Below are 144,179 nucleotides of genomic sequence, written 5' to 3'. Positions count from 1 at the left end.
CTCCTTCCTGAGTTCTAGGTTATTCTACCTGGAGATGCTGTAATAGACTGTGTTGGTAGGCCTCCAGCCAGAAGGTGGCACTGGCAAAAGAGCACCAGCTGCATTGGTAGCAGTGGGATTTGTACTTGCCTTATATTATAATAGAAAGGGGAGGCACCCTGGTGTCTCAGGCAATGGGAGGCAACATAGAGCTCCCCAAAGTTTCTGACTTTTGTGTTAAGCTACCAGGATGAGTGGAGGGGCAAAGTTGAGTGGGGACTGGGTTAGGCAAGTTTGCTCTCTGACTCTCCGCATACGGGGCAAGTAGTGCTGCCAGTGGGGAATCAGAGGGCAGTTCTCTGGCCACTCGGGTAATGCTCCAGGGAGAAGCACAACTGTCTCTGCTACACAGAAGAGTTTGCACAAGGATTGGGGAATGGTAGGCAACAACAAGCCCCTCCCAGCTCCCATGCACTTGGCAAGGCAGGTCTCATACCCAGTGTTCCACTGTCAGCAGCTAGCTCACTTCCAGACAGTCTGTGCTTAGAACTCAAAATTGTCCCGGGACATAAACCTTTCCCATAAGGACAGCAACTTTAGCTTTCAGGCTACAACCCTCCCCATCCTCCTGCAAAGCAGAGGCTCCATGCTCCTGCAGCACACTTCCCGCTTACCTCTCAGTTCTGGTAAGGGAGCTCATCCTCACTCAAGATTATATCGCAAAGTTCACAATGTGAAGCTCTATACACTGCTTTGTCTTTCCAAGTGAGAGAGACATGCTAACAGTGCCTCTAATTCACCATCTTGGAACCTATATCACATATTCATTTTTAAAACAATAACTTGGAAAAATAATAATCCAAAGAAATAATGTCAACAGATGAGCTTTAAAATTTAATTGTTACTTCTAGTTTTGAGAGATATTTCAAGGGCACTCATTGTATCCCTGAAATCACATCATATAGTAAATGTGTGCTTCTTTATTTCCTAAAGATGAGTATTGCTTCTGCGAAAATCAGATATGTGGGCCAATTTTCATTTATTGCAGCATCTGTTTTGTCTTTCTTACTCATCGTGATATAATTATAGCTACCAACTTATCTGCGTCTTTCAGTGCACTTAATAGAAGAGCACACTAACCTAGAAACAAAATAACAAAATCCTTGAACAGAAGAGCAGGGAAGTAGTTAATGAGTACAGACAGACTCCAAACACTCAAATGATGTCTCAGAAAAAAGGTAAAATGATTCCTTGTCAGTGACTATATGAGACTGACAAGCTCTACGCCCATTAATTTCCTGTTCTTTTATGTGATTTTAGAAAATTGTATGCTTTTTCTTTCTTTCTTCCATTTCCTTTCTCAGTAGAACATTTCTTTTCTGTTTTCTTAAAAATAAATAAGAAGTCATAACATCTCTTGTGAAACATTACAAGAGACGATTATCTGCTCTTTTATGTGATTTTCAACAAAATATACATTAATAATCAATTGATTCAGTGTATGAAAAGCCACTGTTGCCAAACCCTTAACCCTATTAACCTACCACTGAGTCTTATTGGTTATTTCCTATTAGCTATTTTTATTTCTTTTGTAATTTTGCAATTCTTTACTTTTACTACTTTAACTCTGGTTCAGATCCTCACTACCATACTTTTACTCAATTGCAGTAAATTCCTAAGTGCTCTTTTTTTTCCCCAGGATTCCATATTTTTACTTCATTCAACAGTCAACCCCTAAATTCACCTCTTCCCAAAGACACTCATATTCGAAATTCTTTTATACTTTCATATTAAATAACGTCCAACTTTTCCATGGTATATGACATTGATCAAAGCTTTATTTCTAACCTGTCTTTGTTGGTATACTCAGAAGACCTTAAAACAAAGATTCGAAGACAATATTTGGGAAGTGATCAATGAAACAACCATAGGGAATGAGAAGTGAGACAGAAAATGGAAGGTTGTCAATAAAGTGTACTTTATCAAGAAAGTTACTGTGTGTAACTGGAGTATATTAATTCAAGTGAAGGATTCTGGGAATCAGTTTGGGTCTGTGTTTTCCCACACAAAAGGCAAAAGATGGGATCCTTACCCATCCAATGGATAAAAACAGTAGTAATGATAAGAATGATAACTTTAGTAAGTGTTTAACCTTTGCAGGCTCTACACTAGGTATATTCATATGAGCTATCTCACCTAAGTTCACAAAATACATATAAGGTTTGTATTATTATTTCTGTTTCACAAAGTGTGCAAAATTCAGCTGCCTTGTTCAAAGTTAAGGCTCAAGTTCAAAATTTAAACATGTATCTGCTTGGCAAATACGTGTCAGTATTTTACTACTGTACGCTGTGCACGGCTTTTGGCAAATCAGTTTCAGATAGTTGCTGAAATCATAAGAAACAACTGTCAGTTTTGTGAATTCTTAAATTATTCAGTGTCTGCGTGTGACCTATCCTTCTATTATATGACTTGTTCTGTCTTTGCATTTTCTGGAATTATTTCATCAGTCTTAGCCTTGTCTACTTAAATTGTAAGTTTCCTTAGGGCAATAAAAATTTTATCTATTTCATTGGTATGATACAACAGTTTTAGTTATGATGTCAATATACCGTGATATTCTATGATATAGTCTTTGATAATTTTGCCTTTTGCATATTACTGTAAAATGGCATCTCATAAGTGTCCCTTTATATACAAAATTTTGTAATATTCATTATTATGTGTACTATGATTCTTTTAATTTCATATCTGTTATATGTATTCTATGGTAGCTTTCAACTCAGTGACCCAAAGTCACTGAGTTAGTTGCTAAGTGACTAACTTATATGTGTATATAAAAAATATACATATAAGGTAATTTGTATATTATATTAAATATGTTAAAATTAGAGTACATTCTTAAGAATGCATAGTTTTCTTGAATCTTTGAAAGTATTATTAAAATTACTAATAAAAACATCTTAAGGACACTCACATTTTATTTTTGGCACCAAGAATTTGCTATGTATCTTGGTAGTAGTCATTTTCTACAAATGTAAAGAAGCAATGCAGTAAGTGCGTGAAAAAACACGTCATCAAATGATTAATAGATGTGTGAAAATTTTTTTAAGGACTTGGCTCCTTTCCCCTGTTTAACAATGCATATGTTATTTATAAGATAATGCAAATATCCCTACATTAATTAACCACACTACACTTTAAAAATATGAGGAATTGTTAAATGGGGTGAAAAATGCAAGACATTTTAAAATTAAGCTATTATGCTGAATATATGCAAATATGAATGTTGCTAGCTAAAATAAATTTTTAATGTTGCTTTTGAAATGTTCATTTTATTAGTATGCATGTTCCTCTAAAATCCTGCATTTAATATTGTTATTTTTGTGATAATATAGTGATATATACATAGTAGATGACTAGCGTTGCGCTTTAGCGTATCAGACAGAAGGAAACATTTCTCAGACTTGGAGCCATTTAAAAATAGCAATAAAATAACCATAGTATAATTGTTTTCTTCTATATTTGTGTGACTTGGATGGTCAATAAATACTGATTTAAGTCTTGAAAATAGTTGATAGTATGGGCTCCCTGGACCAAATCTATTTCCAAGAAAAAGTATTTTCAAAGAAAAATTAGCCACAAAACAAAATTTCTTTTGCAATGACATTGGTGTAATATTTGCTTATTCCCATCCCCAGCATCTATTCAGACACAGAATGCTATAATCATAGTGCTGGAAAGTGAGCTAAAATGTTATCACTATGAGAGTTGGAGTTTTACCTATGTGTTCTTTATTGCAGCCCTAATACTTAATATGCTCCCTGAAATACAGTATGTGTCTAATATATATAGTTGAGTGACTATCAAAAAAGATACATTCAAATATATGCTTGATTAATACTGGATGCACTCCCTTTAAAGTGGTCCTGTCAGTAAACCTTTTTCAACTAACTATTTTTCATTCTGCTCCATTTATGCATTTTTAAGCACATATTGTTTGAATATTTACTCTACATAAGGCACTATTACAACCCCTGGAGGTCCAGCACTGAGCTAAATTAACAAACATCCTGAACCTCATAGTTTACAATCCATTGCAGGGATACTGACCAAAAAAACTAAAAAAAAGAAGAAGTGGTCATATATGTAAGGAACAAATAAAGCAGAAAGGGAGTGTCAGGGACAGGAGGTATGAATTTTAAGGTGGAGATCGTAAAGCCATTAAGGAGGAAACCATTGAGTAAATACCTAAATGAATTATGCTGTCTACAGCTAGAAGTCCTGGAAGTTGAGAGGATGGGGGTTGATGAGAGTCTAGGTTCTGAAAGGAAGATATGGGTGACACTCTTCCACATCTCCTATTTGGCCTCCAAAGTTAATGCCCTTGTTTTTTTCTTACATTTTATTTGTACTAAAAAAGAAACGGGGAGCACAAAGCTCAGAGAATTAGCTAACACTCCGGATATTATAAAAGCACATGATCTTCATAGTTAATGCTGAAATGAGAAGAATGATAAGAAATATGAGTCCAAAGTATGAAACTTAGACTGAAAAACTACATTACAAAAATAAAATAGCCTAATGGCAAAACACACAAATATCCTGTTTGCTGGATATTAGATTTGAAACTAGAAAAATTACTCTAGAACCTTCACTTTGAACTACCAAACCATACTGCCTCTCAGTTTGAACAAGCCCGCATGTAACCTTAGCTCAATGAAGTTTTGATCAAATTACCTCTGGACCAATTTAAGAGTGTTCCCAAATTTCTGTTTGTATTCTACCATATTCATATTTCTTATTTGCATGAAGTGATATAGGCGCTTTAAGGGTATTTGGGTTATATTAATTTCACTTTTTATTATGGTCATTATTATGCTAGTATAGTATATTATCTGGTTCACAGGATATTACATTATTTTTATTTTATTGGTTTGGAGGTGAGTACATGTGTTTTCCTTTTATCATTGTTCTGTAAGCATACATATACATTATTGTATTAGGTCATTCTTGCATTGCTATAAAGAAATATCTGAGACTGGGTAATGTATCTATATTAATTATTAATACTATTTAATATGAATACTATATTTAATAATGAAAGAAAGAAAAAAATAAAAATCCAATAAGTAAAACAAGAAAGTATAATTTCCTGTAACCCTAGCTTTCAAAGATAACTATCACTGAGTTTTGGAATAAATTTGTATGTGTGTATCAAAAAATATTATACAGTATATAGACTTTGTAATTTGCTTTTCCTCCACTTTCCATGCCGTGAACGTGTTCTTATGTCAATAAACTTTTGTTAACAGTATTAGCTCTAGTAACTGAACAGTATTCTACTCTGCGGATTTATCATCATATATTCAATAATAGATGTACTAATTCTTTCACTACTGCTGGACATGTAAACTTGTTTTAATTTTTGTTCCTACTATAATGCTTTAATAAGCAATCTGAAAGATTTTTATTCATCCTTATTGTTTCCTTAGGATACATTCTTAGGTAAGTAATTGTTGAGTTGAAGTGGATCAATATTTTCAGGGCTTCTTTTTAACATTGCTAGTTGCTGGTATTATTGCTAAAGCTTGAACATTCCAGAATTTCTATCAGCATTTAAACTCTCTTATATAATTGAAGTCAACTTAAACTCAGGGTAAAATAGCAATACCTAATACTGAATAGCTAACATTCATTGAATTCTATAGTGGCTCCAGTGTGGAGCCTCCAAGATCTTCCCTCTAGGACTTCGGGGCTTGTTCTTCCAGTTGCTGGGACTGTTACCAGTATTACCTCTTGGTTATCAACATGTTTTTGGAAATGGTTGATGGTAGAAGACCATCAGCTGATGTTGGGTTCTAAAATAGCAGCTTTTACTAGTGAGGTAGGCTTAAGCCTTTTTTCTGATACTACCTTTCTTTCACTTTTTCTATAAATGTTCATCCTAAAGCACATACTACATGCTAATCTCTGTCTCAGAGCTGATTTCTTGTGAACCCAGCTTGCAACAAGGACCTATCATATACAGAGTACATGTTGTGTTTTAGAACCATTACATCATTTACTCTTATAAATACCTTTATGAGATAAGTGGTATTGTTGTTATTTTCACTTTAAAGGTAAAGTAATCTCAACTGTTGAAACAGTTTGTTCTAGGGCAAGTCATATAACTAGGGGAGACAGGATTCAAAACAAGAAATCTTATTCCAAAGCCCGGGTTCTCCATGACACATTACGTTTCCTCCAGACTCAGCCTGAGAAATGCAAACTGATAACCTTAGTCATTATGAACAGTTGTTCGTGATTCATTGTCATCCAGGCTGATTTGAAGGTTTTTCTGGTCTTTATGTCTTTGCGCATTGATTTTTATTTGACTTTTTCTACATACATCAAACAGTCTCACTAGACCATAAGCGCCATCAGGCAGTTAGTAGCATCACCCTTGATACTTAAGGGTACTATGGGAGTAAACGGCACTTGAATGTGTGAATGAATATACTTGCTCATGTTTATTTAGGCTTAGTCATGCAGAGTCAGGCTTCTATTCTGGTCTAGACAGACTTTGATTTGGCCGTCATGGAAAACGTTGTTAAATAATCATTCTCTCCTTCACGTCCACTCAGATAAACAGCGTGCTATTTTGTTACTAAAGAAATGGCATCGATAACAAGTTTTATTATGTGGCTGAGTTTTGAATACATCAGTATTTCCCTCTTTCTTAAACTTTCTACTCTATAGTTTCAATATAGAGTCCTTTATTTAAAAAGTATACAAATACTGTTACTATTTTTCATTCATGTATTTTAATCATGTCCATTTTCAGCTGTTATCTTTTAGCTCAACCATACAACAAAAAGATTCCAGCTGTCTGGAAATGTTCAGACACTATAGTAACTAATAGGTATTCCAACTTTTTTAAAAAAGTGTAGACTTACTATAAAATATTTTACTAAGTTTCCCTTTTAAAAATTATTTTTACTTTTTATACAAACGACTACATCAGATTTAAAAAACTGATTAACTATACACTGTTTTAGTTTGTCACAAAAGTTTGTCTTGGAGATACTTCAAATGCTATTGCCCTCTTTCCCAACAGTACTTTCAACAATATTTATTACCTTATAGGACAATATAGTAATAAAATTCATCTCAATAGTTTGGAAGTACATTAAGTAGGTAAGACTTTTGAAAATAATTCCATACAAATGTCTTTGGATCTTGTCTGAATGATTGACTACTAATCTCAATTTGTAAGAGTCAGCCAATTCAAAATATTTATACACGAGGGAAAACAATTATTATGGGATTGTAAAGCAAAGTTTGGCTGTAAAATAAAACTATATTTTTAAGAGAATTTGAATTTGATCATGAGTTAAGAATTTCAAACAGAAAAAAAAAAACTAAGAGGAAACAAAAGGAAGCAGTCCAAGTCAATGACCCAGCACTAAAGTAGACCACTATTGTTGGCTTTGCTCATGAACGCTCTGCCAGTTGCAACCCTGGAACTCAGTGCTGTACCCTCCACCAGCGTCAGGATGTTCAACTTTTCCCTTGATGCCTTGCCTTACATCAGATATTCCACTTTTCATTATATCCATGTATATTTTTTTCCAATAATTTCTCATTAATTTTATTCATTTTTGTAGTGTGTTTCTTGTCATCAAAACAATGCAACAGAAAAATAGGTGGCATAGCAAGTGTATGATAAAATGTTATCAGTTTAGAACATGATATTTTATGGCAAAGGTAAATTTTACATGAAAATAAAACTGGTGATGATTGCATGAACATTTTCTATAAAAGGAAAAATCTAGTTCGGGGTAATGTAGTTAGATTGCATCTAGAATCACTAATTTAACATCTAAAGAGTTATCAAGAATTGCTACTGATGAAGGGCACTGTATTTGTTTCCTTAGGCTGCTGTAAGAAATTATCACAAACTGGGTGCCTTAAAATAGTAAAATGGTATTTTTTCACGTTTCTGAAGGCCAGAAGTCTGGAATCAAGGTATACCAGAAGGACCAGTTCCTGCCAGAGACACTAAGAGGGAATCTTTTAACTTCTACTTTCTGGAGCTGCAGGTGTATCCTGACTTGTGGCCACAGTCTCTCCCATCTCTGCCTCTGCCATCACATTGACCTTTTTTTCTCTCCAAAACTCCCCGTTTACTTCTTATAAAGATGCATGTGATTCAGCCAGGTGCGGTGGCTCAGGCCTATAATCCTACCACTTTAGGAAGCCAAGGCGGGAGGATCACATGAGGTCAGAAGTGAAAGACCAGACAGGCCAACAGGGCAAACCCAGTTTCTACTAAAATTACGAGACTTGGCAGGGCATAGTGGTGCACATCTGTAAGCCAGCTACTCAAGAAGCTGAGGCAGGAGAATCACTTGAACCCCGGAGGCTGAGGTTGCAGTGAGCCAAGATAGTGCCACAGCACTCCTGCCTGTATGACAGAGACTGTCTCAAAAAAATAAAAATAAAAATAAAATACAAGTTATTTTATTTAAGTTCCACCTAGATTATCCAGAATGAATAGCTCTTCTCAAAATCTTTATCACATATTTTCCCATATAACATAAAGTACATTTTTTGCCATATAAGGTAATATTCACAAATCCAGGGGTTAGGATATGGATATATCTATTTAGAGACCACTTTTTAGCAATAATTCAAAAATCTTTTTCATGTAAACATTGGGATTATTTTAATCAATGCAATTTGTGAACCCTGTCCTTTAGCAACATAAAATAAAGAAAAATGTCAATTTGAAATATGATGAAAGGTTTGGTGAGTCATTACTCAGATCTTCCATTCTCATCTTGTCATGCTGCACTTAGACCAAAATCCCTTAAATTGAGTGACCATAAACCACTTTAGGCTTGGGATATTAATTTAAGGTTTATATTCCCTTTGATTTTAAGGAGTCCATGGATTCTTTTCTTTTTAAAGGTAAGACAAACAACATTTAGAAATATATGTTTTAGTAATAGTAATTTCACTTTTAAAAATACAAAGTTGATCAGGTAATAGTTAATTGCTTTTATATCAGCAAAATTTAAGGTAATATTGTCAAATTTACTTTTTCAAAGTAGGAATTTAAATGCTTACCATTATATTTTTGATTTTCTTAATAAGTTCTTGGACACAATAATAGCTAACATCAGTTGAGTGAGAAGAAAGAACTTAAAAATCTGGTTAATTAATTAAATCCTCAAAGCCACTAAGGTAGATCCTATGGTTTTTTTACATATGAAGAAATCATTTGTAATTATTGATTCTAGATAATTGAGCTATGCTTATTTAATTTATATCATGTTTTAAAATAGGTTTAACATTCCAGTATTGTACAAACTTTGATATCGTGTCAAAAGTCATTCTGCCACCAGTTTTTTTAATTTAAATATTCAGGTACTAAAATAGTCATATAATGCCATTTTACATATGAAGAAATCAAGGCATAGAGAAATAAAGTAATTTACCAAAATTTATTTTATTAGTCAGGGATCATCAGATACATAGTGAAAATTATGTGTCTGTCTGTGTGTATATATATAATATAATAAATCTTCATACATATACAAATAGAATATATATTCCATTTGAATCAGAATATATTTATATTCTCTTTGAATGAGAAAGAAAGAAATTGGCTCACTTGGGCATGGTAGATCACCTCTGTAATCCCAGTTCTCTGGGAGGCCAAGGCAGGAGGATTGTTTGAGGCCAGGAGTTAGAAACCAGCATAAACAACACGGTGAGACCCTCACCTATAGAAAAAATAAAATAAATTGAGCTGGGTGTGGTAGTGTGTGCCTGTAATCACAGCTATTTGGGAGGCTGAGGCAAGAGGATCCTTTGAGCTCAGGTGTTCAAGTCTGCAGTGAGCTTTGATAATGCCACTGCGAGCAACAAAGTGAGTCCCTGTCTCTAAAAAGTAAATGTTACCCACGTCCATATAAGAAACCACCTAAGCTGGCTTAGTGTGAGCAACTACGTTGTTTATTCACTTGGGTGCAAGTGGGCTGAGTCCGAGAAAGGAGTCAGCGAAGTGGGGTGGGATTATCATTGGTTCTTATAGGTTTGGGATAGGCGGTGGAGTCAGGAGCAATTTTTGCGGTAAGGGTATGGATGTTACAAAGCACATCATAAGGAAGGGGAGGATGTATTGTCACAAGGGTGGGCGGTGGAGGGGGAGGAATGTTACAAAGTACATTCATGCCCGGCGCGGTGGCTCACGCCTGTAATCCTAGCACTTTGGGAGGACGAGACGGGCAGATCACGAGGTCAGGAGATCGAGACCATCCTGGCTAACACGGTGAAGCCCCGTCTCTACTAAAAATACAAAAAATTAGCGGGGTGCAGCGGCAGGCGCCTGTAGTCCCAGCTACTTGGCAGGCTGAGGCAGGAGAATGGCGTGAAGCCGGGAGGCGCAGCTTGCAGTGAGCGGAGATTGCGCCACTGCACTCCAGCCTGAGAGAGAGCGAGCGAGACTCCATCTCAAAAAAAAAAAAAAAAAAATTACATTCACAAGGACTGGGAATATATATCACAAAGTACATTATCATGGTGGGGGGCGGTGTGGCTTGATGCATGGTGCAGCCAGCTCAGAGGACCTTACAGTAAACAACAACAACAGAAATGCAATAAAATATTTTGTTTCATATGATTTTGGAGGCCAGCAAGTCCCAAATATGCAGGGTGAGTTGGCAAGCTAGAAATCAGGAGACCAGGAGATACAATGTTTTAGATTGGGTCTGAAGGCAGGATAAAAGTTGATGTCTCCATTCTAAGGCAGTCAGGCAGGAAGAATTCTTTTCTACTGGGAGGGAGAAGGGTAGTCAGCCTTTATGTTCTATTCAAGACCCACCTACCTTAGAGAGGGCACTCTTCTTCACTTAATCCACCATTTAAAATGTTAATTGCATCTTTAAACACCTTCATGGAAACACTCAATGTTTGACCAAATATCTGGGTATACTGTGGCCCAGTAGAGTTGACACACAAAATTAACCATAACAATGAACACTAATAGTAAAGTGATTCGACTGGTATTTGAACCCAAGCATTCTATTTCCTGTGATATGTTTTTACGTTACATTATAATTTGATCTGTTTTCAGATAGCTATACTTGCCAGTTATTTTCATACTCCAGAATTGGTGAAGTAAAAGTTCACGTGAAAGAGACTATTTAATCATAAAGTTCACAAAGTGATTCATCCAAGAGTGTGAAAAAGTTACACTAATTTATACAAAAACATATATTTGAAACTATTAGCTGGTGTGTGTGTGTGTGCGTGCGCATGTGTAAAAGAGATGCCAGAACTGTGCTAAACACTTACTTTTTCACTACAAATTCTTTCAGGGCTATTTTGCCATAACCAGAATAAATGTGAAATCCTTAACTAAACTGCTACAAATGTATGAGTCATCTTTGAATGTTGCAATGGGCCAAACTGTATATTAACAAGAGGTTTAATTTATTTCTCTGTTATGGCATGTAAGAAACGTTCCTGTACAATTTTTATCGCAGATTATAACCCAATAAATCTATAAATTTTAAGAAAGTATGTTGATTCATTATTAGTTCATGCCAAAATACACAGATGCTTTCATTTCAAGAATATCCGTAATGTTTAAAAAATCAAATTGCCAGACAGGAAGCAATTATAAAATGTACAGAATAGAAAATAATGTTAACAACCTTTGAAGATTTCTTTTTTACACACCAAACTATTCACATTGTTTTTGTATCTATGTATTGATTATATTCACCATTCAACATTTACTTAGATGAAAAATGTACTATGCTTATAAATCCAAACAGGAAAAGAAAAAGATACAAGAAAGTAAATAAAATTGTATTACAAATCATTTATTTAAGGAGATAGGACTTCACTTATTCTCACTGCTGAAAATTAAATTTATTGATATCAATTATAAAAGCCCTTTCTGTATGTTAAACCAAAAAATCAATGTATTAACCCAGTCAAAGTTTAGTAACAAGCATTATGTATTTAGAAAGATAGTTTATCTAAAATTTATTTTTCTAAGCTAAACAAACAAAAATTTAAATTTTGTTTGTAAACATTTGCTTCAGAAATTTAATGAATTTTTCAGTTTCTTGGGCAAAATATGGAAAATTAATTGTGACTAGTACACCTCAAGGTTGATGAAAAATAATTTTTCAGGAAGATAAATTTTGTAATCTTTTAAACAAAAATATATAATATTTCTAAAGTTCATATGAAAAATATTTGTCCAAAGGACTTCTGTTTAACGTTACTACAAGGAATAGAGCCAACTGATCCCTGAATCCACTGCAAATAAAAAAGGGAAGTTCCAATTGACCCAGGAGAGGTTGTATAAAGAAAGAAATTGCTTTCATTTAAAGTATCCTTTGATATAAGTGCAGACTAACCTGTTATTTATATCTCCCAAAGAGGAGTTGGGTTATTCAGGACTGCTAGGCCATTCGTAAACATGAAGAAAGCTCACAATCAAAGGGCTAAAATTAATATAGCATTATCTGATTATTTTAGTACCTGAATATTTAAATTTGAAAAACTGGTGGCAGAATGACTTTTGACACTACCTCAAAGTTTGTACAATACTGGAATGTTAAACCTATTTTTAAAAATGATATCAATTAAATAAGCATAGCTCAATTATCTAGAATCAATAAATGCATAATATTTTTAGAAGTATGATATTTAATACAATCCAATTATTTAGCAGTTACTATATTCCAGGAATATGTGTTCTCCTTCTTTCCAACAATCAACTTTTGAGAGGATCCTTACTACTTCTCCAATGTTATAGATAAATTGGACGTCATTAAAATCAAAAAACTTTTGTGCATTGAAGGACAGTGTCAAGAAAGTAGGAAGACAACTTACAGAAAGGAAGAAAACATTTTCAAATCATGTATCTGATAAAGGTTTAATATCTAGAATATATGAAGAACTTCTACAACTCGGCAACCAAAAACAATAGCCCAATTTAATAATGAACAAAGGCCTTGAACAAATATTTCTTCAGAGAAGATATATCAATTGCCAATATTCACATGAGAAATGCTCAACATTGTTAGTTATTAGGTAAATGTAAGTTGATAACACACCAATATATGACTTCACACCTACTACGATGCTTTAATTTAAAAAATGGAAAATAACAAGTCTTGGTGAGGCTGTGGAGTAATTGGAACCCTCATATATTGCCTTAAATAGTTAAATGTTATTGCTCCTGTGTTTGGCAGGTCCTCAATGTATTAGCCAGAGCATTACCATGACGCAGCAATTCCATTTCTAGGTATAGACCGAAAAGAATAGAAAACAGTGACTCGAGCAGATAGCTGTATGCCAGTGTTCCTTGCACCATTTTTCACAATACCCCAAAGTGGAAGCAACTCAAGCAGCCACTGACAAATGATGACATAAACAAAATCTGTTATATAAATACAATGGAATATTATTTAGCAATAACATGTAATGAAGCTCTGATACATTCTGAAACGTAGATATACTTTGCAATTTTATGCCTAGAGAAATAATCTAGACACAAAAGACTAATATTTCATGATTACACTTATATAAAATATCTCAAGTAGGCAAATTAATAGGACCAGAAAGTAGATTAGAAGTTTCTAGAGACTTCTAAGGAATTATTGCTTAACAAATACAGAGTTTCCTTTTGGAGTTATGAAAAATTTTGGAAATAGATAGTGGTGATCATAGAATAACATTGAGAATGTAATTAAGGCCACTGAATTCTGTCCATTTAAAATTAGTTAAAATTGCAAATATTAAATTATATATGTTTAACATAATAAAAAAGATGTGAATTGATTTCAAAAATCATGCATGTGTTTCTGTAATTTCAGATACTAAGACCATATCAGTAGCATTTATTATAATAAAATCTTCCATTCTAATTTTGATTCTTCAGACATTTTGAACCTTTAGCAATCTTAAAGGTTCAAAATTCAATCGTAAGTATTATATTCTATAACTGTCATGTCATCAGTACATTTACCCTTTAACAATGACTTTATTTTTCTTTAGTCTGTTTTCTCATTTTTAAGTGACTAGTGTCATGAGAATGTCATATTTTAAGTATATTGTAACAAACCATGTCTCAAATTTTGTATGTACCCCTTGAACCTCAAACTATAGATGTAAGTTGTTGAATGTATTTTAATATGTAGCACCTACATACTGATGTTTTATTTAGAGAGCAACCAGGAAGTGAAGATGCCTGACTTATTTTGCAAACTCTGGGTGTTAGAATTATGGCTTCTTCCCTTTTTTAACAAGTTGTCTTTTACCATTCACTGAGTCCTGTTGAAAACCTTAATTATCTTTTAACTTTGCCCATTTTCTCCACAGCCATCACATCCGTCAGCATTCCTGGGATGTATTACTACAGATGCCTCTTCCAGACCTCCTGCCTCCAATCTTGCTCCCTTACACTATATTCTCCACTCAGCAATTAGGCAATCCCTTCCTAAATAAATTTTAGAGTACTATTGGTTTTCTGAAAACTCTTCAGCATCTTCCAATTGCCTTTCCTATTATCTTGAAAAGACATAAATGGCAACAAAAATCATTCAGACTCTCACCTACAACTCTAGTCTCATCCATCTTCATTGCTTCCTTTAAGTGAGATATTCAACTATCTTTAGTATTTGAATGGTGTCAAACTCATCTTCTTCAACAGCCATACTGTTAAGCCCTCTTTCTCCCAATTCTGGCTTTTAACACACTTTTATGTCTCAAGTTAAACTCATAATCTCCCTCAAAGAAGATGTCTCATAGATGCAGCATGTCCCTGCTTTGTATCACCGTTCATATTACATTTTATTGTAATTCCAATTTGTTTTTATTACCACTAGATGGCAGTTCTATTAGGCCAGGTATGTCTCCTTCTGCGTCTCTTGCTGACATTTTCTACTTCCAGCATGTATCTCAAAATTCAATCTTAAGTATTATATTCTACAACTGTCATGTCATCAGTACATTTACCCTTTAACAATGACTTCATTTTTCTTTAGTCTGTTTTCTCATTTTTAAGTGACTAGTTTCATGAGAATGTCATATTTTAAGTATACTGTAACAAACCATATCTCAAATTTTGTATGTACCCCTAGAACCTCAAGCTACAGATATAAGTTGTTGAATGTATTTTATGGGGAAAATGTTGAATGTATTTTATGTGTGAAATGTTAAGCATTCAATAAATATTTGTTGAATGTGTGAATAGCAACTGGTAGGCTGGTTTCACACATGCCAACTTGTACCCCTTGACTGAAAGACATTTACAAATACTTAAAATTTACAAAAACTTAAATTGGTTTTCCATTTGCAGATAATCTGTTTTCTTGATCAGGTACCTGCCTAATCCTCTTTCTTCACTAAAATATCATCATTAATCTATCTCCAGACATACTGCAATTATTTCAGTTATATTAAAGGGCCACATTTAGTCTTGACTCTAGACTTTTCCAAATGCTATTTTTGTATCTAGTATACCCTTGTTTCCTTGTTTCTCTTATCTTTTAATCCTAAATAACCCCTATTTGTTAACTTTTTTGCTTAATACTGAACATACTAATTCAACATCTATCTTCCCATTTATATTGCAGTGCTTACAAGAGCAGAGTCTAAGTCTGTATTGTTTACCAATATATTCTCAATGCTTCCTGGCATAGTGGATGGTGCAGAATAAAACCTCAATAATTATGTGTTAGGTTGATAAACAAAGAATCTTTGAGATGAAATATGTCCAAAATAGGGAGATTGATATGCACCTTAGGAGTTTTATTTTATTTGATGAAAAAGAAAGACTATACTATGATCTGTCTTTGGTCCTCCTTATTAAAGAAATGATAAGTATAGTTAAGAACTGATCTCTATAATTATTGGCTCCAGAGCTTCTTTATATAACATTTCTATATTCCTTTGTGTGACACAGATTGATCTAGTAGGAAATAATTTACTCTGAATTTGTGGTTCTTGTTACCAATTATGGATAATTCTAGATCTATCCATTGAGCTCTTAGAATAGCTATATAAATACTTCACTTCTTTCTAAATAGAGTAGGCTTTATTTGTATTCTTTCAAGAGACAATCAATTTCCTTCTTTGAATATTCTAGAGATTTTTTGTGTGATTTTTGAGTTTTCTTGGGGAGAAGCTTTCTTTTTCATACTGGGGAACCCCTAAAAGAATAGAATTACCATATATCTACAATCATAACAATTCTTGTTGAATACCATTAAACTCCGTATTTATTAATAATTTCAAGTCAACACAGTAATAAGTATCATTTGTTGAGCTTTTTATGGGCAAGCAAAATGCTAACTTCTTTACAGCATTATCTCATTTGTCAACAATTCTATTTTCTAGATACTATTAATAGTGCTATTTTATAGATATGGAAACTCCTGGCTGACAGATATACTGAAAATAAGATTAAAACCCAAATATGCTTCTTTTCCTTTTTTTTAAATAATAGCTTTACTGAGTTATAATTTATATTACATACCATTAAAGTATACAATTCAACAATATTCAGAGTTGTACAACCATCACCACAATCAATTTTAGAACCTTTTCATCAACTCAAAAAGAAATTTAGTCACAACTAGCAATCACTCCCTATTACACCCCACCCAACCAAACTCCCAGCCTTACACACCTACCAATTTACTTTCTAACTCTATAGATTTGCCTGTTCTGGACATTTCATATAAATGGAATCATACGATACTTATTCCTTTGCGAAAGCTTCTTTCACTTAGCATAATGTTCTCAAGGTTCACCCATGTTACAGCATGGATCAATGTATTTCATTCCTTTCTGTGGCTGAATAATTTTTGTTTAGCCATTCATTAAGTGAAGGACATTTTAATTGTTTCCACTTTTTGGCCATTATGAGTAGTGCTTCTTTCAGAACAGTCATGTACAAGTTTGTGTGTGAACATACATTTTCGATTCTCTTGGCTACTTACCTAGAAGTACAATTACCAGCCAGACGATAACTCAGTTGAGGAACTGCCAAACTGTTTTCAAAGAAGCCACTCCCTGGGTATTGATACTTCTCTTTTTCATACATTTCATACATACATTTCATACATTTTCATACAAAGTACATATATTGTACTTTTCTCTATGTTGGTATTTCTTTTCTTTTTAAAAATATTTTCTTAGTTTATTTCTGAAATAATTTTTTATTATACTTCAAGTTCTGGGATACATATGCAGAACATGCAGGTTTGTTACATAGGTATACACGGGCCTTGGTGGTTTGCTGCACACATCAACCTGTCATCTACATTAGCTATTTCTCCTAATATCCTTCCCCTTGACCCCCACCCCTCGACAAGCCCCGGTGTGTGATGTTCCCCTCCCTGTTTCCATGTGTTCTCATTGTTCGACTCCCACTTATGAATGAGAACATGTGGCGTTTGATTTTCTGTTCTTGTGTTAGTTGGCTGAGAATGATGGTTCCCAGCTTCATCTATCTCCCTGCAAAAGACATGAACTCATCCTTTTTATGGCTGCATAGTATTCCATGGTGTATATGTGCCACATTTTCTTTATCCAGTCTATCGATGATGGGCATTAAGGTTGGTTCCAACTCTTTGTTATTGTGAATAGTGCCGCAATAAACATACATGTGCATGTGTCATTATAGCAGAATGATTTATAATCCTTTGGGTATATATCCAGTAATGGGATTGCTGGGTCAAATGGTATTTCTGGTTCTAGATCCATGAGGAATCGCCATACTGTCTTCCACAATGGTTGAACTCATTTACACTCCTGTCAACAGTGTAAAAGTGTTCCTATTTCTTCACATCCTCTCCAGCATCTTTTGGTTCCTGACTTTTTAATGATTGCCATTCTAAATGGCATGAAATGGTATCATTGTGGTTTTGATTTGCATTTCTCTAATGACCAGTGACGATGAGCTTTTTTTATATGTTTGTTGGCCGTATAAATGTCTTCTTTTGAAAAGTGTCTGTTAATATCCATCCCCCACTTTTTGATGGAGTTGTTTGCTTTTTTCTTGTAAATTTGTTTAAGTTCTTTGTAGATTCTGGATATTAGCCCTTTATCAGATGGATGGATTACAAAAGTTGTGTCCCATTCTTTAGGTTGCCTGTTTACTCTGATGATAGCTTTTTGCTCTGCAGAAGCTCTTTAATTAATTAGATCCCATTTGTCAATTTTAGCTTTCGTTGAAATTGTTTTTGGTATTTTAGTCATGAAGTGTTTACCCATGCTATGTCCTGAATGCTATTGCCTAGATTTTCTTCCAGGGTTTTTTATGGTTTTAGGTGTTACGTTTAAGTCTTTAATCCATCTTGAGTTAATTTTTGTATAAAGTGTAAGGAAAGGGTCCAGTTTCAGTTTTCTGTATATGGCTAGTCAGTTTTCCCAATACCATTTATTAAATAGGGAATCATTTCCCCATTGCTTGTTTTTGCCAGGTTTTTCAAAGGTCAGATGGTTGTAGATGTGTGGTGTTATTTCTGAGACCTCTGTTCTGTTCCATTGGTCTATACATCTGTTTTGATACCAGTACCACGCTGTTTTGGTTACTGTAGCCTTGTGGTATAAGTATAGTTTGAAGTCAGGTAGCATGAAACTCTCAATAAACTAGGTATTGATGGAACATATCTCAAAATAATAAGAGCTATTTATGACAAACCCACAGCCAGCATCATACTGAATGAGCAAAAGCTGGAAGCATTCCTTCTGAAAACCAGCACAAGACAAGGATGCCCTCTCTCATCACTCCTATTCAACACAGTATTGGAAAATCTGTGCAGAGTAATCAGGCAAGATAAAGAAATAAAGGGTATTCAAATAAGAAGAGAGGAGCCGGGCGCAGTGGCTCATGCCAGTAATACCAGCATTTTAGGAGGCTGAGGCGGGAGGATCACTTAACGTCGGGAGTTCAAGACCAGCCTGACCAACATGGAGAAACCCCGTCTCTACTAAAAATACAAAAATTAGCCGGGCATGGTGGCACATGCCTGTGATGCCAGATACTTGGGAGACTGAGGCAGGAGAATGGCTTGAACCTGGGAGGCGGAGGTTTCAGTGAGCTGAGTTCATGCCATTGCACTCCAGCCTGGGCAACAAGAGTGATACTCTGTCTCAAAAAATAAATAAATAAATAAAATAAAATAAAAAGAAGTCAGATTGTCTCTGTTTGCAGACACCCCATTGTCTCAGCCCCAAACCTCCTTAAGCTGATAAGCAACTTCAGCAAAGTCTCAGCATACAAAATCAATATTTAAAAATCACAAGCATTACCAAGCATTTCTCTACACCAATAACAGAGAACCAAATCATGAGTGAACTCCCATTCACAATTACTACAAAAAGAATAAAATACCTAGGAATCAAACTTAAAGGGATGTAAAGGACCTCTTCAAGGAGAACTAGAAACCACTGCTCAAAGAAATAAGAGAGAACACAAACAAATGGAAAAACATTCCATGCTCATGGATAGGAAGAATCAATATTGCGAAAATGGCCCTACTGCCCAGAGTAATTTATAGATTCAATGCTATCCCCATCAAGTTACCATTGACTTCCTTTACCGAATTAGAAAAAAACTTCATTAAGTTGCATATGGAACCAAAAAACAGCCCATATAGCCAAGACAATCCTAAGAAAAATGAACAAAGCGGAGGCATCATGCTACCTGGCTTATTTTTCTAATCATTGTGTCATCTTGTCTCAAAATTTAAGAGTAATAAAGTAATGTTAATTCCGGAGAATAAAATGCATTTACAAATTAAATCATTCATTTTTATTTTAGTAATTTTTGTTTTTTCTTTTGTTAAATTACAAAATATTTTGTTATTTATTTATTTTTATTATAGTTTCAGAGGGTATATTTACAGGTTTGTTACATAACTACATAGTGTAATGGCGAGGTTTGGGCTTTTAGTTTACCTATTACCTGAATAGTAAACATTGTGCCCAACAGGTAATTGTTCAATCCTCACCACTCCTTCACTCTCCCCCTTTTGGGAGTTCCCAGAGTATATTATTTCCTTCGGTATGGCCGTATTTACTCACTGTTTAGCTCCCGCTTATAAGTGAGAACATACAGGTTTGATTTTCTGAGTTATTTCACTTAGAATAATGGTTTCTGGATCCATTCACATTGCTACAAAATACATAATTTCATTCTATTCTGTGACTGTGTGGTGTTCCATGGTGTATATAAACCATGTTTCCTTTATTTAATTATCCATTGGTGGACACTTGGGTTGACCTATGACTTTGCTATTGTTAATAGTGTTGTGATAAACATATGAGTGTGCTTGCCTTTTTCATATAACACACAAATGCAGTCATTTCTAAATGCAGAGCGTATGCTCTGGACAAGAAAACTTGTTTCTGGTGATAGAATAAGAAGGCCTCTGTCACACGGAAGCTCTACATATGTACTGAAAGGAATTTATTATCATACAATTTCTCTATTCCTTGTGTATGAACAACTTTGTGGCAATCTTAAAAATACACTTTCCTAATTACAAATACAATTTACTTTATACTTCAGGTTTTGCAGGATTTGAAGCTACGTATTTGGTTTATATTTTCCAAAGTACTTTTTTTTCTTACAGAATTATTCACAAAGAAAGAATTAAATATATTTTTTTATTTATTTGTTTATTCATTTATTTATTTATTTTTAGATGGAGCCTCACTCTGTCACCCAGGCTGCAGTGGAGTGGTGCGTTCTCGGCTCACTGCTAACTCCACCTCCAGGGTTCAAGCGATTCTCTTATCTCAGCCTACTAAGTAGCTGAGACTACAGGCACCCGCCACCATGCCTGGTTAATTTTTGTATTGGGTAATTTTTTATTTTATTTATTTTGTACCGGTTAATTATGTATTTTCAGTAGAGATGCGGTTTCACCATGTTGGCTAGGCTGGTCACGAACTCCTGACCGCTTCGGCCTCTCAAAATGCTGGAAGTACAGGCATGAGCCACCCCATCTGGCATAATATATTAAGTTCTAATTAAGATATTAGCATATATGGCCATACCTTAGCTTTTTTATATAATGAGTTTCAAAGATTCTTTAAGTATTCTTCTCGAATCAAATATATTAGTAATACCTATTGTGTTAAATATTCCATTTATTTGTGCTGATAAATTTAACATTTCCAATTTCCATCTGCCTCTAAGGTTCTTAATGATGATGCCTTTGATGAGGTAAGGTAGAGATAAGTAGTCAAGATAAAAGACCCAAACTTAAAAACTGAAGCATGTATCAATGCAACATGGATTTATTTGTTAATGTACTGGACAGGTTGAGAGTAAGTAACTCAAAATTGCAAATAGGCTTTGACTTGGAGTACAGATTCTGAATTGACATGAGTGAAATGACTGCTGGGTTTAAAAATAGAACTTATTAGCTAATGCACTCCAGCCCACCTAGAATCCTGCCCCCTTTTCCAGAGAATGGCTCTAGAAAAAAAATTTGGGTGTGTCTTTGATGTTTACAAAAAAATGTTTCTTGCTCTTGTCATAAAAGTCAATATCTTCACTGAAAATATTTCTAACAAAGTCAATCAATAAATAGAAAGTGAAACACTAAATGAATGAATTTAAGACTAGAACTTTCCTTTAAAATAACATTTGGTGCTAAGGATAAACTTTTCCACCCGACTAGCTTAAAATAAGTACGTTAGGAGAAAAAAATATACTGTACTTAATATATAGCATAACTGATTTAGAAAAACTCAGCTGGGATATTTGATGCTAGCAATATGAAAAGCTGAGAGTTCTTTATTTTATTGTTTAATTTTATTACTTTTCTTTCTTATTCACTAGCTTTTGATGTACTTTATTATTTTTTTTTTTTCTGTTCTGACTAGCTTAAGTGCCCTTGTCAACAGTTCAGTTGTTGAATGAGGCAAAGTGTTAGTTATAGTGTGAAAATCTGGTGTGCTGTCAGAACAGGGCAAGACATTAACTTGCGAATTTTTGACTTCCAGTGTTCCATAGCTCAATGATGGCTGAAAAGCCGTTCTTATGAATTACTGTTAAGGGTAACATGGCAGAAGCATTTATGAAGCTTTGTAATTATGCACGATGGAAGCCTTCATCAAACAGAACTATGCTTCTGGAGTGTTTGTGATGGTGTTCTTTCTTTAAAAATAATTAAAGGCCCTCCTAGTTATAAAGTGGAGGTTACTTTCAGAGATATAATTTATGACAAGAATCCATCCTTCAAGAAATGACCTACAAAATCTTATGTCCAAAAGCATCTAGATCAAATAATCTGGATAAGTTTTGAAGTCGGGAACAAGCAGAGTAATATTGTTACTGATACAACACGTGGAAGTCATAACCTCCGTAAAAACAAAATACTGGAGTGTATGGAGATTCAGGACCTCGCTTCAGAGTACAGCTCCAGAAAACTGCATGATCAGTAGTCATGCAAAACGGCAAATAGAATGGAAGGACAGGATGATTATGTGTTACTATTCTGCCTCTCCAACCATGGTATTGTCATTAGACTCCATAGTTGTATGAAGATTATTCCAAGCACTCTTAAAATCTTTGAAACATCTGTGGTGTATGTAATTTCTGTGGTTTTAAGACATTTAGGCATCAAATATTATGTAGTTTTCAGTATTATTTTGAGCTCCAATTTACATAATGTGAGAATGAATTAAAATAGAATTTTTCCATATAGTTTCCAGTAGCAAATCATAATGGTATGCAAGTTTTGATTAAATGTTAGTGGTCTCATGCAGGGTTTCTCAACTTTAAGACCAGTTGACATTTGGGGCTGGAAAATTCTTTAATTGTGGAGACTGTTCTGTACGTTGTAGGCCGTTTAGTAGCACACCAGGAATCTATTCAATAGTTATCAGTAGCACCATCTTCTTTTATTTGTGATGACAAAAAAATGTCTCCAGACACTGTCAAGTGTCCCATAGGCATCAAAATCATGCCAGTTGAGAACCACTGAATGAAGGCAAAGTGGGATACACACACACACACACACACATATGTGTATGTGTGTGTGTATGTATATATATATATATATACATACATATTTTTTTTTTTTGAGACGGAGTTTTGCTATTGTTGACCAGGCTGGAGTGCAATGGCACCATCTCAGTTCACTGCAACCTCCACTTCCTGGGTTCAAGCAACTCTCCTGCCTAAGCCTCCCGAGTAGCTGGGATTACAGGTGCCCGCTACCACGCCTGGCTAATTCTTTCTTGTATTTTTAGTAGAGACGGGGTTTCTCCATGTTGGTCAGGCTGATTTCGAATTCCCAACCTCAGGTAATCCGCTGCCTCGGCCTCCCAAAGTGCTGGGATTACAGGCATAAACCACCTTGCCCGGCCCATTTTTTTCTTTTTTAAAGCTGAAATACATGTAAGATAATCTCAATTCTTGTTTAGTTTCTGACAAAGTATTTTTAAACATGATGTCTCTATTTCTCTATCTCTATCTGTCTTTGTCTCTCTGTCTCCTAGAGGTGAAGAACGCTGAACTACAGCTAAGATTTTCAAATTGTGTTCAGGTGTGCATGGTCTCTCTAAAGCTAATGAGAACTTTATTTTTAACATGTTTTAAGTAATATTAAAAGTGTAAAAGTGAAAAGCTTGGAAAAGTCTCTGCTTAATTCTAATAAATACTAATATTTTGTAAATCTCCACTTATATCACCGGATATTTTTGTGCTGACATCAGAAACTAGGCTTTTCCCCCTGCTGTCTCTGTGCGTAGAATACAATTTCTTATAAATATGTAATTAAGAATGACTGAAATTCTGTATTTAATTTTTTTTAACAAAAGGGTGCAAGTCCAATCATCTAAACTTACCTAGGAAAATTATTAGGAAGCACATAAGTGCCTGCTAAAGTATATACTAGTTAATTCTCAGACATGTGTGATCTTCACTACTCAATTATTTGTTGAAAATAATAAGATTTTTCTGTACTCGTTTTCTATTGATAATATTGGAATATGATTCCGTGCTTCTTTGTCAGTTTGGAGTATTTTCTGTTACGGTATTTACCAGAAATGAGAAAAGTGGGTATTGAAGTTTAATGTAAAAATCACTTACTTCCATTTCAAATACCTTCATTTGTTTAAATGAAACGTGTGTTGAGGTTTCCAAAAGTCCTATTGAAAATTACTTCCATTAGCTGTGAGTTCTTTGTGTGGATTTCTATTTTCAAAACTGTGTGAGTGGAAAGAAAAGAGGAAATAAATTGGATACTGAAACATATAAAACTGCAGTTGTCACCCAGAACAACTGCTGCTAACTTGTGTATTTATCGAAACAGGGTCTTTTTTTCCCCCATGGACTGACTTTTATTGTATAAATATTTTAAATTTGAACTTATAAAATAACTTATTTTATTAAAGCACCCAGTTAATACATTTTTATATTAGGATACTTCTTCAGTTTAATGTGAAAAACAGTCCCATTGTGAAAAATATTTGAAACTAACATCTTTAGGCTGCCATAATTCTAAGTTTCTATTATGCCTATGCCAGGAGTTTATAAACTGTGAAAGATATTTAAGGGGAGGGGGGAATTTGCTACAAACTTAGTTTGACACAATTATCTTATTATAACTATCGTGTTATTTTCCCCCAAGTTTTTGTTGTTACTAAAAAATATGGTAGAAAATACAGAGATTTCATTTTTATCCAATTCTGTGTAGTAGATCCTTGTGTATGATTGATAAGAGACTTCAGCTGTCATCTGCCCCACTTTTACCCTCTTTTCCTACAACCTGTAAATACTTACTGTGTCCTCAGAATTTAACTCCCAATTGTGAATAGAGGCCAAAATAGACCATTGTCAGATGTTATATTTGTAAAAGCCACAGGCTATAGGCAAGGATAGTGAGAATTATTTCTCTGTAGGTGTCTCACAAATAAGATGGGAAAATCTGCTCCTTGCTTTTCACCGCTTTCTTTCAAGTGAAACCCACAGTAGTGAAGTTTTCACCTTAAAATGTTTCCTTGCAATTTGGATAAATTGAAACTGCCTGAGGGAACAGATTATTGAATGTTTTTTCACAAAATATTAAAAATGAAAAGAGAGAGCTCTTTCCAGACACTGCAGTAAACAGCCTTGGTCTTTTAATGGAACACCTATTTGCAGGTGCTATTCCTTCCTTTTCTGTAAAAGACACAGAAAAATAAAGAATGAAAGCTGTACACAAATAGACATCTGTGTTTGATACCAGGCTATCACTGTGAACTTCCTGAGGAAAAAAAAAAAAAAATGTAGCTGTCATTGTGAACAGTGACTCAATGTGTAGGGTTTAGAGTGAGGCAGATATGATTTGGAACTCCAGATTTGCTTCTGCTAAGAATGGCGGTGTTTACTTTTGCTGAGTCCTTAATATGTTTTTGCTAAGGTCTTTGCATTTTCTCATTTATCCCTTATACTAACCTGCAACATTGGTGTAATTACTGCTATTTTACAGATAACAGATCTGAGTGAGCCTCAGAGAGATTGCCCAAAGTGGCCAAGCTTGTTAATGTCAAAGCCAGATTACAGTCAAGCTCTGTTACCTTCCCCTTTCCAAGACTTAACCAAGGGTAGGTACAAACAACTGGAAGAAAACAAGCACTGAAAATATTATCATGCAAGCTCTGTAATCCCTGGCATAATCCAAAATGATGATTTCACCCAATTTTTCCAAACATCGAATTATTTCCCTTTTCTGTCTTTTTCAATTCTTTGAGCAAGTGCTTAGTTTATTTACAACGTCATCCAAGACTCTGTAAACACTATAATTCTTCCCAATACTAACTGCTATGACCTTCGGCAAGAAAACTATTACTCAAAACTTCATTTTTCTTTATTTAGAAGAGTTTAAAACAAACTAACATTAAGATTAAAATTATAAGTATAGTGATTTTCATACTGCCAGAAAATTAGTAAGCACCTACCAAAGGAAAATATTACCAAGTACTTACTGGGGAAGGTTACTAGAAACATGGCAGTAAACAGGAACCCAAAAGTAAATTCAGTTGTAGAAACTTGATGAGAAAAATATCCAAATTACTTATTTTCATAAAACAAATAATCTCTAATAAATGGTTTTGATTCTTTCCTTTAGCAATTATTAACATCTATTGTATGCTAAGCAGTAGGGTTTTTTTTTTATTAGTAAGTTCCTATATTTAAAAAGTCACAGAGAACACAGTTTGGTATTAATGTTAGACTACAGAATCCTGCTCAAGTAGTTTTGTCATGTCCTGGTATGAACTGAATGTTTCTGTTCCCCTGAAATGTATATGTTGAAGACATAATCCCTGATATGACAGTATTGAAAAGTGAGGCATTTGAGAGGTAATTATATCATGAGGGTGGAGCCTTCATAAATGGGGTTATTGCCCTTGTAACAATAAATACAAAAGAGATAATCTCCCTCTTAGCATGTAAGGGTCCAGCGAGATGACAGCTGTCAACAAGCTGGGAAGTGGGACCTCACCAGATGTTGAATCTGCTGGACCTTGATCTGGAGACTTGCCAGCCTCCAAAACTGTGAGAAATAAACTTTTGTTGTTTCAGCCTCTCAGTCTATGATATTTTTGTTACATTAACCCAAGCCAAGACATGCCTACAACAGTTTAACACTGAATTAGCCTTAGTATTGTAGAACAGGGTGTCACCTGTTAAATGTCAAACACCTGCATTTAACTAGGGACAAAAAGTTGAAAATGAGTAGCAGAAAATACCTCCATATTATATTTAGCTTCTTGAACAAGTCACTGTGTTCCTGCCTCAGGACCTTTGCATTTGTTTTTTCTATCAGTCTGAGACCCTCTCCCCTACTTCCACTCCAATACCTCTATAGCTTAACCCTTCATCTTCATCATGTCTCTGTTCAAATAATCTCTTCCCAGAAAGGGTCCCACTAACTTTCTTGGTTTAAAAAATACCATCATCACCATCGAGGCCTCTAAAATCCACTTCCTACAAAATCCTTTTACTTATTTGCTGTAGTTTTTTCCACAGGACTTTTTATTCCTAAGAGTAAAATGTTGTATGCTTTTTTTAATGAGCAATTGTTTCCACATTATTAGTGCTCAATAAACATTTGCAGAATCAGTCTTGAGTTCTAAGAATAGTGTGCTCTTGAGGCCTACTATCCCAGTAGATCAGAATCATATAAATCATTTAGTAAAATCAACACGGTTAATCGCAGTGGCCTCTTTTCATTCAAAAAGAGAATGAAAAGAATGATGTGGAAGCTGTTAAGGGAATACAGTGTTCCTGGAGAGAGAGAGAGAAGAAGAAGAAGACAGACAGAGAGAGAGAGAGATCTGGGGGCCATTTTGAGAGAATCCCTTGTAAAGATTAGTCGAGCTTGGAGGAAGACTGATATTTGGCTGTTAGGTTCTGTATCTGTTCAGTCAATAGACCTACTGATATGTTAGTGAGTGACTGGACTCTGAAGTGGTGATCTGGAATTGAGCCATTTAGCCCATGCCGTCCATTAAAAATATCAGTCAGGGAGACTCAGCATCAAAAGACCATAGGAAACGTAAAAAGTAAAGTAGAGGTTCCTCTTCAAAGACTTTCCTCCCGGTCTGATTAGGAATAAATAGTAACTTTTCTGAGAAGCAAAATTTATTCAAAGACCTGTGCTAACATTCTTAAGTATCTACTAGCCGTAATAAAGAAATCAATATACTTTATATTCTTGGCTCCCACAACTTAGCCTAAATATTTGCCCTGGTTTGCTTATACTGGTCCAAACAAGCATTAGGTCATAGCCTGTCCCTCTTCATTATCTGAAGGTGTTTTTACCTTTCTCAGCATTCCACAAGTTACTCCCTCCTTCCTTTGTTCTCCTCTGCCTATGCCTCTTTTAAAAGGTTCTAAGTTGCTAGCCAATCTGGACAAATGCAGAATGAGAGGTCCCATTGCAGCCAATGGAAACCAGACACAGCAGTAGGGTGGATGCACCAGATTATAAATGAGCCTGTCTCCTTTGTTCGGTGTACTTTCATGGCAAAATTGCTGAAGAGTGTACTCTTTCTGCAGAATATATAAAAATGGACTTGCTGAGAAAATTACATTTATGCTCAAGTACTATTTCTTTATGGCACTGGGGAACAAGCATTTCAAACAGGAAGATGACTGGTCACTAGCACTGGCTGGGAAAATGTAGGCAGATGTAGAAGTTAGGTGTAGCAAGATTAAATCTCAAAAATCAGGGAATATTGAAGTGAGAAAGTACTTGCTGAGCTTCTCTGAACTACCCACACAAGCACCACAAGAGAGTTAGCGTTCAAATGCTTACCTCAGAGAAGATACTGAGTGCCATGTAGTGTTGGCCAGAGACATAGGATTATCAACTGGAAAGGAAGCATGCTTCTAACCTTGTTTAGTAAAGAAATACTTGCTATTTCCATCCTCTTCCCTACCCCTCATCACATCGAATGGAGGAGCCAGTGATTAGAAGAGGATGTGGTGTTCGTTTTATAGTCCAAGGCTTCCTTCTTTCATCCATTTCAAAAAGCCATGACCTCTACTTCAGTATGTAATCAGTGAGAGGAAAAATCAAGCTTTAAATACAGATTGACATTAAATTAAAAACGAAGCAAAATAAAATGAGGAGAATGTATCTTAATTATCATAATGAGATATGAGTGACGCAAAAGCTATGCATCCAACCCGGATGTCACTAAAGAGCCACCAAATGTTATTTTACCCAAGAGAGTTGTAATGATAGCTACTGGAAGAAAGAAACCCTCGATGTTTGTAAATCAATAAATTGGGATGGCTCAACGTTATAGCTACAGTGAGATTTAGGTTTTGTTTAGACAGCATCTCTCTCAGTAATAAAACATCTAATTGCATCTTTTACAGAGATTTTATTTTTTTGTCTTTCAACCTGAATTTCAAAATTAAAACCAAAAACTGACACATTGGTTAAGGGTCTGGCCTAAACTATCCCTTTAAAAAAGAGTAGACATTTTAATTGTGATGGATAAAAACAATGGTTTCATTGTGTTATGCCGCAGAAGACCTAAAAGATTCAAAAAATTAAGAAGAAAATCAAGTGCAATTTGAGGTTGCAGTGTTACATTTTAAGATGTGCCACAACCAACTGATGATTTGTAGGTAGACCAAAAAGGAAAGTTTCACGGGATATCTCAATAAATACTTGGTGAATAAAAGCCCTCTTTCCTTGAGAATTATGAATATACCAACAACTAATTTATAGAAAAAAATGAAGGGAAAAAACATAGCAGTTACTTTGGGCTTTGTGGTCTCCTATGATTAGTGTTATTCCCTACAGTGTCTCTCCCTGCCGCTGTGTTCACTTAAGCCATCAGAATCAGCCGGGAACACCTGGACAGCATGAGGAATGGCCATCCCATTTTCAAAATTGTTTAAAACATAGCAATCAGTTAAATGGACACTTTACCCAGAGAATAATGCAATGCATTAAAAAAAATAGAATAGGCAGTGAGGAAGAAGTATTGGGTAGTGGTAAGTAGAATGCACATTTTTCCTTCTTGCATTTATTCCTACATAAATTTACTGTAACTATCTGACATTTCAGTTTTGAAGTTTCAAAATCCATGCCTTCTTTCTAATTAAATACTTCTACTGTTCAAAGCAGCAGTAAACATTTCTAAGTTTTAAAGTTATTTTTTAATGATGGGCAACTTGTGACCAATGTGTAGTTAATAATAGTATTTTTTATCTAGCATTATTTATCAGAACTGATTGAAGTGGTTTAAAGGCTTTCATTTTTAACATTATGGGGCAATGGTTGGCATTACAATTTTTTTTAACCTTTACAAAATACTGAAGTAGAAAGAAATTAAAATCTTTTTAGCTTCTCAGAAGAAAGGCAGCATGTAAATACAAATTATTCGTGAGTGATTTGTTTTTAATTCACAAAATGAATCAGTAGGGAACAGTTGTGAATAGTAATAAAATATGTGATTCTCAACTCTTTAACAGAATGAACTATTGAGAGTTATTTCTTTGTTGGCAGTGGTAGTGATGGTGGAGAAGTTCTTCCCATTTCGTGAAGACAGCACTGATAACATATTTCCTTCTCTTCCTTCTTTTCAATAAAACATAAATTCTAGAAGAGAACTCATATGAATTTAAAAAGCTGAAATCAGGATAAATATTAGAGGCTTATTTTGTTTACTCATAGTCCTCATTTGATAATAGTAAATTTATTACCTAATTTAATAAGCACATTCTCAAGTTCTACATTTAATTAATATTAAGTGTACTTAGAATGGGTATTTTTGAAATATATACTTATTAAACCCTTTTTTATGCCAACTTTCTCCCATGTTGTTAAAAAACATTTTTGAATCTCTCATTAAACTTTTTATTTTGTTTTCCAGAGTTTCTTATTACATTGGAATTATATCAAGAATAAATTTATTAATAAAAACTGGAGTCAACTCCCTAGTCAAATTATTGTCATTTAAGGAGCGCAAAGTTGCGTCTAGTAAGGGAATGATGGGGTCATCAGTGAAACTGGAACTGATAGAAGGGTTCTGAAGGGGAAAATAAAACAAATGCCTATGACAAATTTGCCTCAGGTCAATTATAAGCTCTGAAGGGCAACGGAAAATAAGATCTTTTTTTACTCACCACTCTATTCGTAGCAACTAGTACAACGTCTGGCACTGAATAAATATTATTGAATAAATGAACTAATATTTACACTATGATTTCAGGCCAGTCTCTGTATAAAAGTATTCCCTGAAGTTTGTTAGTAAATCCAAAGAGAAATTAAAATTAGTATTGTGACTACGGTAAAAAAAAAAAAAAAAAAAAAAAAAAAAATCAAATATATCTAGATCTTGGTAACTTTATGTTTAAATTTTAACCCTAATTATTTGATTAAAAAAGACTACACTGGTCATAGCTATATACTAATGCTACTGTATATGTTTACAAAGCACTTGTAACTCAAACACATACAAGTTAGAAGCATTGTGTAAATGCCTAGTGGATGTATTTTTTGGTGCACCCATTTAGAACTCTTAGGAAGTAGGAGAACAAAGAATGCTATTCTCATTTTCAAAGTTAGGATAAATTGAAAAAAATGTTAATTTGAGAAACTTTGTTTTTATTTCTCATTTTTACTTTGCATCTGAGGCTTTGGCCTTTTTAATACTACATTAGACACATTTCCATTTGGAATATAAGATTTAGAATTAATGCAAGGAACACAAAAATTAAATTTACTAACTCTGAAAAACATTACAGAGCATGGATACACCAACTAGAAAATAGTCTAAGTAATTGAGGCAGATAGCATTTATTTCACTAATAGAGTGTTTAAGAAGACTTCATAACAGAAATATTGGGTATGGGATGGTTCCATTGTACTCCTATGAATATGAATGAATGTCAAGTTCCAAAATCAGTTGTATAAATTCCTGCTAATTGCTAATGATAATTTAATTATTTATTAAAGATTCAAGGTCAAATTCATGCTTAGCAATTATAGCACTGAAGAAAAAGGTAGGAACAAGCTTTCTTCTTATATTTAGTGATGCTAGACTGGTGTAACCTCTGAAATAAAAGGAGTAATAACCGAATTGACAGTAAATTCCTACCATATGCCTAGCTGAGCTGGTTATTTGTCAAATTACATCATTAATTGTCATAACCATGGTGCTGTGGTTTTCTATTTAATAAATCAGGAAAGGAGAAAGTAAGTCAAATTCCCAATCTCTAGAAGGTTATTAGTAACAGAATTTACATTCTAAGACAGGTTTTAAACTTCTTACTTTGTGGCTACGTAATAATTCCTATTCCGGCTGCACTTCTTGAATCCCTTCCTTCCCACTCAATTTGCTGCTTCTAATCACCTATGGAACAGGGGAATCAGAAGAACTAATTTTCTTACAGTTGGATACGAAAATAGAGTAGAGCAATAATGAGGACATGAAGGTCAATCTAAGAATGAAATTCATGAGATTCAGTGAATGAGTATTTTGTATCCATATTCATGACACAAGGACTATGCCAATTGCTGGAGCTATGTGCACTGTTGTTAGTATACTTGTACAGCAGAGACAAACCCATTGAAAAAACTAAAGGGTTGTCAAACTTGAGATAGAGTATATTAATAAAATTGCGTATGTTTCATGATCAAAGTCAAGGGTTATATAGTTCCTTAATGCTGCTGGAACAGTGTACCATACACTAGGTGACTTAAAACAACAGAAATTTGCCGTCTTACCATTTTGGAAGCTAGAAGACCAAAAATCAAGATGTTGGCTGAATTGTGCTTTCCAGAAACCTGTAGGAGAATCTTTCCTTGCCTAGTATAACTCCAGTCTCTGCCTTCATATGGTCAACTTCCATCCTCACATGACATCGCTGCTCTGTGTATATTTGTGCACAAAATTTTCTCTTCTTATAAGGACACCTGCCATATTGAATTGATGACTTAATGACCTCACCTTAACTTGATTAGAAGAGATTATATATACAAGGAGATTACATAACTTCTTTTTAGGGGACACAATTAAACCCATAACTAGTTCACGAACAAGTTGAAGGACAAACTGAGAAGAAATGTTCAGAAGGTGAATTAGAACACAGAAGGCCAATACTTGAGCAGGGTTGGAAGGATATTTCCAAAATAAACCCTTTAAATGGTGTTCGGATACCATGTTGCTCCTCCTGACTCCTGGGTCTCTGATATTATAGATTTGGAAATGAAAACCGTGGCAGATCTTTCTTTAGAAATGTTTGATGCTGTCCCAGTTTTTGATTGTTGGTTAAATAATGTCTCAATAAGTGGGTATTACATGTATTTAACTATGACAATCAGAAAGAAGGATAAATAAGCATAAAACTAAACTATAAAAGAGACTCTCAAATTTCCCCTAAGGACTTTAAGCTGGGTTTTGTTTACGCAAAAAGGTAAGAACAGACAGAGATGAGTAGAAGGAAGACAGTATGTATCTTAGGCAAAAAACAATCACTAAGCAGAAAGACAGGACCAGAAGCAGACATGATAAGGGAGCCTTAAACCAACTCTAAGTAAAATCCTACTCTAATTCCAACAATGAAGGCATAGATTTTTTTGCAGAGCGCACACTGCATCTCAGATATCAGGTATTTTAACTACAGGGTTGTGAAAATATCACTCTAAATTATTGGATCATTAACTCAGCATGAAACATAATCCCAGAAAAACGTCAAGGATTTATGTACATTTCTCATCTTGAGTCAATAATAATTTTCTAGTGAGTTTTATTTTTACCAATAAATGATACGTGAAAAAAAATCACTGGAGTAAACAAATTCAGAAAAATAAGAAGTGACTATTTAAGATTTTATGCATAAACCTTATCTGTGTTTAGACTCTAAAGGAAGTGATACACAATAAAATTACTTTGCGAACTTATTTATACTTAAGTCAAATAAGTATTTTTCTCTGTAGGGAAATCTCCCATAAAATAATCAATTATAATCATTCAGCTAATTATATTCTTGTGAATTCTGTCTCTTTTTATTTCTTTTTTTAAATGTTTATCTTTGGAAAACTCTAAATATACTTCATCCATAAAATTTGTTTCTATTAAACATAGGAGCTAAGGAGCTATTGGTTGCCATTTGCTATTAGTGATGTACTTACAAGTCATCACTCTCAAGTTGTACTACTTTTATCTGAAATGTGATAATTACTAAATTAATTATATACATGTCTATTCATAACATTAAATAAGTCCTGTATTTTACATATAGCCTAATTGTTTAAAGATTAGGATCTGAAATCAGAATAAAGAGTTCCAAGTTGGCCTCTAAATCTGTTCTTCTACTATGAAATAGGGATAAATAATGTTGCTGAGCTCACATTTGCAAGGATTTAATGAGATAATATTTATGAGTAATGTGTACCACCATCTGTCATATAATTAGCATAACATAATGTAACCTTTTAATATGATGGCTAAATGCATTTTTAGAATCAACCATAATTTCAGTTTCAGAATTTCAAAGTAAAACTCACTCTAGTTTTAGGACAACAAAATTGAGAAAAAGTGTGCAGGAACCAACCCAGGGAAGAAAGACAACACAGAAGAAAATGAGGAAAGGTTTGTGCAATAAACCATCACTATTTCCATTTTAAGCAACAGCTCCTATTTTCTTTGAACACTTCATGTGATACCTATGTTCAAAGACACATAGTGCCAGAAACATTCATTTTAATACAACTTTTCTGTGCTTATTTTGCATTTTTGAACACTATAAATGTAAAGCATAGTAATATTTCTCAAAATTAATGATTTTTTCTCTATCATCTGTTTCCTGCCTGTGCAAGAGGTACACATACATTTAATTTTCTAAAATGATCTTACAACATTCTTCATCATCTAATGGAATAACTCTATTCCTGTTTTTATCATGATAAAAATTTATCTGGAAATAAATTCTTTAGAGGTAGGACAGTAGAGAAAACTCAACGGACAGAGCCAGAGCCTTTTTGTACCAAAGAGAAAATAGACTCTGCTATGACTCTTTTTATTCACACTGCATCCAAGGCAACATTTTAGAGCAAAGAGGTAAAATGTTGAGGTTGTTGTGTTAACCAAAGCCAAATCAGATAACAGAGAACAACTGAATGTTTAAACAGAGTTATGCAGATAATTGGTTACTCAACTGAAAGAAAAGCCTAAGATCTAAATTTAGGGAACAGAATAGCCCAAACATTAGCAATATCAGTGGCCGCTATAACCCCTAGACTGGAGGCATAAAAGGAGGAGGTAGTTTTATCAGGATCCAGGACCCAGGATGGACAAAAGTTGGTAGAAAACATGGTGGGTTTATCCAGGAGAGTTTGCATCCACAAAGTAGACAGTACCACTCACACATAATGCATAATCCAATCCCATATTCTAACACTGACTGGCAATCTCCCATGGATAACTTCTACAAGTCATACTCAACGGGAAGTCAGAGAACTATAATTGCAAAGGAACACAGCCCCAGTAATCCCATATTACATAGCAAAGTAGTAAAAATTAGCCGAGGTAGATGTAAGGATTCAAGGGCAAACAAGTGCTGAAAAAGTACAGTAAATGTGGATCAATCAAAAACCACAGTTAAGTAATATTTTTTGGAAAATTCAGATGGAAAGATGGATAGATGGATGAATTAATAGATGAGAGAAAGAGAGAGAGATTATGAGTGAACAAACCAGAAAAATCTAGCTAAGGTTATTGAAATCAAGTATGTAAGTGTCAGGAGGGGGCGTGGTGGGAAATAAAAAGTATATAGGTTTCAAATAGGAGTTTTTTTCTTATTTTCTTTGATTCAGGTTTAGTTACATTAGCTATTATATTGATTTTTAAATATCTCTTCGTTTCACAATATTTGTGTTTGTTATCAGCTCCTTTGCAAAATTTTCTGGAAAATAACAACTGTGACAGAACATTACCATTTTTTTCTCCCCTTTATGAAAGACTTTATAATTATAGTTATTCTTTCATGTTTTGTAATGTCTAAATTGCCACAAATTATTATGTCCTTTAAAACAAACAGTAATATTGTCAGCAGCTCTCTGGACTCTTTATTACCTCTTTATTACTTAAAGATCCAATTTATAATGTACATTTCTCCATTTCAGTGAATAATGCTCAGTCTTTGTTTACCTGTTGATGAACGTAGGCTTCCTTCTCAGTTTATTCAGTGAAAACCCAGTCCCATTTTCCTTCATGAATAAATATTTTTCACAGCTTTGAATATCTGGATTATCACAAACCAGGCATTATAGGTATCCTGTTAAAAAGTTAAGAATCCTGCTTCAGAATCTTTGCTCTATCTGGAAATATGGTTGAACAGATCCTGGTCATCAGGAATCTATCCCAATATTTTGCCATCTCAAACTGACTCTCCAGGGATTTTCAAGGTGACAACACCGATGCTTTTCAGAGAAGATCCTTAGCCCAGCTTAGTCACATAAGTGGATAATCCAAACCAATGTAGAAAATTATTTTAACTTTGTAAGCTTCGGTTCTCTTACTTACAATATAATTATTGTGAAGATTAACTATAATACCATACATAGGAGCTCAATAATAATTTACATCTTTAAAAATAATATGGATGATAAGAGTATATCTGAGAGTCTGATGCAGAAAACATTTCAGAAGTCTCTGTGTTTTGTGATTTCGTCTGGACTCTATTCTCATAACTGTCAACCCTTTTTCTTCTTTGGTCTCTCTCTACTCTCGAGTTACTTTAATTCTATAATGGATTGGGAAATAACCAAGTCAGAAAAGTAGCTAAGTAAGAATGAGTTAGTTCTGCCCGAGGACTGAGAAATTCTAAAAAAAAAAAAAAAAGTGTATTAGCTTTAATACATAGACTTCATGACATTAATTTTGTCTGGTTAGACAACATGTTTTTTCACTTTTCTTATACTTGGCTAAAAACTGCATAGTCTAGGTTGTCAAATGAATGATCTCAGTAAGTGATATAATATTATGTTTTCTTTCTGGTGTCTAAGGAATCATAAAAATTATACTGTTCCAATATTTTGAAAAATCATTCAATTATTAAATATTTTCTTCCTGTTTAAACACATTTAATTATAATGATGCTTTGAATAATTCATTTATTTCCTAATAGTGATGGCCAATAGTTCCATAACTAGAAACAATGCAAATGGAGAGAATGAGGTAAGCATTCAATTACTCTCTGTATTGGTTAGACTATAAATTGGCGAAGCTATAAACAATTCTAAATATGATATTGATTATTCACATGGGAAAGATGGAGCAAATTAGAAATTGTTAAAAACCAATTTCCTGTCCTTCCACAGCTTAATCATACAAATTGCATGCTCCTGCTTCATAATATGAACTTTATTGGTTTTAAATAATGTCTATACCCATGAATAAATGCATAATTTAATTGTTATACTCAAGTGGTCAGTGTTATATATGTGATTTTTTTCTGACTACGTAATTATAATGTGTCAATATCTGATAGCAAGAAATTAAAATACACACATAATACTGAAACTGAGTTTGAGGATGACAACTGATATTTAACATGGATTTCTCTATTTTTTTTGGTACTAAGTATTGATGGGAGACAAGTTAAAATGACTTTTAAAGTAAAGAGTTGCCTAAAAGAATAGACTTATTGTGAAAAGGGTACAGTCTTTATTGGATGATCCATTGCTATTGAAATACTCTATTTGTTCAAATTAATGAAAATAGTCTTACAATATTAAGCACCTGTTATGCACAAGGTGTTGGGATATTTTAAAATATATTCTCAATAAGACTGTTCATTATGCATATGTTCACAGTAACACCACAGTATGGAAAAAAAAAAACACTTATAATAGCAAATTATAATACATGGTAGACGTTTTTAAGTATCTACTACCTCCAAAAAGTGTGATGAAGACACAGTGAGATAGTCCACTTTTTTTGACATCAGAAAAATCTTCATAGAGGGAAGGGTAATTGTTTTAAGTTTTTCAAATGAAAGATTTTGAGAGTTGAAAACTGGGAGACCAGCTCTTCTCAGACTGAAAGGTAAGCCTTGCAAAGACATGGGGTAGGAAAAAGACTCTACTAAAAAGTAACTGAAATGTTGGAGAAAAATGCCAGAGGAAATGATTAATGAGGCTGGAAAGGCAGTTTGGGGCAAAGTCAGAGAGATTCATGTGCCACTGAACGGTATCTGGTCTGTGTGCTTTCCTTCGTGCTTCCCAGCATATAGCTCTGTGCTCAGGGAAGACTGTAAGTTAAGGCTTTGTGAAGTCAAACTAGGTTGCTGAATATGTGATGTGATTTGCAAATGCTCAGATACAGCACCCCTGAAAATATGTTCCCGATACCTAAGAATAAACTTTTTTTACTTTTGCATCTTCTTTTGAGTTTCTACGAAAATTGATAAACTTCTTGGAAGAGTCAAAATTTAATTTGTTGTTAACAAATGTCTCAAATAAATGAAAAATAGCTTCAGTGTCTCTCAGACATCTCATGTTAAGGTGGCAAATATGAAACTGGTTCTCTTCCCACTCAAATCTGCTTACCTCCTTGCTACAGCAAGCTAGATCATGCCAAATGGTCAACTTCATCTTTGTGTTTTCTAAATAAAAACTTTAGCATTATCCTTGACTCTTTTAGTACTTTCACAACCCATATCGAAATTCCATTGGCTCTGTCTTCAAAATCTATTAAGATTCTTGTCACCCCTTGCCAGTTCCACAGCAGGCATTCCTGCACTGTTCCTTGACATTTTTACTAATACCCTCCTAAAACACCTCCCTGCTTCAACACTTGCTCCCTTTCGGTTGATTTATAACACATCACTAGAGCACTTTATTTTTTTTAACAAAGACAAATTGTGCTAACTTTTGGCTCAAATTCCTAAAAATCTGTGATGTTTAAATTTATGTTTTAACTTGATGGGGCACGAAGTGCCCAGTCATTTGATCAAATGTTATTGTGACATGATTGTGAAGGTGTTTCTGGGCGAAATTAACATTTGAATTTATAGACTGAGAAAATTAGACTGTCTTCCCTCATGTGGGGTGGGCCTCATCCAATGAACTGGCAATCAGAATAGAAGAAATGAGTCAACTAAGGGAGAACTTTTCCTGCCTGACTGCTTGAGCTGAAATGTGGGTCTTCTCCTAACTTCGGACCAGAACTGAAACAATGGCTTTACTTGGGACTTGAGCCTGCCAGCCTTTGGACTGCAACTTACACCATCAGCTCTCCTGGGTCTCCAGGAAGTGAACCACAGATCTTGAAACTTGTCAGCCTGGACTGCAACTTACACCACCAGCTCTCCTGGGCCAACAGCAAGCCAAACACAGATCTTGAAACTTGTTAGCCTGGACTGCAACTTACACTATCAGCTCTCCTGGGCCTCCAGCATGCCAACCATGGATCTTGAAACTTGTCAGCCTCCATAACTGTGTGAGTCCTTTATACACACATACACACAAACACACACATATGCACACACTCATGTACACATACATATACATACATCCTATTGGTTCTGTTTCTCAGGGAATCCCTGACTGATATCAAGTCCTAATTTTATTCAGAGTAAAAGTCACAACTTTCACAACTGTCATCAAGGCCCTAGAATCTGATACTTTCCTTTACTGACCTTGTTTGTGCTACTTTCATGTCTCTTCTTTTGCTCTAGCCAAGCTTTCTTGCTATTTTGAAACACTGCAAATAGGAAAGGCTTTGGACCCATTGTTTCTCCTGATTAGAATTCAATGCTTCTTCATATCTTCATAGCTACTCCAATATATCCTTCCATTCTCTGATCAAAGACCTCCTTCTCAACAAGGTATTATCTGACCAGAATATCTTATGCTATAATACAAAATCATTCTTCTACCAGTCACACCAAAGCCCTCTTAAATCTTTTATGCTTTTTATGAAAACAACACCCTGTAACATATTTAATATTTTAAAATATATTATATTTATTTATTACTGTCTTTCTCATGTTTCATCCTCACCAAACTTTGTGCTGCACTAATATCTGTTCTTTAATCATATATTTCAATATTCTAGAATATCTAGAGCATAACAGGTAGTCAACAAACGTTTGTTACAGATTAAAGTTTTTGTGGTCCTCTGTATACCTGAGATTATTTCCCAAAATTAACTCCAAAATGTCCTTATGAAGTAGGTTATATTCTCTCTATTTTACAGGTAGAATTCTGAAATGTTAAATAACTTGCCCAAATGCACAGTTAGCAAATGCTAGAGCTAAGACTGGTAATTTACCAGACATTAGGTAGTAAAACATTTTAAATGAAAAGAATTGTGTACTGTAAAGAGTTCCAAGAGAAAAGAGGTTATTTATAACTTCTCTGTGTTTTAAGAACATGAACTCAGATTAAAGATCCATAGAAGAAAGAGACTTTGAACAAAATTCATAGCAGACACACTGTGAGGTAACCAAAGACAAACAGGAAATCAAACTTTCCTGAATTTCAAAATGAGAAGGGGAAAGGGAAATGCATGAGTCGATTTGAATCCAATGCATGAACAAAGTCATAAGCTATTCAATCACAATTGCCTTTTCCTCTTCTTTCAATAACATTTACCTTTCTGCATTAGTCCATTGGGTGGCACCACACAGGACATGCCCCTGGCTCCCTCTGGCTCCAGCTGCACTGCCATGCATGGCAAACAAAATTCCTGCAACTCTTGGGGCTGTTTAGACGGGGTCCTTGCCAGCTTCTGCAATTGCCTTGGTGCTTTCCCCCAATTCAGAGGATATAAATGTGACTGAAATCTAAACACTATCTCTTTATCCAATGTAGGTGAGTCTGCTTTGCCTCATTACCATGTGAGGGGACGAAGAAAAGATGCCATCTATGAACCAGGAAATGGGTCCTTACCAGGCATTGAACCTTCTGATGCCTAGATCTTGGACTTCCCAGCCTCCGGAACTGTGAGAAACAATTTCTGTTGTCAGTCACCAGTGGACTAAGACGTTGCCGTAACTATATATTAAATTACATTGCCAAGGTTATGAGAAATCAGGTGACTTCCCAAAAGCACACACACACAAACACATAACCTTCTTGCACACACAATTTAAACCATAGTGGGAAGTGGAAGCTGAAGGACAAATGTTTGTTTCAAAGACCAGGAGATTTGGGGAACAAAAAACTTAAAGATACTGGCCTCACCTCAAAGCCAAGGGTGAGAAAGGGTGGATGAGAATGAAATCAAAACCCATTACAAAACGGAGAAGAGTCATACACTCTCAAAGGATGAACTGAAACACAAAATTCATTATCTGAGTTATAGTAAGATGATAAAATTACCTGTGATATCTTCCTGAAATTGGGTAGAAAAAGAAAGATAAAAACTTATCATTTCTGTTGGCATTTATAATCTATATATTTTTCCCTCAGTTGGGTGTGGTGTTTGGATGTATGTTAACTGTATGTTCAGGAAGATCAGACACATATATTTATCCTCTCTGGATGTACCTACTTTCCATTCAAACTCCTCAGGTTTACCACAGATTAAGCTCAACTAAATGTAATTTAGAAAAAAATTAAAAATTCAGAAACATTGCATTTAAAATGGGATTAATGAAATATATATCCACACAGCAGGCAGTAAGTTTTAAACAATCATCTACAAAATAAAGCAAAAAACTTAAAATTACACCTAGACTTTGCAACAGCAAGAATAAGAGCTAAAAGCCAGTGAAAAAATATGTACAAAGTGTTAGGAAAATGGAATAATCATTTTTAAATTATGTACCTAGTAAACTTTTTTGAAGAATCATATCGTTCTTTTTTTCTATTTTAAAAATGTTAAACTGAAAACAATTGTACATACTTATTGTTTACAACATGTTGTTTTGTACCCAGCAAACTGATTTTAAAGAACAAGGCAAGATAAACAAAGACTGAAAAAATCTACCATCAACAAATCTCCCCAAAAAGAATATCTATACATGTATGTATGTATGCACATATATATACACAAATACACACACATGCACATACACACACATAGACAGTCGGGATGCATTTGAAAACAGGAAAGCATATCTAAAAACTGAGAAGCAATAAAAAAATGGCAGGCAAATATAAACTTACATAGCTATATAACCGAAACAAATATATTCTGTCAAAAAATAGGAGTAATATCAAATTGTTGGATCATGATAACATACAAGCCTGTAATGAGGATGAGTATCAAGGCATTCCAATATATTTTTACTGTCAGATATAAAATTTGATTGTTTTCTGAAGTTAAAGAAATTATGGTAAAATTTCAAAGACAATGCCAAAAAAATTGGAACAGATCATATACGTTCACAAATTATTATAGAAAATAAAAGAAGAATAAATTAATCAGTTAGAAAGAATATTAAAAGAGAGAAGAAATCATATATTAAAGTATATTTTTAACAGGACATTTTTACCAAAAAAAGAGAAATTTTACCAAATTTTCAAGGAATAAATGCACAAACCTTACAAAGCAGAGTAAAATGGAGAACACTTACCATCTAGTTTTAGCAGGCATTTTACTAACACTAGACCAGAAAAAGATGTAATAAGAATACTATATGACAGGTGGAGCAACCCACAATGGCACACGTGTGCCTATGTAACTAACCTGTACGTCCTGCACATGTATCTGGTAACTTAAAATAAAATAAAATAAAATAAAATAAAATAAAATGTTAAAAATAAAATTAAATTTAAAAAGGAAAGCATAAAACACCTAGAAATAAAATGAAACTATATGATGACTCACACTCATGAACATGGATACAATGTATTTAAGCAATGAATTGGAAGACTGAACCATGCTATGTTTTAAAATCTAAAAGATCATAGCTAAATTAATTTTATCCCTTGTATGAAAGTTTGGATTAATATTTTAAAAACTATTAATGTTATCCTTTCATAAAGTGATTAAAAAGATAAAATATGATCAAGTGAATAAGGAAAAATAAAATTAATATACCTCATAGAAATTTTTATATACCAAATGTCATGAACAAAATGTATAGCAAGATTATTCGTAATATCAAGAAACTTAAAACATCCTAAATGCCCCAAAATGGAAGTATGCATAGAGAAATTATATATCTATACATTAGAATTAATTGCAGGAGTGTAAATGATGAGCCACAATCATATAATTCAAAATGGACCAATCTCAGAAATATACGTAGCTTACCAACAACACTGCAAAAAAGAAAAAATGTATCCAGTACGGTATCAATTGTATGAAGATCAAGATTATATAAAATTAAGAAAATATATATTTATTTAACAAGACTACCATTTATCCTCATTATTTTTAAAAGTCTGTATTTGCAAGTTTGACTACTTGTTAAAATTTGTTTTCAGTCATTTGCAGACATGATCAGAACAAAAAAAATGTGAGAGAAACTGAGACACATGTTCCTAACTGAGGTTTGGGAAGGGCAGGATCTTCCTGTCTCAGCTCTCATACAAAGATGACCAGAGGATGGAAACAGTAGTGCAATGCAAGTGTAGAGTAAAAAGCTCCAGCTCTGGGGCCTGTCAGAAAGGTTTGAATCCCAACTTTGGTGCCCGTTAGTGGGGCAGCTTCGGGCAAGTCCCTTAATACTTCTGGACATTGCTAGCTTTTTTGTAAAATAGGGAAAATGATGAGTAGTTTTTACTGTTTAAGATCATAATGCATGTGAGATTGTGCGTGTGTGTGTGTGTGCGCGCATGTGTACCCACATATGTATTTCCCGCAGAAGCATTGGTCAGTATTCTGTAATCAGTGTTCAACCTGACTTCATGGAACATAAATACCAGGAATAATGAGAAGCAACTACTACTGATAAAATACTGAATATGAATAGTAATTCTTTCTGGAATAAGTAAGAGTGGGAAAAAAGAGTCATGCAATTGGAAAGTGGCAAGAGGAATTTAACAGTATTGCAATGATCTACTGGATAATGCAGATATTGGATCCTCCATTACTCATTTTTGTCATTGTTTTACTATATATGGCATATAACATTTATATAACAAAAATTATGTGTATAAGGTATTCCATAACAATACATTTTTTAAAAAGATGCCTGCCTTTTTAATGCTAGAATCAGTCAACTATGGCCCATGGGTGTCTGCACAACTAAACATGCTCATGTTTCATTTAGTGTAGGGACAGTCAAACTATGACACATCAGCCTATTTTGGTGAAGTCGTATTGCAACACAGCCAACCCATGCATTTTTGTATTTTCTATGGTTGCTTTTCTGTTACAACAGTAGAATTGTTTAGTTCCAACAGAGGCTTTATAGTCTGCAAGGCCTAAAATATTATCTGGCCCGTTATTGAAAAAGTTTGCTGACTGCTGGTTTATTGTAAAATCTTGAAGTCATGACCATCTGGGCTATGGAGAAATATCAAAGTAAAAGACTTTCTCTTCATAACAGAATGGCAGAAGATTCTGAGACATGCATGAAACAGTTGGTGTTGGGGGCTGGATCAATGTGCCAGCAAACAGAACAAAAAATAATACAGTGACACACTGCATTTTTATTAACTCATACAGTCTTCATGATCTTTTTATAAGTCAATCTCCCATGTTCACAGATGTTGGTTCTAGCAGAGTCAGGGTTACATAGAGTCTGACTTCCTGTGTAGAATAAACAACAGGTGCTGGAGAGGATGTGGAGAAATAGGAACACTTTTACACTGTTGGTGGGACTGTAAACTAGTTCAACCATTGTGGAAAACAGTGTGGCGATTCCTCAAGGATCTAGAACTAGAAATACCATTTGACCCAGCCATCGCATTACTGGGGATATACCCAAAGGATTATAAGTCACGCTGCTATAAAGACACATGCACACGTATGTTTATTGCAGCACTATTCACAATAGCAAAGACTTGGAATCAACCCAAATGTCCATCAGTGACAGACTGGATTAAGAAAATATGGCACATATATACCATGGAATACTATGCAGCCACAAAAAAGGATGAGTTCATGTCCTTTGTAGGGACATGGATGCAGTTGGAAACCATCATTCTCAGCAAACTATCGCAAGAGCAGAAAACCAAATACCGCATGTTCTCACTCATAGGTGGAAATTGAACAGGGAGATCACTTGGACACAGGAAGGAGATCGTCACACACTCGGTCCTATTGTGGGGAAGGGTGGGCAGGGATAGCATTAGGAGATATACATAATGTAAATAACGAGTTAATGGGTGCAGCACACCAACATGGCACATGTATACATATGTAACAAACCTGCATGTTGTGCACATGTGCCCTAGAACTTAAAGTATAATAATAATTTAAAAAAAGGAATAAGCCATATTCATCGGTAGCATAATCTATTGCAGGATGACTCTCATGATGAGTTGTATGCTGCGAGAATGCCAGAGCTTCTGTAAATTGTATTCTTTTCGGGAGTGAAGGAGACAAGACACATTTATCTTGTGCGGAAAAATGCAGATTCAATGGAATCAAACATTGGGAATAAAAGACGAATGTAAGCTTCCTGGCCATCCATGGAGGTTTTGGTTTCCCACTGTATGTAGCATAGGAATTTGATATTTAGTACTTAAATATTAAAAAGCACGGTGATATGGCATAGTAGGGCTTGAAGTCGCAAAATTGGCTAATATTCAATTTACTTTTTATGAATATAATGAGTGCTGTTTAGTTTAGCAATTAGTCCATTTACAAAAAATCAAAATGTCGTGGTGGCACTGTATCTTATATTTGCTTGCTTTTCTTTAAAACGGGCAGCAAAATGATCTTTACATAGGAGATGGCCACAAAAAAGAAAGATCAACACAGTCCATGCCTCATAACAAGGGAAAAGAATGGTTGTTGAATCCAAGCACTATCAATGAGATAAGTAATATGAACATTTGCCAATTTGTATTGTTTAAAATAATTATACATTTATTAGAAAATGATTTTGCTGAAAATCATTAAAGACAAATAGAATGTGAAAAGCTATTTTCAAAACAATTTGAGACAAACAAGTTAATAAATGTAATTTTGCATTGAATGCTAATGCATGAACTTTTTAAAAATTATTTCTTTGTTTAATTGTGTATTAAATAGTCAAGTGAAAATTAGGGGGGAAATTGCACATATTAAAAAAAAATTCCTCTTATTGTTTCTTTAGAGTCTGTAGATCAAAAAATGTATAGTCCATTGAGAGACTTGAGAATTAGGTTAAAGACCTTCTGTATTTCCACATATGACTGATGTGGTATAGCAATTTTTAACCATCACCTAAAATTCTTATGTATAATGGCTGAATTTATTTTCATCATAATGCTTTCATGCAGAGCAACACATTTATCATACAGACTTGAAGAATTCTGATTTGGATTGAATACAGCACATATATTACATTGACTGTTTTTTAAATTATCTGAAATTGAAAAACAAAAGCAATTGTTACAGTCTTAGACTCTGAAAATGTTACTTTGGCAATATGACATCGTTTAATGTTTTTCATTTATAGTCAATTAAGCTTTGATCTATGGTTTCTAAAAGATATAAAGTCAAAGCAATTTACATAATTTGGATATTTTAATGTAATATATCTTGTTACTTACCACAGAGGTTGTCACATTTGGCATCCCATTAATCCCTATATCCTTACATAACCCCGTCAGGATTTCTTGTGGGCAAAAAATTTTTCCTTTGTCTTCACATTTTGCTGTGTCCTTTTTGGAGCCCATTCGCTACCTTTGTTTGTTGCACCTCATCATCTTTTTGTTAGGGTACTGCACCAGAAAACCAGTGCTAATTTCTGATTGGCAGAGCTCAGTCACTTACTGGATGTTAATTCTTGCTGCATTGGGGAGCATTTCCCTATTGATAAACTGTAAGTGTGCTATTGGTGGGACTGGACAAAGAGAGAAATTATATTTTACAAACTAATGATGGAAGAAATGCAGAAGAATATTAGCAGGCCTTATTTTTTATATACTTCAAGAGCAAAACAGTTGAGCCCCCTACTCAATGCTTCCAATGAGATAGAAGAGATTGCAGTAGGAGATCATTACTTTAAAAGATCTTAGCAAAAGAAGGAGAAACATAATTTCACCCCAGGCGATATGAGGGCCAGATGTTCCCACAGAAACTGATTACAAATTAATCCATTCTGATCTGCACTTTCTGAGACAGAGTGTGGGATGGGAGTTTGGGGAACAGAACTCTTCAATCTTCAGACTTTTGAAGAAACTCTTAAAGAAACTTTACAACACAGTGGATGTAATACCTAAATTTGACTTCATATTTTTCAGTAAAATATGAAAGGGACTATTTTGGGAAACTTTTCTTTTAAATGTTCATATTTTGCAGTTCTAATTCTTCATCTTCTAAAACAAACCAATTAACTAACAAAGATTCACAAAATTAGTAAAGAAATCTTCAAAGCTTCATCAAGAATTCCACTAAATCATAACAATCTAGTTTACTTTTATTCCCAGAATGGTTTCCGGCAGGAAAAAACAAAAAGGTGAATTTTTCAAAATACTCTAAGTTAAGCTTTGAGATTCTTAGTAAAGTTGTTCAGATTGCTAAAGCTCTTCATTTTTTCTCATGCTTTCCTCCCACTGCCAAACAAACTCTTTCTCTCCTCCATTAATATTCAAACAATTGTGTATTAGTCCATTGTTACATTGATATAAAGAACTACCTGAGACTGGGTAATTTAATTAGTTCAACTATTGTGGAGCACAGTGTGGAAATTCCTCAAAGACTTAGAGACAGAAATACCATTTGACCTAGCAATCCCATTACTGGATATATATGCAAAGGAATATACCTCATTCTGTTATAAACATACATGCATGTGTACGTTCATTGCAGCACTATACACAATAGCACAGACATGGAATCAACCCAAGTGCCCATCAGTAATAGATTGAATAACGAAAATGTGGTACCTAGACACTATGGAATACTATGCAGCCATAAAAAGGAATGAAATCATGTCCTTTGCAAGAACATGGATGGAGCTGGAAGCCATTATCCTCAGAAAACTAATGCAGGAACAGAAAAGCAAACACTGCCTGTCCTTATTTATAAGTAGGAGCTGAACAATGAGAACCTATGGACATATGGATGAGGACAATAGGGCCTGTCAGGGTGGGGGAGAGGGCGAGCATTATGAGGAACAGTAAAATGATGCTGGGCTTAATACCTGGCTGATGGGTTGATCTGTGCAGCAAACCACCATGGCACATATTTACCCATGTAACAAACCTGCACATCCTGCACATGTACCCTGGAACTTAAAATAAATTTAAAAAAAAAGAAAGAAAAGAAGTTTAATTGATAGTTCCACAGGCTGTATAGGAAGCGTGACTGGGGAGGCCTCAGGAAACTTACAATCATGTCAGAAAGCAAAGAGGAAGGAGTCACGTCTTACATGGTTGGAGAAGGAGAAAGAGAGAGGCGCGGGAGGTGCTACACTCTTTTCAACAACCAGATGTCATGAGAACTCATCACTATCATGAGAACAGCAAAGGGGAAGTCTGCCCTCATGATCCCTATCACTTCCCACCAGGCCCCCTCCTCCAACATTCGGGATTACAATTCGACATGAGATCTGGGCTGGGACACAGACCCAAATCATATCATATTGTAACAGTTAAACAGTAGTTGTAAGAAAGAATGTTCTCATTGACTTTTCTTCTTCATTTAGCATTCAGGCTCAAACCAGTACAATCTGTATTTATCCTATACTGCTCAATATTATCAGTAGTTTAATTGTTGAATCTAGTCGATCCTCCTCAGAACATAGCTTACCAGTGCAGTATTTGAGGTTTAGGGCAATTTTCTTTATATTTTGCATTATTAAAAAAGTCTTCTTTATTTTCATGGCATAACTCTCTCTGGGGATTTTTTAAATCTTTCTAGTTTCTCCTCCATTCCTAAATGAGCTATTTCTCTGTCTTGGCTTTTACATTTTGGTATTCTACAGAGGCTGTTCTGTATGTGGAAAAATTCTTCATTTTGTTCTATGGTTCCTCATTTGCTCTAATAGCTTTATCTGTATATTCAGAAGAGACTTTCACTTGAGTTCCATTCTTACTAGTAAACACAACTTGCCTTCTAGGCATCTCCATATAGAAATTCTTTAGAACACTTGTTAGTTTTTGAAATGTGTTGAAAACTAAGCTTATTATACTCCCCAGAAAACATATATCTGTTTGCTTCATCTCAGAAAAATGTGTTTGTAACTATGCCTCTTCGGTCTAAAATGAACCCCTTAGGTATACTTGATCCCATTGGTGTCAGTAAGGGCCAAGAAAAGCAGTCAAAGCAAAAATCTTCCAAACTTGCTAACATCTACCAAACTTGCTAAAAATCCCAATTCACAAGGCTTCAACACCAAGAAAATACGTTTTAATATCTTCTAGTCTGGTACCACTTAGCAGTAATTATATCTAACAAGTGAGATACCATTTAAGCATGATCATTCTGTTTGCTTAAAATAACTATGATCCTGTGCATGTAAACACAAAATAAGACTGTACCACCCATGAAAGTCCTGGCCTCATGAGCTTTGTGTAACAAATGCCTATGGGCCCCACATCAAGTATCACCTTTGATTTCATCAGCAGCTATGTGGATAGCTCTGTGCAATATGTGTTCAATCAATCCTCTACATTGCATTCAACCTGCTGAAATAATGTGTGAATCTGTTTCCTGCCTGACTTTAACTGACACAACCAGCAAAGAAACAAAATTATACACACAAGGTCAGGAATAATACTAGAATGTGTGTATCTGACTTCTCAGGGTACGTCTTATATTTTATAGAGGCACACCTGAAGCTCCAAGACCCTAGCAGGCTAATGGTTTATGGAATTCACCAAGTAAAAAAGAATAAAGGCATTGCTCAGGCTTTACCATGTATTAGACTGGGTCGGGAAGTGGGATGGGTGTATATGTATCAGTACACAAAGGACCACGTATTACAATATAGGAATTTGCTAACTTCCCCCAGCTATATAATCAAGTTCAATTTCTTGCAGTATTAATGAGCCTTTCTCTAAAAGCCTGTGTAAGCTTGGCCATGGCCTATGTCAGCCTGTATGGTGTAGCATATTTCTTCACACTTATCTACTACTAACCTCTCTCAATAGTCTAGCAATAATGCTTTTTATGACTATTCTCCAAATTTATTAAAATTTGTACTGCATTAGAGATTTTGCACAAGCTATTTTCTTTGCAAACACTGACTACTCTTCCACCTTCATAACTTTCATAGTGATCGTCCTTGTTTTCTAACTAACTCACACCTGTTTTTCGGGAAACAATATGTCTTCAAGAAAGCATTTCCTGCTCGCCACTCTCTCCCAGTAGTCTAGGCAAATTTCTCTGGTTATGGACTCTAATACAACATATATTATCATACCATATATACCAAATAGTTTTTGTTTATATAAATATAAATAAATTCTTACAAATTTGAAAAGAGACATTTTATCTGTACCATCAACTTTGTTAAAAAAAAATACATTTTGTGAACTCTACTTCTCTCAACTCATATAAATACTCTTTAGTTCTCTGAAAGTTCCGTTCCACTTGTTTTTGTAAAGGCTAAACTCATATGATTCCATCCTAATTCAGAGTTGCTATTTTAAAACCAAATTTCATCTTGTAGAAAATATTTATCTCAGATCTGTTTCTTCTATCTTGGAAACAGTGATGGTTTCATCTATTTCTCTTTTCTTAGATAAAGAAGTACCAACTTGACTAAAGATGACATACTTTTAATTTCAAGCCCTGCAGGCACAAAACACCACCCTAGACTCTTCATACCATCTTCCTCACACTAGAGCTCTCAAACACAACCTTCCCTCAAAATAAGTCCTATATTCATCAAATAGCAAAGATATTTTTGACTAAATTCAACACTCTAAATTAGATTGACAATTTAATTTAGAATGAACTAGTGGTCTAGGTTTATCTTTTTTCTGAAGACAAATTTTTACCTCTAAAAACACAACTTATACATTTTCAGAAGTGTAGAAAAGAAGGAAAAGAAAAAGTTAGTAAACACCATCTTCCAGTTGTACTGATATCGTCTCTGCCTCTCAGAGTGCATTATGATTATAACTCATTCTCTGCATACACAAACACATCAACTCAGATTAGCATCAAGATATTTTCTTGAGGCTGGCAGGTAATAAATACAACTTAGCAGTAACTAGACAACAGTTCTGAATCATCACACCAACAAGGGCCTTCCCTTCCACAGGGATGTTTTCTTGTATCACCACCCATGAAATCTTTACCAATGGGCACCATCTGGGGCCAGGTTCCATTTTGCCCCACTTAGCACTCAGGATTATGCTCAATTCAACTACCAAATGTGAGTTAACTAACCTCATATTACCATCTGTTTTCTCGCACCATCCCAGTGATGCAGATCTCTCACATGTAGGAAAAGAAGAGTAAGAAAGGAGGATTAGACAAGAAGGGTAATAGATAGTTCCAATAAAGGTGAGACCAGGCCAATGGGCAGTACTTGAACAAAACTTGCCCAATGAAGTCCCGTCTGTCATCTTACTGCCCTGACTTTATAACCTTTAGTATCAGTAAGTTGCTGGGAGCACCCTTTGGCAAACATGGTCTCAATATAAACCCTTTAGTGGATCCAGAGGGGCAGCCCCTCATGTTAACAATCTTTGCAGTGCACACTACTCTAATTCCAATGTGGTCCAATCATTCCATAAAAGCAACTTTTTGACTAGGTCACTTATAACCTCCATCTTGCTATATCCAATGGTATTTTACTATTTGGCCATGCACCAAGCATTGGACAATACTCCTGTCAGTTAGTTCATTGATAAACTCTCTTTCCTTTACTTTACTGACACCAGCATTTTATAAATGATCACTTTCCTTTCTGGCTGCTTCATATGTCTCTCATTTGCATGCTCATCCTCTTCTAGTCAGCTACTAATATTTCACTTTCTCAAACAGGTGTAAGTTCTTTATTCATCACACTGTGTAGATTTTTTATAGGTTGACAATATCTATATCCAAGCCTTCAGTTTCTACTTATACACATGTGACTTTCGAGTTTATATATATAGCTCAGATATCTCCTCTGAACTTTAGGTTCGTATATCCAACCACTCCTTGACATTTTATCATTGTTGAAACACACTTCAATGCCAACAAATCAATACTAAATTCATGGACTTCTGCATTAGTCTGTTATTGCACTGCTATGAAGAACTACCTGAGACTGGTTAATTTATAAAGAAAACAGGTTTAATGCACTCACAGTTCCACAGGCTGTACAGGAAAGATGACTGGGAAGGTTTCAGGAAACTTACAATCATGGCAGAAGGCAAAGGCAGGCAGGCACTTCTTACACAGCCAGAGGAGGAAGAAAGAGCAGGGAGAGGTGCTACACACTTTTAAACAACCAGATCCCATGAGAACTTACTCACTATCACAAGAACAGCAAGGGAGAAATCCATCCCCATGTTCCACACACTGGCCCTCTTCTTCAACACCGTGGACTACAGTTCGACATAAGATTGGAGTGGGTACACAAATGCAAATTATATCAACTTCCAACTCTCCAAGGTCAAAAGGATATTCCTTCCAGGATATCCTGTTCCAACAAATGGCTTCATCACCCTTCCAATAGCATAAGCAATAAAACCCAAGACATTCAGATCAAGTCCCTCTCTCACACTCTCTATCCTCAACTCTCTATCCTCAAGTTCATTTATCACTCAATTTTGTGGAATTTGACACACAAATATTCTTAGAAACTATGGCTAGGGCAATCAGGCAAGAGAAATAAATCAAGGGTATTCAGTTAGGAAAAGAAGAAGTCAAATTGTCCCTCTTTGCAGATGACATGATTGTATATTTAGAAAACCCCATTGTCTCAGCCCAAAATCTCCTTAAGCTGATAAGCAACTTCAGCAAAGTCTCAGGATACAAAATTAATGTGCAAAAATCACAAGCATTCTTATACACCAGTAACAGACAAACACAGAGCCAAATCATGAATGAACTTCCATTCACAATTGCTTCAAAGAGAATAAAATACCTAGGAATCCAACTTACAAGGGATGTAAAGGACCTCTTCAAGGAGAACTACAAACCACTGCTCAGTGAAATAAAAGAGGACACAAACAAATGGAAGAACATACCATGCTCATGGATAGGAAGAATCAATATCGTGAAAATGGCCATACTGCCCAAGGTTATTTATAGATTCAATGCCATCCCCATCAAGCTGCCAATGAGTTTCTTCACAGAATTGGAAAAAACTGCTTTAAAGTTCATATGGAACCAAAAAAGAGCCCGCATTGCCAAGACAATCCTAAGTCGAAAGAACAAAGCTGGAGGCATCACGCTACCTGACTTCAAACTATACTACAAGGCTACAGTAACCAAAACAGCATGGTACTGGTACCAAAACAGAGATATAGACCAATGGAACAGAACAGAGTCCTCAGAAATAATACCACACATCTACAGCCATCTGATCTTTGACAAACCTGAGAGAAACAAGAAATGGGAAAAAGATTCCCTATTTAATAAATGGTGCTGGGAAAATTGGCTAGCCATAAGTAGAAAGCTGAAACTGGATCCTTTCCTTACTCCTTATACGAAAATTAATTCAAGATGGATTAGAGACTTAAATGTTAGACCTAATACCATAAAAATCCTAGAGGAAAACCTAGGTAGTACCATTCAGGACATAGGCATGGGCAAAGACTTCATGTCTAAAACACCAAAAGCAACGGCAGCAAAAGCCAAAATTGACAAATGGAATCTAATTAAACTAAAGAGCTTCTGCACTGCAAAAGAAACTACCATCAGAGTGAACAGGCAACCTACAGAATGGGAGAAAATTTTTGCAATCTACTCATCTGACAAAGGGCTAATATCCAGAACCTTCAAAGAACTCAAACAAATTTACAAGAAAAAAACAAACAACCCCATCAAAAAGTGGGCAAAGGATATGAACAGACACTTCTCAAAAGAAGACATTCATACAGCCAACAGACATATGAAAAAATGCTCATCATCACTGGCCATCAGAGAAATGCAAATCAAAACCACAATGAGATACCATCTCACACCAGTTAGAATGGCGATCATTAAAAAGTCAGGAAACAACAGGTGCTAGAGAGGATGTGGAGAAATAGGAACACTTTTACACTGTTGGTGGGATTGTAAACTAGTTCAACCATTATGGAAAACAGTGTGGCGATTCCTCAAGGATGTACCATATGACCCAGCCATCCCATTACTGGGTATATACCCAAAGGATTATAAATCATGCTGCTATAAAGACACATGCACACGTATGTTTATTGCGGCACTATTCACAATAGCAAAGACTTGGAATCAACCCAAATGTCCATCAGTGACAGACTGGATTAAGAAAATGTGGCACATATACACCATGGAATACTATGCAGCCATAAAAAAGGATGAGTTTGTGTCCTTTGTAGGGACATGGATGCAGCTGGAAACCATCATTCTTAGCAAACTATCACAAGAACAGAAAACCAAACACCGCATGTTCTCACTCATAGATGGGAACTGAACAATGAGATCACTTGGACTAGGGAAGGAGAACATCACACACCAGGGCCTATCATGGGGAGGGGGGAGGGGGGAGGGATGGCACTGGGAGTTATACCTGATGTAAATGACGAGTTGATGGGTGCTGACGAGTTGATGGGTGCAGCACACCAACATGGCACAAGTATACATATGTAACAAACTTGCACATTATGCACATGTACCCTAGAACTTAAAGTATAATAATAATAAATAAATTAAAAAAAAAAAAAGAAACTATCCACATTCCTCTCCTCATCACCTACATAATGCCATTCAATTTGTAATGCCTTGGCACAAACATGACTTCCTCATGGAAGCTATCCCTGATATCCCAAACCAGATGAAAACTCTAATGAGTCTTCAAAATGCTCTTTATATATACAGTTTTGTTTGTTTTTTTTTTTTGAGATGGAGTCTCACTCTGTCACCCAGGCTGGAGTGCAGTGGCCGGATCTCAGCTCACTGCAAGCTCCGCCTCCTGGGTTTACGCCATTCTCCTGCCTCAGCCTCCCAAGTAGCTGGGACTACAGGCGCCCGCCACCTCGCCCAGATAATTTTTTGTATTTTTTAGTAGAGACGGGGTTTCACCGTGTTAGCCAGGATGGTCTCGATCTCCTGACCTCGTGATCCGCCCATCTCGGCCTCCCAAAGTGCTGGGATTACAGGCTTGAGCCACCGCGCCCGGCCTTTTATATATACAGTTTTAAAGTGGCCCTTAGCATTAGCTGATTAATAACTAACTCTACCACCATACCAAAAAAAATTCCATATGCTCAGAAAAGTTGTCAGTATTCGCCTTATGTGCCTAACATTTATTTTTCAACATACGACCAACTGCTTAGATTTATGATACTAAATGTAATCCTAAACCATCAAATATATTCATAAATTTCAATACTGAAAATCACTGAAACTGAACTGTATGAACAAATGTATAAAAGCGTCCCTAAGAAGCAAAAATAATCTACCCATAATGTGCATGATAACAACTTCAACGTTTTAAAAGTTTTAATTATTTAGGGTGTTTTTTTGCCTGTAAATGCTAGAGAGTTATAAATAAACCTGATAACTAAACGCATAAATAAAGAAAATGGGAAATTTAACTAAATATGATATACAACTACCAACAATATAAGTAAGCTAATCATTTTGTGTTCATGTTTGTGTATGTGCATATATGGGAGGGTATAGTCTATTTGACACGGTAACCAGATTCAATTGGTTTATTAGATTTTAGTAACAGAATCGATATTTTCGTCTTGAATTTAATTGGGAATTGTATGTGAAGGAGATTTGGGGCATTAGCTAGTTTCTCAAAGCTGATTACAAGTTAACTTATTCACAGCTACACTTAACTAAATAGCAAATAGTTCCGTTGTTGGCTTTTAAGTTATAGTTTTTCTTAGGAGAAGTACTTTAACTTACAGACCTTCTACCATCTGGTTGTAAACTCTAATATCATATGTCCTCTGTCTAGCATCCTGAGGTCACACCACTGTATGTTTCCTATTTGTTGCCTATTGGGTGAGATAGTTTGATTTTGTGTTTGAGGGTAGAAATTCCTGAATTGTGAGAATATGTAAAAGGATCAATGTTTCCTGAGAAAAGATCAATCTAATTTCACAGCTATAGAAGCGATATTCTAAAATAATGAAATAAGGGATGTTTTTCCAAAATAGGTTAACCACTTTCTTTCCAGTGAGAGCAACTTATCACTTTATAATAGAGATGGAAAATTTGTGAGTAATAGCAAATAAAAATTTCCCATACTCCACCTGGAAATGCAGAAGATTCGTTCTCATGGGGTGTGAAAGGGTTGACAATATGTATTTATTGTCTTATCTGCAGAATTATTTAAAGTTTGAAAAGCTTCTAAGCTCCTGAGGTAGAAACTTTGTAACTATAGCCTTATGACAACAGCATAACTAGTTGAAAAGTATTGCATTCAATCTAAAGAGGTATTTGGCATCATTTTGACAATAACAGGTTGTTTGCCTGAATTCAACTTTATTTTACTGATCTAAGTATGACAGGTTCTTGTGTGTTCAGATGGCCTGAAATACATAATTAGAGAAAAGACTTTATGGCAACCAGAAACTTACTTAAATTTGTTTCTATTTTATATCATGAATTGAAAATCACTTCTGCATAAGATGTTTATAGAGATGACCTTTTATTCAGGAAACGACTTTCTTCAAGGTCAGAAATGATCTCTTTGTCAGTGACCTAAATGAATATTACTGACCATCCTACCATATGTGATGCAGTTGATCCCTTCATTCTAATGTAAACAAACCCACAAACTCGGATTTCTATGAAACGGCCCTCCCTTGATTCTCCTTTGATGCTTCTGACCTTCAGTGAAACTTATTTTTCGTTTCCTGGCCCTTTGACATTGGTTTTTCTCAGAGATCTGTGGTCTATGCTCTACTCCATCAACACTTCGTATGTTCTCCATGAGCAATGAAATGTAATACAATATGTACTTATAATATTAACATAACGTTTTAAAAATATGCCTTTAATCCTATGTTCTTTTAAAAAACATCTTATTGAAATAAAACATGCATACAATAAGGTATATAAATCACATGTATAAAGCTTACTTAATTTCTACTTAATATGTACCTGATGTGAATACTTCAACCTGAATGAGAGGTGAAGGCAGCTAGGCTTCTGGGTAGGATGGGGACTTGGAGAACTTTTCTGTCTAGCTAAAGGATTGTAAACACACCAATTAGTGCTCTATGTCTAGCTAAAGGTTTGTAAATGCATTGGTCAACACTCTGTAAAAACGGACCAATCAGCACTCTGTAAAATGGACCAATCAGTACTCTGTAAAATGGACCAATCAGTACTCTGTAAAATGGACCAATCAGCAGGACGTGGGCAGGGCCAAATAAGGGAATAAAAGCTGACCACCTGACCCAGCAAAGGTAACTAGCTCTGGGTGCTTGCGTGGGGTGGAAAGTTGGTTGTTTTGCTCTTCACAATAAATTGTGCAGCTGCTCACTCTTTAGGTTTTAAACTGTAACACTCACTGTGAGGGTCTATAGTTTCACTCCTGAAGTCAGCGAGACCACGAACCCACCTGGAGGAACAAACAATTCCGGATGCGCCGCCTTTAAGAGCTGTAACACTCACTACTAAGGTCTGTGACTTCACTCCTGAAGTCAGTGAGACCAGGAACCCAGTGGAAGGAAGAAACTCTGGACACATCTGAACATCTGAAGGAACAAACTCTGGACACACCATCTTTAAGAACTGTAACACTCACTGTCTGGGTCCGCGGTTTCATTCTTGGAAGTCAGCGAGACCAAGAACCCTCTGGAAGGAACCAATTCTGGGCACATTAAGATGTAACACAACTCCAGACTCTTGAAAACATACTTCCTGCCTCTTCCAAGTCAGTACTCCCTGAGGTAACCACTATTTTTGTCTTCTGTCTAAACAAATTAGTTTTGCTAGAGACTTTCAAACATGAAGTGAAAAGACTCTTAAGATATGTATAATTTTTAGTCTGGCTTTTTTGTTCATTGCTATATCTGTGAAACATACCCATATTGTTTTGTAGAGCAGTAGCTCATTCATTTTTCATTGCCGATTAACATTTCATTGTTTGAAGATGCATAGACTTTATATATCCATTGTGCTGTTGGCATTTGGGTTGTATATGAGCAATCAATTAGTATGCAATATATTATCCCAATATATAGCAGCTGAAACATTTACTATCTCACAGTTTCTATGGGGTAGGAATCTAGGAGTGGTTTAGCTGAGTTGTTGTGGCTTGGAGTTCCTCAATAATTCAGTCATCTCAAGATTGGACTGAAGCTGAGGGGTCCGTATTCAAGCTCCCTCACGTGCTTGTTGGGACAGGCTTTACTTCCTTTCTGGCTATTAGCTACAGCCTCCAGTTCATCGCCACAAGGCTCTCATCCTGAGGTTACTTACAATATGTCAGCTTGCTTCCTGCAGAGATGATAATCTAAGAGGAAGAGAAAGCATGAAAATCTTAAGCTGTGTGGATTTCATTTTTAATTTAGTGATTTTAAAATTAAACATAGTTTTAGACTTTTTCTCAAAGTGATATGTAAAATTCTCTAAGTTTATCAATCAGTCTCCATCAGGTGTTATGCAAAAATCATCGTTTTCTTTCTTGTATCAAAATGTTAAAAACCAACTGGACTGTCCTTAATTTGATTGTTACATGGTATCCTCTCCATTTTCTACCTCTATGCTCAGTTATATTCCTTTTCTGAAGGGGTTAGTCTCGCTTTTGATTTGTGGACCCAAGCCACGTTCAATCCGTTTCCCCTGATACCTGTCCCAGGACGTTTCCTGAAGCAATCCTGCTCATCTTTGAATTTAAACATTAAGTGACACAATGGCGAGTGGCAGTTCCAAAAGGTCTGTATAATGTTGGGGTCAGCATTATAATTCAGGGTGGAGTTAGGAGTTTGGAGCTTTGTTTGTAAAACACAGTACAAAAGATTAAACAAACAAGAATTATTTTTGTTAAAATTTGTCAGTACAAGGAGTGTGCTGCTGTACTTCAACCGTCTCCTGACACTATTCCTTCTCCTTCAAAAAGCCTTAGCAGACTACCTATAGTTAGCTATTTTTCTTAAATTTTCTGATAGTACTCTGCGTTTTCCTTCTCTCAGAGCTCTTATCACACTGTATTTTAGTTGCATATTTAACGTCTATTGCTCAGACTTTTTTTTTTTTTTTCTTTTTGAGGTGGAATCTCCCTCTGTCGCCAAGGCTGGAGTGCAGTGGCACCATCTGAGCTCACTGCAACCTCCGCCTCCCGAGTTCAAGCAGTTCTCTGCCTCAGCCTCCCAAGTAACTGGGATTACAGGCGCCAGCCACCACACCTGGCTAATTTTTGTATTTTTAGTAGAGATGGCGTTTCACCATCTTGGCCAAGCTGGTCTTGAACTCCTGACCTCAGGTGATCTGCCTGCCTCGGTCTCCCAAAGTGCTAGAATTGCTAAATTTTAAGCTCTGTGAGAACTCATCCTATAACTGCCCTTAATATTGTTTACCACAAACTTTCATTGTAGTATTTTGAATATAATAAATGCTTCATATATTTGATGTGAATAATAGTCAATGGCTCCAAAGTTTTGATAATTTCAGCTGCTAAGGATAATTGCCTTGAAATACGCATATTATACACATACACATATAAACACACAACTGCTAATGAAGTAAATATGTGAAAAAAGTGTGAATAACAGCACAACAGTTCAGTTTGATTTCTGCCCATCACTGACCAGTATTCCATGACAAATCAAGTTAATGTTATGTTTTAATAAAATTTCAATGTGATTTCAGGCCCTGAAGTTAAAGATTTGTGACTTTAGTGGATTCAATTACAAAGATGCAAGTTATTAATCCACTCAAAATGATAAAAGTCTAATAATTAGTTAACAACACTAACACAATTAAGCAAATTTATTTGATTAGTGTATGAGACATTTTCTGCTTTCTAAAAAGTGTTTATTGTGCTTACATTTATTTTTATGATCAGATTTGCTCAGTTTAAGTTGTCATTTCCTGAATAGATATTTCAAAATTGAGAAAATGCAGTGTATTGTTTCAGTGATACAACTATGGTAATAGCAAACAAAACAGAACAAAACAAAAAACAAAAGTGACAATAAGACTATATAGCAAAAATGTACTGTACTATTAGATATAAAGCAAATAACTGTTTATATAGTAGGTGTTTTTTCATCTAAACACAGATTTATGATATATTTTATATATTTGTGATATATTCAACCAGAAAGATAAAAAGTACGTAAGTTGAACTAATATCCTCAAATGAGAATCCTAAAGTCAGGTAAATTAAAACCTCAATGATTATGATGGCTTTAATATAGAATCTGCATCTCTATTTCTACTGGAATAAAGATTTTCATTGTCCTTTTTATGTAGATGTTTCAAAAATCCTTTTCTGGGTTGTATTTTTAAGGAAATTGATATGGTGGCTATAGTTATAAAGAATGTGTATTCAAATAATCACAGTATCTCTGAATGTTTTAATATTAATTACAATGTAACTCCTATGTAAACATTTCTTACTCTCTAAGGAAACTCCTTTGCTAGTGCTTTATTAAAACTATGTCAGAGTTTGCCAATTTAAATTTCAAGAGGTTTTAAAAATTCAACAAGATTGAATAACAAACATGTGGCAGGAACAGTAGATTGATGTCTCAGACATTGTTTACTTAACTCAGAGATTACCACTTATTCATAGTTAGAATTATTAATGTCTTTAATGTCTAAACCCAAGTACTGAAGGACATCATCAAATACTAGAAATAAAAGCTGATATTACTAACTTTAAACATCTTTTTTTTTAAATTCAAAAATCTTATGTCTTTGTCTCCTAGTCTTTAATCCTAATATTCATAGAACTTCATGTCATCCCACAATCAGTTACTCTTACTGGAAGCCTTTCTCTGGTAGAGTTTTTGCTATTCTAGAGAAAATATACTTCAACTAATAAAATCTTTGCACCCTCTCAGCTTTTATTTCCATCTTGGAAATCTTAATGAGACAAATTGTAGTATTTCATTATGTTATGACAAAATTTATGTTTCCCCACTAGACAATGTAATTTTATGAACAAAGTAGTTGGGTTATTAGTTCCATTAAATTTCAACGTAGTATCAGTTTGGAAGGGATGTTCCCCAGTATACAGACTGAATTTTATTTTATTTTATTTTATTTTTTGAGACGGAGTCTCGCTCTGTTGCCCAGGCTGGAGTGCAGTGGCACGAACTCTGCCCACTGAAAGCACCGCTTCCCGGGTTCACGCCATTCTCCTGCTTCAGCCTCCCGAGTAGCTGGGACTACAAGCGCTCGCCACCATGCCCGGCTGACTTTCATGTTTTTGGTAGAGACGGGGTTTCACCGTGTTAGACAGGATGGTCTCGATCTCCTGACCTCGTGATTCGCCCTCCTCGGCCTCCCAAAGCGCTGGGATTACAGGCCTGAGCCACTGCGCCTGGCCCAGAGTGATCTTTTTTACACACATGAAAAAACCAAGGTCCAGCAATTTCAAGTGAGTCACTTAATCACGAGGTAAACTAGCAATAAAACTATGACTGGAAGCTAGACTCAAACAATCTTTTTTTTTTCAATATGGCCCATTTGTTTACCTTTGGAAGGTTCCCATTTTATGTCTCTGGTGTTTCTTATTGTCTACACAAAATCAAATAGCCAGGCGCAGTGGTTCAGGCTTGCCTGTAATCCCAGCACTTAGGGAGGCTGAAGCGGGTGTATCACCTGAGGTCAGGAGTTCGAGACCAGCCTGGCCAACGTGGTGAAACCCATCTCTAATACAAATACAAAAATTATCTGGGCATGGTGGCATGTGCCTGTAATCCCAGCTACCTAGGAGGCTGAGGAAGGAGAATCACTTGAGCCTGAGATGTGGAGTTTGCAGTGAGCCAAGATCATGCCACTGCACTCGAGCCTGGGCAACGAGAGGGAAATTCCGTCAAAAAAAAACAAAACAAAACATAGAACTGTTATTCAATGCAAGCAGTAGAGATCCCCTAATATATTGTTCACAAGGTTGTTCTTTTGGTTATTCTGTAATTTCCATCAAACTTACTCCAAAGAGGTAAATTTGGGAGAGTTTACTATATTAAAGAGTCTTTCTAATTCAAAAGTAGAGGATGATCTACCACGTGTGAAAGCATGACTTATTGCAGCCACTTTGGTTTACAGCATGATCATCAGAGTAAATTTAAAAGAAATATATCCCACAACTCTAAATGTAGGTGTTTATTGCATAAATAGGCAGGAAAAAATAGAAGAAGTTAATCTATAGGATATTTATGAAATAACTTATGGTGCATTTGATAAATGGAATGCTATACACTTATTCAAAACAAAGAAGCTGGCTGGGTGCAGTAACCCACAACTGTAGTCTCAGTACTTTGGGAAGCTGAAGCGTGAGAATAGCTTGAGCCCAGGAGCTTGGGACCAGCCTAGGCAACATATGGAGTTAAAAAAAAATTAGCTGGGTGTAGTAAATTAGCCGGGCATGCCTTTAGTCTTTGCTACTTGGGAGGCTGAGGTAAGAGGATTGCTTGAGCCTGAGAGGTTAAGGCTACAGTGAGCTCTGATCATGCCACTGCACTTAAGACTGGATAAAAGAGCAAGACTCTTTCTCAAAAAAACAGAAAAAAAAAAAAAAAAAAGGAAGGGAAGGAAGGACCGATGGAATGACAGAAGGAGAGAAAGAGGAGAGACAGAGAGAGGAGAGAGAGAAAGAGAGAGAGAGGAAAGAAAAAAAAAAAAAGAAAAGAGAAAGAAGAAAACAAGGTGATGGACCAATTTCAAATGAATCACTGGATTTAAGTAAAACTACAAACTGTAGAACATGTTGTATAATACAATCTCATTTAAAACTGTAACATGTATGTCTATAGAAATTATACACATTTAACTACATAAACACTTTTGGAATTTTAGGAATAAGATTATCATCTCTGGATTAGTAAGAGGTTTAGTGACACAAGAAGTGAGAGCTAATTTTTTTTTTATATAGACTTTAATTTTTAGAGGAGTTTTAGGTTCGTGGCAATTTTTGCAGAAAGTATGAAGTTCCTACATACTCCCTAACATTTAATTTTTGTTTTTGACTTTTAAAATGTATTTTTTCTGCTACATGCATAAAATGTTTTCTTCTTAAAACTTTGTTAAAAGTTCAAAATATTTAAAATGCTATAAAAGGGTATGACTAGCATCAATTAAGACTGAATGAATACATGTATCATACCTGTTTTAATTTATATGTGATATTTGAATTATTACTTTTCATCAAAAGCTCATTATATTGCTATCCTCTTTCTTGTTTGTGTACAAATATTTCTACGTCTTATCAATTAGTTCTCACATATAAAAGCACAAATTCCTTAATTTAAAAAGAGAAAAAAAGTAAATGCTACATAGCTTCCCTGAGTCTCGGTGAAGAAAAGGATAAAGGAGTGCATAAATTATAATTAAATAGCCCAATAAATAAATATTATATTCAAGATGCTGACTTGCTATGAGGTCCACTCCACCAGAGGTCACCTTCTTAAAGTAGACAGTTGCCATTAATTTTTAAGAGTCATTTCAAATACCACTGTCTGAATGATGTATAACGCATTAGCTGAGGACAAACTTAAACTTGTTCTCTACTTCTTTAAACCCCTGTCATAGCTATAATCTCTGTTAAAATGAGCTACTTATCTGCCCTTTCTTGTTTTTGTTTCTCTTGTTATTCTTGTCAATATCTTCAAATACATTTAAAGTTTTTATCTTGAGCGTAGAAATTTGGCTTAGGACTCATTTTGTTTTTCTCACTATTGGTTGATGAAATTGCAACTTTGACTTCCAAAATCCCTTCTTGTTTCCCAAAAATAACATCCATATTTCCTTTTGCCTGTCTCTCTACTTTCCTGTAACTTACAACCACGTGTGATCTGAATGGGAACAAAACATTTTTTCCATATTTTTCTCAGGGCGTAAGAGTATAGTGAAAGTTGAATATTTTACCTAATCTTTGATCTTACTTCCTTGACAGACACAGTTTTCAGCATGTAATTCAATCCATGCCAAGCAGAAATCTCATCTAATACTTTGAACTGAGTTTGCTAAACTTACATAAACTCTAGTTGTGATTATAGCATTATAGAGAAATACATTTGGGGGAATTTTTAAATGCTGACAAAGAAAGAGTCACAATATGTAGAAAAAGAGGGTAATCATGGCTAACTATTCAGCTCTTTTCCCTGAAGTTCCAAAGATTGCCCTGGTTTCAGATTTTTACGGGTTAAATTGTTTGGTGTGTGCCTCAGTTCTTTGACATGTCCCAGCATCCTTCCAACCAATCTCTTTTATATTTCTTCAACTTGTTTAAGTTAGATTTTTGTCAGTTTTGGCAAACTTTCCCAGTAACGATGATGCCTAAATAAGAACATACATTACAATGTGACATATAATCTGGCATTTTCTTCACTTTTGAACGCTTCGTTTTTTAAGAATTTCTTAAGGACATCTGTATGTCCTTATAGATGATTACACATGCTTTAAATGCCTTTAAAAAAAAAAACTTTGGAAAATTATTGGTGAACAAATAACACAACAAGTTAAAAACTATTTTAAAAGAAAGGCATTTTGACATGTTGATGATTTTGATTTGAGGCTGTATATAATTTTTCACGAAGAAATATTTGTAATACCCTCCAAATTAAAATGATTTTCTTCTGGGCAATTTAAACTATATTTTAATTTGCTCTCAATCTGTTAATAAAACCATACACCTGATAAGTCATATCAAATAATTTTCAGTTATGCCCACTTTCTTCTTAAATGAAACTATTTTCAACAGAATTACCATTACTAAATAACCCAAATTAATCACACAATTAGGAAAATATTTTCATTTTACTTTTAAAAAATATTGCACATATTAATACATATATTCGAAATACTATATAATGGATTAATTTTATTGCATCTTTCTTATTGTCTAGTATTATATTTCAAATCAATAACCTAGTAATTTCAAAATGTTCCTTCTAAGTTAACACAACTGAATTTACCAACCTTTGAACATTTTTCTTTAACGTAGGAAAGCATTGATAGATTAGCCTAATTTTCTCCAATAGTATCTGTCTGAAACATGATATAAAATGTAGACCACAGTAGCTAAGGATATTATAATAATTGTTGTCATTTGGGGGGTTGATTTTTATAATTAAAATAGAAAGAAGCATGAGAAGATATTTAACAAATTTGAATATAACTCTTCAGATTTTGACCATGAAAAGAAATCCAAAGAAATCATAATTTTTTTTTACTTTGTTAAGGGGAAAAAAAAGAAAAAAAAAATGTTCCTTGCTGTCTATTGCTTGCATTCTTTTTGTTTGTATTTTCATAAATTGATACCTAAATGTAAATTTTATGTTTCTGTGTCAAGATGGAAACAGTATTAAAATCAGGTTAAATAAAAATATTTCTTAGTATAATATTAAAAGTCTCTCTTTTTCTCATGCATTTAATCTAAGTGACGTGTTTCATTTGTGGTCTATAATAGGACATTCTTTAATTTCTTTAGAAAAGTAGGCAACAAATACAAAGTGTAAGTAAAAACAGTAGAAAATTAAAGACAAAATATTATTATAGCAAAAAAAAAATACTCAAGAATTTTAACAAATAGAGTCATCCTATACTCTCTCTTTGGAATTTTGATCGATTATTATAATGCCTTTTCAATATTAATGAATTGAAAAGAACAATTTACTTCTAAAACTTCATTTTAAATTAGAACATTATTTAGTTTCCCTAGGTAACCTAATAATCTATGACATCTATTTTAAGAAAGTATATATTTAAGTTAAATGTGTTAAACAGATATTACAGATTTCTGTATTCCCCAACTTATGGCATCTTAAGTTTATATACTTCAAAATGTTTTATGATTATATATTTGAAAAATTTAAAAATGATATCTGAAAAATATAATATTGCTTCCACTTGTGATTGCTAAGATTTAGAATGAGTGAATATTGTAGGCACTTACATAAAGTTTAAATGTGGAAAACTGTGAATAAAACCAATTGATGCCAGGCAGGTCCCTTGGGTAGTTTAATGATGTAACTTAATGTTACAATTGTGTGATTTTGGACATCTTCTGAATACTTAACTCTCCTGAATGACATTGCCCTAGTTTCAATGTGACAAGGGAAACAAGATTAGGCTATTTTGGTTGTAGCACAACATGTCTTTTGCCAGAAAAGGGAAAAGTAAGTTCTCCTGATAGCATCATGAGCAGAGTATGTGAATGTCTCATTATAGTAATACAATTTAACATTATGTATAAATTCAAAGAAGAGACACAGTGACCAATGAGAGAGACTAAATTCTAATGATACAATTAGATTTTGATTAAAGATCATTTTATTGTGATGTGCTATCAAAATACTTAAATGAAGCCAGGAAACCTTATTATTTCCGTTAATTATATTAATATTTTTGGTTAAACTAAATATAAAAAAAAAACATGAAACTTTCTGAAGGGTCTATATACTTGACTAAAAAGTGCAAATCATTTTCATATTCTTGGATTCAAAATACATGCAAGTTGTAGATTTGTTATAACATCTACTTTGTAATAGCTGCATCTTCCTCACCCTGATGATAAAATAATAAACATGATAGGGATTTAGAGACCATTTAATTGACTGTTGATCCAGAATTACACACACAAACACACACACACACACACACACACACACACACATAATGTAGAGATATGTTTAAACTTTTTAGAGGTATGTTTTTAGTTTTTCTGTTTGTTTTTTCTTAAGAGACAGGTGTCTCACTATGTTGTCCAGGCTGCTCTTGAACACCTGGGCTAAAGTGATCCTCTGTCCCTCAGCCTCCTGAGTAGCTGCAACTACAGACATGGGCCAGTGTGCCAGACTTCTGCTATATTCTTAAGAGTTATTAAGTCCCTTCTGGATCAATTCGAGCCACAATTATTACAAAACAACAATTTGCATTATTAAGAATATCCAATTGTTTAAAGTTATATATTTACATTGATCAAATATTTACTTCTTGATAAATAGTTTATCGTTTATTCTCTTCTATGTGTTAAAGTAAGAGAGAAGAACTAGAACCCTCTTTCACATGAGAGTGCTTTTAATATTTGCAGGCAGCAATTTGCTCTATTTTTATTTTTCTTTGGCTTTAACATCTCCATCTCCAACCCTTGCTATAATCAAAGTGCAATCTGTACATCAGTAGTATTGTTAGTAGGACCTGGAAGTTTATTAAAAATGCAAAACAACCACATCCCCAATGGATGAATCAGAATCTGCATAACAAAATCACCAGATTATTTATGTGCACATTATAGTTTGATAAATATGGTCCTAATGTGCTCTTAATATATATGTTAGAGCCCCTTGAACCTTTGAAATTCCAGTTATAGACACACATACACACATTTCTTTTCATTTTTTTTTAATTTAGGTATGATTTAAATATGCTTAAATACACAGATCATAAGTATACAGTGAAATCAGTTTTGATAAATCTGTATACGTATGTAACCCAAGTTTCCATGCAAAGTATAGAATGCTTCCATCACCAAGCAAAGATCCCCAATCCTTTAGGTGACTGCTACACTGAATTGTATTATTGAAACTTAATTTTGGCTGTTGTACTACTTCATGTATTTGAAAATCATTCAATATGTACTAATTTGTGCTATATTTTGTTCATCCAATATAATGTTTTTGAGATTTATGCAAATGTTGCATATATGAGTAGATTGTTCATTTCTATTGCTCAATGTTATTCCATTGTATAAATATTAACATAATTTGTTTATCCATTTACCTGCATATGAGTACCAGGGCTTTTTCCACTTATTGGCTGCTTTAAATGTTCTTGTACAGCATGCTCTGTGCATAAATGTTTTCATCTTTCTTAGGTAACTTCTTAGGAATAGAATAACTTTGTCAGTGTCGAGATATGTTTAATGTTTTCAATATGTTTTTTATGAAAATATTCAAACAGCAAATATAAAAGAACTTTGAAATGACCATCCATATCCATCACCTAGATTCTACTGTTAATATTTGACTGCATTTGTTTTATCACATATCTATCAATTTAGTTATTTTTCTATCCCTGTATCAATCCATTTAAATTTTTAAAAAGAATTTCAAGTTAATTTTCAGACATAACTACAGTTCACCCTTGATAGTCTAGCATGTATACCACTAGCTAGTGCTAAGTCTTTATTTACAGTTTCTTTCTTTTGAAATAAAATTTACATACAATAAAATGTTTATATTGGCTGTCTTTTGACATATGCATCTACTTATGTAGTCTAACCCTTGCCAAGGTACACAACATTAATAATGTCCAGAAAATTTTCTCATGGTTTTTTTTAATCAAGTCTTTTCTGAGCGCTAGCAAAGGCAACTACTTTTATAGTTTTTTTCCAGCAATAATTAGTTTTCTAGTTCCAAAAACTCATGTAATGGCTATAACTTCCAGTACTATGTTGAAAAGAAGTGGTGAGAGTGGGTATCCTTGTCTTGTTTCAGTTCTAAAGCAGGAATGGTTATACCTATTGCCTGTTCAGTATGATGTTGGCTGCATGTCTGTCATCAATGGCTCTTATTATTTTGAGGATGTTCCTTTGGTGTCTAGTCTGTCAAGGATTTTTATTTTTTATCATGTAGGGGTGTTAGATTTTATTACAACACTTCTCTGCATCTATTTGGATAACCATATGACTTTCCTTTTAATTTTGTTGGAGCAATCAGGCAAAAGAAAAGAATAAAAGGCATTAAAATAGGTAAAGAAGTCAAATTATCTCTCTCTGTTGTGATACAATTCTATAGCTAGAAAACCCTAAAGACTCCACCAAAATGTTACTTCAACTTATGAAGAAGTTTTATAAGGTTTCAGGATACGAGATCAATGTAGAAAAATTAATAAAATGTCTGTATATCAACTATGTCCAGAATGAGAGTCAAATCAAGAACACAATCCCATTTACAATAGTCACAAATAAAACGAGATACTTAGTAATTCAGCTAAGCAAGTAGGTGAAAGATCTCTGCAAGAATACCTACAAAACACTGATGAAAGAAATCAGAGACATAATAAACAAATGGACGATCATTCCATGCTCATGGATTGGAAGAATCAATATTATTAAAATGGCTATACTGCCCAAAGCAAATTTGAGTTTCACTGTAATTCCTATCAAACTACCAATGTCATTCTTCACAGAGTTAATAAAAAGATTCTAACTGTCATATGGAACCAAAAAAAGAGCCTGAATAATCAAGACAATCTTAAATGAAAAGAACAAAGTCAGAGACATCGCACTACACAATTTCAAACTGTATTATAAAGTTATCGTAACCAAAACAGCATGATACTGTTACAAAAACAGACAAATGGAAAGGAATGGATAAACCAGAAACAAAGCTGTACATCCGCAGTCATCTGATTTTTGGCCAGGTCAACAAAAATATGAAATGGGGAGAGGACTCCCTATCAATAAGTGGTAATGAGATAGCTGGATATCCATATGCAGAAGAATGAAACTTGACTTCTACTTTTCACTATATATAAAAATTAACTCAAGATGGATTAAAGATTTAAATTTAATACCTCAAATTATAAAAATTCTAGATAAAAATTTAGAAAATACCCTATGCGACACAGGCCTTGGCAAATAATTTTTGGCCAAGCCGCATGAGCCCCAGGCCAAGCCCAAGTTGACAAGCATGAGCCAATTAAATTAATGAGTTTCTGCACAACAAATGCACTATATTCAATAGGAGTACTGAGAGTGGGTATCCTTGTCTTCTTGTACTTCTAAAAGAGAATAATTCCAGCTTTTGCCTCTTCAGCTGTGAGTTTGACATAGGTGGCTCTTATTATTTTTAGGTATGTTCATTCGATACCTAGTTTATTGAGAGTTTTTAATGTGAAGAGATGTTGAATTTTATTGAAAGTTCTTTTGTGCCTATTGAGATAATATGGTTTTTGTTCTTTTTATGTTATGAATCGCATTTATTGATTTCTATATGTTGAAGCAACCTTGCATCCGAGGTCTAAAGCCCACTTAATAGTGGTGGATTAGCTTTTTAATGTGCTATGGGGTTCAGTTTGCTAGTATTGTATTGAAGATTTTTGGTTCTATGGTAATCAGAGATATTAGCTTGAAGTTTTCCTTTTTGTTGTGTCTCTATTGGGTTTTAATATCAGAAGGCTTCCAACCTCATAGAATTAGGGAGGAATCTCTCCTCCTCAATTTTTTGGAGTAGATTCTATAGGAGTGGTACCAGCTCTTCTTCATATATCTGATAGAATTTGTGAATCTGTTGGATCCTGAGCTGCTTCTAGTTGGTAGGCTCTTTATTACCAATTCAATTCTGTAACTTGTTATTGGTCTGTTCAGGGTTTCCATTTCTTCCTGGTTCAGTCTTAGACGGTGGTATGTTTCCAGGAGTTTATCCATTTCTTCTAGGCTTTCTCGTCTGTGTGCATGGAAGTGTCATAATGGTCTCTGAGGGTTTCTTGTATTTCTGTGGGGTCAGTGGCAATGTCTCCTTTGTCATTTTCATCTGTGTTTGTTTGAATCTTTCTTTCTTTATTAGTATAGCTAGGGGTCTATTGATCTTATTTATCCTTTCAAAAACAAAAGTCTAAATTTGTTTATCTTTTTTATGGCTTTTTACATTTCAATTTCATTCAATTCAGCTGTGATTCGGGTCATGTTTTTTCTGCTGCTAGCTTTTGGGTTGCTTTGCTCTTGTTTTCCTGATTCCTCTAGTTGTGACATTAGGATGTTAATTTGAGATCTTTTTAAGTTGTTAATCTGGGTGTTTAGTGTTGCAAACTTTCCTCTTACTACTGTGTTAGCTGTGTCCCAGGGATTCTGGTATGCTTCATCTTTGTCTTCAAGGGTTTCAAAGAATTTCTTGCTTTCTGCCCTAATTTTATTATTTACCCAATAGTCATTCAGGAACAGATTGTTTAATTTCAATTTAATTGTATGGTTTTGAGAGATCATCTCGGTATTTATTTTTATTTTTTATTTTTTGTACTGTAGTTACGAGGGTGTATGTGTTTTTAATTTGCTAAGAATTGCTTTATGATTGAATGTGTGGCAAATTTTAGAGTATGTGCCACGTGCAGATAAGAATGTATATTCTGGCCGGGCGCGGTGGCTCACCGCGGTGGCCTGTAATCCCAGCACTTTGGGAGGCCGAGGCGGGCAGATCACAAGGTCAGGAGATCGAGACCATCCTGACTAACATGGTGAAACCCCGTCTCTACTAAAAATACAAAAAATTAGCTGGGCATGGTGGCAGGCACCTGTAGTCCCAGCCACTAGGGAGGCTGAGGCAGGAGAGTGGCATGAACCTGGGAGACAGAGCTTGCAGTGAGCAGAGATCATGCCACTGCACTCCAGCCTGGGTGACAAAGCAAGACTCTGTCTCAAAAAAAAGGATGTATATTCTCTTTTTGTTGGGAGGACTGTTCTGTTCTGTAATTGCCTGTTAGGTTCATTTAGTCAAGAGTCAAGTTTAGGTACTGAATATCTTTGTTAGCATTATGCCTTGATGATCTGTTCAACACTGTCAATGGGGGTTGACATCTCCTAGGATTATTGTGTGGTTATTCAAGTTTTCATAAGTCTCTAAGAATTTTATATTATCTGTTGTTCCAGTGTTAGATGCATATACATTTAGAATAGTTAAGTCTTCCTGTCGACTTTACCTTTACGTAATGTCCTTCTTTGCCTTTTTCAATGATTTTTTTTGTTTAAAGTTGGTTTTGTCTAAAATAAGAATATCCACCTTCTGCTCTTTTTATTTTCCATTTGTTTGATTGATCTTTCTCTATCCCTTTACTTTGAGCCCATGGGTGTCCTTGCATGTGAGATGGGTCTCTTGAAGACAGCATAAAAATTACTCTTGCTTCTTTATCCAACTTGCCACTCCATGCCTTTTAAGTTGGTACTTTTAATTCATTTACTTTCAAGGTTAATATTGATATGTGTAGATTTGATTCTGACATCACATTGTTAGCTGTTTGCTATTTGTACTTAATTTTGTATTTGCCTTATGGCATAGATGGCATATGCACTTGAATATATTTTTGTGGTGATAGGTAATGGTCTTTCATTCTCATGTTTAGCACTCCTTTAAGGACCTTTTGTAAGGCAGGCCTGATGAGAATGAATTCCCTTAAATTTACTTGTCTGAAAAGGATTTTATTTTTCCTTCATTTGTGAAGCTTAATTTGGATGAATATGAAATTATTTGCTGGAATTTTTCTGTACCTAAGGATGCTGAATATAGACCACTAATCTCTCCAGCTTTGTAGTTTCTGCTGAAATGTCTGCTGTTAGCCTGATGGGGTCCCCTTTTAGGTGACCTGCCCCTTCTCTTTAGCTGCCTTTAATATTTTTTCTTTCATGTCATTCTTGGATAATCTGATGACTGTGTGTCTTGATTATGGTCATCTTATATAATGTCTCAAAAGGGCTCTCTGAATTTTCTGAATTTATATGCCTACCTCTCCAGCAACATTGGGGAAATAGTCAGCCTCAATATTATCAAATATGTTTTCTAAGTTGCTCGCTCTCTATCCCTCTCTTTCAGGGTTGCCAATGAGTAGTAGATTTTGTCTCTACATATTCCCATATTTCACAAAGGCTTTGTTCCTTTTTTAAAAATTCCTTTTTTTCTTTATTTCTGGCTGACTGAGTTAATTAGAAGAACCTGCCTTCAAGCTGAGAGATTTTTTACTCACTTTGGTCTCTATTGCTGTTAATACCTCCAATTGTGTTAAGAATTGTTGTAGTTAGTTTTTCATTTTTATCTCTTGGCTTGGTTTGTTCTTAAAATGGACAATTCAGCTTTTATCTCTTGAATCATTTTCCTGGATAACTTAGATTGCTAGGAATGTGTTTCAACTTTCTCCTGAGTCTCGATGATCTTTGTTGCCATCGAGATCCTGAATTCTATGTCTGTTATTTCAGCCATTTCCTTCAGGTTAAGAACTGTTGCTGGGGAGCCAGTGCAGTGTTTGAAGCAAAAGAGAAACTCTGGCTTTTTGAGTTGCCAAACTTTTTCACCAGTTCTTTCTCATTCATGTGGGCTGATGTTCCTTTAACTATAGTATAATTTGAGGATAGTCACTTGTCTTCATTTCTGGATGTTTTCAGAGGGCTGAAGCTTTGCACAGGATCTGTGTTTGTCACTGAATTTTTGTCCTTGGTTTGATGGTAGGGGGGAGTACATTAGCAAAATATTTTTGGTGTTAATATTTGGGCTATGATCCCATAGATGGTGCTTAAACTTAATGGCTAGAAGGTAGGCTCTTGCTCAGCCACTTGGTTCCCCTGTATTTTCTTGCATTTGCAGCTGTGCTCCGTCTCAGTACTCTGAGAGTGTGAGCTCCTCTCCCGCTCAAACCATGGGCTGCACACCATAGCCCTGGGACAAGCTCAGGATTTATGTTTCTTCCTTGGCTTGCAGGCAGCAAGGGCAGCGATCTTGGAAGTGGCCATGGCAGAGGGCCTTTCACTTGTCTTTTGGTGCTCTACCCCAAAGAAACACAGTTGGAATGATCAGCCTGAGTTGGGGCAGCTGTATTGCAGGCCCAATCTAGGGAACTCTACATAGTGGTGAACAGATGCAGGGAGATCACATGGAAGGCAGACTGGCTCTTCTCTGTAGGCCAGCTGCAGCATGCTGGAGGTGCATGTAAAGCCATCATAATCTTTGTTCTTCCCCAATCTAAGAGCAGCAAGGGTCGTACTATGGCAGTGGCAGTGGCAGATGGAATTTCAATTGCCTCCGGGAGCTCCACCCCAGAGAAGCACAGAACCACTGCCAGTAGAAATGTTCAGGCAGAGATGGGGTGGCTACACTGCAGGGCCAAGCTGGAGTCCTGCCTGGTAAAGAGCAGTGGGTCGGTGTCTCCCAGGGAAGAGAGGCTGGGCTCCACTTCATACAGTGACTCTGGCATGCTGGAGGAGCAAGTAAGGCAGTCACGCTCTTTGTTCCTTCCCCAGTCTGAGGGCAACAAGGGAAGTTCTATTGCAGCTGCAATGGCAGACTGATTGTGTATTGTCTCTGGAAGCCACCACTAACTGAAGTGTTCAGATAGAGGCAGGGTGGTTGTGCAGAAGGCCCAGGTTGAGAGGCCCTGTACAGTGAGGAGTAACAGAGGCAAGGAACCAGGTGGAAAATAGTCTGGCTGCTTTTTCATAAAGCAGATGCACTGTTCTGGAAATCCACAATGGTCCTTAAGCTCTTCACTCCCTGTTAAGCCTTACAGCAGCCGAGGCAGGGGCTGTGGAGTGGCAGAATGGCAGTCCTATCTGTTCCCTCTAGGAACTCTGCCCCAGGGAAGTGCAGAGCTGCTACTGGTGTAAGAGCCCAGGCAGGTGTGGGCTCGCTGGGGTCTGGATGAAGCAGTCCCATCCAATGAGGAGTAGCTGGAGCAAGGATAGCTATGGAAACCCCTCTGTGCTTTTCCATAAGGCAGTTGCATGATGCTGGAGGTTAATGATAGGCCTTAAGTGCTTTGCTCCCTACTGAGCTTCAGGGCAGCAGGGCAGGCAGTGCAGAGCTTAAAAATGGTAGGCGTGCCTATTACCTCTGGAAGCTCTGTCACAGGAACAAGCTACAGCTTCTTAAGGCACCAAACAGTATAATTATTTATAAATAATTTTCTTTTGTAGACATTTTTGGTGCTTAGAATTGCTTTGCTTTTTTCTTTGTTCTACAGAATATTTTGTTAAAATATGCCTTATGTCAGCTCCACTGTATTAATGCATATTTGAGTACAAAGATACTATTCTGACCTAGTCATTGAAGCAGAGAGTATGAAGATTACCCTTACTCTGTACTTGATGTTAGTCAAATGCTTTTTAAATGTTCAGGCCCCAAACCAATTACTGGTCCCATATTCTCTTGGTAGTGTTCATATCCTTTTTCTTTATTTCTTTCAAAAGTGATGATAATCTTTCTACCTTCATTCTTTGGCAAGTTTATTCTCATTATTCAAATATCTCTTCTTACATAATTCAGTCCCTTAGGGACTCGGGTACAATATGTTCCTCCACGGTTCTGTCGTTTTTTTTATACAACTTCCTAGTTTTTAAAATAGGTAATCTATTTATTTGTGAGTTCCTAGACAGACTCTCAACACTTTGAAAAACAAACCCAATCAAGTTCGATTGACAAGACCCAGAAACAAGCAGAGTTCATGACTTAGGCAGCAGCTCACTAATATAGGTTTTTAGTAGTGACATTGACATTGGGTTCTGAAACTATGCATGTCAATCATGATAAGTGTGTGAGAATAATAATTAATGCATGAGAAGTCTATCAAGAAACTGAATTGAGACACAAACTACAGTGAGGTGCTATGGAGGATGAATTAGGATTTAAACGTCTAGATATCGTCACCCTCCTTTATATCTAATGTTACAGATATGAAGGACTAGGTGAACTGCAATACTAAAATCCTCCTTATTCTGTAAAAACTCTCATTTTTGTAAATATAACTCTTTAAAGTTGTTTCTTCTCTTCTTTCATTGATTTTTCTAGTCAGTGGCAGGAAGAAACTTTTCTTCTTATTTTACTTAATGTTCTGAATATGGAATTGAATAGACAAAGGATTTTGGACTTTGGAAAGAAAATGAGATTAGATATCATTTTACCTTCCCTCCATTACATTATGAATTGCTGTGTTGGAAGTAATAGAAACAGGCCTGCTATTTATAAATGTGTATTTTATGAACGGTACTTGTTAAATTTAAAATTATTATTCACAATAATATTGAAAAATAATATTTTGACAGGGATTGCAAATGCACCACCTTCTGAACTGCAGAGAATGTACTTCAATTTTCATAACTATTCTAATTAGAATTATTATAATGAATTTAAGTCCTGGAAGAATTAGAAGTGAAATCTTGCCAACACTCCATCAGTCATGATTTTAACTTTAAGCCTGTAAAGTTCCCTTTAAAATACATAACAATGAGAATTTTTAGCTCTAGGGTTGAAAATGAACTCTGGCTGCTAAGTCATACAACTTAAGAAAAAAGTTTAACCATAATTAGCAAATTCTAGATTTGTTTCAAAGCTATTTTGCATGACTTAAAGAAAGAGTCATTGTGTGGTTGCTATTTTCCTACCCAGATTGATTGCATAATTATCTTATCCTCCACTTGATTGAGTCCTTATAGTCACTAAACAATCATGAATAAGCAACCTAGCTATTTTCATTATGGCCTGCTTTCCAGGGTAGAGGTGCCTATGAAGCAATGGACAAAATAAATATCATTATCAGGAGAATGTTAGAAAAAAATAAAAAAATAATAGAATACTATGTTTAAAAAGCATTGCATGGTTTAAAAACCTAGACTTTGATTTTGATATTATTAAAAATTTGAGACCAGTTATTAATTTCTTATGGATGGTTTGTCTTTATAATATAATAACTATGTATTGTCACTCTAGACATTTCAAATAGAAGAAAAAAGAAATGAGACATAATTCATGCCCCACAATACATATTTTAGAGAAGGAAACTTGTAGTCAGGTAAATGCAGAACAGAATGGCATGCTCTAGAATAAAAAGGTGAAATCTGGTACCTATAAATAGAGTAGAGGTAAAAAAATTGTAACTATGAAGGTAAGCTAAGCTTTCCCAAAGTGAAACAAGAATTTAAATGAACAAATATGTTCAATTGTTCGTGGAAGGAGAGAGGTAGAAAGAACAGCCTGTAAATCTTCAGAGATTAGCCACCAGAAAAACAGCTGATTATTTTATAGGAAAACTATAGATGGTGACAAAGGTTTTATTTATTTTTTTGTTTTAGATTAAAATACTGGGAATGATATCTCTAAATAATATCACTTAAAATATACAGAAATATGTACCTGTGTATGGGTGAGAGTAACAGCATTCTGAACAGAGAAAGAGCAGAGATGGCCAACAATGATTAGAGTACAGGCTTCATACTTAGAAATGACAGAGGATCCTTTTGGTACTGCTTCATCAGCTGTAGACTTCTGTGGTCAGTAGGGTCTCTGGTGGAGGTTTTCTAGTGACCACTGGGCTGGCTCCACCCACTTGGCCAAGCAGGCTGTGCTCAGCTTACGCTACCAGCCTGGATTTCACACCTGCTGCAGGTGAGCCAGACATGGTGCAATGAGGGTGTGTGAGCGAACACTGGCCATGGCACATAGCCAGGTATGCCTGCTGCTGTAGCAGAGCAGGCAGCTCCAGGAATCAGCTCCATGTGAGGCTACAGCTGGACCAGGCATACTGCAAGTGGCTTCTGCCTTGGACACCAGCGACTGGATGAGGGAATGCAATGGCACTTAAAAATCTTGGAGATGCCAGCAACCATGGAGCCCCTAAGGAAGTGATACAGCTCTGCCTCGGGGAATCCTGAGGATTGGGCCCCAGAAGGGTCACAGCTTATTTGTGTCACAGTTCATTCATTCCCGTTGTTCACATGCTTCAGTGAATGGGCGTGTACCAGTTCATTCAGTCCCACCAGCATGCCGCAGCCCACGGCTACTAGGCTGGCCCAGCCCTGCCACTGCTTCAGTCATGTGGGGCAGCCATCCGGTTCCAGCAAGGGTGGGAGGGCTACAAGCATTACAGCTCCTTTTGCACAGGCCATTCTGTGGGTTACAGGTTCTTGTGCCATGTCCAAGAAGAATGAGATTACATGGACAACTGAAGAATGAGCAAGGCATAGAAGAGTTTTATTGAGCAACAGAGCAGCTCTCAGGAGAGAAGGGACCTGAAGTGTGTAGCCCCTACCTGAAGGAGGGTAGTCCCAAGGTGTGACTGAGTCCAGGGAATTTATGTGCTCTGAATGGGGGAGTGCATGCTGATTGCTCCATGGACGGCCTGGAAAAAGTACCACTTGATTGGTTAAAAGGCATCAAGGAAGTTCACACTCTGTTCGGGGACTTTACCTGGAAATGACAGCTTGGTTTTAAGGCTTTAATTTGTCTTTGGTTTGAGGGCTGAGTTTCACTGAGGACCCTCCCCTGTCTGCCTAGGAATTTATCTGCCTCCTGCTTCTGTCAGAATCCTTCTTGGGTACACTAAAAGATTCTTCTTCAATGTTTATAGAAATAATTTCCTATTGGTTTATTTGTGATGTAAAATTTATAATACTTTTTCTTAATATTAAATTACTTTACCTTCATGAAAAATGTGAAGTTAATCCATTTTCTGTAGTTTCCTTTTATAAGGCCCCTTTTTTTGGTTTTTAAAATTGTCTTAGAGTGTTATTCTTAAAAATTCTTTTTGTTATGATTTTTAAATCACTATATATTAAGTGACTAATGTTCTTCTGGTTATAACTAACAAACTAACAATAAAACAGGAAATTAGAATTAAAAAATAACATTCATATTCAATGACTTCTTAGCTTTATAGATAAATAAAAACATTGTGACAATTATTCATCTTATTTAAGCAGTGGAATGCTCTTTTTTAATATTTGCATTACAAATGATAGGCTTATTAGAGGCTGGACTTTGATGTCTAGCCTGTCCCAAACTTAATTCACAGCTATTTTTGTTGTTCTTAAAACCTGAAGCCTTTAGAATTATATATATGCATAATAAAATAAGAATTATAGTCTCTGATACCCATAATGGCCAATAAGTCTTTAACCACATATTCTTTTTTACTATCTAATATGTGATTAAAAATTACTTTTTGTTTTAACTTTTATATACGTTCATCTCTGCTAAGGACATCTAGACTTAAACATGCAGCTTTCTTGCCTTTTTTGTGTATGTGCTTTGATTTACTACTGTCTTTACAAAAGCCAGAAATAACTGGTATCTCATGTGATTTCTGTGTGTTTCTGTCCTTGTCCATTTCTCCTTCCTCTACTGAGTAAGCATAACTCAAGCAACTGGATTCTCCTTCTAAGAGGCAGTGTTGGTATCTGATTTATGTTCTTTGTATCTATTTTTAAAAAGATCTTAAAATAGTTGGTCCTCATTATTAACAGAATCCATATTTGTGGATGTGCCTACATGTGTGTGATGGTAGTGAGTCTCAACAAATTTGGAATGAAGGATACAAAGGATTGATCCTGCGTGTGTCTGTGATGGTGTTGCCAAAGGAGATTAACATTTGAGTCAGTGGGCTGGGAAAGGCAGACCCACCCTTAATTGGGTGGGCACCATCTAATCAGCAGAAAAATATAAAGCAGGCAGAAAAATGTGAAAAAGAGACTGACCTAGCCTCCCATCCTGCATCTTTTTCCCATGCTGGATGCTTCCTGCCCTTGAACATTGGACTCCAAATTCTTCAATTTTGGACTGGCTTTCCTTGCTCCTCAAGCTTGCAGACACCTTATTGTGGGGCCTTGTGATTGTGTAAGCTAATGCTTAATAAACTCATGTATATATATATATATACACACACACACCACACACACACGCATATATATAAACTCACTTAAAACATGCAGAAATAAAATAAATATTAAAATAATAGTATATATACTATTATTTATATGTAATTGTATATATTATATTTTATATATTTTTATATATAATGTATATAATATACTATATATATATCCTATTAGTTCTGTCTTTCTAGAGAACCCTGTCCTTCTAGAGAAATGTGTAACCCCAAAATCATTACTCTTGGGCTTTTAAGGGTGGCAAAAATTTTAAGTAATAGGGCATGCATGTTCACAGATAAGGTGGAACAGGCAGTGCTCACCTTTTAATTTTTTTATTATTTTTTGAGACAGAGTCTTGTTCTTGTCACCCAGGCTAAAGTGCAATGGTGCGATCTAGGCTTACTGCAGACTCCGCCTCACAGGTTCAAGTGATTCTCCTGCCTCAGCCTCCAAGTAGGTGGGGTTACAAGCACCTGCCACCATACCCGGATAATTTTTGTATTTTTAGTAGAGACAGAATTCCACCATGTTGGCCAGGCTGGTCTCGAACTCCTGACCTCAGATGATCCACCAGCCTTGGCCTCCCAAAGATTACAGGCAGGAGTAAGCCACCACGCCTGGCCTAACCTTCTGATTTCAGCTTTCATGTGGTAAATGAGTGTCATTTTGTCATCTATTTAGAAACATTATTCTTGTGTCTTTTGTCAGTGAATTTTCTGTTTCTCTTTCAGCCCAAAGAGTAGGGCTGAAGTGCCGTCTAGTGTTCCAAAGTGCAAGAAGACTATGATGTGCCTTACAGAGAAAATGAGCATTAGATAGACTTTGGTAGGCATGCAATACAATGTTGTTGATGTGAGTTCAATGTCTGTAAATCAACAATAGCATACACCCAGAGATAAGAAGGAGAAATTCACTGATCTTTACCTGAGAATGCTCTGAAAAGTGCTACAATAGCATCTACAGTGCATGATGAAACTATGAAAAAGATGGAAACTTCACTACATTTATGGGATTCATAAGTTGATGATTGATGAAATCAACATAGTGGATAGCACTGTTTATTTAGGCCAAAAGCCAAAGAATGTCTTGGTCCTCCTATTACCCAGAGTCAGTAAAATGTGAGACTCTGTTTGACTAATGTTTCCTTATAAATATTGCACATATTTATAAGGAAATAAGTATATAAACATTATATACTAATGTTTCCTTATAAATATTGCACATAATGAGTTATTTGTACTATATATGTATATTTATATATAAAACATGTCATTATATATATATTGCATTAACCAATCCATATATATAATGAGGTGTCTTTAACAGAAGCTGATTTAAAACAAAATTATGTTGGATTGGTTGATGAAAACATGATGAGAGCTTCACAGCAATCTCACCCTGTATTTACCTTAGGACTAGTGGCTCAGTATTTGCTAAATTAGTATCTAAAGTGACCTTATAGAATATAACTACAGTAAAAAAAAAGATAATCTACTGTATATAAAATGTAATTAAACTCTTTTGTATGGATAGAGCACTCTAATTTCTTTGCTAACTCCCAATAATCAATAATCAAATATGAAAGAATCAGAAGTCATGTAATAGAAAAATGCCTGATATGACATCAAAGTTTTATTCAGAACTACAATGTTCCATACATAAAAAGAGTTTAATGATGATATGCAGTGGATTATCTTTTTTTTACAGTAGTTATATTCCATAAAGTTGCTTTGGATAGTAATTTACCAAATACTGAGCCGTTTCTCCTAAGAGAAATATAGGGTGAGGTTGCCATGACGCTCTCGTCACAATATTTTCATGAATCAATACTTGTAAAAGTAAATTTTATTGTAGAAAATGCTACTTTTTATTTAGAGAAAATATACTTTGCAAAATGTATTTATCTGTAATGGTATTCACAGTTGGTAGATGAGAAGATTTATCTGATTTAATAGATTATTTCCCAACTCAACTAGAAAATTGAAAGAGAAATATAGTATAAAAATGTCAAAATTATATGAACATAAAACTAACAGAAAAGGTAAGTATTTGGGAGGCCGACACTTGTGGATCATCTGAGGTCAGGAGTTCAAGACCAGCCTGGCCAACATGGTGAAACACCATCTCTACTAAAAATACAAAAATTAGCTGGATGTGGTGGTGAGCACCCATAATCCCAGCTACTTGGGAGGCTGAGGCAGGAGAATCACTTGAAGCCAGGAGGTGAAGTTTGCAGTGAGCCAAGATCACACCATTGCACTCCAGCCTGGGTGACAAAAGCGAGATGATGTATTAAAAAAAAAAAAAAAAAAAAAAAAAAGGAAAGAAAGGGTGAGTAGGAAAAATACCTGTCCTTCCTACCACATTTGCACAACACTGAATACCTCTGTGACCTCAGATATGTATGGCTGTTTCCCCAAACACCAAGCAATCAATCAGTTCTTCAGCAAATACCAGCTCTGTGTCCTCTAATTAAATTCAATTCCTACATTACCTACCTGAAGATAGCATCAGAGCCACAGGTTGAGGACTCAGACCTACAAAACTACCCCTACTTTGGGTACATATCACAAGCAGCAGGTTGTCATCTATACCTCTGACCCATTTGCTATAAATTGGGGTTCCCACTACCCCTTCCTTGGGTTTAATTTGCTAGAATAGCTCAGGGAACTCAGGAAAACACTTATGTTTGCCAGTTTATTATAAATGATGTTACAAAGAATACAGATGAACAGCCAGATAGGAGATGCCTAGTGTGAGATATGGGAGAAGGAGCTTCCATGTTCTCTCTGGGCGTGCCACTCTCTAGGAACCTCCCCATAATCCCACAGAACTTAATCCTTTTGGGTTCTACGGAAGCTTCATTACCTAAGCATGATTGGTTAAATGATTAGCCATTGGCTTAATAATTCAACTTTTTTTTTTTTTTTTGGAGACGGAGTCTCGCTCTGTCGCCCAGGCTGGAGTGCAGTGGCCGGATCTCAGCTCACTGCAAGCTCCGCCTCCTGGGTTTACGCCATTCTCCTGCCTCAGCCTCCCGAGTAGCTCCCGAGTAGCTGGGACTATAGGCGCCCGCCACCTCGCCCGGCTAGTTTTTTGTATTTTTTTAGTAGAGATGGGGTTTCACCGTGTTAGCCAGGATGGTCTCGATCTCCTGACCTCGTGATCCGCCCCTCTCGGCCTCCCAAAGTGCTGGGATTACAGGCTTGAGCCACCGCGCCCGGCCCAATAATTCAACTTTTATCCTCTCTCTTCTCCCAGGAGGTGAGAGGTGGAACCAAAAGTCCAAAACCTCTAATCACATAGTTAGTTTGCCTGACAACCAACTCCTCTTTTGAGGTTATAGAGGAAACCCAGCCACAAGTCATTTTATTAGCATAAAAAGACATTTGTAGCATTAAAAAAGGCATTCTTATCATTCTAGAAATCTCAAGGAGTTTACAAGTTATAGGTCAGAAAATAATGAGGGAGACCACATGTATATTTCACAATATCAAAGAGGGATATAAAAGAATATACATTAAAATAACAAACCATTACTTAGAAATATCTAATTTAGATTAAAATATTCAGAAAAGAAAAATAGCTCAGAGCAGTGTGAGTTATGTGAAGTAAGTAAAATTTATCAGGCCCAGAACACATGAATACGGGGCCTCAGTGATGCCCCTGGCCACCATCCTTTGGAGCCGTTGTTTAAAGGCACTTTATTCTTTCTTATCTCCCTTGTAGTTTGCTGACTAGCTGCCTCGCCCATTTTCTTCATGTTCCTAGAATTTGTGATACAAAGAACAATGTGTAGTCAATCAATATAGCCTTATGTTGTTTTAGTGTATATTCTTGTAAACAGCTTAGGAACTATCTCTTTTTATTCCTTTTAACTCACTCTGCTAAGTTAACCTAGATAGATGCAGGGCAATTTGAATCTATCCTCCTGGCTGCAGTCTTCAAATTTGGCCCAAATAAACTCTCTACATCTATTAATTTTGCCACCATGTTTCCTTTAGATGACAACATGCATTTGTTTCAATGCATGAAAACAAAACTATTAACGTCTCCGATAACGTGCATGTTGTAGTTTTTAATGGCTCATATTTCAATGCTCCATTGCATTCAGAAAACAAAATAAATGTGCATTCAATAATTACACATTTGAAGGTAGCCACATCTTTTCCATCTGACTAATTTTTACCAATTTTTTTTTCTCAAAATTAGTTCTTTGAATTCAACTAAAGGCTTTTGTAACCAACACGAAAGCTCATACCCCTCACTGTATGATAGCCAAGAGGTTGAGAGACATGATGTTGGGACAAGGAAGATGACTTTTTTTGGAGAGCCCAAAAACAACGAAGATGGAGGACTGGTGTCCCAAAGACTCATCTTAAGCTACTAGAAATTTTGAGCTCCTTTGATGTTAGGGAAGGAGAGAGAACAAGGGGGTTGAGGCCAATAGTGACAGATGGCCACAGACATCTGGAGAGCAGTAAGGGTAAACTTCTTTGTCCTTGATCAGATCACAATGCTCTTATAAATGTTTAACATAACACTGTTACTTGTGTGTACCCTCCTTATCTCCTGGGGGTTAGTTTTAGGAAAGGACTATTAACATCCTTGCAAAAAGTTAATCATCACTGGTCATTAGAGAAATGCAAATCAAAGCCACAGTGAGTGAGATACCATCTCATGCCAGTTAGAATGGTGATCATTTAAAAACTCTGAAAACAACAGATGCTGGAGAGGATGTGGAGAATTAGGAGTGCTTTTACACTGTTGGTGGGAGTGTAAATTAGTTCATCCATTGTGGAAGACAGTGTGGTGATTCCTCAAGGATCTAAAACCAGAAGCACCATTTGACCCAGCAATCCCATTACTGGGTACATACCAAAAAAAATTATAAATCATTCTACTATAAAGACACATGCACACATACGTTTATTGCAGCACTATTTACAATAACAAAGACTTGGAACCAACCCAAATGCCCATCAATGATAGACTGGATAAAGAAAATGTGGCACATATACACCATGAAATATTATGCAGCCATAAAAATAATGAGCTTATGTCCTTTCCAGGGACATGGATGAAACTGGAAACCATAATTCTCAGCAAACTAACACAGGAACAGAAAACCAAACACTGCATGTTCTCACTCATAAGTGGGAGCTGAACAATGAGAACACATGGACACAGCGAGGGGAACATCACATACCGGGTCCTGTGGGAGGGTTGGGGAAAGGGGAAGGAGAGCATTACGACAAATATCTAATGCATGTGGGGCTTAAAACCTAAACGACAGGTTGGTGGGTGCAGCAAATCACCAAGGCACATGTATACCTATGTAATGAACCTGCACATTCTGCACATGTATCCCAGAACTTAAAGTAAAAATTAAAAAGAAATAAAGTTAAACTATAAACCACATTCCTCCCATAGTTAGCTTGGCCTACCTGCAGAGATAAGCAAATGCAGTAAACCTAAAAGAGATCATTTCAGGGGCAGGGAGATTAGGAGCAAAATGAAGTTAGTCATGCTAGGCTTCCTTTTCCCTGATACATGTTTAAAATAAGTGGAAAAGGTTTACATTATTTTCAGGGATATTGAATGCTCATTTATATGAAGAATGTCAATTTATTTGTAACTATTTCTGAGAAAGCACAGAAACCTAGACTAAAAACATTAACAAGCCATTGGAAAATATTGTCAAATATTATTCTAGGGAATACAGTGCATTTTTCTACTCTAACTCATACTTAACATGTTCTTCAACACATTTCTTTGGGTTGTTTCTTGTATGACATCTTGTAGAGATGAATAGAGGAAAGAATAATTTATTTGCTTTAAAAGAGTGACTCCTTTTTAAATTTCAAAGTATAATATTCTTTTCACAAAAATGTATAAAAATGATTTGCCCCAGGCACGGGAATAGTAAGTCAAGATTTTTCCATTATAAAAATTTTACTTTTGAGCTACAAACCTATAGAAAACTTCTAAATCCTAGACTACGACAGACTTCATAAGTGAATCACAGGTGGTGGTGGTCTACAACAGCAACCTTTTTAGAAGGTATCAGAAGTTAACTTATAAATGTATGTTACTTTCAGTAAATAAAATTTTAGCAGAAACCATATTCAAAATAATATTTCCAAATAATTTAAGTAAAAAACCTATAACAGAATTCTGTCACTCTCACAAAATCTTGCAAGAATTCATATTTACAGAAGTAATAACTATGAACAAATCTGTTATAGACTGCCATGATACCCTAAATCTGAAGTCAAGTATGTTTCAAAACTCCACGCATTTTAATATGTACAATGTAAAACAGTCCTCTCTCTATATATCTATATATCTTTTTAAAATTTCAACTTAAATCAAACTTATTTCTGGGCCAGGCACTGTAGCTCACGCCTGTAATGCCAGCACTTTGGTAGGCTGAGGTGGGTGGATCACTTGACATCATGAATTTGAGAATAGCCTGGCCAACATGGTGAAACCCCGCCTCCAGTAAAAATACAAAAAAATAAATAAATACATAAAATGAAATTAGCCGGGTATAGTGGCGGGTGCCTATACTCCCAGCTACTCGGGAGACTGAGGCAGGAGAATCACTTGAACCTTGAAGGTGGAAGTTGTAGTGAGCCGAGATCATACTACTGCACTCCAACCTGGGTGACAGAGGAAGACTCTATCTCAAAAACTAAAAAAAAAAAATATTTAGTGAATAATTTTTTTGACTCTTGGTATGGTAATAAAGCTGGTTATAAAGCTCCAAGATAGAAATAGTATATTTATTTTACAACTCATTTACACACAAAAGCTAGGGGAGTGTGAGTTTGTGTGAGTGTGTGTGTGTGAGTGTGTGTGTCTGTTCTCTGGCACGTGGACTGCTGAATATACCCTGGAAAAATTTTGCATAAGAATATGAGAGTTTTTCAAGTGACCTCGTACAAGTGTTTTATTCTGGATTATTTTATGGAATATTCAAATTAAATATCTGAGGAAGTTAGGAGGTGTTTATTCATACACACACACAAAAATGTTTTTAGGAAAGTTTCTGTTGTAATTGCTTTCATAAACATTTTTATTTCCTTTATTAAAATGGAAAAAATGTGAATATAGGTTATTGCTTTTGAGTTAACCATTTTTCAGATATTTATACTTGTATAGATTATATAAAAATGTGAGAATTAGTTTACTACTATATATGTATGAGTATTCATTGGTAATACTATTTTTAATTTTATTTAGAGAAAAATTACATGTCTATTATTATTTTAAATTTTATCTGAGTGAGATTCTTGAGTTAGTGGTCAACTATTAAACATATATCTTATATATACTAAATATATTACTGGATTCTCTTATACTTGATCCCAGGTCAGATTGAAGTCTATAGAATGGTTTAGTTTGGAGGTACAGTATCCAGGTGCCTGTAATACTAACCTAGAAATTAAGCTGTAGACTCTCATTACTGACAACAAACATTTAGCTCTATACATTAACACAGTTTCAACATTCAGAAAAAGGCTATTGTCTTTTAATAAAGATCTTCATGTAGCAAGAAGTGAGGCTATTGATCACTGTTCAGAAGCCACATTCTACCACAGCTAAGTTTTTCACACATTGATTTTTGCAGACTCACTTTAAAACATTCACGTCACCCAAGACCTAACTTCATTTATCTTTTTTATATAATTGCTTTGGTATCCATATGACAGAGAGGACTGTGTTTTCAAGTAAGAAAAAATAAAAAACCCAAAAGTCAAACCAATTAAAAATATCTGGAAAAGAAAGTCATTGGTCAGAGTAATGAGAGGAGAAAATAACAGAGGATATGAGAAGTGTCAAGATGGTGGTTAAAGCAATAAAACACGAGGGTATTTATTGTGAGTTGAATTGCTTAATAATTAGAATATATAATACAAAATTTTGTTGAATGTCGGGAGACTAATCTCTTCACTCGCTTTCCAGCCTACCCACTTAATCAAGTTTTCTTTCAATAAAATTCGAGGGAAGATCAATAAGTGTCCTGCTTACACAAATGTCCCGCTAGGTCATGTTATACTGACAGTCATTCATACAGGCATGGCACACTTTCTCCAAGTGACTTTTGTAAACGGTCTTTTAGCATTGCTGGGGATGATCAAAAAGACATTGCTTTCTTCCTCCAGTCTGAAGACTCTATTCTATGCCATTTCTCCTTGAATTTCTCTATTTCCTTGAATAGACTTGGAGTAAGCCAGAGGGCAGTAAGGAAAAAAATCGTAAGGTAAACCTGTTCAGCACTCTCCTTGTAAGGCCTGTAGTAATGCCCTTTAGGGAGCAGCAGGAACAAAGAAGGTTTTTTTTTGTTTTGTTTTGTTCTGTTTTGTTTTGTTTTTCCAGCTTTAGAGCATTAGTCTCCATTCCAAGGCAACAGCACTGCTCTACCTTGCATGCAAAAAACGTTAACTGATAATTTCCCTGACATAAAACAAATATATGCTGTCATCTCACAGTGCATTAATATTTCAGCGGAAACTAGAAAGAGTATTAAATTTCAATTAAATTTCCAAAACTTAACAAGTAACTCCTTATTCCCTCATTCATTTCTATAGTTATTTTTCTATATGAGGTAAACATCATAGTATACTTTTTAAATAATTGAAGATTTTCTGACAGGAAGTATTTTTCAGCCTCCCAGGAACTATGAGACTTTTTAAAGAATTGACACAGAACTTTTGCTGCTCAGTTTACTCTGCAATCCAAACACTGTGCTTCCTGTCACAGGAAAATTTCATTTGTATTCAAGAGTCTTCAGATATATTTTCCTAAGAAACTGCCTTGGGAAGTTGCTTTAAAGGCAGCTTTTAAATAAATCAAATCACATTTGTAGAAGACTTTATTTGGAGGGCTGAGCCATCAACTGTTACTGAAATTCAAAATGTTGAATGATGTGGTCCTTTTTTTAATGAGAAAAATTAAATTCAGCATTCATTATAAATAATCTCTACACAAAATCTCTGAAAACTGTTATTTGTCAATTTGTTCTTTCTGGGCCAATTTAGTCTATTAATCTCTACACTACTAAACTAGAAAAAAATACAGCATGCAGAATATTTTAATATGATACTTAAATTGACTAATGTTTTCTGGACATTATTTTATTTTACTAATTGTCATTTTAAAATTGCACATTGATATTGTCCACTCCAGTCATATACCAACTATATTAACAGTATTCATCATAACAAACTAAACATCTCATTAAACTCCCAAAGCACTGGCACTTTAGATTGTAAAATTGCTAAGGAGCTGATTTCTCAATATTTCTTATTGTGTTAAGTTCACATGGACTTAGGCTTTTTTATAAGTGAATCAACTCACTATCTGTCAGAATAGCTGTTGAATATAAAAGATTTTCAAGAAGATTGATCCTTCTCATTCAGAAAGATGAGTGTACACTAAAAATAATACAAATAATAATACCAATAGATAATTCTAATAAATATATCAAATAAATACAAATTTTATGTTATAAAATATAGTATACATACATATATATATATTTAGTATATTGCAAAACTCAACCCAAAAACACTGTTACAGTGCTTTAGCAAAAAGTGAAGTTTTTAAATTTAAAATAAATGCGGCTTGTCATTTTTATTACTAGAATACAAACACATTTGACTCTGAATTTATTACCAGAGCATAGCCTGCGTGTTTTCAAGTTTATGTCCCCTAGGATAAAGTGGCAGTAAATGGATAATCCGTGGCTTGATTTTACGCAGATAGGCATCCCAGCATGCAGTGGGAGAGGGCAAATGAAAGAACGGGGACATTTATAACAAAGCTTCCTGCAGACTTATTATTGGCAGTGACAGGAACCATTACAAACTATAACCCTGGAAGCTCACAAATTCATGCTGTGGTATGCCACATTCATTGAAATATACCATAATGCATTTTCTAACACTTTAATTTATATTTAACTTCCATTTTTAAAATTAGAATAACTGAGTTTCACACATGAACAAGATTTAATTTATTATATTTTCCTAAATGAAATCTATTTGAGCTAATATAATATACACTTATATTAATAATTGAAACCTTAATGGACCCTTTTTATTCTTCATAATGCCATACTATCTGGCACTTTTAGTCTTTAAAATCACATTTAATATAGCATTTAGTGTTTTATTTTAAAAAGTCAAAGTAAAATATGAGAAAAATTAATTAAATAATAAAAATTACATAAAAGTGATTCCTTTTTACAAGACAGTGTAATTACTGGCAACATACAGAAAGTCGATCTAGAACAAAACCTTTGCTCCAATCTTGTTACGATGACCAAACAATGTACATTTAATTATTTCACACCAAGAAAAATAATCTTATTAAAAAAATTGAAAAGAGTTGTGGCACCAAAATTCTAGTACTCATTTTGGTGCATAAAAATCATAAATGTTATGGAAGTAGTACATTGGGATTGAGCATTTTACAGTGTTAATCAGAACCAATACTATCCATGGTATCGACAATTAAAGTTCAGTATGATCAATAGTTAATTTATGGTTGTCCCCAAAATAAATTCCAAAGTCCAGAAAAAATCAAGAACTTGATTATCGTAAGAAAATATAATTTAATATGCTAGAGTCAATTTATGAGATAATCTTATTACGAAGAGATGTCAGATAGATTGTATTTGTCTGATCTCACGCCACTAATAAAGACATACCCAATACTGGGTAATTTATAAAGAAAAAGAGGCTTAATGGACTCGCAGTTTCACATGGCTGAGGAGGCCTCACAATCATGGTGGAAAGTGAATGAGGAGTAAAGTCATGTCTCACACGTCAGTAGGTAAGAGATGGCTTGTGCAGAAGAACTCCCATTTATAAAACCATCAGATCTCATGAGACTTATTCACTACCACAAGAACAGTAGGGGGAAAACTGCCCCCATGATTCAGTTGTCTCCAACTGGCCCCGCCCTTTACACATGGAGATTATAACTATTTGAAGTGATCTTTGGTTGGGGACACAGCCAAACCATAATAGATTATAGAGCGGCAAGTAGATAAAACAATGATTGAATATAGGGCAGTATAGATAGTCCATATGCCACTTTCTGTAGCTTTTTATGGACATATCTCATATTCAATTAAGACTCTAAACTCACCATTAGTAAGCTCAATGTGTCTTACTCAACTTTGCACCCATAAAATGCCTTGTACACTGCCAGATATTTACTAGGAAATTAATCAATATCTGTTGATTGAAAGAATATGAGTGAAAAAACATGAATCTGAATTCAAACTATAATACTCCTTTCATTGTTTAAACCTTGTGTTAAGAAGTTTAGATTTGATCAATTGCTTTTGTCAATTTGTCATGTAATCTGGAATGTTTGTATAAATCATTTTAATGTTAGTAATAACGATATCTGACTGAAAAATAATATTTTGATTGGTAACTATAATGTACCAGGCACAAACTTGGCACTTTTATGTAATCAGTTCATGACAGCGTAATTTGATTTACTTTTTCATACAGTTCATAGTTTCTAAGCCAAAGCGTGTTTACATGATAACTGTTTTCATTTTCAAATCATTCTGTTAAGAAGGTTTAACAGAGTTATGATAAGTAAAGGACATACTGGGACATGATAACAGATGCAGAATTATTGCCTAGAAGGTATTTAGAACATTATGAATTTCACTTCATGGAAAATGTGTGAAAAAGCATTTCCAACATTGAAAAGAGTCATATACACAAAAATTTTCCCAGAGTCTAGATCATCAGTTGGTAGCATATGGCAAGCCTACCAAATATAGCTGGTGAAATAATTTTTAGTAAAGACTGTGTGGATAAATGCATTTATTAATTTCAAGAAAAAAATTTTCGGCAAGCAATGCTAGATTTTGATGGTTTCTCCTTATTTCAACAACTTATGTTCATTTTCCTTGTCTTCTTTTAGAGTCATGTCCTTCTGACCCTCTGCTCACACCTAGACATACTCTTAATCAATTACCTTCTCAGGAATCCCTTCTAAGACTAAGCAGTAGCTAAAAATTCACCTCATTGATAAACTGTCTAAGTTTAATCCATTCTAGGAGTGATAATTTTAAGATAAACTTTACTTAATTTTTATATATTCAAAATATGTTGTATAAAAAATATGTACAAATAATTCAGAACTAGATTTTACAATCTATTGCAATATATATACTAAATATTTGCACATAAAGAAAATATGTATGTATGCACATGTGTAATACATAAACACACATATTCTCTCTCTATATATATTCATTCATAATGTATTGATGAAATAAAAGTTTATTGGAATCCATTACAGAACAAGTTAAAATATCTTCTGATGGCCAGGCACAGTGGCTCACACCTGTAATTCCAGCACTTTGGGAGACTGAGGCGGGACGGATCACGAGGTCCGGAGATCGAGACCATCCTGACTAACACGGTGAAACCCTGTCCCTACTAAAAATACAAAAAAAAAAATAGCCAGGCGTGGTGGCGGGTGCCTGTAGTCTCAGCTACTAGGGAGGCTGAGGCAGGAGAATGGCGTGAATGCGGGAAGTGGAGCCTGCAGTGAGCCGAGATTGTGCCACTGCACTTCAGCCTGGGCGACAAAGTGAGACTGTCTCAAAAAAAAAAAAAAAAATTATATATATATAAATTATATATATATATATCTCTCTTCTGATAGGGGAGGAGAAACTGACGGGATTCCCCAACTTCACCTTTAATTTTGAAATGTAATGTTTGGTAGAATTATCATGTCTCCTGCAATACTCCATTTAAGATTGTATGTTTCCAGAAGAGGAAAGAGACCCAGTAACACAAAGCTGTGTAGGTAAATAGTAAGCCACCTCTGTCAAGACAGAAGGTTGAAAAGATTGTCTTGGCTAACTCCAAGGTTTTCTTCAGAAAACTCCTCTGTGAATCCTCAAACTAAAAGGGGGATAAAAACAGGCTATTTCACTTTTAAAAGATAGCTACAGTACTTTTGTCATCAAAAATTTTTATGTCCTCCATGTGAGGCACTTTATATATCGTAAAGAATATAATAAATGCTTAATTTCTTAATATTTTCTATACTATCCATACTTCATTCGGTCTAGGGTATTATTATTTAATTTGTATTTTGACTATCAATCTGTATGATTTTATATATCCTATGACATCTTGACCTTTTTCAAAAAAATAGAATTATAGAGATGTATACACTTTGTAAAGAGTTCTAGGGCACATGAAGCCATATTGGTAAGTTTCCTCACTAGATTTGTGTGTTTCATTGTATGTCTCATAGAAAAGATTTTGTGATTTCCAGGCAACAGGACATAAGTTTATTCTTTGAACATGTTACAAATCATAAAAAGGAAGAATTAAAAAGTCCAAGTGAAATTAGAAATATTTGCATACATAATAAAATAAACACAAATGAAATGCACTAATGATGGAATTTAACAGTGTGCCCTGTAGGCTCTGAGGCCAGAGCAGACATGACCTACCAGAATTGATTCCTACAAAACACTCCAAGTAAGGTCGAAGACTAGGCTGGACTGGACTGCGACCACTTGCAGTATACCGCTCAGTAGCCAATCATGTCTAAATTGCTACTCTATCGGACCTCACAGCTACACAGAACTAAAACTTCCTAAAGAATTACTACCAAGAACAATGAGGATGAATCCAAAAAAGGTAGTTGATTATAAGAAGCCCAAATCAAGAGAACTAATTCTGTATAATTATATTTTTATGTGTTTCAAAAAATGTTTTAGGTATTTTTACCTATATGTCACTTAGTTGACATAATACATACAGCCCAATGCTGTGATGCACCCGAGATAAAGTAGATAATCATGTGTGCATTGAAAGCTTTCCAATTCAAGCTTTCTGTTTTTCTACCTGAAATTTACCAATTTCAAAAAAGGCAAAACTCATTATATAGTGATAGAAATCAGAATGTTAGCTATTTTAGGGGATAGAGCTAGATTAGGGGCTTCAGGGTTGCTAATGAATTTTATTTATTTATTTGGATGGTAATTACTATATATTAATTTGTTGTTTAATAGATTCCAATAAACTTTTATTCCATCAAGGCATTATAAATGACATTATAGTCATTTATATATGGATGGCAATTACCATCCATATATAAAATGAGTGTGCTTACTTAGTGATAACCATTTTGTTGTGTATATATGAGATATGTTATTTGAAATGTGTATGTTACAATTCAACTTTTAAAACAAACAAGAAAAGCAGTTCCTCCATGAAAGAAATACTTATTGGAGGAATAACAATAGATTATTGGATATATTTGACTACATAGGGATAAGTAGCATTAAGAATATATTTGAGAAGAATTTTCAAGAAGAAGGGAGAAAGTGGCAAAATTATAAACTAATGATTAATTCCACAAGAAATAAGGTTTTCTTTTTAAGTCACAAGGAATGAAATGGGAATATATATTCATTACGTAGACAGTAGTTACAATTTTCATAGTGATTCAAATCATAAATATTAATTTCACAAAAATGTATAATATGGTCAGGCTGGGTGACTCACCCCTCTAATCCTACCACTTTGGGACTGAGGTGGGCGGATCACCTGAGGTCAGGAGTTCAAGACCAGCCTGAATAATATGGTGAAACCCCGTTTCTACTAAAAATACAAAAATTAGCCAGGCATGGTGGTGCGCACATGTAATTCCAACTACTCAGGAGGCTGAGGCAGGAGAATTGCTTGAACCCAGGAGGTGGAGCTTGCAGTTAGCCGAGCTCATACCACTTCGCTCCAGAGTCAGACTGCATCTCAAAAAAAAAAAAAAAAAAACACAACAACAACAAAAAACAAAACCTGAGAGAGAGAGAGAGAGAGAGAGAGAGAGAGAAATGTATATTGGAAGAGAGAATATCATGGAAGGTTTAGTAACAATTTAAAAAAATAAAAAAATTTATGTATTATAACATTATATAAGTAAATGTAAATACTTATGTTTAAATTAAAAGTATAATCATAATTATTATAATTAATTCTTGATAATAGAACATTTATCACATACTGTCCTGATTTTACATTTTGCTGTTATAAGTGTTCTAAACCAAAAATAAAATTCTAAGCTCCTTGACTGGCTGAAGGGACCTGATTTTTGACCAAAGTAAACCAGAAAAACTAGTGTAGGCCGTGACTGGGAGTAGAAATTGAACATGTCACATTATACCATCTTCCCTTTGAAATTCAGGCACAATTGACCAACATTAACATTAAAACAGAAATCTTAAGACTGACAAAATAGACTCTTTGTAGCAATAAAATACCAAATTCCAGCCTGACTCTAGCATTGCATCACATGACAGATAGCAGGCACTGAAAGAAATTGAAGTATTTTGCAACAAAATATATTTCTTTGACATTTTGAAATGTCCCTGAAAAGCTGTCTCTTGTGGGGAATATCTACATTCTACAGAGCATCTCCTTCCAATTGTTAAATCAAGTTTAGCCTAAAGCTCCCTGCTTACATATTTTAAGTTCTGCCTAAAGGTTTCTCTGTAGTCAACTATAACAAGTGTAGGTTCAAACAGACCATAGCCTACTCTTGTGCAAATCATAGTTTTGGCAAACCAAATGTGGCCAACTGTTCTAACCTTGTTCAGATAAGATAAATACCAAGCTATAAACAATCCAGCTGTTTCTGTATCTCACATCCGTTTTCTGTGTGCCACTTTCCTTTCTCTATCTGTAAATTTTCTTCTACCACCGTGCTGCACTGGAGTCTCAGCCTACTCTGGCTCGGAAGGCTGCGTGATTCATGAATTGTCCTTTGCTCCGTTAAACTCTTTTAAATCTAATTCAGCTGAAGTTTTTTCTTTTAACACCTTTCCATGTCTTTTCCTGATCCAGGAGAGATTAAACTATGAGTTTTGCCCCTTTACCATCTGTTCTCTTTGAAGTCTGCTACCTGGAGGCTTCATTTTCATATTAAGAATTTTGATCTCCACAACCTCTTATCTTAACACAGATATTCCTTTGTCATGATTCTGGGTCTTTAGATAATAACTCTTTCAACCAATTGCCAATCACAAAATCTTTGAATCCACCTGTGACCTAGAGCCTCCAGCTGCAAGTTGTCCCACCATCCCATATCAAACCAATGTACACCTAATGTGTATTGACTGATGTCTACCTATAACTTCTATCCCCTTAAATTGTATGAAATTAAGTTGTAACCCAACTATCTTGGGCATACGTCATCAGGACCTCCTGGAACTGCATGATGGGCATTGGCCGCTTATAGTTGCCTCACATTAGACCTCTTTAATGTGTGTGTTTTTTTCTTCTTCTTCTTCTTCTTCTTCTTCTTCTTCTTTCTTCTTCTTCTTCTTCTTCTTCTTCTTTACCTTCTTCTTCTTCTTCTCCTTCTTCTCCTTCTTCCTCCTTCTTCTCCTTCTTCTCCTTCTTCTCCTTCTTCTCCTTCTTTTCTTCTTCATGTTTCTTGCTTCTTCTTCCTTCTTCTTCCTTCTTCTTCCTTCTTCTTCTTCTTCTTCTTCTTCTTCTTCTTCTTCTTCTTCTTCTTCTTCTTCTTCTTCTTCTTCTTCTTCTTCTTCTTCTTCTTCTTCTTCTTTCTTCTTTCTTCTTCTTCTTCTTCTTCTTTTTGAGACAGAGTGTTACTCTGTTGCCCAGGCTGGAGTGCAGTGGTGCAATCTCAGCTCACTGCAACCTCCGCCTCCCAAAGTGCTGGGATTACAGGCATGAGTCCCTGTGCCTGGTCTCTCTTTAAATATTTTTTAGAGTTTGTCTCTTTTCATCGACAGTCTAATGTTACATTACTTTCAGAAGTCCAGTGTCTTCCTTAATATTTCATTATTCAGAGGATTATGTGTTTTTTCAAGAGAAGCAATAAAAAGAGTTATGTGAAATTTAGCAATTTTAAATCAATGCTTGGGAGGAAAAATGAAGATATATCTGTGAAGATAATATACCCTATTCATGCCAGTTTTTGCCAGTTTTTGCTCCTTGTATAAAACTTTGAGAAATATATAGCATCATAAAGTCACTTAGTGGATGGGAGTCACTCAGAAGAAGGAGGTAGGGAATTTTCTGGAGAAATCTACAAAGCTCAGGAAAAAGATATGTGATATGTAAAAATCCAATAATAATCGTTTTATAAATAACTTTTAAAGTTCTACTCTTACATCCAGGTCATCTGAGACAATTTCATTGAGCTTGTTAAGTATTTGACTTCATGAATGTAAGAGTTAACATAGCAAGGATATCATGTGCCAGGACACATAAGCTCACACCCCTGCCATGGCTTCCCAGCTTATTTGAAGTTCTAAACAGTCTACCAGGAATTACCTGCAGGATTCCCTCCCCTCTGCCTTCTGTCTGACCTTATCTCCCATTCCTCTGTCCCTCTTCTTGCTCTGGCTATGTTGGCATCATTTTGCTTCTGGAACATACCAAGTATGCTGGACCTTAAAGTCTTCAAACTTACCTTTCTCTGCTGGAATGTACTGCCCCATAAGCTCATACTCTTCAAATTTTTACCATATGTCTCTTAGATAACATAATCCCTGCAACCCAACACTGTGATGAGATAAAGTAGGTGATAATCTGTGCACTGAACATTTTCTGTTTTTCTGCCTGAAATGTGTACCTCTATTACATTCTCAGTTGTATGATTGAGACAATTCTATTAGTGGAAAATTTTCTAATGGAAATACTGATGAAAATTATTGCTCATTATCTTCTGCATATTTCTATATCCTTAGTTACCCTATTGGTTACAAGCACTGCATTTCAATTCAACCAGCTTTTAACCTCCTTGAAGGCAAGGAACATGACCACTTTTTTTTCTTGTATGTCCACATAATCCACCTATTACCTTCTCTGTGGTGAGACTTCTAATACTTACTTGTGTGTATGTATGTGGAGTAGCCCAGTGCTTCTGGAGTCTTTTGGAAAGACCATATTTATTGAAAAAATTTTTGTCTAAAGTAAAGTTCTCAGCTCGAAAAGAATCAAATACTATATAACATACAAAGTGTAGGTCATATAGCTGTTAATAAAGGCTTTAAGATTTCCTTATTTGATAAATATTACTTTTGAATTTTGCACATAAATATGTGGAGAGAGAACCTTTGTTTAAAGCTTGACTGCCCAAACTACTTTGTTTTAATCTGAAATCACTTGAGCATAACTTTTATGCCTTTTAAAATTTTAGGTGCAATATACACAAGGAAGAAAATAAAAAGAACTCTGTACAGTTTTAAATGAAAATAAAGTCAACCTAGCTGATTACTGATTAGCTCAGATGCTGGTGAAATGAAGCACACTAGTATCCTAACAGAACTACTAAGACTTAATGCAAAGTATGTTTTTTGTTCAGAATTCAAAGACCTTACCTCAAAATGATATTTAAGCTGAGTTTTCTTCAGAAATGTTAAAAAAAAAAAAAAAAGCAGGTGCCAACATTCACTTTAAAAGGAAAAAAATACCCAAAATACTAGGAAGCTTTGTCATTCAGAATAACCTATTTTCAGAGTCTTGCTGCCTTAAATACTAATCGTAACTTTTTGGTGGGTGTTTCTTTTTTTCAGCATCTGTTTCTACAACATGGGAAAGAACCCCTCACATGTTTCTACCCTCACATCATAAGCCTCACTGAAGGAGAGAATATTTCAAACACCTATGGCCTGGGCTGAGTAGAATACTCCTTAGTTGACTGTGTAACTGGGGATCTTCTGAGACCATCTCATTTTAAAACACGTAATATCTTACAGAAACTCAAAATTGCTGAGACCTTAAAGATGAGTAACATTGATGTCTCTCCTCTAGATAATTCACCATACCAAAAAGTTCACATTCATAAATAATGACCGGCTATATAATATTAGGCTCTACCATTGCACAAATGAGACAACGGCTGGAGGAGTCACTGGCATTCGTGCAGAGGAGGAAATTCAAGAGGTGGATATTGAAGAATGAGTTTCCAGAGAAACAAAAGAAGAGTCATCTTAGGCATAGGAAACAACAAGACTGCTAGATAATTCACTACATGTATTACCTGCCATTGGCAGTTTTTACTTTCAGAATATTTATTAAGTTACTGAAAGCACAATATTTATCTATAACATGCCTTAAAAGTCTTATTTATTTAATTAATAGCCATTTCCTTCTACCTCCCGAGAGGTGATAAAATTATCTTAAGCCATATCTGCGTTTAGTAAATAATCATGTAAATAGCAATACATAGTAAACAAAGAGATTGATTTTTAAATTACTAGATTTTCATATATAATAACTTTCAAAACACTGTTAAGAAGGTAGCAACTATTTCCCCATAAATATTTTACAGATAAGAATATACTTTCAAAGTAGTTGGTTTCAGGGTGAAATATATGATGGGCCCTTGCTAAAATTTAGATTTTGCTGCTTCAAGCTATTAGGAAATTGTCTCCTAAAGTCTCCTAGAAAGAGCAACTAAAAATAAAGGAAGGACATTGATATACTCTGAAGATTTGATGCCCCTAAATCTCATGTTGAAATGTGATCTCCAGTGTTGGAGGTGGAACCTTGTGTGAGGTGTTCAAGTCATGAAGGTGGATCGCTCATGAATGGTAGGGTGCTGTTCCTGCTGTTATGACTTATTGCTCTATTAGTCTATGCTGAAGCTGGTAATTAAAAAGAGCGTGGCCTCTCCCTCTTCTCTCTCTTGCTCTCCCTCTTGCCATGTGACACACCAGCTCCCCTTGCCTTCTGCTATGACGAAAAGCTTCCTGAGGCTTCACCATGGTGCCAAGCTGGCACCATGCTTCTTGCCTAGCCTGCACAGCTCTGAGCCAAATCAACATCCTTTCGTTATAAACATTCTCAGTTATTCCTTTACAGCAACACAAAGCAGATTAACACTGTTTCTTTGTTTTGTTTCTATTAGTCTCCTTTCCTTTTTACTGGCAACACAAGAATTAACTGGTAGACTGGGATATCCAAAAACAAACCATATGACCTACCAAATGTTTGGTTTAAGGATTCTTTTTGATCCTCTCCTTACTCTACATATGTACAGAGAAGTAACACAACAGAGCATAATATTTTGACAGAGCATGTATACAATCATGACTTCTAAGGCAATGTCATTGGTATGATTCATTAGAATTTTTGTTTATTTTTTGTTTTTGCTTTTGTTTGAGGCAGAGTCTCGCTCTGTCGCCCAGGCTGGAGTGCAGTGCCACGATCTCGGCTCACTGCAACCTCCACCTCCCAGGTTCACACCATTCTCCTGCCTCAGCCCCCCAAGTAGCTGGGACTACAGGCGCCTGCCAGCACGCCTGGCTAATTTTTTGTATTTTTAGTAGAGACGAGGTTTTACCATGTTAGCCAAGATGGTCTCGATCTCCTGACCTCATGATCCACCTCTTTCGGTCTCCCAAAGTGCTGGGATTACAGGCGTTAGCCATCGTGCCCGGCCGATTCATTAGAATGTTTTAAAAAACTATATCTTCTATTTATTTTGAATCAATTGAAAATTCATATAAAAAGAGTTTTGTTGAAAGGCAGGCATTGTCAGAAAAGTAGAGGCAACTTCTATCTTTAAAAAATTCAGACTTTCAGGCCGGGCGCAGTGGTTCACACCTATAATCCCCGCACTTTGGGAGGCTGAGGCAGGTGGATCACCTGAAGTCAGGAGTTCGAGACCAGCCTAGGCAACAAAATTAGCCAGGCGTGGCGGCAGGCACCTGTAATCCCAGCTACTCAGGAGGCTGACACAGGAGAATCTCTTGAACCCGGGAGGCAGAGGTTGCGGTGAGCCGAGATCCAGCCACTGCAGTCCAGCCTGGGCAACAAGAGCAAAACTCCATCTCAAAAAATAATAATAATAATAAATTAAATAAATAAATTAGAGTTCCAGAGATGTTATAGAGGTTAGTCCCTTTTTGTCTAACTATGAGTTTATGTCTTCAAAGCTGGTCCTTGACCATAAATAATAAGTTATATTTGTTCCAAAAATGCACCATAGATAGTAATACTAGACATGAGCAAGTCTCGAGATAGTTGAGATGTATATCAGTATTTCCACTGAATCTCACGAAGTTGGAGAAATGTAGTTAAAATTCCATTAGTAATAATAAAGGGAAAGAGTGAAAGAGAGACAAGAGTGGGTGTGGTAGTTTGTCCAAATATTGCCTCTTTCCCCAGTGTCAGCATTTATAGCTAAATTTTGGAATGGACAACTTACCTTTGTAATTATGAAACCATCAATCAAACAGCTTTCCAGAGACGTAACATATTCTCATTCAAACTACTGCACAAACGTACTGAGTGTTAAGAGATTTAGCTTTTTAGTATAATAAATACTAATTGTGAATACCACTTATCCTCAATTGTATAACATTTTATTTAGCAGTTTCACATTTGTTTTTCTGAGGAAATAAACCTGGATTTTTAATTCATGGCTTCCAATTTCATAGTATGTGTGTAGAGACTTAAAGGAAATGGAAGGTTTATTCTTTAAGAGTTTCACTGATATGAACAGTATGGATATTATCTTAAATAAATTTGATAAAAATACAGTTATTAGAATACTTGAACTTTGGTGAAACTTACCCACATTTAAAAAGAGCCCCCCTTACTATCATCATACTAATTTCTCATTCTGTCTTCATGATTATTTCTCAATTTTAGCAAAGTACTATAAAGTGCTGATTAAGTGTTTTTCTGACCATAATCATGTAGTATAAGTAAAGAAAAAGTCCTAGAGGCAAAATCTGTGGCGCAAACTATTCAATGAAAGTAAGATATTTGCTCTGCACACACTAGTATGATTACTATTATGAATTACGATAACAATAGCAAAAACAACATTAATACCATTAATACTAGTAGCCAATAGCTATTGAGTTTCTATTTGTGCCAGGCATGTACATGTATTATATCAAATAACTCTGTAAATGTGGCTGTTAAGCATGCAATCGTGTTAACAAATTTTAATTGCATGAGAAAGTTCAGGTAGTAAAGTGACTTGACTAAGATCATATAGCTAGTAAGTTGGAGAGCTAGAATTCTTGTCCTATAGTTTGAATTTTAAGTCATAGAATTTTATATTCACAAATAAGACTTTCTCTCCCCCTGCAAAAGAAGATCTTAAAATGTTTGTCTTTTTTTTAAAAAAATCATTTCCTTCATAGTGCTTCTCAACTACACTTGGTGATATGCCTGCATAATAAAAGTATATACAAAAGTTCCCCTAAATGACCAAATATCATTGTTGGCACACAATGTTTTGTAAAGTAGCAAGTAGGTATAGATCTTTGCTTTTATGGCATAGTTTCAACTTCAACTTAGAAATACCTTGCATACTCTATTTAAAGTAATCAATTTCTTACTAAGTAAATTCTTTCTTTTGTGACCAGAAATATCATTGATTTTTTTTTTTTTTCTACTGCCAGGTAGACTCAATAAAATGGACAAGGACAGAACCTTACCTCTGTAACTTGCTGTCTTTTTACTCGACATTAGAAGTTAAATTGTCCTGGGGACTGACTTGAATAGATAGTATTCAAATTGTTGAAAATAGAAACAATAATAACATTATTTTAAGGTTTATATTGTTGCTTTGGCAACAGAACAGCCAACCCCACATAATTATTGATATCCCATATGCAATTTCTTAAAGAAAGTGCTAAATTTTTAGTTTTTCATCTTTCAGTGCTTCTTTTTCTTTTCTATCTGTATCACAATGAAGAAAACAGGGAGGATTATGTCATGGGAGTAGAAGAGACCATTTAACCCTTCATTGAAGTGTTCAACATTTCACAGCCAAGAATATAGCCTCAACCAGAACATGTTTTTCTGTATTTTCGTTTCTATGTTCCATTCCCAAGCATCTTTTTACTACAGCATGTAACTTTATACAAACCTCTATTGCAGAACATGGCAGTACTACCATCTTTAAAAACTACTGATGCAACACTAAAATCAAATGTCAGATGAGATAGTTAGGCAAGGTTTCAAAATGTAAAGAATTGTTTCTTTTCTTCCTGAGAAAGGAAAAGAAAAACCATTTAACCAGAGGAAACCTGGAAATTTTAAACTGCTCAGTTCAAAAGTAAGACATGTTAGGTTTTGAATGGTGACATTTTAAATAAAAAATTATTTTTCTGTTAAATGCTGAAATCAGACATGAATATATAGAATATGATGGCGTAAAAAGGAACAAAGAACAGTGAAGTACCCTTTGTTTTTTACTAGTCACAATGTTTATGAATTTTACTTAACCTAGAAGTTCTAACCTTTCCAATTCCTATGCCACTTACTCTTCAACACAGGATATTAAAATAATAATTTAAATAAAAAATTTAAAGAACAGACAAGCACATCTGTGACATAGTAACTTTTTATTCAGATTTGAGTTTTTCTGAAAATTAATTAATGTAAGTACACTTACATTAATTTGCATTAAATAACCTGTATTTTGCAATCTCAAAATTTAGTATTCGGTTTTGAGGTTCATTTCAAAGAATTGCCAAAATTGTTCAAATGTATTTGAAACCTCTCCAGAGTTTCATGATTCTATTTTGGTTATGAAACAAATCTCTTTACTCTGAGGTAGTGAATGTGTTCAGATTATTAATAAATACTTTAAAATTAATTAATTATCATTTCTAACTTTATAGGCACAATCTAAGTATCTAATTTGTAGATATAGTCCATGGCTATTACTTTATATTACATTAATTTAAAAACTTCTTCCCTAATTGTAAGCTAAAACTGACATGTTTATATCTCATGTTTTACCCATTCATGTAAATTAAATTGTGTTATTATTTTAAGACAAATCAGATGCAATTTGTAAAATCCACAGAATTGCGTATATATGACCGGATGTTAAAAACATTTCCAGGACTTATTTTAAGTAATTCTTGTTTATCTGTTAATACGCTTAGCTATTTTTATCTGATATATTTTTATAGTAAGAAAACTATTTAAAAACTATAAAGGGTTAAGAATTTTTCTTTTGTAAAGTAAGTAAATTCTTGTAAGGTTGTGTCTTCATATTTACATTTGATTATACAGTTTTGCTGGCTGGAGACTTTCTACCTTTTCCTGCAGAGAAAAGAATAAAAACACAGAAATAAAAAATGGCAATTTACACTATTCTTTAAAATAAATATGAGAAAACTAAAAAAAAAATAAAAATTCCTCAATCTCTCTGAGGAAAGCATCATATTTTAGAGGGTGGTATAAAATAAAACATTTCTTCTTATTGACTAATGTTCATTAGACTCTTTTTCCAACGGTTATCTTCCTCACCGTATGCTATTATAATAAAGATAAATTGTTTTCTTTAATCCTGTTTAATCACTGCCTAGTAACATTTTAATATATATTAAAAGGCAAGAATCCACAATTGTTGTAAATAAAATTTAGAAATCCAAAGCATTTGGAAGAAGGAGTAGACTTAGGCTGAAAAAGTAGCGACACGTATTATAAAGTGACGGATATGTGTAAGTAAAATTGTCTTATATTATCTAACAAATCTTTGGATTTAGACAAGGTTATCTCTGTGCAAAATATTGAAAATTTTTGCTCTTTAAGAGCTACTTGCTCTTTATTACATATATTTAAGTACTCCAAAAAAAAAAAAAAAAAAAGAAGAAGAAGAAGAATGAGAGATGAGTTTAGAAAAGAAGTAGGGAGGTTTACTTTTTTTTAACTTTTATTTTAGGCCCAGGGGTAAGTGTGAAGGTTTCTTATATAGGTAAATTTCATGTCATGGGGGTTTAGCGTACAGATTATTTTGACACCCAGGTAACAAACATAGTATCTGACAAAGAGTTTTTGAGAAACCACCAACTGCTTTCTACAATGGCTGAACTAATTTTGATTACCACCAGCGGTGTATAAGCATTCCGTTTTCTCTGCAACCATGCCAGCACCTGCGTTTTTACTTTTTAATAATCGCCATTCTTACTAGGGCAAGATCGTATCTCATTGTGATTTTAACTTGAACTTTTCTAATGATTAGCGATGTTTTCATATGCTTGGCTGCATGTACGTCTTCTTTTGAAAATTATCTGTTCATGTCTTTTGCTCACTTTCTAATGGGGTTATTTTTTCTTGTTAATTTGTTTAATTTCCTTACAGATTCTGGACATTAGACCTTTGTTGGATGAATGGTTTGCAAATATTTTCTCCTATTATGTAGGTTGTCTGTTTACTCTGTTGATAGTTTCGTTGCTGTTTAGAAGCTCTTTAATTAGGTCCCATTCGTCATTTTTTTTTTTTTTTTTTGTAATTGCTATTGGCATCTTTGTCATGAAATATTTGTTGGGTCCTATATCCAGGATGGTATTTCTATGTTGTATTGTAGGATTCATCAGGAATATTGGCCTGAAGTTTTCGTTGTTGCTGTTGTGTCTCTGCCAGATTTTGGCATCAGAATGGTGCAGGCCTCATAGTTAAAGAGGACTCCCTCCTCCTCAATTTTTTGGAATAGTTTCAATAGGCATAGTACTAGGTCTTCTTTATGCAACTGGTAGAATTCAGCTGTGAATCTTTCTGATTTGGGGCTTTTTCTAGTTGGTAGACTTTTTATTACTGATTCAATTTTAGAACTCTTTATTGGTTTGTTCAGGGTTTCAATTTCAGTTTGGTTCAATCTTAAGTCGTTGCATGTTTCTAGGAATTTTTCCATTTGTTCTACATTTTGTTTTCTTGTTTGTGTGCATAGAGGTGTTCATAATAGTCTCTGAGGGTTTTTCTGTTTTCCTGTAGAGTCAATGGTAGTGTTCTCTTTGTCATTTCTGACTGTATTTACCTGGATCTTCTCTTTTTTTTATTAGTACAGCTAACAATCTATCAATCTTATTTATTCTTTCGAAGAAACTTTTCCTTGATTCATTGATTTTCTGTGTGTGTGTGTGTGTGTGTGGTTTTTTTTTTTTTTTTTTTGCATCTGTATTTCATTCAGTTCATTGCTGATTTTGGTTATTTCTTGTCTTCTGCTAGCATTGTCATTGGTTTACTCTTGTTTTTCAAGTTCATTTAGGTGTGATGTTAGGGTGTTAATTTGAGATCTTTCTAACTTTTTGATGTGAGTGTTTCAAACTACAAATTTCCTCTTAATACTGCTTCAGCTGTGTCCCAGAGATTCTGGTATGTTGTATCTTTGTTTTTCATTAGTTTCAAATAATTTCTTGCTTTCTGCCTTAATTTCATTGTTTACTCAAAAGTCAATAAAGAGAAAATTGTTTAATTTTTATTTAATTGTAAGGTTTTGAGAAATATTCTTGGTATTGATTTCTATTTTTATTGCACTGTGGTCTGACAGGATAGTTGGTATGATTTTGATTTTCTTGAAGTTGTTGAGAATTGTTTTATGACCAGTTGTGTTGTCAATTTTAGAGTATGTGACACATGCAGATGAAAGAACGTATATTCTGTTGGTTTAGGGTGGAGGGCTCTGTAGATGTCTGTTAGGTCCATTTGGTCAACTGCTGAGTTCAGGTCCCAAATATCTTTGTTAGTATTCTTATTGATGAGCTGTCTAATACTGTTAATGGAATGTTGAACTCTCCTACTGTTACGCTGTGGTTATTTAAGTATCTCTGTAGGTCTCTAAGGACTTGTTTTGCAAATCTGGATGCTTCTGTGTTGGTTGCCTATATATTTATGAAAATTAGGTCTTTTTGTTGAATTGAACCATTTATCATTATATAATGCCCTTCTTTGCCTTTTTTGATCATTGTTTCTTTAAAGTCTGTTTTGTGTGAAATTAGAATAACAACTCTTATTTTTTCTATTTTCCATTTGCTTGGTGAATTTTTCTCCATTGCTTTACTTTGAGCATATGATTGTCCTTGCATGTGAAACGGATTTCTGGAATACAGTGAAGAATTTGGGTCTTTATTCAACTTACCACTCTGTGCCTTTTAATTGGGGGAATTTATCTCATTTACTTCCAAGGTTGATATTGACATATGTGGTTTTGAACCTGTCATCATGTTGTTAACTGGTTATTATGCAGACTTGATGGTGTAGTTCTTTATAGTGTCAGTGGTCTTTGTAGTTGGTTGTGTTTTTGTGGTGGCTGGTAATAGTTACTCATTTTCGTATTTACTGCAACCTTAAAGTCCTCCTGGTACAGTGGTAGCAAACTCCCTTAACATTATTTTGACTGAAAAAGATCTTATTTCTCCTTCGCTTTTGAAGCTTGATTTGGCTGAATAAGAGAAAGCTTAATTGGGCTGAATATGAAATTCTCGTAAATTATTTATTTATTTATTTATTTATTTATTTATTTATTTAAGGATGCTGAATATAGGCCTGTAATCTCTTCTGGCCTGCAGAGTTTCTGCTGAAAGGTACACTGTTAGCCTGATGGGGTTCCCTTTGTAGGTGACCTGCTCCTTCTGTCTAGCTGCCTTTAATATTTTTACTTTCATGTCAACCTTGGAGAATTTGCTAACTGTGTATCTTTAGGGGTAGTTATCTCATATAGTATCTCACAGGGGTTCTATGTATTTCCTGAATTTGAATGTTGGTCTTTCTGGCAAGGTTGGGATGATTTTCATTAATGATATTCTCAAATATGTTTTCCAAGTTTCTTGCCTTCTCTCTCTCTCTTTCATGGATGCCAATGAGTTGTAGATTTGGTCTCTTTATGTAATCTCATATTTCTCAGAGATTTTATTATTCTTTTCTTTTCTTTTTTTGTTTTTGTTTTTGTTTTGCTTTATTTCTTTCTGACTGAGTTTATTTGGAGAACCAGTCTTCAGGCTCGGAGATCATTTCCTCAGCTTGGTCAATTCTGCTGTTAATTTTGATTGCATTCAGATATTTTTGTAGTGAGCTTTTAAGCTCTATCAGATCACTTTGGTTCTTTCCTACAATGGTCATTTCATCTTTCAGCTACTGTATAATTTTATTGTACTCCTTAGATTCCTTAGACTGGGATTCTACTTTGGTGATCTTTATTCCTATCCATATTCTGAATTCCGTGTCTGTCATTTCAGCCATTTTGGCCTGGTTAAGAACCATTGCTGGGATCTAGTGCAGTCATTTGTAGGTAAGAAGATACTCTGGCTTTTTGAGTTGCCAGAGTTCTTGTACTGTCTCTTTCTCATCTGTGTCAGCTGACATTCCTTTAATCTTTGAAGTTGCTGTCCTTTAGGTGTTTTTTTTGTTTGTTTGTTTTTTGGGTCTTTTAAAAATGTTTCATTGATAAACTTAGGGGTTTAATTGTGGTATAATGTGGTCTCAGTCAACTGGTTCATTTTGGAAGGTTTTAGGGGACCACGGTTCAGCTTAGCACTCCTGGGCTACATGCTCAGTCTCTGGGGTTTTGGTACTGAGCTCTCAGGTTTATTCTCTGGCCGTTTGAGGTTAGGAACCTGTTCTTCAGGAGGGGTTGCACCACTGGCAGTGGTGGGACAGTGGGCTGCACATGCACACATATGCTGTTTGGAAGGGGAGTCAAGGTCTGCCACATGCATGTGCTGGCAAAGCAGTGGTGGGGGGTGCTGTGGTTGATGGCATCCTGGGAAAGCAGCAGTAGGAGGCTGTAGTGGGGGAAGCTGCAAGTGAGCTGGAGCATGTCAGTGTGCACCGGAATATAGGAGTTCTCTGATGATCATGCATGTCCACTGGCAAAGGAGCTATTTTGAAGACACCCAGTAAGCACCGTGTTTGAGATCTGAGTCTGTGATGCAAGTGGACACAGCCAGGTTAGGGTATCAGGAAAGTACGGCAGACAGGGATCTTTCAGATCAGACTGTCCCCATCCCATGGGCAAGACTGCCCTGCTCTGTCCAGGTGTGACAGTCACCTATAGGGTAAAGCTTCCGAGAGGAGGATGGTCAGTCTTGGAGGATGGGCATGCCTGGCTGTGCTCACTGTAGCCGTTCCTGCATCAAATCCTCTGGGCTTCACACAAGCTAGAGTCCTTCCTCTGCTACCTCTTTAAGCAGCTCCACTTATCAGCTCAAGGGTCCATGGGAGTCTCCTACTTCTAAGATTCTTGAAGTTCCTGTTGAGAGTGGGCCACTCCTCACCTGTTAAACTCACTCTTTCCCCAGAAGTTGCTGGAGGCCAAGAATGAGTCTTGGTGCTCCACAGCCCCGTGCAGCATTCCCAGCTTCCCCTCCCTTCAGTGCAGCGACTGTATCCTCCTTCTATCCATTTGCTATGTCTTCCCTTCAAAGATTTGCTCAGAGTGTGCCTGTCTTCCTAATGTCCCAGTCTTTTGGTGGGGTTTATTCTTCCTGGCTGTGTTTAATCAGCCATCTTGACTGATGTCTCTGAAGTGGGGAGTTTGTATTCAGAATTAGAGGGTTAGAACTTTCTAGGTGAGCTTTATTTTAACAGAATATAACGCTATTTTTTAATCTCCATTTTCTCCAGACAATAATAGATTCTTGATTTAGGATACAACTCAAGGCTAAACCAAAATCTAGATATGACATGGCCTCAGAAGAAAGATCAAATATGTGATAAGGCTATAGCACTCTTTGTTAAGACCTCAGAAAGAAATATGGTCATGTGATCTAATAAAACCTCTAAGTTAGAAAAGTGTGATAGAAAGCTAAAGGTAAAATACACATTAGTAACATAATATGACCTAATAGTCAGTAATTAAACATAGAAATTGGAGAATGTCTTAAATATGATTGGGGGTGTGTGTGGCTTTTAGCAGAGAGAGTTGCTGTAGATGGGAATCAAATGCATAGAAAGTCCACACAATGAGAACGTTGTATTAAATTGCAGGAAACTCAGACTATCCATAAAAAGACTTCTAGGTCACCAACTTTCCCAAGGCAGAAAATAAACAATGAGTTTTGATAGTCTGCCAAAAATGATACGTATCGCAATGCCCTTTTCTGGAATGATGAGAGTAAATTGTAGAAAAAGAAGTTGGTACCACCACGTGGAACCAACAGCTGTGTAAACAATGAATTGGGGAACCACTCCCAGTGAGCAGAACCAGGACCCATTCAAACAAAAATCTACTTGACAAGAAAATCCTTACTACATTATCTATCCTCAAAAGAAAATGCAAACCATCAATAAAACATTCTGACAAAATAGTTGCAATAATCCTAAGAGGCTCATGTCATAGGTGTTATCCTGACCATAATATCTCTGGAATACATTCCTGATAGGAAAACTTCATTTTATTATCTTTGAAAAAAATTTTCCAGAACCGTTTCCTCCCAAGAAAATAGGTATTATTCCTCCCACAAAAACATTTCCATTTCAGTGCTTTGAAAGAAGCATCACTTTTAACCTGGAATAGAAAGAACATGAATGAAGGATGGCTTGTCCCTCTGACTGCTGGAGATGTTTTCCATATTTACCTTAAAAAAGAAATTCAAATCAAACCACAAACTCAGCTTGACATTTTGTAATATTAGTGTTATATAAAATATGAAATAAGCACACAAAATGAGAACTATATATATCTACCACTTTCAAGAGCTCAATCTGGTTTTGTATGGTAACATTCTATATTTATGGCCATATTTTACAAATATCATGTTTTGACAAGAAAGGAGATTCAGAATGCAAAGAGGGTTAGGTGGAGGCAGGCATACAATTTGCATTTGCTACTGGGAGTTTATATGTCCTGTCAAACACGCTTCTGTATAAATGCTAACATTATGTAATATTGTGACATAGCCCATGACCTGAAGTCAATTAGACATGATTCTAATTCCAACTAAGCCTCATACTAACTGTGTGATTTTTGAAAAGTTAACTAAGAGATAGGAATTAAATTTGTAAATTGAGTATAAGCAAACTCTTTCCCAGGAATTGATGAAAAATATCTAGAAATCACATATGCATAGTTCTGATCAAAAGCCTGATATTTAGTAGTACTTTTCAAAAAGTAGACACATTGGTAGTTTCCCTTAATATAGATTTATAAAGTTAACGTGGAATCATGTAAGAGAGCACGATGTGACATCTCCCAGACTCCCAACCTAATCCAACAGAAAATGTATAAATCATAGCCAAACTTCAGATGGCAGTGAAGAAAATTAAGTATTTTTTAATTTTGGTAGAGTATTTGGGCAGAATAACAAAATCATACACTAATCATATTCTATCTCATGTACTCAAATAGTATTTAGCTAAGAGAAAGATTTTGAAACATAGGTTTCTGTTTTATCTTTGGGTTGATAGTTAGGGATAGTACTTCCCCAAAATTTAATAGGCCAAATAAATAATAGAAATTTCTTTCACAAACAATAAGAACTGTGATTTCTGTCTCAAACACATTGACCCGTTTTCTATTCTTTATAAGTTTTAAACAAGATATCCTCATTCAAAGGATATGCTGATTTTAATTTTAAATAAGATTAAACTAGTAAAATATAACCTAAATATTTTTTAAGGGAAAAGATTTTAATTATAGTGACATAAACAATCAAGAAAAGTTCTTTGTGCTTTCAGTAATATGAGAAATATATCTTCTCTAAATCAGAATAGGCTGAAATAAAGTCTAAGATTAAAACAAAATTGGTTGAAGTGAACAAATAATTCAACAGAACTCAATATCTGATTAAAACATGAGTTTGTAACCTCAGCAGTATTGACAGTTCAATCCTGATAATCATTTGGGGGATTTGCACAGTAAGTTGTAGAATGATTTGCAGTATCTTCTCCTTGCTAGATGTCAGTAGCATTCCTCAATTGTGAAAAGTAAGGAAATCTCCAGGAACTACCAAATGCTGTTTGAGGGGACAAAATTTCCTCTACTTGAGAACTATTGAGGTAGAGGAATTGAAGAACAAAATGGACATTGCAGAAAATTGAATACATGTATATATAAAAGGCAACATTGTGAAGTTGGAAACAGAAGTCAAGGCAAAGGAAGAAGATACTATAATAATAATCCACAATTTAATAAATATGATGCAAAATATACACATTCCAAGTCAAAGGAATAATCAAGAAAAAGTAGAATAAACTGTTCATCTCAAAATTATCTAATTTCACGTAAAAAATGGCCTGTTATATGTCCAATAAAATCAAGTATAAAAGTCATAGTTAAATGTATTCTCAAGAACTGTACCAGAATCCAGACAAGAATAAAGAAGTACAGAAGATATATCTCAATATATATTTCTAATGAAAATAGATATTAATATTATAGAAATAACACTATTAAAAGGAAAATGTCATGATATTAAGTAGGAAAATTCTAAGTATATTCTAGTGACAAATGATAATTCTAGCAAATTGAGAAAGAGAATTTAAACTTAAAGCAGAAAAAAAAGGCAACTGCTCCCACCAAATTTAAAAAAAAAAAAAAAGGAGAGAGAGGCTCTTATGGCTCTATTACTATCAGAAAAATTAAAGGCAAAAAACACAAGGCAAAAAAATTATATAGCTTTTTTATTCACATTAAAATGTAATATGTGCTAAAGGTTTGGATTTCTGTGTCAAAACACATAGCACCAGGGAACTTAAAAAAAAAAAAATGTTTGCAGTGCAAGGACCAGACAAAACAATAAATTTTGAAGAGAATTTTTATATACCACTATCAGTCTATAACAAATCCACTAAAAATCTAATTAGAGTTAGAAAAACTCTAATACTTAGATATATTCAAACTTACTGATTTAAGCATTTAATTTTATGTTCCACAAACCTGAAGAGTAATCATGGAACAATTAAAAATAGGTTAAGTATACCAGCCTACAATGAAAACTTTAATGAAGTCTTAAAATAAAAACTTTTCTATCTAACTTAACACAATCTATGGAATAATTTTAAAAGTTTGTGTGGAAGTATTTTGTTTCTAGATAAGATATGGAATAATATACAGAATAATAAGCTTCATCAAAATAACAAGAAATCACAAGATATACCAAAAGTACATTTTATTAAGCCATCAGAGTTAGAAAGAAGTTTAAAAGATGAAACTGTACAGTGGTGAGTGGGGAGCAGAGGACACTCTCCTGTCAGTTGCTAAAGTTTGGGCAGGGATGGTGGACATGAAAGATGGACAGAAAAGGATTGTCTTTGCTCCCGTAAGCAGGTACCAGGAAAACATCAGACAACATTTAGGAACACACTTTCAAATTTGCAGCAAGACCAACACTTTCATATTTGAAGCAAGAAGATTATGGGATGATTAAATACTTCTTTTCGTAAAGTAATTAGGAGCTGAGTAGGGCAAGACAAGAGAAAGAGCTCTTACAATCTCAGTCTCACAATTTCAAAATATCAAAATATCAACGTCTATCTAACAGGTCTATGTTATTACAGTCTCACAGATTCACAGTTTCAAAATTCTCCCGAAGTGAGATTTAGAATTGTCAAGGTGCAACATTCTCAGGGTCAATTTTCATGTCAGCAGGAGTATTTGATCATTCTGTTGTTCCTCACAAGTCTTTCTTATCTATTAAAATCTCACAGCTATTTCTTATCTACTATCTGGCCTTTTGTAACATCACACTCATGTGAATTTTATATTGAATTAAATAATCACTTCTATTCATTGTCTTTTGCTGATTTCTCATTCATCAGCGGATCTTAAATAATCCAAGAGCTTTTTCCTTAGTCCTCTTTTCTTTCCTATCCCCACTCTATTCCAGAACATTCGCAATCATTCCCATCAATAGCTTAGTTACTAATCATTACATATCTACAACTCCCTAGTATAATTCACGTCATGCCTAAAATCTTACTTTAAGCCAGGAAAAAAATGGTACAGAGATAATAAAATTGACCAATGAAATAGAACATGGAGGCTAGAAACAGGCTTATGTGTAAAAAGAAACAAAACAGTAAATTCCATACATAGTGGAGTTGCATCGTAAGTAACTGAGAAATAAGACATGTTTTAATACATAATGCTGGAGCAATTGATTATCCACATCGAACAAATAAAAACTAATTGAATCCTTTCTACCACATATTACACAGAAATATTCTATCTACCACATATTACACAGAAATATTCTATCTAGGTTAATAACTTAAATATAAAAGGGAAAATATAACACTTTTGGGATAAATCATATGATGAAAGGGGATGAATTGCCACTATATGCACTGATATGAAGCTCAGAAATATTTTTTTTCAGTGAAAAAGTTACACTGAAGAAGGTTCTGTGCAATATCACTTTTGTAAAGTTCTGTCCCAAGCAAAAGTAAATAATACCTATAAAATAGTAATGCCTATCACAGAATAAAACAAGATAAAATTAAATAATTTTTTAAAAAATGATAAGCACAATATTCAGACTAGTCATTTTCTTTGCAAGCTGGGTGGATAATGAGATATTTCAAGAGATGTACACTTGCTTAGATTCATAATTAGTAATTTTCTATTTTTAAATAGATTTTTTTTTTTTTTTTTGCGTCTCATGCTACTGCATCCATATCAATCATTTATATTACATATATTCTTTGGTTTATGTAAAACATTACAAAATAAATGAATTTTAAAGCAAAGTTAAAATAACACACCTAAAGATTACAGTAATAGCTAGAAATGTATACTTTTGTTCTGTCATACTTAAGAATATACACGCAAAATCCCTAAGTAAAACAGCAGCATGTTAGTTTTAAGAAAGTTTTTTTTTTACCATACTTATATACATATATATATTTATATTTATTTATTTTATTACCATGAGGAAAATGAATGTTTTGGAAACTAGTGTATCTCTCTATCTGTGGCCTCAACTGGGCTCAAATGAGTTCAACAAAATCACTTCATTACTTATAAAACAATAACAATAATATAACCTTAAAACTACTCCAAGAAAACTTTTCTATTATGGTTTCCTATCATGAAAGACACTTACTTTAGACTAATGATAATTATTATACTTAATAATAGAGTTCTAAAGATGTATTATAAAAAGTTAGAAAAAACAAGAGGAACTAATATCTATTATTACCATTTTAAGGACATAATTTTTTTTTTTTTTTTTTTTTTTTTTTTTTTTTGAGGCCGGAATCTGTCACTGCAGCCCAGGCTGGAGTGCAGTGGCGGATCTCAGCTCCTGCAAGCTCCGCCTCCCGGGTTCCGCAGCATTCTCCTGCCTCAGCCTCCCGAGTAAGCTGGGACTGAAGCCGCCACCTTAGCCCCTAGTTTTGTATTTTTTAGTAGAGAGGCGGGTTTCACCATGTTAGCCAGGATGGTCGATCCTCCTGACCTGAAATTGAATCCGCCCGTGCGGCCTCCCAAAGTGCTGGGATTACAGGCTTGGTACAGCGCCCGGCCTTAGGACATAATTTTTTATTCAAAATATTTCAGACATAACTATTGGAAAAGAGGGAAATCAATATTATTAGCATGCATATGTATGCCAGTACACACATACACACATCCATATCTATACATGATTTTTCCTCAGTATTGCAGGGTGTTAGTTCCTGGACTCTCCCATGGATAACGGAATCTGGGGATACTTACATCCTTTGTATTAAATGGTTTAGCATTTGCATATAACTTACATCCTCATGTATACTTTAAATCATCTCTAGATTACTATAATACCTAATACAATGCAAATGTTATTTAGTGATTCTGCTGTAGTTTTATATTTATTAATTTTTATTGTTGTATTTTTAAAAATATATTTTCAATTTGCAGTTGGTAGAATCTGGGATAGAACTCATCACTGGTGCTGTGCACATTCATAAACCAATACCAGTTTCACACGAAGTGGAATTTGTAAACTGACGACACCAATAAGGGGACATCTTTGGAGTTGTAGTCAGGGTCACATAGATTATGTGAATGTGCCATTAGTGGATGGATGATCAATATATGAAATAAAGTTTCGGGGTTGTTAATAAGCAAAATTAGGTGCTTATTTAGTAAGGCACCTAAAAGATCCAATGCAAATGTCTAATAAAAGGACACAGTGAAACATAAATGATACATAAATACCTGTCATTTAGCACTGTATCAGAAATAACTCATAAGAAAGTATAACTTGAGCCAGGAACAGTGGCTTGCGCCTGTAGGTCCAGCTACTAGGCAGGCTGAGGCAGAAGGATCACTTGAGCCCGGGAGTTTGAGGATGCAGTGAGCTATGATTGTGCCTCTGCATTCCAGCCTGGGTGACAGTGTCGCTACAACTATTAAAATAAAATAAAAGCTTAATTTAAAAACATTTAGAGAAACAGTAACAAAAAACATAATTTCACTCAAGTAATGTTGATTAGATGTTTGAATTATGGGTATCTGAAAAGTATAAACTTTAGGATTAAGAAAAATAAGTAAAATTAGAAATTAATCATGTTTTTGGTGTTTTTAAATGAAAAATCTATGGCAAAGATATCATTTATTTCAACAATAGTACATGTTTTTGGTATTACCCCAACAAAAATATACAAATATTTGTCAAAATTTTTAAGTTGATTCTAAATTTCTCTAGATGGAAAAACTAAAAAGAAAATTTCACTTCAGATTACAATACAAAATCATGGTAGTCGTTATAAGTGATATATAACAGCCTTATTAAAACAACACATTCATTATTACCAAAACATTGTGGAAAATCAATAAGTGAATTAATTATAGAGAATTGGCAGTCCATTATGGAATATTTCTATAATGAAGACACTAATATACACTGATATGACATTTTAGATTAACAAGGAGGTCAATTAGCAATGCTGGAAAAATTGATTTTCTAATTGAAAACAATGAAATTACATGGTCATTTGGCATTATAAACAAAAATAAATTTTAGAAGTTAAAAATTATTATCTTGTTAAAAATTAGCCATAACACATAAAGACAAAAAAAGAAAGAGATGCCTCGGAAAGCTCATCTCCAAAGCATAAAATATCTTCTAATACTAGTATCAACTGAAAAAATCATGAAGAAGTTGTTTTGTTTTTGTTTTTGTTTTTTAATAGAGACAGGGTTTTGCCATGTTGCCCAGGCTGGTCTCAAACTCCTGAAATCAGGCTAACCACTTGCTTGGGGCCTCCCAAAGTTCTGGGATTACAGTCATGAGTCTACATGTAGTGCCCAGACTTGAAGTATTTTTTAAACACTTAACCAAAAGCAAAGAAAGTGTCATTTATTTCAAATATGTATTGAATTATCAACTTTTCCAGAAGTTATGTATCCATCTTTATTTGATTTTGGAGAGTTTGGAGGCTTTAATCAATGTATAAATAATAAAGATGAAAGAGAGGAAAATGATGCACTGTTAAATTCTGGTCATATTATACCAACAGGCATCGATCCAACAGTTTACTGGGAAATGAGAACAATACCAATTGCGAAAAAAGATACATTCAGAATGATTCTGATAGGAACAGGAAGCAGGGAAATACTGGGCAGAAGAGGGCGGTTCTCTGGCCAAGGTCCCACCCTCAAGCTTGGAAACTATGGCCCTAAATGAGAACATTTATGCCTGTTTTCCCTCCCAAATGTTACTTTTTTGGCCCACCCTGCTCCCTTATCCTGTGCCCGTGTAGACCCCAGACCTCAGCTGGCAGAGAGAAAAGCAGCTGAACGTCCAGAAGAGAAGCAGCAATTGAGCGTCAAGAGACTATGGATGGGCGTGCCTTAACTTCAGACGGCACCACTTCTGGGAGGAGCCCGGCCACAGATGGCCAAAATTCAGGGAAAGATCATCTTCTCCCGGCACCATCCCTTTTCCAGCTCTCCTTCCGCTGAGAGCCACTTCCACTGCTTAATAAAATCTTCTGTATTCATCACCTTTCATACTGGTCATTCGACCTGATTCTTCCTGGATGCCAAACAAAAACCCGGATACCAAGAGGGCAAGGTGTAAAAGGTTGTCATCCTGACTCCCTACTGATCTGTTTAACATTTAGCGATACACGAAAGGCAATTGCTAAAAGAGCATTGCTTGTAACACACCTGTAGACGTTGCCATGGGACCGGAGCCCAGAAGCACTCGCGCCAGCCAGGGCACCCGCCCACCAGTCTGCTCCCTCTCCCGCAAAGGATTTGAGCTTGGTGGTGGCCCAGTAAGCGAGTCAGACCCCTGTTACAAGTCCTGCGAAGGGGTCGCGGGAATTCTCCCGTCTCAGTTCCAGCTGAATACGACTATAAGTATATGGATAGAAATAAGTAGCACACAAAAATTGGCGTCTAATTTCTGAGTAGTGAGCTTTTTTACTTCATAAAGTTGTTAAATATTGTAGATCTTTGGGTAGAGGGGTGGGTCACACCTGTAATCACAGCGTTTGGGAAGGCCGAGGCAGGCAGATGACTTGAGGTCAGGAATTTGAGACAAGCCTAGCCAACATGGTGAAACCCCATCTCTACTAAAAATACAAAAATTAGCTGGGCGTGGTGACGTACACCTGTAATCTCAGTTACTCAGGAGACTGAGGCATAAGAATCGCCTGAACTCGGGAAGCAGAGGTTGCAGTGAGCTGAGATCATGCCACTGTACTTGGGCCTGGGAGACAAAACTAGACTCTGTCTCAAAATATAAATAAATACATAAATAAATAAATGTGTAGATTTTTAAAAACTCTATTTAAACTAGGAAGGTAAATAGGATTATTTCAATACATCAAATATATATATTAAATACTATGATATAAATGAATGTTATCACATATATATTTACTCCTTTAATAATTAAAAAATAAAAATAATAGGAAACACATAATACATTTATTTTAGGAAAAAAATGTATGTGTGGATAAATGATACATATGTAGACATTAAAATATAATAATTTATTAACAGGCGTTTTTGCTTGAACAAATCATGCAATCATACTACTGGAAAGACATTTGACTGCTACAAAGAGAATCAAATAAAAATATCCATTGCCCATATGATAATACAATAATAAATAGAATAAGAGCCTGACATTTCAAATGAATATATTCCTCAGAAATATCAAGCCAAATGCTTAGTTTTTGATTTTTTTGTGTTTTCATATTTGGCTTAAGATTGTTTTAAATTTTCTTTCTACTTTCTTCTTTGACCCATTGGTTATTCAGGAGAGGGTTGATTCGTTTCCACATATTTGTAAATTACCCAGTTTTCCTCCTGTGATAGATTTCTAGTTTTATATCATCATAGTTAGAAAATATGTTTGATATGATTTTAATCTTTTTAGATTTATTAAGTCTTGTGTTTTGGCCTAACATATGTGATTTATCCTGGAGAAAGACTCATGTGTACTTGAGAAGAATGTGTATTCTGTCACTATCAGATGGAATGTTCTGTATAGGACTGTTAGGCCCATCTATTTGATCTATATTGCTGTTCAGGTTTGCTGTTTTCTTATTGATTTTCTGTCTGCATGGTTTATAGATTTCTTGAAACTGGGCTATTGAAGTTTTCTACTATTATTGTTTTGCTATCTATTTCTTCCTTCAGTTCTTTTAATATTTGTAGATTTAGCTGCTCCAATGTTGGTGCATATATGTTTACAATTAGTATATCTTCTTGATGAATTAACCCTTTATCATTATATAATGATTTTTTTTTTGTCTCTGTGACAGTTTTTGACTTTGAATTTATTTTGTCTCCTATAAGTATAGCCATCCCTGCTCTCCATTGTTTACTATTGGCATGGAATATCTTTAACTATCCCTTCACTTTCACAGCCAATGTGTATCCTTAAAGCTAAAGTGAATATCCTATAGGCAGCATAGAGTTGGGTCTTGTTTTTGAAAATCCATTCAAATAGTCTGTGTTTTTTGATGGTCTGGAGTGCAGCAAAAGTAGTTCTAACAGAGAATTGTATAGTGATAACTACCTGTATCTAGAACAAAGAAAAATCCTAACTTTACATCTCAAGGAACTAGCAAAAGAGCAACAAAGTAAGCCCAAAGTTAGCAGAAGGAAAGAAATAATAAAGATCAAAATAGAAATAAGTGAAGCAGAGCTTTCTAAAAAATAGAGAGGATACATGAAACTAAGAGTTCATTTTCTAAAAAGATAAACAAAATTAGCAAACACTTAGAAAAACTACCTGAAAAAAAGGGAGAAGACACAAATAAAATTGTAAATCAAAGAGGATACATTAAAACTGATACCACAGAAATACAAAGGATTATAAGAGATTTTTATGAACAACTATATACCAACTGATTGGATAATCCAGAAAAAATTGATAAATTTCTAAAATAAAAACCCTCACCAAGACTGAATTATGAAGAAATAGAAAATCTGAACAGACCAATAACAGTAATCAAAAACTTCCCAGCAAATACCAATCCCAGGATCAAATGGTTTCACTGGTGAATTCTACCAAACATTTAAAGAAGTCGTTCCAATCCTTTTCAAAATCTTCCAAAAGAAAACAAATAAATAAATAAAAGCAAGGAAACTCTTCCAAACTCATTTTACAAAACCAGTGTTATCTTAAAGCCAAAAGATAATCATTGTTGGCAATGATGTGGAGAAAAGGGAGCCCTTGTTCACCAATGATAGGAATGTAAATTTGCACAGCCATTATGACAAACACTGTGAAGATTCCACATAGAGTTGAAAATAGAACTACCACATGATCTAGCAATCCCACTAGTAGGTGTATATCCAAAGGAAATGAAATTAGTATCTCAAAGAGAGATCTTTATCCCTATGTTTATTGTAGCATTATTCAAAATAGATAAGATACGAAATCAATCTAAGTGTCTGTTGTTGGAGGAATGGATAATGAAACTGTGATATACATACATAGATGGATGGATAACCAGATAGATTAGACAGATTGATAGATGATAGATAGATAGATAGATAGATAGATAGATAGATAGATAGATAGATGAGTAGATAGATGCACACACAAAATGGAATATTATTCAGCATTAAATAAATTTAAAAATCCAATCATTTGTGACAACGTGGATGAATCTTGAGGACATTATGCTAAGTGAAATAAGTCAGATACAAATATTGAAGGATCTCACTTATTTAAGGAATCTAACAAAGTGAAATTCAAAGAAGCAGATGGTAGACTGGTAGTTGTGAGGGGAAGAAATGGAAAAATGCTGATCAAAGTGTATAAAGTTCCAGTTATACAGGATGAATAAGTTCTGGAGATCTAACATACAGCATGGTGACTGTAGTTGATAATACTGTATTATATACTTGAAATTTGCTATGACAATAGATTTTAAATATTCTCTCCACAAACACATTAAAAAATGGTAACTATATGAGGTGATGGATATGTCACTTAGCTTGATTATGCTAATCATGTCACAATGTATACATATAATAAAACATAATGTTGTGTACCTTAACTGTAAGCAATTTTGTCGATGCATCTGTAAAGCTGGAAAAAATTAAAAGTAAAAATTAAATTGCAAATTATTTTTATTAAGCAAGTTATATATATTTCCTTTTCAATGTAGTTGTTTAAACATATATGAGAGAAAGCAGGATATCCTTAAGAAATCCTTAATTTTTTTCTCTACTAAACTATCTTGAAAACTTATTTTGCTATGCCATTAATAGCCTCTGTAACATTGAAAATATGCATGAACCAAAGGAAATAGAATATCTGTCCTTTTATAAAACACAATAGACTCAAAGGCTAAAAACTATATCCTGAGCAATGTTACTGAATTTTTTTGTGTTTGGCAAGTTTAACCATATTTAAGGAAGAAAATTGTCGGTAATATCATCTTCTCTTAAACTGAAACTGGCTAAGCACGGAATATTTCAGGCCAAGTACCACGTTTCTGGCATTAGGAGTCCTCCATTTGGAAAACAATGTCATAGGCTTCATGCAGACAGATGGATAAATGAACAAAAGCAAAATAACATCCTAAGTTTTCTTCTTCTTCTTCCTGCTTGGTCTTCTGCCAAATGAAACTATAATTCTGTAGAAAACGGAAAAAAAAATTCTGGCACAAATTTAACTCTTCCTATGTCAATTTTCTCGCTGAATTTTATCTTCTCTGGCATATCTCCATTTCATAGAATTAATATATTAGCAACTTGCTCAGAAAAAATATTTAAACAAGTTCCCTCAGTATATAAATTATTCTTTGGAAGAAAGTTACATCTATATTTAACTACTTAATTGTCTGTTGTTGTGGGTTGAATTGGATCTTCCCGAAATTCATATATTAAAGTCCTAACCTCCAGTGTCTTAGAATCTGGAGACAGATATTTTAAAGAGGTAATTGAGTTAAAATGTGGTCATTAGAGCAGATCTTAATCAAATATAAGCAGTGTCCTTCTTACCCAATAAATGAAAAAAGAGGCAAATATTATCATTAGAATTTCTCATTAGTACATTCACTATACAACAGCCTAGAAAAATGGACTGGAGGGGGGATAATACCAGAATCTGAATGTATGACAAAGCAACATTCTTCATAAAAATAGTCAGTTATAAAGGGAAGGATATTGTTGTGTCTCGGGAACAATCAAGAGGCTTGACTTCCTAGACTGAAAACCACATGTTGGATAGCATTAGAACCTTTTGGTTAGATAGTTAGAGGTTAGATTATGGAGGCAGAAGTAGAAAGATTTAGAAGTAGTAGAGGAGAAAACATGAAGGCTCCAGTGAACAGAAATAGCATAATCAAAGTAGTGCCTAGAAAAAAAAATTGCCGATGCAGGCTATGCATTTCCTCTATATTTTAGTTTTATGCTTGTAAATCAAGGATAATGAAATATGATTTATGGGGAAATTGGGAGGATTAATTATACAAACTAATATTTATAAAAAGGTTTAAGAAATGCTCAATTTAATGCCTTCTTGCATCAAAGCTCAGAGCATTTGCATTCATTCTCTGATAAATTTCTATTCACATTTTCTCAATTTACTTTAGATTGAGCTCTAAGGAAAGTGGTTTCTGAGAACATTTTCTGAAAGTGAAGCACCTGAGGAAAGCAACCAGCAGAGCCAGACCATCTCAGAGGTATAAGGAAAAATAAATTCCCATGATGCAAGGTCACTAGTTTCTTTTCTTCTTCTTCTTCTTTTTTCTTTTTTTCTTTTCTTTTTTTTTTTTTTTTTTTTTTTTTGAGTTTCCCTCTTGTTGCCCAGGCTGGAGTGCAATGGCGCGATCTTGGCTCACTGCAACCTCAGCCTCCCAGGTTCAAGTGATTCTCTTGCCTCAGCCTGCAAGTACTTGGGATTACAGGCATGTGCCACCACACCCAGTACTTTTGTATTTTTAATACAGGTGGGGGTTCTCCATGTTGGTCAGGCTGGTCTTGAACTCCCGACCTCTGGTGATCCGCCCGCCTTGGCCTCCTAAAGCGCTGGGATTACAGGTGTGAGCCACTGTGCCTGGCCAGTAGGAAGAGTTTCCAAGAGAAATAGACATCCCCCAACTATTTTTCTCACCAGGTGTTCAGCCGCTCATGTTGTCATTGTCAGATTCCAGAGTAATAGTTCAGGTCACCCCATATGAAAATTAACAGTCATAGGAAAAAGTTACTTTTGGAAAAGTAACTTTCCAAAAATGATTAAGAGATTAAAACTGTCTATTAAGTTTTTTCTATAAATTTGATTATAATTACAATTACACATTATTTTAGAATAACCAACAAAGGTTTAAAAAGCAAGTTAGAAAAGTGAGATTAAGCTTCTATATGTACAAGCTATCCACATGTAAAATTCTTCTTATACAAAATACATTAGGCCCTAGAACCTTACTACTTATTTTTCCATAGATTTTTGTTTCACTGTCATGGATCATATTTACCTAAAAAATGTCCTCACAGAGTACACAAACCTTTAATACCTGCTATGACGCTGTTTAAAAACAATTATTCATTCATGGCACTCGTTGTGATCGGTAGAGAAGATTTTATTCTATGGGAGAAAAATTAAATTAGGTTTAGGTACTACTGCCCTGGATTGTTGCAGTGCAGAAGAGAAATTGGGTTCAACTTCAAATATAGCAAGTAAAAGTGGGGATTTACAGCCAAGAAACAGGGTGGAGATCAGTGGGTGAAAAACTACTAACAACAAACATTAAGGGTAAAAGGGAATTCTGGCTAAACCAACCAACCATGATTCTTGCTGAAGGCAGGCAAGGATGATCAGGTATCACCAGGGGAATGGTGGAGTATGAGGAGCCTTATCAGATAATGAGGGTATTGTGATATCAAGGATGGCTAAACTGACTTAGCAGGCTTCTTACTAATAGTGGACAATGCAGAAATGAACACAAAAGTCTAAAAGTCAGGACCAACCTGAAAAAGATTTTAGGGAAACTTAGCTAGAGTTTGGTCAAAGAATCCTTGCTACCATTTAGTCATAGTTACAATATTACTACCAATAATACAATGTTTTTATTCAACAAATAAATATTTGTTTAGATATTTGAGATACAGTATTTTCCAGGCACTCCTCTGAGTATCTCTGATTGACAATGAGTAAATGGGACTAAAATAGAGAGGTTTTTTTTTCAAAATTTTCTTTATACGTATCTATTTTTTGATAAGTGGATATTACATGTATGCCAAAAGGTATTAAATACTATTATCCTTGTTTGTAAGACATTTTTCTCGGTAATATTGCCTTCTATTCTCATCTTGGACTCTTCCAATTAAACCATATATTCACTCTCTTAACAATGCTTGCCTTTTCATCATTAGCAAGTGTTAGAAATTTACTCTTTGTATTCTATTCCCACCCCCACTATTGTAATCAAGACTCTAAATTATATGGCCCAAAACTGTATTAAATGGCTTTCTGATAGAGCTTCCAAATCTACTTTTTCTTCTTTTCTCCCTCATCTTATTCAGTATGTGGCACTCTGCTCTTTGTTAAATATAAAGAACTATGGCATGGTCGTCTGGAGATTTGGTTCCAAGTTTCATTTCTATCATTATTCCATCACATTGTTAGTGTCACTTAAAGCACTAGATCGTATTGCATCAACTTGAATGGATGGAGATAGTACCAGGATATGGCTGTCTTCTCTCCTTTCCATAAACATTTTTGATGCTGATACTTTTAACTATCTAATTGATTATTTCCTCATTCTCTGCGACCTAATATTTTAGTTTTTCATCTCTGCTATCCCACCTTTATGTGTTTTGCTTCAAATAGGTTAGCACACTACAAAAGCTTCTTCTTCATAAGTTTTTCCTCTACTTCCCTAATTAAACCTATTTTTAACCTCAAGATCCAATATAATTATTTTCTTTCTTATAGTCTTCTACAACTATTCAGACCATTCCTCTTTTCCTCATTTTAGCTGCAATAGCAACTATAATCAGTTCTGAAGACTCCTGTAATTTCATCTTTTAGTTGCTTTGTGTGAATCATTAATAGAGAATTTGTTTTTTTTTTTCTTTTAATAATGTGTAGTTCATTATACAGTGGAGGCACGTTAATAATTATGGGTTATAAGAAAAGATAACAATTGAAAAATAACTGTTTTGTGCACTTGGTGGAATACTTGGCATGAAAAAGTGAGGACTATTTATTTTCTCTTATTGTTCTGAGATGGTAGTCGGAGCTTTTTCTCCTGGGGCATTGGATTTTCTGCCTTTTATTCTGTCCACCCACCAAATTCAGGTGCACAAAAACTAGGAAATGACATTCGGGATTAATGGATAACTGGCACTGGGTTTAGGCTCTGGATAAGGTTCAGAGATATCTGCAGAATGTGTATTGCTTTTGTTACTGTCAAATAGAGCATATTTAGCTTTATTTCTTTTGTGATAATTAGTGTCCCTTTATAAACTTACTTTACTTTTTCTTGTAAGAAATGTGTGTAGATACCACACAAATCACCAGCAAAACAAAACAGAAACAATTTGTGTGAGGTATCTGTGTTGAATTTAAACATTAAACCAAAGCAATGAGGCACACCAGAATAAACAAAAGGTATATTTTTCTTCTCCCCCAAAAGCTCACCGTATTATGTCATGTTTCAGTCGCCTGTCTCAAAATGTTAGAAAATGTAACTGAAAGTGGCTTAAACAGTAAATGGATTCCTAAGCTCAAACCTTCTCACAATCTGAAAGTTTGTCAGTTTAAGTCTGGTCATTCGGCAACTTGAAATGGTCAGAAATCAAGGAAATTCCCACGTATAGATCTGACTCATGACAATTTGGCCTTGGTCATCATGCTTCCCCTCATTATTATAAGATTGAGCATGATCTCCAAACATCATCTACTTCACCCTAATAATGTTAGAAGCCACAAACCAGAATATGATATATTTGTGATCCTTTTTAAGTGCAATATTTTCTTCTTCAAATCTCCTGTTAAAAATCAACCAGTAATCAAAATTGTATTATATTCTCATTTCCAAACTACTAAGATGAAGAATGGAACCATTTGGCTATCAATAGTTAGCTTAATTCACTACATGAGGCAAAGGAGAGACACAGATTCCATTAAAGCACAGGACTATTTGGAACCTAAAACACAAGTCAGATTCTCTACTAAGGATGAAGGTGAGAGGGTTTAGAAGTGAAATAATATATTATGTTTATCATGTTCCCAAACTCTTTATGAACAATTTTGAAAGATAGAAGAGGACAAATATAATTTGAATCAGCATAACTGCTTAGTGAAAATAGAATTGGGGTGGATATTGAAGTAAAAGATTTTTGTTTGTGACTCGTTTTGTGATTCCTGTCTGTGATATTACTGTATTTTGTTTGAAGTCAGTTTCTTTATAGATTAATTAAAGTTTTGCAGAAAGGATTCAGTAAATCACAGGTTTTCAGTTAGGGCATTTCTATGGGAATACCTAGGACTCATAGTTTTGGAGGTTTTATATAATCATAAATAAATATGTGTGTGTGTGTGTGTATAAATATATATATATATATAATTTTTTTTAGATGGAGTCTCACTCTGTCGCCCAGGGTGGAGTGCAGTGGTGCGATCTCAGCTCACTGCAAGCTCCATCTCCCAGGTTCAGCCATTCTCCTGCCTCAGCCTCCCGAGTAGCTGGGACTACAGGCGCCTCCCACAACGCCCGGCTAATTTTTTGTATTTTCAATAGAGATGGGGTTTCATCTTGTTAGCCAGTATGGTCTCAATCTCCTGACCTCGTGATCCACCTGCCTCGGCCTCCCAAAATGCTGAGATTACAGGCGTGAGCCACCGCGCCTGACCCAATCCCATATTTCTCAAAGCTTAGTTTACTGTTTTATTTATTTATTTATTTATTTTGTTATTTTTGTCTGACGTGGTTAATTTGAAAGACCTGTCTTCGAGCGCTAATATTCTTCCTTCTTCTTAGTCTAGTTGCTAAAGTTTTTGTCTATATTCTGTAATTTCTTCAATGATTTTTTTAATTCCTAAAGTTTTGTTTAATACTTATCTCTTTAGTGAATATTCATTCATATTCTAGACTGTTTTTCTGATTTTTTTGTGTTTGTTTTCAACTTTCTCTTGGATCTCATTAAACATCTTTAACATCAATATTTTAAACTCCTTATCTGATATTTCAAATATTTCATTTTGGTTAGGATTTATTGCTGAAGTTAATACCATCCTTTGGGGGGGTAATAACACTTATTTTGTTTGTTTGTTTTTTGTACTACCAGAACTGTTTCTCTAGTTCCTTCTCATCTGGCTAAACTATCTTTTCTTCTTATTTTTGAATTTACTTTCAGGTGGATGAGTTTTTGTTTTCTTTCTTTTTTTTTTTTTTTTTCCTTTGAAGATGTGACTATAATGTATGTTGTGTATCGTTGTTTGGTTTCAGTCCTGGGTGCTTTCAGTGGCAATGACTCCACATTTGTTCCTTGGTTATAAATGGTCTTTGGGCAGAGGCTTTCTTAAATGCTGACTGAAATAGCGATGTATGGGATGTGTGATCAGAACTGGGATGGCAGATACCAGGAAGGTTGTTTCATTCCCTAACGCTGCACTTGTTAGCGGGTTTTGCATTGGATTGTGCAGTTCAACCTCTAGGCCACTAGGTGGTGCTTACAAGTAAGAGCCAGCTGTAACTGTTTCTTTTTGGTAACAGGCTTCTGAGGTCTCGAAACAGTCATCTTGAAAAACCAGAAGAGAATAGTTGGAAGTTATTTATAAAAACATGTAATATTTGAAGACATTGGGCAAAGATAAGTTATTATTCCAGAGAGATCGAATTTAGAATTTCAAATAACACCAACATGGAGGAATGGGTGTAGTTAATGAAGACTTTGCAGACTATATATAAATTTTTACTATCAAAAGTAGTTCACATAAAAAACTAATTGGGGATTTTTAACTATGTTTTGGTGTTTTTTTGTTTCATTCATTACTTGACAAGTGTACAAAACTGATAGTTTGAGAAATGTATTCTTTAATGAATGCTAGGAATATGTTTTGGAAAAATTTATGAGTCAACAATTTTTATTATAGTTTTGTTATGGTAAGAAACACATAATTTAAAATTACCACCGTAACCATTTTAAGTAGTGTTAATTATATTCAGATTATCGTACAACTTTTTCAATTTGCAACACTGAAACTCCATACACTTTTCACAGTAATTCCTACTTCCATTCCTCCCAAACTTGGGGATCACTTCTCTTCTTTCTGTTTCTTTTATTTTGCACATGTTACTGATTTTACCAATCACATTTCTTAATATAAATAGTTTTAATTGTAGAAAATATTTTCTGGCTTTTTATTTCTGATTTCAGTATTCCTTTTTTTTTTCTCAGCTGAAAAATGTAATAAATTCAGGAGTTAGATAATTTTATTTTCACTAAATAATTTGTCTGTAAAATACATAAAATTAGAAAGATAAATATAAATGAAAAGGTAGTGATCATTGCAAATCAGATAGTACAATTATGAATGTATCTATAACTCCAAGAAGATTTCAAAAATCTCTGACACTAAATTTTGTGAGGACTAAATAATGAGTTATGAGGTAATTGTTTCATGTTTAATTTGAGCTTTCCTGTCATTACTCATTTATGACTCTGCACAGATGGTATTTTGTTAAAGAAAACATAATTCTTTTTTTTTTTATTTTTAATAACTATTTAAAAACCTCCTTATTGATGCAGAAAGATACTGCGGGGGTGGGCATTTATTGATTCATCCATCCATCTTTCCAGTCATTCATTTAAAAATATTATTACAACTTTACAAGTATTAGAAAGACAAACATGTTTCTCTTTTTCTTTTCTTAAGAACTTTCCAGCAGAGTACCTAAAAAATAATTCATACAAGAAATGCTAATAGAGTAAAAGAACAAATTAAAGTGATAACCAAGAATAAACATGCACTTGCACTACAAACTATAATGTAATATGAAAGTTCTATAACAAATGTCTGAAAATATTGCTATGAAAGCACTGCATAGGCATAAGGAGACTTTGGAGAAACAGATGACCACTGAAAGATCAAAGACACATATTTAGAATTTAAAGATGAGAGTAAGAGTAAATATGACAAATTAATGACTGAATATAGTTCATACTTGATCTGGAATGACTTGTAAAAGAGACTTTGTTTACTGCATCCATTACATTTTTTAAAAATGTGTGTCTGCTTTAATTTCACAGGTCTTGCATTTCAAGGAGCAATTGTGATTTAGTCAACAAATTCACTTGGAGAGAGGCACACAACAAATATATGAGATTTCATTAATGCATAAGGATCCAATACATATTTCTGACAATACAAAGCACTTAGTAAAGTATGGAAATGCATAAATGTGAAATAGCATTAAAAGAAAATAAATATTTGGAAAATGTTACTACTGGAGGGAGGAAAAACTCTTTCTTTATGAACATACAATTTATTCTCACTTATTGCAGATATTAAGCAGACTTTTTGACACTGGGTACTTATGTGCAGACTTTTCCTTTCTTTTTCTTCCTTGTAAAAATCTGTGTTCATATGCATCTGTGTCATGAAATAATTAACATATCAATGCACCCAACTATGCTTGAATATCATTAAGTAGATTAAAATGAATGATAAAAGCTCCCTCTAATAAAATGAACATAGCTCTTTTTCTTGTTAATTGTATTGAGCAAAATCCTCTCTTGGGACTGAGTCATTAAATTTATTTTCTCAATCTATAAAATAGAGCCATTAGACATGCGACTTGATCAACATAAATGTCCAATTAAAGCAATTCAGATCTAAATACATTTCCTACTCAAATGCTATTTTGTTTACCAAGACTGCTTTAATAAGAAAGGAAGCATATTTTCTTCTTTCCTACATACTGGAATAAGAAGCAAAATGAAACCCATGACTATCTCTCAAACACATTTATATCTGTTTTTGCAAGAATACCAAATATGGATAAATTGAAGGCCTAATGGCCAAGACATTAAATATTATTGAATGATGATCTGAAGAAACACAAATATCTATAATCAAGGCAGGTAGAATGAAATGGCCTCTGGTGGATCAAAGTAGACTTTTCATTTTCTTTCTTTCTTTCATTTTTTTTTTTTTTTTTTTTTTTCTGTAGTGGGACATGAAAACTGAAGGCAATCCCTAAATAAATTCATAATAAACATTACAATGAAATTAATCTTAACAAAGTATAACTACTAAAACATAATTCTTTTCCAATTTTTTTTTTTTTGAAAAAAAAAAAAAAACCAGCTCTGTCGCCTTGGTTGGAGTGCAGTGGCGCAATCTCAGATCACTGCCAGCTCTGCCTCCTGGGTTCACGCCATTCTCCTGCCTCAGCCTCCCGAGTAGCTGGGACTACAGGCTCCTGCCACCGTGCCCGGCTAATTTTTTTGTAATTTTTTTAGTAGAGACGGGATTTCAACATGTTAGCCAGGGTTGCCTCAATCTCCTGACCTCGTGATGCACCTGCATCTGCCTCCCAAAGTGCTGGGATTATCCTTTTCCAAATTGTTAAGAATTCTTTATTTTCTTCCCATTAATCTCAGAATTGAATGAAGGAAACATTTTGAAAATTCAAAAAATCAGCTAAAAGGAATCTTAGGCAGGAAGATCTTCCAAAGGAAAAAAAAAAAAGAATCAGAAATGCAGAAAATATTGAATTTTATGGAATTTCAAGGGTGAGTCAAAATGCTTGAAATAATGTTTTAATGTTATACTATTTCATGTATAAGAACCTCACAAACATTTTCTCATCCCCAGCCATTTACTGGGAAATTTACTTGCAAATCATTTTATTATTGCAATCATTATGCATCTATGAATTGACATTGAGATCCACAGTAAGAGTTGCCACTTCTTATTGAGTAGTCAGGTATTCTGTAAACAAATTTTTAAAATGACTGGGAAAATATTAAATGAACCTATACATTTATGTGTTGGTGCTATTTCTTTTTATAGATGAGTTTCCACCTGAAATAATTTGCCCTCTGCCTGAAATACATATTTAAACAGCCCTTCCAGTGAGTGCTTCAAACTTTCTCATCTTTTATTGTATTCTACTTTCCACTCATTTTTTAAGGATATTTTGAGAAGATATTGAATTATCATTGACAATGTTTCCCATTAATCTAAATACGTCATCCCATTGTCTTCCGAAATACACTTTAGAGGATGAGGAGTCCACAATTATCTTTATTTTTGTTTCCCTTTATTTAATCCTTCACTTTCCCCATACTACTTGTATGACTGCTTTCATTACTGTTTTTTGGGGATTTAGTTATAATGTTATTTATGCAGGTTCCATGAAATTTAGAAAAATCTTGGGTATCATTTCTTTAAATATTTTTTTCTCTCCAATTCTTTTGAAATACTTAAACTTGATTTATTCATATATTGGAAAGATTGATATATTCTTACATGTCTCATAATTTTTCCGACTCATATTTTTCTCTCCATTCCTCAAAAGTTTGGACAGTTTGTATTGCTATGTTCTCAAGTTCACTGTTGTCAAATTCAACCAAGTGTCTGATATTCTCTTAAGCTCAATAGGAGAGCTTTTTTCCCTCTGAAAGTTGCATTTTAGTTTTTATAGAGCTTCCATTTTTCTATTCATTCTGTTGATAATATCTATTTAATGACCTAAAAGTTATCTACAATTCAATTCACAATTGACATTTGAATTTTTTTTTTTGAGACGGAGTCTTGCTCAGTCGCCCAGGCTGGAGTGCAGTGCAGTGCAAGCTCTGCCTCCTGGGTTCACGCTATTCTCCTGTCTCAGCCTCCCGAGTAGCTGGGGCTACAGGCGCCCGCCACTATGCCTGGCTAATTTTTTTTGTATTTTTAGTAGAGACAGGGTTTCACCATGTTAGCCAGGATGGTCTTGATCTCTTGACCTCGTAATCTGACTGTCTCGGCCTCCCAAAGTGCTGGGATTACAGGCGTGAGCCACCCTGCTCGGCCATTTTAAAATTTTTTTGTTGATTTTTGTCTTCATCTTTATCAGTCTTAAATATTTCTATTGACTGATTTTTCTCTTGGTTACAGGGGTAACCTTCTTTTTGTCATGTTTAGTAATATTAGATCATATGCTAAACATTGCAAATTATGCCTTGAATGTTTAAATTTTTGTTTAAAGAATGTTAGGCTATTTAAAAAAACCAGGTAGTTTATTTCTTGGCAGATCAGATTGATCTTTCGAAGACATGTTTTTGTAGATGTAAAATAGCTTCTAATATACAGGTTAGGTCTAGTTAAACTTCAGTCCTTCTCTTAGTTTTATTGGTATATCTACTGAATACATTAGCTGATACTTAAAGACTTCAATTCTCGTTAATCAGAAACAAAATGTCTCTTGATCTTGTACCAGCTCCTCAGTAGATGTTATTTCCCTGGTAGTCATATTTTTTCTGAGCCTGTAGAATCTGATTCTCTACAGCACATCTTGGCATTCAGTCAAGGACACAAAGCAAGACTTAAACAGATTCCTGATTTTTTTTCTGAATAGATTTATGTTCTCTAGAGTGCTACTCCACAAATTCTGGCTCATGTCACCCTCTCAATCTTATATATCTTTGCTTCGTTCCGGAAAGTAATTTTGGGTTTTAACTCCCCTCCTGATGCTATGACATGGTTAATACCTCCAAGTAAAAACCCTGTACAATTGCGGGGGCTCATCTCATTTGTTTCCCTCTTTCAGGAATCACTTCTTCGTAGCCAGTTGTCCAAATATGAAAAAAGTTGTTTTATTCTTTTCTCCAGTTTACTAGTTGTTGACAATGGAAAGAATCGCTGGTAGCAGTTATCTAGTCATGACCCGAGGCAGAAACTTAGATTTTATGACTAAAAGTAAAGTAAACGTTTTATTTAAATATAAAGCCTCAAATAACTGCATTGGTTGGACAGTTTGGAAGGAAAACTTTGTTGCTATAATTTTGGTGGGAATTATAATATGGGTCACCACACAGTATGGTATTATTACTAAGTTATTAGTATAAAGGATATTCACATAACTAAACTTTTCAAATGGAGCCATGCAAACCAGCAATACTGTTACAGGAAGGGATAGGCGAGATAGCTATGTTTGTAAAAATAGTGAAGAAATTGATAGAAAAAGTGATATTCCAATTGCACTTAATAACAAGAGCAACAACCAAAATAAAGGATAATGTTATCGTCAATGTGATCCGTGTCATCAAAAAAAAAAAAATGCAATTATTCTGAAAATCACTTTGAACATATATTTCATTGCAGTATGTATAAATTCATAAAGTGGAAGAATTACCATAATAACAAGACATGAGTAAGAGAATATTCTCTTGTTTACTTAAATCAGATAAAAAAGAGGAACTACAGGAAAAGGAGAAATAGGGGCAGAAAAAAAGATGAGAGTGCATAAGAGGAAAAGGAAGTGACTGTCAATGGCACATAAAGCGGGTACTTCAAGCAGGTAAAGTCATGTACCACATATATTGTTTTGGACAATGAGTAACTATATATATGACAGTGTTTTCATAGGATTATAATGGAGGTCAGAAATTCCTCTCACCTAGTAACATGTTAGAACTTCCAGTGGGACAAGATGCGGAGGCGGAAAACAAGTGATATTTATATTCCTGACCCTGTGTAAGCCTAGGCTAATGTTTGTGTTTGTGTCTTCTTTTTTAACAAACAAACAAAAAGCTTAAAAAGTAAATAAAACATTAAAAGAATAGAAAAAAATCTCATAACATAACATAAATATATACATATATATGTTTGTACAGCTGTAAAATGTGTATTTTAAGGTTATTACAACAGAGTCAAAAAGTTAAAAAAAATTTAAAAGCTTATAAGAATTACAGTAAGCGAATGTTAATTTATTATTGAAGAACGAAATTTTTAAAAATAAATTTTAGTGTGGTCTGAGTATACAGCGTTTATAAAGTCTACGGTAGTGTAGAGTAATGTCCGAAGCCTTCACGCTCACTGCCCACTCACTCACTGACTCATCCAGAGCAACTTCCAGTCCTGCAAACTCCATTCATAGTAAGTGACCTATACAGGCAAATCATTTTTTTAATCTTTTATGCCACATTTCTACGGTACTTTTTCTAAGTTTAGATACAAAAACATAATTACTTTCCAATTACTTATAGTATTCACTACAGTAGAATACTGTACAGGTTTGCAGCCCAGGAGCATGAGAGGCTATACCACATGTTTAGGTGTGTAGTAGTCTATACTGTCTAGGTTTGGGTAAGTACACTCATGACCTTTGCACAAGGATGAAATTGCCTAACAATGAATACTTCTCAGAATGTGTCCCCATCATTAAGTAATTCGTGACTGTACATTAGTTTGCTAAGGCTGGCATAACAAAATACTGGATAGTTTGAACAAGATAAATTTATTTTCTTACTATTTTGGACCAACAAGTCTGAAATGAAGGTTTCAGTAGGGTTGGTTTCCTTTTCTTTTTTCTTTTTTTTTCTTTTTGAGACTGAGTCTCACTCTGTCACCAGGCTGGAGTGCAGTGGTGCGATCTTGGCTCACTGCAACCTCCTCCTCCCGGGTTCTAGTGATCTCCTGTCTCAGTCTCCTGAGTAGCTGGGATTAGAAGCGCGCATCACCATGCCTGGCTAATTTTGTATTTCAAGTAAAGATGGGGTTTCACCATGTTGGCCAGGATGGTCTCTATCTTCTGGCCTCATGATCTGGCCCCCTCGGCCTCCCAAAGTGCTGGGATTACAGGCATGAGCCACCGCGCCCGGCCGGGTTGATTTCTTTTGAACTCTCTAGTCTCGGATTGCAGGCGGCCATCTTCTCCCTGTGTCTTCACATGGTCTTCCCTCTGTATATATTTGTGTCCTAATCATTTCTTTTTTAAGGACATCAGTCGTATTGTATTAGGACCCAGAGTTATGACCTCTTTTTAACTCAATTACTTCTTGAAAAACCTTATCTCCAAATATAGTCACAAACTGTGGTGGTTAGGACTTCAATCAACATACGAATTTTGGGAAGGAGACGATTCTATCCATAACAATAGGTAATACATTTGTGAGTCCTAATTCTTTAAATGCTCAATGTTTCTGCAGCTTTTACAGTGCCATTGAAGAAGACTTTTCACGTGGGAATCCTGGATAATTATGACAATATGTTCGCTATAATTTTTTTTTTTTTTTTTTTTTAAAGACAGGGTCTTACTCTGCCTCCTAGCCTGGAATGCAGTGACACAATCTCAGTTCACTCCAGCCTCAACCTCCGAGCCCAAGCAATTCTCCTACCCCAGTCTCCTGCGTAACTGGGACTACAGGTGATGCTATAATCTTGTAAAAAATGCATGGATCTATAAAGATATGCCTTTAATTATTTTATTGAATACCTAGCCTACAGAAATAACCTATTTTTATTTAACATAGATGAAAGTAGGAGGTAATTATTCACTAACTCATTTTTTAAAAATAAGCAATGATGATTTATAAAATAATACGCTATTTCAATCCCAATAATTATTGCAAATGTGCATGCTTTAAGATATGTTTATTTAACTTAATATAAGAGCTCAGTTTAAGGTTTGTAGGTCAGTGATAGACAAAGATAAGAGGAAAGTAAGTTGCAGAGAACATTAACAGAGTTATCTATTCGAAACTTTCCAAAATGTTTACGGTGGTTTTTCTTCATGGTTCCTTTAAAAGATGTTAATGGATTAATCAATAATTTTTCATGTACATGTTCAAAACAATAACGTCAAATTTTCTTAATCCAACTTAATTAGGGGAATAAAATATGAATTAGCCTTAGATATTTTAATATTAATATTTTTATTCTTACATAATTTTGTGATGATTAACTTGAAAGATTTCTGATTGTGATGTATACTCTTCCAAATTAATATAATATTTAAAATTCTACATACTGTGCTAAAATTAAGTGAAGCATGTTTGTCATTCTTAAGACATATGCTAAAGGAAAATTGCAATTTAATCTAGCTTTTAATTTTAATATTTTTACAGATAAGAGTAAAGACTCAGAACATTTGAGCTGCTTATGTCATATTCATCTGGTAATAAGTAAAAGTCCTTTAAGTCAAAGCTAGTATTCTTTTCCCCATTTATTTCCACAAAAGTATTTAGCTAAAGAAGGCGGGATTCTTTTTTACTAAGTACTTTTAGTTAATATTCTTAATAGGAAATGTATTTCCAGTTTAGGTTTGTCTAGCTTAACAATATTCAAACTCTTCCAGATATATCATCTCATGTTTTCAATATTCACAAGCACACATTTTAGTTATATTTATTATTTATTTATTTAACAAACAGATATTATTGATGCCAACTGATGAGATACGTATTATTATTTTTTACATTTTGAGGAAGTAGAAATTGAGGCATGAAGCTTTATATATTTGCCCCAACGTATGTGGTAGTTGATGAAATTAGCATTTGAATCCAGCCAGTCTGCCTCCAGGATAAGTAAGTTTACCCACAAAATATTCAGGTATAAATGTCAATCAGCCAAAGTATGTTGGGTACATAGATATAACCTGACTATGCTAACATAAGGAAAAGAAAGATGAATAGCAAAGTGGATGAGCAATGCTCTCAAAACTTTTCCTAGATTAGACATTTGTGTTGTCCATTCAAGAATAGCTTCACAGGCCTATTGCAGTGTCTTTAGAATTGTAAGTTCAAACCTTCTTTTATTTCTTGAGTTGTATTGAATTATATCTGTAAAGATATGTTATCTTCCATGACTTTTTGCTTTACCTCTCCAAAAACTACAAATATTTGTACCTAGTATTTACTTTACCTATATTCTATACGTACCACTTTATCTTTTGGTGTTTATTGAACACATTTACTTTTTTTAGCTCTCTCTTGGCATGGTTTACATATTCATTGTTTCGGGGCGAGGTTAGGCTCTTAAAATGGGTTTTGCTATTTATTTCTCTACCAGCTATCATATATCTTATTTATTAACAGTAAAGTATTTCATACATTTAAATATCATAGCTCTCATTTTGGAGCAATTAAAATTTAATAAAACAAACATTGAAGTACATTACAACTTAGGAGAAGATATATTTGAATATCTTATTTATACTTTGGAAGGATAATACATGCTCCTACATTATATTGTTTAAAATTTTGATTCTTGTTTTATGTGATTATGAATTCGTGTTTACCCTTTTTCTTATATAAAAAAAGAATGAAATAGTATAGTGTTTGAGGTATGATATTCAAGATAAATACTATTCTTTCATTCGTTTTATTAGTTTAAAAATATTTCAATGATAAATTATAGTTACTTTTTCTTAGAGTATATTATTCAAATTCACAGAAGCTTCTCTGATTTCTACCTTGTTTTTCACTAATATTTTCATATATGCATTAAATTTTAATTTTCCCTAATTAATCTGTTATTTGAAATTCTTAATCATTTATGTTGCTTACTGCTTTATGTAATTTGTCCTCAATCTTCTCATATTTCTTATGAGTGTGTTATCTAAAGTGGTGAATTTTTAGGAAAAAATATAGAAAGGCATAAAAGTGAGTTTAAGTTTCTGTCATATAATTTTGTTGATTTATTTATTCTTACAAATGTGTAAATTCTTTGAAAGTGTGTAAATATTTTTTTCACTAATTTAAAAGAAATATGTTTCAATTCCTATTCCTATTTAAATTGTAGAACCATTGATATTCTTTAAAATATTAATTCTGATAATATTGGAATTTTCAAAAAATATTATTAAACAATTCCTAATCTTATTTAAATTTTAGAATCATTGATATTTTAAAAAACATTAATTCTGAAAATATTGAGATTTTCAAAAAATTTTAAACAATTTCTATTCCTATTTAAATTGTAGAACCATTGATATTCTTTAAAATATTAATTCTGATAACTGAAATTTTCAATTTTTTTTAATTTACCAATATATCATAATATAAAAGGGGAGCAATAAAACACACAATTATGTGCAAAAGGCTTAAAATTATTTTGTACGGAGCTTATAAAAGAAAAAAATTGATGTCACATGTGAAAGCAAATAGTAGAATTAACAAGTTTCATCAGAAATATGAAAAAGAATCTCCATATTAGAAGTCTCACAGTCTCCTAGTCAAAACACTCCACTAGTACTGTCTCTGATGAAATACTGCTTGTAATGGAAAATTTTTCATGGAGCAGAGCTGTCAAAACTCCATGAATAAGATTCAAGACTACAAAGACCATCAGGAACCAAAACTCGGGAAGCTGACTTTTACCTCTCAGAATCAGTTATTAATTAGCAAATGTACCTGACAACATCCCTTCACTGGATAAAGCTCTTAAGTGACATTTTTCTGCCAGCCATTTTTTATTGTCTTTTTCTTATAGTTGCCCATTCTCATCACTGCTAATGTACTTCTCTTGAAACAGTGATTTAAATCATGTAAAAGAAACCTTGAGTTGTAAAATGCCTCTTTCACTTCAACTGATTATTTTCTGAAATGGAACCCAGACCATATTAAACTAGGTTAACTACACCATCATAAATACCAAGATGACAAGTCATACACATACTTTGATATGATTGTGCACAAATATCAACTGTTATAGAAAAGTCTTAATTAAAATATTTTCTAACCAACCGCCAGAAAGATTTTTACAAGCATAATCTTGTAAAAATCTTTAGTGAGATCCTTCGTTATTATTAAACTCTCCAAATTAATATAACGAAGTTACTTTTCTCTTGCTTTTATCTATCTCAACTTCCAATTATTTGTGACAAATGCTGAAGGTATTTGACTTACTTTATTTTTTAACAAATTATTTTATCTTTTTAAATACATGGACTACAAAGAAAACATTCGGGAGAAAGTACGTTCACTACTGAATTCATTTAACTAATTTCCCAGCATCAATATTTCTAGGTGTTGTTGAGTTTTCTTCTCATAATGTAGTTCTGTCATTGCACATCTAAATTGTCTGAAAATGTCATTCTATTTGAAGAATGGTAATGCTAAAATTAAAAAAATATATGTTTTTACATGGAATTATGATCTTGAAATATCTTTAGTGAATATCAAGTGTCTATCTAGTTTACTGAACGTAAATGTGTACGAGTTTGTTGAAGATTACCCTGAAATACAATAACTGAAAAAAAAAATGTTAAAAGGATGTGTTGTAGATATGGTAAGAGGAATAGAAGAGGAAGGGTAAGAACTAGATGGATTCAGTCACAAAGAGCAATTAACACATCTCTAGTTGTCTTGTGGAAATGTGACATATGTTTACTTCTGTGGAAGAGAGGCGATAACCTGAATAATTGTCTTACTTTACATTACTTGCTTTAATTACCACGCTCTATATAACTGCTAATTCCCATGCCTAAACAAAGGTTGTGATGAGGCGAAGGTATATATAACACACTTCTAACTAGAAAATGTAATTGAAAACAGAACTGTTAGCAAGAGAGCAAAATATCATACAAATGCTTTATTTTAAATACCTTCAATCTCTTCTCTAATATTTCTACAACTTACATTTATCTAAGAAAAGTGAGAACAAAGAAATCTGTATTTTCAATATGATTACATCTTAATCGTTTACTAAAAAATACTATTACTATTATGTGGATGAGAGGAAAACATCTGAGAAAATAATTAAAATTAGTTTGTATAAAGGAATCTAAATAAATATTTGATTTAAAATTATATTTATTAAATAATCCAATAGAATATATTTTCTTAGATCAATAGTTACAAAAGGTAGATTTCATCTAAGGTTTTTCTGAACACATCAGAAATATAAACAAACTAGAAGTCATTTTGAATTAGACTTTGATTGGACTAGATGTAGTGATAAAAGTTAAAATATGAACTTTCCATTTATTTTTAACTAAGATGTTAAATATGCTCTATTTATCACATTCCAAATAAAATTTGTCAGTTGGGTTGAATACTTTATTTGAAAGACTGTAATCGTAAAAATAACTAGACATAGTGGTAGAAGTTTAAATAATATTATAATTATAGTTTATATTGCCACATCTATCCAGTGCAATCCTGTTTCATAGTACATTATGCGTTTAGTAGGTTTTATTTATAATTAAAAGTTTTACATTTGAAATTTGATATTAATAATTATTTGTGTTTTTACTTTATTTGCAATACCCTGCATAAGTTTTTTACAGACTGAACTGTATTCTCCCCAAATGTATATACTGAAACCCTAAACCCCAATGTGACTGCTTAAGGGTCTTTATACACGTTAAATAGGTCAGAAGGGTTGGGCCCTATTCCAGTATGAATGGTGTACTTATAAGAAGAGGAAGAGATAAATACTGGCATGGGCATATACAGAGGAAAGGCCACAAGAGGATACAGTGAGAAGGCAGCTATATGCAAGCTGAAGAGAAAGGTCTCACAATAAATCAAATCTGCCAACATCTTGATCTTAAACTTACAGTCGCCAGAATTGTGAGAAAATACATTTATGTTGTTTAAGCCACTCAATCTTCGGTATTTTCTTATGGCATCCTTAGCAAACTAATACAAAATCCTAAACCCAAGTTGGTAACATTTTTTTTTTTTAGGACAAGGAAAATGCTACATATAGAAATCTATGATTTGTTACTTTTGCTTAAAAATTCAAAACACATATATACCTGAAACCAAAAAGGTATTAAGTTTCAATCTCAGACAAATGACTGCCTAAGACAGGAAAGCCAGATATTTTAGTTTCTTGTTTAAAAATAAAGCACAATAAGATATAGGAAATCTTGGGCAACCATGGATTTCTATACACTGTCAGGGTTTGAAAGTAGAATACAAGAAAACTTAAAATCATGGGTAGTTTGATATATATCCACTCCTATTAGGAAAATGGCTGATTGTATATAAAGAATATATCTGGTCTTTGAAAATGTAAGCAGCTAAACAGGCTATTAGTAGTTTAGACAAACAAATCAGAACAGGATTTTAGAACTACACATGCACTGGAGGAATTTCAAGAAGCTGTGTTGGATATAGTCCATTGATCTGATTCATTTCTACCACCTCCTCAAAGCACTTTTCTGTATGGTGAGGGCAGAAAATTAAAGACTTCATTTCATAGAGTCTCTTGCAGTACTGGATGTGACGGAGTTTCTTTCAATTAGATAGGTTCATATGAGAGTTTTGAAGGGAAAATTTGGGAGGCAGCCCTTTTTAAATTTTACTGATTTTTGGCTATTTGATGGCAAGCAAGTTATGAAAATACGATTATTGTGTGTGTAGATATGTTGGAGAGTTCAGTTTCCAGCTTCACTGGTATTTGTGTATAGTTCTGGGGTGTCAGCCACCTTCTGATTGCATTAAGATCAGTATGCCAAACTCAGAGGTCCAGTGGTAGCCCCCAGATGATTTTCCACTTTCTTTATTGGGTCAGAGGCTACAGCTCTTTTGGCTGGTCAATTTGACATATAGTATTCTAAAGTGTAGTTCAAAGCCTATTTTTTCCAATAATTCTTTGTTTTGAATCTCCTACTGCTCATAGTATTTAGTGTAATGTCTGAGTTTAAGAGAAACCAAGAAGTAAATTTCAATTTTCTGTATAAAATGAATTAAATTGGCTTGTGGAAAAACAATGTATTATAATATTCTGGCTTTTATTTAATATAAAATGCAAACAAGTATAACCCATTATATCTCTAAATATATACATGAGTAGATAAATATAACTTTTCAGCAGACATGAATATGACTCTAATTTCACACGTAGAGTTTTTTCCCCTTAATCTACAGATACGTTCTTATTCTACCCCTCATATGTGACATATATTTACTTAATTGATGATCATATCAACAAAGAGATATCCCTGGTTTCACTGTAATTTAGTCACAAATTTGCAACACAACATATGTATACACATACACAAAAGGTATTAAACCTAATCTTCCCAGCACCAGTGACAACAGAAAACGTTTATGAAAGGAAAAAAAAGTTACATTATTTTTTCAGTCTCTTCTTCAATTCAATCACTTTCCCTCCTAGTTCAGAGACTAAAACTGCATTGAGGTACAAAACTGTTCTTTCATTGCCCTAAGAATATTTATTTGTTAAACCTGAAGGAAGCCTTTAAACAGAATTTTTAAAAATTATTTTAATTGAAAAGATATTTTACAAGGATAGGTAAAAGCATGAATGCCTATGTTTGTGCGGCCATTAACTAGAAAAGGGCACTTCATTAAATTCTTCTGGGACTTAAGTTCCACTACAATTAAAAATCAGAGATGACCTAAATGATCTCTTCAAGTGCTTCTAGTTCTAAAATCCCAGGCTTGTCTTCTGGCTACACTGTACTAGGAAGGAATATTTAAAGAGAGTATTTGAAATACCTATTAGCTTATGGAAAGAAAATGCTAAATTAGAACTCATTAATTAAACATGCACAGAAATAAGGGAGGAAATAAGACATTTTCCAAAAGAAAATCCATATACTAATGCAGATTTTTATTAAAATAATATCATAAGTTATCAATAAATATTTTGAAACTCTCTTCATAGTGCTTTTTAAACTTGGACATTTCTTGCAACAATCCTGTAGGAGAAATGCTGGTGTCTATCTCTATAAACATTTAAAATATACTTGTCTGCAAAGTTATGTGCACTTGTTTTTCTGTCTTAAAAGAAAAAAGATGAAAATATCTTCAAGTCATTATTTTGAAGGTGATTATTAGAGAAGCACAATAGTGAGGAAATTCTGGCTGTTCAAAACGTATGATGTGACAGCAATTTACCCAGGACATTTACTTTTATTAAGACCTGTGGCTTCACTTTCTTAATATCTTTAGGGCTGAAATTGTTTAGATATTAGGAGGAGATAGCAGTGGCAGCAACATTTTGGAATTTATCATGAGTCTATCTAAAGTACTTTTCTAGAGTTTATTGCCTACATAAAAAAGATAAAGGCCTCTGAAAAAAGCTTTAGAGTGCAGAATTTAATATAAAATTTACAAATTATGGCAGGCACAGTGGCTCATGTCTGTAATCTCAGCACTTTGGGAGGCCAAGGTGGGCGGGTCACCTGTGGTCAGGGGTTCGAGAGCAGCCTAGCCAACATAGCAAAACCTCATCTCTACTAAAAATACAAAAATTAGTCGAGTGTGGTGGCACGTGCCTGTAATCCCAGCTACTCCAGAGGCTGAGGCAAGAGAATCCCTTGAACCCACGAGATGGAAGTTGCAGTGAGCTGTGATCATGCCACTGCACTCCCGTCTGGGGGATAGAGCAAGACTCTCTTTCCAAATATAAAATAAAATAAAAATTAAAAAATAAAATTTACAAATTAGTTCAATTACCAAAATCCATTTAATATTATAAATTGGTTCTCTCAAGCGCATGGTACAGTGAATGGTAAAATGCATCGCCAATGGGTTATGTGCAGCATTTTCCATGGGTTGGGTTATACACACATTTTTCAATTATCAGAAAAGTTCTAATAAATTAAAATGTATTTCTAAGTCTCCAGAATTTGAGAAAAAATAGTTCTTTTAACAGTGTTTACATTAAACAATCAGTTTGGCCATTTGCCTTATCATACTGGTCAGTTCGAACATCAAATATAGCTGATTAATGCAGTGAATTGACCAGCTGTGTGACTAAACTAACCAACGAAGCTATCCATTTAATGTGAAATATGTGCAGTTTAACTGTCATGTAATTCATTAGTTCCATTATTTTGTTTATGCCCTGGGAGCTCTCTGACCTTCTCTGCTCTGAGAGATAGTACACTCAACAATGAAATAAGCTGGAGGCATCAGGATTATAGAAGACTCTTAATGCATAAATGCATTGTCAAAGCAAATAAGTACTTACAGAGAATCCGGGTTGGTTTTCTTTCTTTCTCTCTCTCTTTCTTTCTTTCTTTCTTTCTTTCTTTCTTTCTTTCTTTCTTTCTTTCTTTCTTTCTTTCTTTCTTTCTCTTTCTTTCTTTCTTTCTTTCTTTCTTTCTTTCTTTCTTTCTTTCTCTCTCTTTCTTCCTTCCTTTCTTCTTTTCTTTTCTTTTATTTATTTATTTAATTTATTTTATTTCTTCTTTCTTTTTTTCTTCTTTCTCTTTCTTTCTTTCCTTTCTTTCATCTTTTTTTTTTTTTTTTTTAACCTTTCTCCTTTGGAAGCAGGCAAATAGCTTATGGTGTTAATGATTCAGGTTACTAATTATCTTTGGGCAAAGACTGTTGACATGAAATAGTACTTTTGAATATGGGAGGGCAGAAAGACAGTTTCCAAGCCAAAAAGGTTTTTATATACAAGGATTATGGATATGACACTAGATAGTCTCATTAGTAATGGGCTTGTACTCAGATAGACACATACACACTGCAGAGAAGTGGGGAAAAAAACCATAGGCTTTGAGTCTGACAGAGCCAGTTCTCACATTGTAACTAATTTTATTTTATTTGACTCTAAACAAATGTTATGAAGTGTAAAGGTAAAGTGTCTTTCTCACATGAGATAAGGAAACTCATATTCAGAATGAATATGTGGCTTGCTAATAATCATATAAATAATAAATATCAGAGCCAAGACTAGTACCCAGATGTTTTTATTATTAATTTATTGCTCTTTCCTTCCACTAAACCATAAGAAATCTTTCATAATTCACTCACAAATGATCAAAGTGTCAATTTAAACAAAAGTAGTCCCTGTGTCCAAATAGTAGGTAAATAGGAGATTGACTGATTTTATGTAATCAGGAAGTAGAAGTGACTTCTGGTA

At 34.6% G+C, this 144,179-nt stretch overlaps 2 long non-coding RNA genes across 4 annotated transcripts; one reads left to right on the top strand and one right to left on the bottom strand.

Moving 5' to 3' along the window:
* Positions 1–57,410: 57,410 nt before the first annotated feature.
* Positions 57,411–134,667, top strand: LOC103884300. Of its 3 annotated transcripts, none has more exons than XR_004182821.1 (6): positions 57,411–57,575; positions 121,981–122,070; positions 128,645–128,778; positions 130,001–130,132; positions 132,787–132,900; positions 134,628–134,667. It is a non-coding gene; the product is annotated as an uncharacterized LOC103884300 (long non-coding RNA). The 3 variants fall into 3 exon arrangements; XR_646840.3 differs by lacking the exon at positions 57,411–57,575 and adding an exon at positions 115,414–117,274; XR_646842.4 differs by lacking the exon at positions 57,411–57,575 and adding an exon at positions 115,967–117,189.
* Positions 109,362–116,968, bottom strand: LOC103884299. Its single transcript, XR_646839.4, has 2 exons — positions 116,915–116,968; positions 109,362–109,492 (listed from the first exon to the last, which is right to left on the bottom strand). It is a non-coding gene; the product is annotated as an uncharacterized LOC103884299 (long non-coding RNA).
* Positions 134,668–144,179: the final 9,512 nt, after the last annotated feature.

The sequence above is a fragment of the Papio anubis genome, chromosome 3 (genome assembly GCF_008728515.1).
Source record: "Papio anubis isolate 15944 chromosome 3, Panubis1.0, whole genome shotgun sequence".
In the NCBI taxonomy this organism is placed as follows: Eukaryota; Metazoa; Chordata; class Mammalia; order Primates; family Cercopithecidae; genus Papio; species Papio anubis.
This window is presented reverse-complemented; position numbering and strand designations above follow the sequence as displayed.